Source organism: Pan paniscus, chromosome 15, assembly GCF_029289425.2.
Source record: "Pan paniscus chromosome 15, NHGRI_mPanPan1-v2.0_pri, whole genome shotgun sequence".
NCBI classification, from domain to species: Eukaryota; Metazoa; Chordata; class Mammalia; order Primates; family Hominidae; genus Pan; species Pan paniscus.
In genome coordinates, this window is record NC_073264.2 from 93002950 (window position 1) to 93107427 (window position 104478).

At 46.4% G+C, this 104478-nt stretch overlaps 1 protein-coding gene across 10 annotated transcripts; it reads right to left on the reverse strand.

Moving 5' to 3' along the window:
* Positions 1-24915: 24915 nt before the first annotated feature.
* FBLN5 (fibulin 5) lies at positions 24916-103888 on the reverse strand. 10 transcript variants are annotated; one of them, XM_063596376.1, is made up of 13 exons: positions 103732-103876; positions 103034-103271; positions 98732-98786; positions 96393-96444; positions 92777-93031; positions 50458-50580; positions 46750-46866; positions 42729-42848; positions 38502-38624; positions 36804-36930; positions 32981-33176; positions 28993-29171; positions 24916-25890 (listed from the first exon to the last, which is right to left on the reverse strand). In XM_063596376.1, the coding sequence occupies exons 2-13, from the start codon at positions 103048-103050 to the stop codon at positions 25860-25862; spliced, it is 1395 nt and encodes a 464-aa protein (XP_063452446.1). In that variant the 5' UTR covers positions 103051-103271; positions 103732-103876; the 3' UTR covers positions 24916-25859. The 10 variants fall into 10 exon arrangements, with proteins under 10 accessions (XP_063452446.1, XP_063452447.1, XP_054953929.1 ...); XM_063596377.1 differs by having other exon boundaries at positions 103757-103845; XM_055097954.1 differs by lacking the exon at positions 28993-29171 and having other exon boundaries at positions 103732-103888.
* Between the last annotated feature and the right edge of the window lie 590 nt (positions 103889-104478).

The following is a 104478-nucleotide window of genomic DNA, read 5'->3' on the forward strand; positions in this document are numbered from 1 at the left end:
AACCATCTTATGGGCCCAACGTGGTGGCTCACGCCTGTCATCTCAGCACTGTGGGAGGCCGAGGCGGGCAGATCATGAGGTTAAGAGATCAAGACCATCCTGGCCAACATGGTGAAACCCCATCTCTACTAAAAATATAAAAATTAGCTGGGCGTGGTGGCACATGCCTTAGTCTCAGCTACTCGGGAGGGTGAGGCAGGAGAATTGCTTGAACCCGGGAGGCAGAGGTTGCAGTGAGCCGATATTGCACCACTGCACTCCAGCCTGGGCGACAGAGTGAGACTCTGTCTCAAAAAAAAAAAAAAAAAAAAAAAAAAGCCATCTTATGTTACTGGCAGGGACCAGGGTCAAAGATTACTTCCTTTCTCCCATCCAAATAGTACATCAACATACTTGGGGATGACAATAGCTGTCATTCTTCATGGACCTACTACGTGCCAAACACTGTGTTAATGGTCCATATAAGTAAGTGTGTATACATTGGCTGGGTGCAGTGGCTCATGCCTGTAATCCCAGCACTTTGGGAGGCTGAGAAGGGGGTGGATCACTTGAAGTCAGGAGTTTGAGACCAGCCTGGCCAACATGGCGAAACCCCGTCTCCACAAAAATTAGCCGGGTGACGTGGCACACACCTGTAATCCCAGCTACTCGGGAGGCTGAAGCAGGAGAATCACTTGAACCCGGGAGATGGAAGTTGCAGTAAGCAGAGATGGTGCCACTGCATTCCAGCCTGGGCAGCAGAGTGAGTGAAACTCCATCTCAAAATAAATAAATAAATAAATAAATATGTTTATACGTCTAGTCTAATTCTTGCAACAACCATTTAAGAATTAGTAGGCATTATCTAGGCATTACAGATAAGTAACTTTTCCAAGATCACAAAGAAGTAATGGTACAGATTGGATTTGAACCCAAAGCTATGTGTGACTCTAAAGCTCAAGCTCCTTTTGTTAAGTCACAGATTTAGTTGGTAAATTGTAAAGCCTAGACTTCAGGTTGTTTCCTTACTCAAAGCCCATTGGAATTGTCATCTCTTCTGTGGGTCCTTGACTTGTTCTGGACAGAATTCTGATGGTTACAAGTAACAGAAAACCTCTCCAATTAGCTCAAGTAAAAGGCAGGGAATGGTATTCTATTCCTACCCTTACTTTGGGTAAGGGAACATATATGGGAACATATTCAGAGAACTGAACAAGCAGGCATCAGAAAGTGCAGGACCTAAGGTAGCCCAGACACCCCTCAGCCTCGCATTCCACGAAGACTGCTTCTTTTTGCACACCTGCACATCCCAATCAGCTTATCTGAGTCACCAGTCTCTCAAAGCTGCAGTCTACACCTGATTCTCTAATTACTTCCTCAATGGTATATCTATCCAGCCTCTGGGCTCAGGAGCCACCACCTTAGAAGTAAGTGCTTCTCCCTTCCCAGTTTTCTGGGAGAGGAATCTGATTGGCTCAGCTCATATTTTCCAGTCAGGCCACACACAAGGTACAAACTGCTGGCTAGTCTATGGTTGGGCACCCGTTGATCAGATGTTTGCCCTGGTCCACTTCAGAGGTAGCTGGGGAGAAGAGGTTCAAGGGATCTGCTGCTGCACCTCTGGGCAGGGAAGTACCCTGAAATCCAACAGATAGACGCTCAGCTTTTTTACTCCTTTCTTTCATAAGACTGTCACACCTGCATTAGGATTGGATTTTAAGTAGCCTCCCATTGCTCTCCAACTGCCCTCTACTTATTTTCTAGATTCTTACAGTAACATCTTATTGGGGTTCTATCTGCAATGGCCTTATCAGAGTGCTAAAAACACAGTGGACACTAAAAAATGATTTGTTGTATTTAGGTAGAGTTCATCGTGGAGAGGACCAAGACAGAAGATCAAGAAGAATTTTTTTTTTAATCTCTTCCCTTGTCCACCGAAAGACCATCAAAACTAGAGAGAGATTATCAAATGCCTGGTGACAAGTCCTCGGCTGCACTGGCTTCACAGGAGCTTATGTGGAGAAGAAAAAGAATTTGAGCCACAGCAACGAAACTCTAAAGTTGTTTCCAACTCTCTTACCAAAAGAGGCATCCAGCCCAACAGCTCTCAACCTGGAGTAAAGCTCCCACGTGCCCTGTGGAGCATCCTCGCTTTGATCCCATCCCTTTACTCCCATTCAGAGAATTCTACTTGAATTTAAATAAATGACTCTTCTGCTATTATTGTGGTAAGCTTGATTCTGCTGTGATTTGAAAAGAACAAAAAATAAATTATTGCAAAACCTTTGTATTAAATTACTGGTAACAAATTACCGGTAACTTTGCTACAATTGGCATTGTGACTGAGGGCTGTTCATTAAGGACATTCTGCTGCCCACGGCTGAGGTGACACTAACTGTATCAACAAGGATGTTTTCAGCCCCAGATAAACAGAAAACCCATGAAAAAGGATGCTTTCAGCCCCAAATAAATAACAGAAAACCCAATTCGAATGGTCATAAAAACAAGGAGGCCAGGCGCGGTGGCTCACGCCCATAATCCCAACTCTTTGGGAGGCCGAGGCAGGCGGATCACCTGAGGTCAGGAGTTCAAGACCAGCCTGGCCAACGTGGTGAAACACCATTCTACTAAAAACTACAAAAATTAGCCAGGCGTGGTTGTGGGCGCCTATAATCCCAGCTACTCTGGAGGCTGAGGTAGGAGAATTGCTTGAACCCGGGAGGCAGAGGTTGCAGTGAGCCGAGATCACGCCACTGCACTCCAGCCTAGGTGACAGAGCAAGACTCCATCTCAAAAAAAAAAAAAAAAAAAAAAAGGAAATGTTTTAGTTTCTGCAATGGTTTAAATCGTCCACAATTCTTTGAAACTCCTTTCAACAAAAGCTGGAACCTGTGTCCTCTGAACTGCATCTAGGCTAACCATAGTGACTGGTCAACCAGCAAAGTAGATTGGAAATGATGCTATGTGATGGCCAATGCTAGGTCAGATAAGGTGATTCAGTTTCTACATAGTTATCTTTGTGTGCTTACTCTTGGAATCCAGCTACCATGCTCTAAAGAAGCCCACACAGTTTGTGGAGACCCAAATGAAGAGGGCCACGTAGAAAAGGATAAGGCCCATGACCTTCACATCTGACTGAGCCAGCATTGACTTTCCAGTTTGTGAGGGAGCCGTCTTGGAAGTGGATCACCCTGGTCCTGGCTAAGCTTCCCCACCTGACCCCTTGTGGAGCAGATATAAGCCTTTCCCACTCAGCCCTGCCCACATTGCAGATTCATAAACTAAATAACGATAAAATGCTGTTGTTTTGAGCCAGTGTTTGGGAAAGGTTTGTTGCACGACAATAGATAACTAATATGGTTAACCTATGAGGAAATCCAAAGATAGATCAGCCTTCAGAGTCATTGATTTGCAATTCAACCATTTAGCATTGAGTGTTTTCCTTCCCTTTTCTCTGTTCTGCATTATGTAAGTTTCATCCTAAATCTAGTTCCATTTGTGGTTGTAGAATGGCTCCCAGGGGAAGACCCTCCTCCTTCAATTCAGGTGAAGAGAATAGAATGAATTCCCCTGGAATGCTCTTAAGAGAAAGTAACTTTCCAAGAAGCCAGCAAACCTCTTATCCCTTTGGCCAGAATTAGGTCACATGCTTATTTTTGAACCAATACTGGCAAAGAGGATAAGACATCATTTTGACTAATCAGGCCTATCCCTTAAATTGAGACCAATTTCCCAAACCACACGGCTGCTGCTTATGGGATAGAATGGATGTTGGGAAAGTCGCTTCACCAAGTTAAGATATCTGAAAGAAGGGACAGGTAAATGAGAAAACCCTCAGGTGGTGGCCAGCCCGGGCACATAACTAAGAGAAAACCCACCGGATTAGGAGTATCCTGGGTAAGCCAGTCGAGGGTCTAGCATGATACAGATTGTCTACTTTCAAGACCCATGTGACTGCAGACCTTCCCTTTATCCCCTTTTCTGGCATCTCCCATTTTTGTTACCTGTCTTACCTTCATCAGCCATCTGCGTATTTATTCCAGCTCCCTTTCAAGTGTCAGCCTAGTGGGAGGAAAATGCACTATCCAACTTCTGGTAACTTTATTCCAATTTCTCTCTGAAGAAAAACCTCCTGACATATGTAAGGGTTGGTGTCATTATTTTTCCCATTTTTGCCAATGAAATAGCTAAGGCTTTATGATAGCCTTGGGAAGATTACTTCTCCCTGGATCTGTCTACTCACATGAAAAATGAAGGGAGTAGACCAGAAGATTAATAACCTCTTGAGCTCCAGGAGTTTCTGTACTCTTACTCCTATCTTTTCCAAGATGACTACAGCCATGCCTGAAAATTCGTATCATTTGTTGCTGCAATGCTGTATGCCTAGCTCTTCATAGTCATCATCTCCCCAACATTCACTATTTTGCTTTCACCGCTTTGGGCCATCTGCAAATCCTGCCTTCCTTTTTCACTTTCTGGGCAGGATGTCACTAAAAGTAATGAGGATTCCTTAGTTTTACTACGTGGCTTTTTCCTGTTTCTACCTTTGACCTTGTGCTGCCACCTTTAAACACAGCACAACAGTGTAATGGAGTTCAGCAAACATTTAATTTCCAGAAATTTAATAGGATATTTCCTGAAAAAACATTTGTGTGAATTAAGTGTAGGAGACTCAGAGTCGACATCTGCTTTTAGTCTCATCATGAGGACCACTCTTCCTCCATTCCAAAGTTGCGTGGCTGCTGTGATTTCCCACTATTTCACTTCCCCAGTAAGAGCTGATTGGTTCATGAGATGGTATCTAACCCACGGCAGTCAATCAAAATCCTTCCCTAGAATTTGTTTTAAAACTGTAACTAGAAAAAAAAACAGTCCTCTTTATAGTGACACAAGACACTTTGGTGGCCACGTTTCCCAGGTAGAACAGGTCAATCCATAATAAAAGACAGTGAAGTTGATGTGCTGAGAGAAGTAAAGATAAGAGATGGTGAAGGATTCCAAAGGCATTAGATTTCTTGGTTGCATTCTTGGTTGAATTAACCTCTACTTTTCCCCTAGTACTAGTATACAAATCACACCAGGTATAAGCCCATAAATAATATATTTTGCCTAAGTTAATACATGTTTAGTTCTTGTCACTTAAACACAAGAGATTTAATATGAGTACTCAGAAAACTGTGTCCCTCTAAGATTCTTTGGAACTGAGTCTTTAGCATTTTTATTCGACTGTGATTTGCATAAATTTTTATTTTGTTTAATTGCTTGCCTCTGAGTATTTGTTTATGGCATTAAAGATGGGGTTTAGAGGCCAGGCACAGTGGCTTACGCCTGTAATCCCAGCACTTTGGGAGGCCAAGATGGGTGGATCACCGGAGGTCAGGAGTTTGAGACCAGCCTGGCCAACATGGTGAAACCCTGTCTCTACTAAAAGTACAAAAAATTAGCTGGGCGTGGTGGCATGTGACTGTAATCCCAGCTACTCAGGAGGCTGAGGCAGGAGAATCACTTGAACCTGGGAGGTGGAGGTTTCAGTGAGCCCAAATCACGCCATTGCATGCCAGCCTGGGCAACAAGAGTGAAACTCCATCTCAAAAAAAAAAAAAGATTGGGTTTAAAAAATGGGATTTAGAGGCAGAAAACCTGAGTTGAAGTTCTGGCATTAATACTTTTTAAACATGGTGACAGTGCAAGAGCCTCCCTGAGCCTCAATCTCTTTCCTAAAAAAAAAAGGGGATAATTATAATTGTTGCCCTAGCAACCTCTCAGAGTCATGATGATAATCAAAATAAGAAAATGGGGAGGGATGGGGCCATATTCATTTTTGCATTTCTAATGTCTACTTTAAAGCCTAGGACAGTATAGTACATACTGAACAAATATTTGGTGAATGAAAGAAAAAACACAAAAGCATTTTATATACTATAAAGCGGGGGTCCCCAAACCCCAGGCCACGGATCAGTACCAGCCTGTGGCCTATTAGGAACCAGGCCACACAACAGGAGTTGAACAGCAGGTGAGCGAGTGAAGCTTCATCTGTAATTACAGCCTCTCCCCATCATTACCACCTGAGCTCTGCCTCCTGTGAGATCAGTGGCAGCATTAGATTCTCATAGGAGCACAAACCTTACTGTGAACTGCGCACGTGAGGGATCTAGGTTTCATGCTCCTTATGAGAATCTAATGCCTGCCCAGGCGCAGTGGCTTGCGCCTGTAATCCCACCACTTTGGGAGGCCAAGGCCGGCAGATCATGAGGTCAGGAGTTCAAGACCAGCCTGGCCAACACTGTGAAACCCCTTCTCTACTAAAAATACAAAAATTAGCCAGGTGTGGTGGCGGGAGCCTGTAATCCCAGCTACTCAGGAGTCTGAGGCAGGAGAATTGCTTGAATTCAGGAGGCGGAGGTTGCAGTGAGCCGATATTGCACCACTGCACTCCAGCCTGGGTGACAGAGCAAGACTCCATCTTGGAAAAAAAAGAAAAAAATATCTAATGCCTGATGATCTATCACTGTCTCTCACCACCCTCAGGTGGGACCATCTAGTTGCAGGAAAACAAGCTCAGGGCTCCCACTGATTCTACATTATGGTGAGATGTATAATTATCTAATTATATATTATAATGTAATAATAATAGAAATAAAGTGCACAATAAATGTAATGTGCTTGAATCATCCCAAAACCATCCCCTCACCCCTAGTCCATGGAAAAATTGTCTTCCACGAAACTGGTCCTGCTGCAAAAAGATTGGGGACCACTGTTCTGAAGGACTATTTAAATGCGAATTATATAATGAAGACCACTTTACAATAATACAGGGTGTGTATAAATATTAACATTGGCAACTTACGTTGGTCTTGGGCTGAATGACAATTTCAGTGTCATGAACAGAGCTTCCTATAAACAAGCTGTAAAGTGAGTGGAATTTGTGGACAGTACCTCTCCAACCTTTCTTTGGTTGTTCTCCCTCTGTTTGGTCTAAATAGTGTGTCAAGGTGTCTGGTCCCAAGTTCTGTAAGTGGCCAGTGCTCTAGAGCTGTTTGATGCTGTTGCCGTAGCGTCGGAATGAAGAAGGAAGTTTTAAAAATCACCTAAGGCTCTTTCACTTATAATTAGCACATAAACTTACTTGTCCCTTTGAAGTATCACAATGGCTGAGGCTCCCACAAAATTCTCAGGCTGAAAATTGCCTATTTATAACTTCTTTTTCTCTTCCCAAATGCCTATGTAAAATTATTCAAAGAAGACATGCAGATCCAAGAAGCACACTAGCCTGGTGCCATTCAGCATATGGGCAAACAGACCTCCACACTGTATTATGCCACCAATGTTTATCCTGGATCATCATGAAGTAAAACTCTATACGTGGTGGAGTCTAGCTACTAAGACAAAAAGTGGTCCACACTTTATTTTTAGCATCCATCAAAATAACTAAAGTTATTTAAAGGTTTAGTGCTTCAAAAAGTATTTTCTGAATTATCTGAAGTACATTTCCCAAAATGATTCATTTTCTAACTATTCAAGATAGCCTTAGTTTTCAAGTATCATTGCTCATTCAATGCTTCAATAAGTTAATCACAGGTACTAGATTCCCATAATGTAAATTTCACAATCCTTAACATCGTACAGTAAGTGAAAACAGACAGTCTCCCAGCAATAGGCGTACTCTATTGGAATAAAAATGCAGCCAAGCGCGGTGGCTCACGCCTGTAATCCCAGCACTTTGGGAGGCCGAGGCGGGCAGATCACCTGAGGTTGGGAATTTGAGACCAGCCTGAACAACATGGAGAAACCCCGTCTCTACTAAAAATACAAAAACCTTAGCCGGGTGTGGTGGTGCATGCCTGTAGTCCCAGCTACTCGGGAGGCTGAGGTAGGAGAATCGCTTGAACCCAGGAGGCGGAGGTTGCGGTGAGCGGAGATCATGCCATTTCACTCCAGCCTGGGCAACAACAGTGAAACTCCGTCTAAAAAAAAAAATGCTCTGCCTCACTAGCCTTAACTTTTTCAATCGGGAAACCTGTCTTTGATCACATTTCCTAAAGCAAAGATTGTTGTGAAAGAATAGAGTATCAAGAATTTTTGAATTTTGTTACCCCCACCAATAGATCACTAACTGGTTGTTTAAAACAAATGATCTCCCACTTTCCTACCTTAATAGATGTAATATAATGTGTGTGCTTTAATCTTAGCTTGACCAGTGAACCATACCATGTCAAGAAATTTGCATGACATGTTTGAGGAACAGTGAGAGGGCCAGACCCACTGGAGCAAGAGAAAGAGAAAGAGAAGGGTAGGAAGAGAGGGCAGAAGAACATGGGGTAGAGTTGGCCAGGCGTAGTGGCTCACGCCTGGAATCTCAGCACTTTGGGAGGCAGAGGGGGCAGATCATGAGGTCAGGAGATCGAGACCATCCTGGCTAACACGGTGAAACCCCGTCTCTACTAAAAATACAAAAAATTAGCCAGGCGTGGTGGTGGGTGCCTGTAATCCCAGCTACTCAGGAGGCTGAGGCAGGAGAATGGTGTGAACCCGGGAGGCAGAGCTTGCAGTGAGCTGAGATCCCGCCACTGCACTCCAGCCTGGGTGACAGAGAGAGACTCCATCTAAAAAACAAACAAACAAACAACAATGACGACAAAAACACAACATGGCTGTTATTAAACATTTGCTGCTACTCTAAATAGGCTGAGAAGCCATTGGAGAGTTTGGAGTTGAGAAATGACATGAACTGATTTCACCTTAGTACAGATCACTCCAACTGTTGGGTTGAGAATAGAATGGAAGGGACAGGGGCAGAGGTGAAGGCAGAGGGACCAGGTAACTGATTCTGCCTATAATGAAGGTGAGAGAGGAAGGTGGCTGGGAGTCAGGGTGTAGGAGTGAAGGTGCCAGGTATGAGGGTTAAATGATATAACATATGCACAGCATAATAATTGGCACAGTCAGTCCCCAGTAGATGTTCACTGCGATAATGGCATTCTGAACCCCAAGACTCAATAGTAGATGGTTGGTTCATTGCATGGCAGACCCAGGTAAGTGATTACAAACTAGATAGTTGATGTCAGAATTAGAAAAGGAACTTTTTGAACATTTCTGCATGTATCAATTGAAGTGAAATTGAGTCAAAAGTAAGAGTTCATGCTGCCCTTCACTGAATTCTCTGCTTGGATTTTTTTTTTTTTTGAAGTACACACACACACACACACACACACACAATCTGTGATCAAAAAAGTTATTGAAGTGCTGCAGTTGCCCAGAATTCAGCCTGACCTTGCAGCACTCCTAGTTATTAAAAATCATTTCTATGGGCTTGCATTTTTTGGTTTAACAAGCACAAGAGGCCATGAACTCTTAATATCTGAAGCAAACGTGTTAAACATCTGGGATCTGGCATAAGCTTCTCCTGTGGGATGCATTGTTTGTGCAAACTTTTATTGAATTAAAAAAAAAAGTAAGTACTGAGTTTCAAAATATTCGTGTAACCTAGTAAGAATATTTCTCTGAATCCAGAGTCAAAATACAGAGTTTTAAAAACTGATTTATAAACTTAAATTTAAAATTAGGTTAGAAGTCTGCTCTTAAAACACAGCGTGGTTTTGAAGTGGAACCAAACTTCAGCTCTAGCTCTAACAGGAGATGGCTGATCTAAGTTAAATAGGTTTTTCCAGGCTAAAGGCACAGCTTCTGACCACTCTAAGAAAGCCATAGGGTTTGCAGACAGGGTACTGGCCTAGAGTTTAGGGCAAGTTCTGTGGCTTAAACACAGATAATCTTGGGCAACTTACTTTACCCTGGGCTTGATTTTCCTTATTTCCTATAGAAACTGGAAGGAAAAATACTTACCCATGGGTCTTAGAAATGTACGAGGATAAGAAATAAAATAGCAAGTGACAGAACTTTTAAAAGCTCTACACATAAGATGAGGAGGAGGAGGAGGAGGGGGAGGGGGAGGGGAAGGAGGAGGAGGAGATAGGAGAGGGGGAGGGGAAGGAGGAGGAGATAGGGGAGGTGGAGAGGAGGAGAAGGAGGTGGAGGAGGAGGAGGAGGAGGAGGGGGTAAAACATAAGAGATTCCTATTTGAAGATGCAAAAGACCAAACAAACTGAACAAAGCTTTTTAAAGAAGAAAGACTAAGGGTTGTCTTTGGAGTGTTCCTCTAGGGAGGGACAACCTCTTGTATTCCTTTAGTATCTCCTTGAAGCGCCCAGGGAAGCATTCAGACACAGGGGACAGTCTTATCAGTCTAGACTAACTGACAGACGGACAGGTCCCTCTCCACTTCCACAATCCATACCCTGAATATTCTGAGAAGTAGGGGAGAGCAAAGCCTGGCTCAGCCCACCCCATTGCCTCTGCTAGACTGAAGGACAGGAAATAGAGAAGGAGCCAGTCCTCCCCAAAGAGGGATAGGGATAGCTTTTTAAACTCACCTCTCCCTTCTGAGAGGAGGCTGCTATTCCTTCCAACGTATTTTTGCGCAGCTGAGGATCTGGAGGGGTTCTGACCTGAACAATGGGCTGGGAGCTGAGTTTGGGAGCTGGAGTTCTGCATAATAGAGTAGGATGAATTTGGAGTTTGGGGACTGTGTAGAAAGAGGAGATGAAGAAACAAGTTGAGCAGGGGAAAGGAAGGATGGGTGGTTGAAGTGGGAACCAGTGGAACGGCAGGGATGGAGGGCTGAAAAGCAGGTTGGCTTCTGTCCCAACTTCCACTCCCAAATCCTCAGGAAATTTGCCTACACACCCAAATGCAAATGGACTGTATTAATTTCTAGGGCTGCTGTACAATGTACCACAAACTGAGTGGCTTAAAACAGCAGACGTTTATTCTCTCACAGTTCTGGAGGCCAGAAGTCCAAAATCAAGGAGTCAGCAGGGCCATGCTCCCTCCAGAGGCTCTAGGGGAGAATCCTTCCCTGCCTCTTCCTAGCTTCTGTTGGTCATGTAAATCCTTGAAGTTCCTTGGCTTATAGCCTCAAAACTCCAACTCTGCTTCCATCTTTGTGTGGCCGCCCTCTTCTCTGTGTATCTTTGTGTGTCCTCTTGTAAGGACATCAGTCATTGGATTTAGAGCTCACCCTATTCCAGCATGACCTTATCTTAACTTGACTAATTACATGTGCAAAGATCCTGTTTCCAAATGAGGTCACGTTCTGATGTTCCACATAGACATATATTTTCAGGAGGACACTATTCAACTCACTACAGTGTTGTTTGTTTTTATGGAAATCGAGTAAGAGGTAGAATCTCATGTCAGGGCCAACTGGCAAGGGACGATTGGATGGTGCGGGGCGAGGGGAGTTGTGGCAGTGGTAAAAATGGCCTGTGAACCAAACGAATTCAAGGGAAGTGCCGAGGTTGGAGTCAGAAGTGACCATGAAAATAAAAGCTCCCTCCACTTCCTATGAGAGTTTTTAGAAGTGTGGGAAGACTTTGGAATTCTACAGGGCAGGGAGTAAGTTCAAAGTAATATCATCTAGATCTCAAAGGCCAGGAAACCACAGCTGACTTCTGGGTTACAAATAAAACAAAGACATATGAGAGAGGAGAAAAAAAGATGAAGCAGAAGGAAGGACAAAAGGTGGAGAGATGAGCATGAAAGACAGATGAGTTTTTGAGGAGAGACAAGGAAAGGAAAAAGCACCAGCTCTTTGGGGTCAGGGTTAAGGCTCTAACACAGAATCTGGCATATAAAAAGTATTCAATATACTTTTAAGGGCCAGGCGTCCTGGCTCACACCTATAATCCCAGCATTTTGGGTGGCGGAGGTGGGCGAATCACTTGAGGTCAGGAGTTTGAGACCAGCTTGGCCAACATGGTGAAACCCTGTCTTTACTAAAAAATACAGAAAGGGCATGGTGGTGCACACCTGTAGTCCCAGCTACTCGGGAGACTAAGGCACAAGAATCACTTGAACCTGGGAAGCAGAAGTAGTTGCAGTGAGGTGAGATCGTGCCATTGCACTCCAGCCTGGGTGACAAAGTGAGACCTTGTCTCAAAAAAAAAAAAAAAAAAAAAAAAAAAGACAAGTTTAGGGAAGAAAAAAGGAAGATAGGGAGGAGGGAGAGCTGTGCCTGGGAGGCTTCATGTGGTATCACTAACAATTTCCTCCGCTGTCCCCAGAGCTGTCTATACTGTGGCTGTTTGTTCATGACCCTAATTAATGTCAAAGCCCAGAGTGCCATATGGGAGCCCTCTCTGCACCACAGGCCTTTAGACGGAAGAGGCGGCAGTCCATCTTCCACCAAGGCCTCTGGATTCTCTCCATCCTTTTCCAGTGATGCTTATTCTATCTAAACTCTCATTTGAGTGGCCATATACCCTGGCCTCTTGGTGTTTTTTGCTGTCCCTAATGCCACCAGAGTTTACCTTACCTTGAAATGTCACAGAAGTGGTCTAAATTAGGAAATATCCTTCAACGCCAAAAGGCAAGGAGAGCCCCGTGGATTAAGCCAGCTGTTTTCAGATCACTTGAGATACAAGTAGTTACAACAGTTTAGGATTGGAAAGATCCTGTGGTTTATGAGAAAGAGCGCTAGACCAAGAGGTAGATCAAGCAAGAGACCCATCTGCCAATCTGCCACTCACTCCCAGCGTTCCCTGGAGCTAGTCAATCCCCCACTCCAACCTCAGAGTCCTCATTGTAAAGGCAGTTGGCCCTCATGACAGAATTTCTAGATCCTTTCAGTTGTCATGGACTATATTCTATACTTTTCTGGAAGCACTCTCAACAAAATATAATTAAAATTACCTCCCTGGTACACCCATAGTGTATTTCCAGAGGGAAAACGTTGCTAGAAACTCCATTTCCAGCTTGTAGAAAGTGGCCAGGAAATGGGTCTGATTTCAAATCTCTCTGAAATGCAACGAGAGGAAAGCACTGAGGGAATGCCGAAGTGGGGCCACTTTAGTCTCCCAAGTCCCAGGAACCGTTTATAAACCGAGTCGTGGCTTGGGTGAATGGCTTGGGTATTTGGAACATTTGACGTGAAGAAAGATGTAGGGGCACCTGCTGCTTTCTCAGACAATAGGGAAGAAAAACACCAAGCACTTCCACACACATCATCTTATTTCTCAAAACAACTGGAGCCGGTATTATTATCCCCATTTAACAGATGAGAAAAGTGAGGCTCAAAGAACCTCAGTAAATTAGTCCAGGTCACAAACTAGTAAGTGGCAGGGTTGAGACCCAAATTCAGGTCTATTCAACTCCAATCCCAGCATTCCTTCCACTATTGGCAACAGATTCGCACTATGATGTACAGTCGCCTGAACCACAACAAAATTCCTCTAAAGAACCAGAGTGGTACCCAGCCCACTTTTCCAAGTTTGGCATAAAGAACAGAGCCATGCATTGAATTGGGAGTAACAGCTGTTTGGCCAGGGACCACAGCAAAAAAGTGTTCATGCAGGGATATTTAACCAGCTCAGTGCCCAGAACAGAGTAGAAGCTTGAAGAATATTTGGGTTTTTGTTGTTGTTGTTCTTTGTTTGTTTGTTTTTTGAGATAGGGTATTACTCTGTTGCCCAGGCTGGAATGCATTGGTGCCATTATGGTTCATTGCAGCCTCAACTCCCTGGGCTTAAGTGATCCTCTCACTTCAACCTCTTGAGTAGCTGGGACCACAGGCATGCACCACTATGCTTGGCTGATTCTTTCTTTCTTCTTCTTCTTTTTTTTTTTTTTTTGGTAAAGATGGGGTTTCACTATATTTCCTAGGCTGGTCTCAAACCCCTAGCCTCAAGCAATTACCTGCCTCAGCCTCCCAAAGTGCTGAGATTACAGGCGTGAGCCATCACTCCCAGCCAAGAATATTTGTTGAGAAGTTGAGTAAATACAGGATTCAGGGTTGACATCGACATCTTCAGCAGGTTACAAAAGAAGGATCTGAGGCTCAGAGAGGCCAGATGACTTGCCCTAGGTCACACAGCAGAGAGAATTGGACAAAGAACCAAAGATGTCTAGACTTTCAGACAAGGATCTTCCTGTCACATCACCATAACTCCTCTGGCCAGGAAAATTTTTCCTGTACCTTTAATTAAATGCAGTATACTTTGGGGTAAATGAATGCTAACCTCCAACTGAGAACATTTATTTTCCTAATGAGTTCATTAGCAAATGACTCTGCTGCTTCAGGATGCAGAGATAGCTTGGTTAATGCACGTTTCAGTTTTCATATTATGCTATGAGTCATTTTTGTTTATCTTAGAATTTCTTTCCTCATCTGTTGTGTGTGGTGGCCCTAGTCACCAGGGATAGGAGCTTTGTCACTCACTCAGGAAGTGATGGACTGACCCCCTGTGAGTGGATAAAGAAACTGCTCTCATAAGCGTGGTTATGCAGATCAAAGAGTGGGTCCTCTACACATGTTCCCAATTAACTGTGGCCATCCCATTCCATATCCCTTCTACTCTCCAGCATAGTTTCTAATCCTTTAATAGCCCAAACAACAAGAGGGAAGCCCAGCCCAGCCAAAACAAAAGCAGAAAACAGCCAAACAAAGATGAAAACATCCTAGTGATTAGTGAGAGAGCTCCAGATATCCCAGTATCTGGAGCCACCTCGGGATACTGGGATATTTGGAGCTTCTCACTGCAGGGGGTCACCTTATCTGCACCTGGTGTCACTTCCCACAAGGACCCCAGAGCTCGGTCTCTAGCACCAGACTCTGTGCTTTCATACACACTGCTGGCCATCTTCACAATACCTTCACCCAAATGTGGCCATCTTCAATTCAGCATGTTTTATTTGTCCAGCTGTGTAATTAATATCTATGCATTTAACTGTATGTAAATCTTACCTTAACAAAACATAAAAATTAAAAAAAAGAAGTAAGTTTAAAATGACATTCACCTTTCCCCTCTACCAAAACTCCTCCTCCTGAGGTCTTTAGCTCACCTCAGGGTGTGCCTTGGCTCCCTAAGCCTCTGTACCCGATCAATCACCAAGACCTATTGATTCCACCCATTCCACTTCTCCTGAAGCTTTCCCCTTCTCTGCATTTTCCCATCATCACATTCTACTCAACCTATTGACACTGACCACCTACTATGGGCCAGGCACTGTGCTAGGCTGTAAGTCTACATTAGGAACAACACACAAATAGTATCATGCAGGAGTTTGCATTTAGAACCCCAGGTGGAAACTACACCACAGGGGCACTGGTAATACAGCAGAAGTGACTCCCTCTACACAGGGGTGGGGGCTTGGTGGGCTGCACAGACCACAGAGGTCAGGGATGGCTCTGGAAAGTTCCTAGAGAGGCTGATCTCTGTGGAAAGATGAATAGGCATTTGCCAAATGGGCAAAGAGAAGAACTGCATTCCAGCCAATGAGAAGAGCTCAGACAGGAGCAGCTGGAGGGAGTACATAAGCCATTCTGGTTTGTTGGGGATGTGTTTGTTTCTCCAGGAATTTGGTCTAAAGGAGGGGAAAGTGGTAGAAGCTGGAACTGGAGCAGCAGGCAGGAACCAGATCACGGAAGGTTTTGTCAATCCTATCCAGGAGTTTGAATCTTAACCTGTGGGCAGAGGGAATGTCAGTAGGGTTCTAAGTAAGGACCTAGTCAGCCTTACTCTTTAGAAAGATCGCTTTAGAAATAATGTCTCTTATGTGAACAACTGCAATTATTTTTCTTAATTCTCATCTCCCCTCCCTCCATACACCATTTCCAAAGTAGAAAACAAGATGATGTGTCTTCCCTAATTAAAAATCAAAACAAAATTAAAACCTCACCACAGCTTCCAATAGCAGACAGCAGCAATTCCAGACTCCAAGGAAAATTGTTCCTGGAGATGTTAATTTTTGTTATGGGGGGCTGGGGAAGGGGGGAAATCATTTCCTTGCAAAAAAAAAAAAAGTTGGATTAACCTTTATACAAAATTAAGCAGGTTTTCTTTTCATTGCAGGACTTCTCAGAGCCTTCAGTTTTCTAAAATCAACTGTGACTGTTTAAAAAGGGGATTCAGCATTCAAATCCCCAACTTATTAAACTAGTGAGCTCCTTGATCTTGGAGCATTGATTAGCATCTTCATGGGCTAGTCTTCTGTGAAATGCTGACCTGCACAATATGAAGTCCAAACTCAACTAGGTGAATAGTCTTGTGAATAATCTAGCCTCAACTTTTATCCCTTCCTGACATACACACACACATCCTTGTATCCTCTGTTCCAACCACACTGGTCTTCTTACTGCCCTTCCCCTCTTTCTATGCTTGAGGAATTCTGGGTCATCCTTTAAGCCATAGCCAAATAGCAACTCCACTGTGAAAAAGTGGTCTGTAGTGAGGGTTGCAGAGATACAGGTTGGTCTGAATCAAGGCTACTGTCCATGAAACCCTCTATGCAGTACGTGGAAATTGTTTGGATGAATAACTCTGTAATCTGCGAATCTGTGAAGAGGGCTGGACTACATTTTACAAAGCAATTAAGGGTTCTTTGTGACTGGCAAAGAGACTCTGGCCTCTGGAGACTGCACTGTCCTGTATTTAAAGAAACTTCAGTTTTTCCCAGCCTCTCTGCTGTAGATTACATGAAGAACAGAAGCATCATGTCAAGCCGCTGGATACCATAATGGAGTGGGACAAAGGGAGTGCTGGAAAGATGTTTTGAAGTCCATGTTTGGGAATGAGTGGAGGTAGCCTGGATCTCCGACAAGGGGTACTGGAATGAAGGAAATTGATTCTAGGATGGAGAGACTGGAAATCAGAAAGATCAGAGAATGAATCCTCAGAAGAACAGCCACAAGAAAGTACCATGTTCACATAAGTTGATACAGATACTTTCTTTTTTAAAGCAGGAACAGGAAGAGGGCAAGTAACAACAACAACAAAAAGCTATGGCTTTGCTCAGGAAGAGTTGTTCTAGAGACTGCTTCTGTGTGCTAAGGAGAGAAGAAAAGAGGAATTTAAGGCAGAAGAAGTAATAATGCATAAAAAGCTTTGTGCTTTGTCCCTTGGACCCAGCTTTGCTTTCATTGGACAGGACCTAACCCTGACTACTGCCTTCCAACTTTGGGATGGAGAACAGACGGAGGGGAAGGTGGGCCAGTGCAGAGAAAGAAAGAAGAGAGAGAAGAGAGGCAGGGGAAGAAACAAGAGGAGGAAGTGGAGGGAAGCAAAGGGGTCACCAGCTCTTATGCAGAAGTAAACAGGAGCTGGACATGATGGCTGATGCCTGTAATCCCAGCACTTTGGGAGGCCAAGGTGTGTGGATCACTTGAGGTCAGGAGTTCGAGACCAGACTGGCCAACATGGTGAAATCCTATTTTTACTAGCCAGGTCTGATGGCGGGTGTTTGTAATCCCAGCTACTTGGGAAGCTGAGGCAGAAGGATCGCTTGAGCCTGGAAGGTGGAAGTTGCAGTGAGGCAATATTGTGCCACTGCACTGCAGCCTGGGTGACAGAGTGAAACCATGTCGTTGGAAAAAATATATATATACATGTATATATATGTTTATATATGTATATGTGTATATATGTGTGTGTGTGTGTGTATATATGCATTGCATCTGACTCAGCAACTCAATTTTGTAATTTTAACTCATTTAATCAATTGGTCTTAATTTAAATTATAGGCTGGGCATGGTGGCTCACACCTGTAATCCCACACTTTGGGAGGCTGAGGCGGGCAGATCACTTGAGCTCAGGAGATTGAGACCAGCCTGGGCAACATGGCGAAACCCCATCTCTACCAAAAATACAAAAAAATCAGCCAGGCGTGGTGGCGGGCACCTGTGGTCCCAGCTACTTGGGATGCTGAGATGGTAGGATCGCTTAAGCCCAGGAGATGGAGGTTGCAGTGAGCTGAGATCACACCACTGCACTCCAGCCTGGGTGACAGAGTAAGACTCTGTCTCAAAAAAAAAAAAAAAAAAAGAAAGAAAAAAAAAGAAGTAAAGCATGGATTCAGAGTTTGAGCAGGGGAGGAAGAGGAAGAGAAAGAGAATCAGACCCATATCTGCCTTCCTCTTGGTTTTCACCTCAGCCGTCAACAGGTTTGTTGGTCTTTGTTGAACCAGCAAAGGAGCGGAGTGGGGCTGAGGGAAATCTGGTGAAAATTAAGATCAAGAACAGCCTCGAGGCAATTTCCTAGGATGGAAGCCTCCTGCTGCTGCAGATCAAGTGTGAGGAGCACAAGGCACCTTGGCTCAGCATTTGCTGGAAGGAGCCACTTCCTCTCCTCCCTGCGGCCTGCCCCATCCCTGCAGTCACTCCAAATGAGGCAGCCTGCTTCTTTTTGGTGTGCCTTATTGTTCCAAAACTTCTTGGAGTACACCTGGGAACTCTTCACCACCTACTGATGAAAAGTCCCAGCTTTTATGGTGAAAAATGATGTCCCGGATTCTTTTCTTTAATCTCATTGAAGGCCCTAACAAGATAACACATTCCAAAGTTCCAACAGAACAACAACAACAACAAAAGCCAGAAGCAAAGGAGTCTACCTCTCTGTATGACTTCTGAGTTGAAAGGATCTCCTTGACTAACTATGGTTTTACTGAAAGATGTAGATGATGATTTTAATAGTGCCTTTGCTCAACAAAAATGTAGCTGTTACTGGCCCATAGGGCTGCTTCTTAGAAAGACTGGTGTGGAAAGACTGGCTAAGAAAGACTGGCTGTGTGGAAATGCCAGCCTTGGGGCGGAAACCTCCATGAAATCTTTTTAAATGTGGAACTAGAACAAAACAAAATAAGACAAAACAAAACTATGAGGTTACAGCATCACCATAAAGATCTAAGGTATCTACAAATATCATAGCTTGGTTTCAATGACATTACCAAACCAAACTGGAGTGGGCTTGCCCAGCACAGTAAGGCCAAACGTTCATACCAAAGTTTTATAGTGGGAGAAGGAAGGGGATTGATTAGCAAGACACCAAGCAAGGAGAATTGGGCAGCTCACGCCTAAGACCTGACCTCCCCAATGGCTTATAAGCAAGGGTTTCTAAAGGCAGGGGTAAACTTCAGGAAAGTGGAAGTTACAAGCAAAATTGTAAATCGATACATGGAGGTTATACACTGGTTTGGCCTAAAAAGGTGACATAGCTTGAAGTGGGGGGCTTACAAAGTCGTAGGTAGATTCAAAGATTTTTTGATTTGCAATTGGTTAAAGAAGGGAAGTTTTGTCAAAAGACTTGGGTTCAGCAGAAAAGAATGTGGGGTCTGGCCTGTGGGTGTGACTTCCTCCAGGCCCTTCAGGAAAAAGTTTAGAACAAAGAATGGAGGCTGGGCATGGTGGATCACAGCTGCAATCCTAGCACTTTAGGAGGCCAAGGTGAACGGATCACTTGACGCCAGGAGCTCAAGATCAGCCTGGGCAAAAAAGCGAGACCCCAGACTCCATCTCTACAAAAAAAAAAAAAAAAAAAAAAAAAAAGCCTGACATGTTGGCACGTGGCTGTAGTCCCAGCTACTCGAAAGGCTGAGGTGGGAGGATCACAGGACAGGAGGTCGAGGCTGCAGTAAGCTATGATTACACCACTACACTCCAACCTGGGCAACAGAGCCAGACCCTGGCAAAAAAAAAAAAAAAAAAAAAACAGAATAAAGAACAGAGGTCAGAATTCAGTCCTCAGTTCTCCCTTATCTGAGGTCTGCATGCCAGGGGATCCATTTGGTGGGAGTCTGGGTTTCTGAAAAACAACTCAGGGATATATGTTAAGATGTTACCTTTAGTTTCTGTAGGGAACCAAATATCTCGCAACTCTAACTTCCCTGGCTATTGTTTTAAGTTACTATTACCTTCTTGTTTACCAAGTTGCTCCTTACTTCTTAGGGCTAGCTGGGTGCCTGGAATTTCCCTTGTAGGAGCTCAAGATTTCGCTTTATTTCCATGCTTGTTGGGGAGTGGGGGGAAGGAGGCCCCTAAAAGGGGTCCCTGCTTCATCTCAATGTTGGCTTTTTTGGTAAGTTTTCAGATCAGGGGATGTAGAACATTCACAAATAAAACAATCCACACTCGCTTTAGGGATAAATTATGAATGGTTCGTACATTAAAACTCCAAAGATGCCAAAGCACCTACCCTATTTTAAAGCATAGTAGCTATCGTGATACAAGCCAGTTTTGCAATGTCAAATTCATTCTGAGTAGAAGGTTGGAAACGAAGACTTAGAAAAAAGGAACAGGTTGAAACCAAAACAATCCTACCCAAATGAAAACTTCTTTTAAACAGAATCAAGTCATCCAATGACTCTGTGGCCTTAAATCAATATTAATTAATTTCTCAAATCCTAATAAACAGGTATCATAATGGCACTGTATTTGTATGTGTGTACAATTTACCCTGCCTTCATCTTTTTTTTTTTTTTTTTTTTTTTTTTTTGAGACAGACTCTCGCTCTGTCACCCAGGCTGAAATGCAGTGGTGCAATCTCAGCTCACTGCAACCTCTGCCTCCTGGGTTCAAGCAATTCTCCTGCCTCAGTCTCTGAGTAGCTGGGATTATAGGTGTGTGCCACCACTCCCACCTAATTTTTGTATTTTTAGTAGAGACGGGTTTCACCATGTCAACCAGGCTGGTCTTGAACTCCTGGCCTCAAGTGATCTGCCCACTTCGGCCTCCCAGATTACAGGCATGAGCCCCTGTGCCCAGCCCCCTGCCTTCATCTTTACATTATTGCTCAAGAATATCCCAAATTCCTGAAAAAGTCACTGCCTGTCAACATGCAGTTCCCCTCTGAAAGAACACCAAAATGGCAATTCAGTAGATCACTCCTGTGTTGACACCTATTTTCTCACTTTAATGATTTATTTCTCTGATGGCTGCTGGCTAAGATTCATTATTAAGAACCATTAGTAAGTCAAACATTCTAACTGGAGGCTTTCATTCCCGCAAAAGCTACCAAAGTGATAAATTTTGCCTCTGTGCACTCCTTTGTCTTGGAGCCTCTTGGTTTGTTTGTTTTTTTTTTTTTTAAAAAAACATCTTTTAGCTATGTTCAGGGATTCCAACAAAGATATCAGCCATTTGTTAAGTAACAGGACTAAGAAATTTGAAAACAAAAATATCAGCACAAGGAACAATCTGTATATTTGTTTGTAGTTTATAAGCATTGGCCAATTCCAAAATAATGAAGAGATTTGCTAAGTGCTCACTTTTTTTTTCAGATAAGAAAATATTGCATTTAAAGTAAACACAAATTGTATCAAAAAGAAAGAAAAAGTTTATCTAGCATTTATTAGTGTTTCCTTTCAAAATATTTAATAATTCTAAGCAGAGGCAACTTATTCTAAATTTCTAACACATGTCTATAAATTTTCATAAGAATTTTTCTTGTATAAAACAGATGTCTTAATAATTTTTAAAATCTAACTAAAATAATTTTGTGGACCCTGCTACTGCACCTACCACATTATATTCCAGTTTTGTCGTGTATGCTGCATAAACCCCTGGCTAAAGGTGTTATTAAAAAGTTATTAAAGTTTTAGATTAACTTTTTATAAAGTTTTAATAACTTTTTAAAGTTATTAAAAAGTTATTAAAGGTGTTATTAAAAAGGTGTTATTATAAAGTTATCGGTGGACTGTCTATCCTGTTCATGTCTCTGAATCCAGCAACCGGCTTAACCAAAGTGGATTCTTAACCAAAGTATGTGATCCTCTCAAGACAAAGACCTTTTACAAACAATATTTCATCTGGCAAGAGGGGAGTAGAGGAGAGTTCCTTTGTCAAGTCTTCTCTCTGTGGGTGACCCCGTTGGCTCAGAATGAACAACTTGGGCACATTACAGTAAACACCCAGGCCACAAAAATGCGTTGAAACCACTGAAAATGAAATAATCAGACCTACTTAAATGTTTTTACCATCTGGGCAAATAACACCCCAAGGGCCAAGACTTACCTAAGAAAGTGTCTGAAGTATGTTACCCAAGCCTGAGAGGCAACAGGTAGGTGGATTTTGTGCCAATTAGAAAGTGTTATGATTGGCAAACCACTGCAAAACTCTGAAATTGCAGTGAAATGGAAATGCTGGCTGTCATCCCCAAAGTACATTTCAAGGAATCACAAAACTTCAGAATTAGAAGCAATTGAATGAACGTTTTCACCCATATGAAAGTTGGAAGATGAGGTGGTAACACGAGAGCTTTTGCAGGCGTCCCTACTCTTAATCCTGCACCCCTTCCACCTTGGTACCCTTCATTCTTCAGGACCTGATGGAGTGGTACAAAGCAGAGGTCACTTAACAAGCTCAGCCCAGCTCCTGGATGGGGCAAAGCTGACAAGGAATAGGCACAGGGAGCCTGGAGATCTCAGGGTCCAGGAAACAGCCTGCCCCATTAGAACTGCACAGCAGAGCACAGCACTGGGATCAGAGAGCAGGCTCATCCCCAGTCTTGTACAAAAAATAACATTTGATGATTCCCAAGGGGTAGGTAAAGCAAGTAGCATTTGGGGTTCCAGCAGCCTCTAGAACTGTTTCCCAAATGTTTGGAGCTTGACTTTGCAGTATACACTTTGCCCTGGACTGTTTTTCTCTTAATTTTTAGGCCCAAGTGTATTTTAAGGTAAATGGATCCCACATGCCTCTGGTGCATTTACACTGAACACATCAGACCACATTTTGAAAGCACAGTCTCAGGTCCAAGAAACCTTTGGAGGCTGCTTTTATGAGCCTCTCTGTGTTTCTTTTCTTAGAAGCAGGAAGCCACATTTTGACATGAACAAATAAAACACAAACCTTAAAGACTCGGATCTGGTTCCAAATGTGGCACCTCTGAAACCAGTGGGTCCTGAAATCATCAAGACAGAAAGCTTCCCAGTTTTCTTTTTGAGAAGTTCATGGAAACTTACCCCTGTGTTCTGTTGAGCCCAGAGGCAGTGGTTCGCAGGTGCTCGGTGCAAAGCTCACGTAAACCTTCAGCATTTCTGATTCCACCCTTCTTCCCAGCCCCTGAGTCTCCCTACACAGCAGGGACCCAGGCTCACTGCTGCCTTCTGGCCTTTGCTTTTCGGAGCCGAGCTGAGTGAGTCCCAAGGGAATCACCGTCTGTTTTATAAGCTTTGAAACCAGAGCATCCTGAGCCATTTGTTGCTGGTGTGATTGCTAACACCACTTGACCCTGACTGAAGAACCACAACTAGGCATGGTTTAGATGTGCTTAGTTAGAGAAAAAAATAACCACAGCCAACAGCAAAGTGAGGTGTGTGGTGTGGGTGTGAGAAATGCTCTTGGGGTGAGGAGGGAGGACTTGCAGCTTCTTGGATGCTACAGGGAGTGGAACATGCTGTTTCCCTCCACTGAAGGCCTAAGATACTACTAAGTGGAACAGGAGAATTCCCTGGCCCCCTCACAGGATGTGCAACAGGGGTGTGGCTCTCTCTTCAGCCACCCCAAGCTAAAACCCCTTATGGGAAGGGGAGCACGCAGACAGGCAGGTGCAGGAACCAGGGTGAGCACTTTTGGGCCCCAGCCCCATGACAGCATCCCGGGGTCGGTGTCTGTGACTTCCAAAGCCCGAGTAGGCACTGAAACAGTGCAATCTTTCAGCCTTGCCATCCGTGGACAGCTTAAGCGTTAACCAGCTTAGTGGACCCTCTCCCTTTTTGCCAGGGCAGAGGGCCAGTGTGACAGTTTCCTGTATCCCGAGCTCTTGTCCAGCATCCCGGAAGAATCAGGTCACACATGGATTTGCAGGATGAATGCAGGGGTTTTATTGAGTGGTGGAGGTGGCTCTAAGTAGGATGGATGGGGAGCTGGACAGGGGATGGAGTGGGAAGATGATCTTCCCCTGGAGTTTGGCCATTCAGTGGCCAGTTTTCAGATCGTCTCCAGTCGAATTCCTCCCAATGTTCCTTCTCTTCTCTCCTTCTTTGCCGTGCTTTTCTGCCATTCATGTCTGCTCATCTTCTTGTCTCCCCATCTGCTTCTGGAGCCTGGAGCCTGGGGTTTAGGGTTTATATGGGTACAGGATAGGGGACATGGCAGGCCAAAAGGCAACTTTTTAGGGATGAAAACAGGAATGCCTGTCCTCATTTAGGGCCATGGGTACCCAGGCTTGAGGGTGGGGCCTTTGCCAGGGAACCACCCTCTTCTACCCAGTATTTCCCTGTCTCCTGTCCATATCACAAGGATCTGTGGAATGCCTACTAAGACTAGGGGTCCAGGGCACAACTCCTGATAGGCACTGTGGGGGTCCTTAATGAATACCTCACCAACAGGTAGGATGGGGGCACCCTCAGATGGATCTGTAGACTCCACCTCAGCTACCAGGGAGTGTACTTTTTTCCTGAAGCCTTGGGTTGATTCCTGGGATGGGACATAAAGACAGCCATCCCAACCTGTTCTCCTGTGACTTGCAATGTTGACTCTCTTGGCCCCTGCACAGGGTTCTAAGACTTGAAGGATGTCCAGAGGCCCTGACCAGGAAAAGAATAATGAATCCTACAATGAGCAGAAAAGACATTGAGGGCAAGGCAGCTAGGGCTCCAGCCCCATCTGTCCACCTCTTTCTAGGGTTTATAACAATACATTCTCAACTCTGGCTACGTAGTCAAGTTTTCAGAAATCCTGATGGCCGGGCCCTACCTAAGCCCAATGACATCAGAGTGTCTGGGGGCATGTCCCGGGGAATCAGTCTTTCCTCCAAAGTTCTACTGGTTATCCGTCTATGCAGCCAGGGTTGAGGGCCACTGGTTTAAAATAACTTGAATACATTCCTGTTCTGCAGGAGCACCAGAAATAATCTACGTAAGAGAAGGATTATTGGTTGTTTTCTAATCAGATGAAACAGGACTCAGGGATGATGCCTCCCCCTAACTTCCCCACCACCCCTATTTCTCTGCCCCACCGCCCCCCTCCCATCAATTTGCCAGAGTCACAGATAATGCCCTAGCTCTCTGGAGAGCTTTCTAAGCCAGCGCACAATAAACAGGTTTAAGCAGAACTAGAACCCCAAAGGCTGACTCGTCTATGATGTCAAAATGAACCAAACACAAGCTCTCTTCAAATATTTAATCAGTTTGGAGACCTCTGCCTTCCAATCCAATTGGGTAAAAATTCTAAAGAAAGCAAGATTAAGGGGTCCTCAAAGAAAACATTGGGCTAAAATGGAGAGGAGACTGGGTTTGGGAAGACAGAACATAGCATGTGTCTAAAGGCCTTTTGAAGGAATTCTACGACATATTTTTTAAAAATACTCAAAATGAACAAGACAGAATTAAACCATTATACAAATTTAAGGACAACTGAAACTTCTTTTATGGTTGAAAATACCAGGCATGGTTTTGAAACACATTCTCTAAAAACCCTTCGATCCTGCTGTGGTTTGTTTACATAGCCTTCTCTGTGTACGCAAAAAGCAAACTAGCTACTCCCAGGGTTCCCCGCCAGCTCCCGGGTCTTTGCAAAGCAGTAACACAGTGGGAGAAGGAGTGGAAGAGGTGAAGAAGTGACAGCAAGCTGTTCACAGTCTTTGAACATAGACTCAGACCCCCGCAAACCTAATCTATTTTCTTTGAAAACAGTGGAAATAAACTGAAGGCCTTGAAAATTCACCAACAATCTTCTATCAGGGGAGCAATGATAATACTTTTTGATAACTGCGTCTTAGGAACTGGGGGTGGCAAGTCCTGCAGGGTGACAGGTCTGCAATAGTACAGGTGAGAGTCAGGAAGTCGGGGCTGACTCTTCGGGGAAACGTTCAGCAGGAAATGCCTAACGTCTGTGTCGCTCTCACTCTCTCTGTTATTTCCTCTCTTCTCCTGTCCCTTGGTGCCAATGAGAGGCAGCGTCGGAGGCTCCAGCCCGAGGCTCAGAATGGGTACTGCGACACATATATCCGCAGTCGGATCACGGAGCTGCCTCTGAAGTTGATGACAGTGTTGACAGTGATCATTTCCAAGTCCAGCTGGATTTCCCGGGGCCCTTTGATGGGGCGTGTCATCACCAGGGTGGCACTGATGGGGCCCGTTTGCTATGGACAGAACCGGGGGACACCAGTGAGAAAAGGCCTGCATGGTGGCCCTGCAGCCCCACCTGGGCGCTCCCTTGCCTCCGTCAAACTGGCACCCCCTCGGTGCCTCAACTGTGCCATGCTCTTTCCCTGGCTTTGCCCACACTCCACCTGGTTCTTTTCTGCAAACCCTTCAGGTCTCATCTGAAAGGTCACTTCCTAAGAGGAGCCTTCTCTGTTTCCCCAATCTAAGTCAGGTCCCCCTGCGACCTCTGCCGCTGCAGCCTTTACTTTGTATAGGATGGAAAGCATTTATGACCATGTATGATTGTCCACACTGTCTACCTGATCCATGTCTGATATCTAGGCTCCCACTAGGCTATGAGTTCTGTAAGAACAGGTACTGGGGTCAGGCTTTTCACCACTGAGTCCCCCTAGAACCCAGCATGGTGCCTTGAACACAGAAGGTGTTCAGAAAATATATATTGAATGATGAACGAATCATTGATTGAAACTTCTACATGGCTTAGGGCTGTCACTTCACCCCTCTGGGGTTCATATCTCAAATGAGGGTTTGGCATTGAGTACACATGGACACAAAGAAGGGAACAACAGGCACCAGGGCCTGCTTCAGGGTGGGAGGCAGGAGGAGGGAGGGGATCGAAAAACTACCTACTGGGTACTATGCTTATTACCTGGGTGATGACATCATATGTACACCAAACTCCTATGACACAGTAATTTATCTATACAACCAACATGCACATGTACCCTTGAAAGTGGAATAAAAGTTTTAAAAAACGTTTTTGAGGAAAAATAAAATGAGGGTTTGGACCAGATCAGTAATTAAAAAAAAAAAAAAAAGGCATCAAAAGCTACTGGAACTTTTTTTTTAAACTAACAATTCCAGGGGCCCATTCCAAGATTTTCTATGTCAGTATATTTTTAGGTGATGGCTGGGAAAGGTGGAATTTAAGAACCCCCCTCTAGACACCCTAGAGTCATCTCCAGCTTCACCATTCTGTAACCTGATCACTGTGGTCCTAACAATTTCACGTGAACTCTCTCCTCCACTGAGTCTTTTTCTAAAACTTTCAAGGAGGAAGGCAGAGAGGAATGACATCAACTGAGCACCCATCAAGTGTGAGGCACTCTTCTAACCATGTTTATGTACATCTGCTTATTTAATCCTCATAAAATGGCCAGGCACCATGGCTCACAACTGTAATCCCAGCATTTGGGAGGCCGAGGTGGGCGGATCACTTGAGGCCAGGAGTTGGAGACCAGCCTGGCCGATATGGTGAAACCCCGTCTCTACTAAAACTAGAAAAATTAGCAGGGCATGTTGGCAGGTGCCTGTAATCCCAGCTACTTGGGAGGCTGAGGCACAAGAATTGCTTGAACCTGGGGGGCAGACGTTGCAGTGAATAGAGATCGCACCACTATACTCCACCCTGGACAACGGCGAGACTCCAGCTGAAAAAAAAAAAAAAATTCTCATAAAACCCTGAAAGGCCTTGCCACTCAAAGTGTGGTCCCTGGACCAGCAGCATGGGCATCACCAGGGAGCTTCTTATAAATGCAGAATCTCAGGGCTAGGATCTACTGAGCCAGAATCTGTAGCTTAACACAATCCCCAGGGCTTTGTGTGCACATTAAGTATTGAGAAATATTGATCTAAAAGCACAGGACCCAGGTGGGGGGGCCCTGGCTGTCCTTGTCTAAATGCTGTATGAAAGGTATGACTCATTACTTCCCCGTTTTATAAGTAAGCAAACTAAGGTCCCATGAGGTTAAATAATTGCTTAGGGTTACCCAGCTAGTCTTGGGCAGAGCCAAGGGCTTCCATTCAGGTATTTCTGACCCCAAGCCCCAGGCTTTTTTCACTGCACAGCAGGTATCAGAAGAGGCTGATGTGTGTTTCACTTCTTCCTAGCACCCACCTAATGAGAGATGCTCGCGGTCAGTGCAAGGGACAGATATTGGCACTGTTAGAGGAAACAGTGTGAAGAAGAAAAGGGATGGGCTGGACAATCACTTCCCATACACTGCAGAGCCCAGCCCTGTGCCCAGAAGCTGAAAGCAACAGTCTCTGCAAAATAAAGGAACCTAGCTGGTTTAAAGCTACACTAGATGTTTTATCTGTCTCCATAAAAGGAGGGCGCCCCATAAAGCTCTGAACATCCCCAAGAGCCACCACAAGTAAGACAAGGGTGGGGCTGGCAGACAGGTGCAGGCCAGGCGCTGGGACCTCCCCTATCCATGAGGCTATCGGCAGCCTGACAGCCACACAATTTCCTCTTGGCACTGGTTCCTCCTGTTCCCGTCAGCATCCACGTTATTGGCACCTCCTCACGCAGAAGATCTCTTGGACTTCCTTGTCAGCCCTTACGAAACCGGAGCCCTGGGCCAGGGCTTCAGAGGGTAAAGCCACACAAGGAAATGCCTGCAGCCTTTACATATACAAATATCTCACCAGCTTTCACTGCATGAACAAAGACCAAGAGTTGAGAACCCTGAGCTGGGGACAGCCCTCCAGAGGGAGATCTGCAGAGCCCAAGGTCTGGAAGGGAGAAGGGGGCAAGTGCAAACTTCCAAGTTGTTCCTTTGGGCTCTCCTGGTAAATGTCTCCTGAGTACGAAAGAATCCTCAACTATCCCATTTGAAATCCTAGACTCTCCCATTTGGAAGTAACTGCAGAAGCTGGTGAGTCCGGCCTCCACCTGGGTCCACCCTACCCACAAGCACCTGGAAGAGCTCAAGTACCTGCCACAAGAGCTGAGGACAGCCACCTCCACATTCGGCTTTTAGGGCAGAGCCAGGGCATTAATGAAATAAACCCCTGAGAGCCCGTGGGCATTAGTAGGCTTGGTGGTGCGAAAAGATGAGGAGGAGGAGGATGGTGGTGACAGTGATGACGGTGGTGGTTATGATGCCAGGCATCTGGCTACAACCTTTCCTACACCTCTTAATTAATCTTCACAACCCTATGCTGTAAGTAGGTTAGGGATACTACATAAGGCCACCAAACTACTGCATGGTACTGGACTTTATGGCTCCAAAAATCATGCTTCTAACCACTACACTCTCTGATAAGGTCTCTGTACCTCTCCATTTACTCACCATCCCATGGGTCTTGACTTGACTTGAGAATCGCCACTTTGTGTTGTGTTTGCTAGGTTGTTTTCCCCCTCTCCGCTAAGGTGTGTGTGGGTTCCTCCAGGGCAGAGACCACATCCTGTTTGTTTCTCAACGCTCAGTGCCTGACTTGAAGCCTCATATGCAGTGGTGCTGAATGCACGCTGGTAACGGAAAAATGCACATGAATGACTGAACGCCAGTGGACTTGACCACGCTGGGAGTCGGCTGCCAACAGCCCACCAGCTGTGTGTCTTCTTGGCCCTGATCCCAAACACACTCAGGTTTATTCTAATCAACTTGTGGGATGGCATGGTCTGACCTGTGGCAAGCAGCCACGCTGTAGCAGGCCAGCTTCCATGGGCCCTGTCACTTGATCCACGTGTGTCATGGAGTAAGTGCACTTTGGCACAGTCTGAACCCCATGACCTTGCTCCTTCTTCTGGCCCTAATTATGATCCCCAAGCCACCTGGCCAAAGCCAATCATCAGTCCTCTTTCTAGGGCTCAGTGAGAGACAGGCAGCCAATAAGGCTTATGAATGGGCTTGTGTGTGTGTGTACACGTACGCATGTGGGCATAAGTGTGTGCGTGTGTGCATGCGAGTGTGTGTGGTTTGCCTGCGGGGTGAGATGAAGCTCCTCCCATGTGGTTATAATCAAATCAATGAATCTCAGGGTGTGAGAGCCTGGATGGCCATCCAGCCCCACCTCCCACACGATGCTCCAGTCCCCTGGGTAGCATTCCCAAGCTCTCCATGGCCCAGCAGCTCACAGCCTCCTTGCAACAGTAGCAGCAACAGTAGCAGTGGCCACAACAGTATCTATACAATCATAATTGCTATTTATTGAATACTTTCTATTGTAACTGGATGTTAGACTTTTCTTGTGATCTCCATTTCATCTGAGACCCCAAAGCTGGAAGAGTAGGTAAAGCATACCTCCCCATTCTAAAGAAAAGTATAACAGCACAGATTTTTGGTGCCAGGCTGCTTAGGTTCAAATCCTGCCCTGGTGCTTATTAGTTGTGAGACTAGTCGGGCAGGTTGCTTAGCCCTGTGCCTCAGTGCTCTCATCTGTAAAATCTGGACGATAAAACCATCCTATATCATAGGATTCTTGTGAAGATTAAAGGGTTACTGTATAGAAAGCACTTAGAATAGTGTCTGGCACATACAGGCACTATACACAGCTTGCTGCTGATGCTGTGTGTGGAGTTATTGGGGTTATACAGGACTTACAAAGCTGTGATCCAAAGCCAGATGTTTCCCTCATTCTGTCACCCCCTCCAACCTACATACATACTTTTTTGTTTGTTTGTTTTTGTTTTTAGAGACAGAGTCTCGCTCTGCCACCCAGGCTGGAGTGCAGTGGTGCAATCATAGCTCACTGCAGCCTTGAACTCCTGGATTCAAGTTATCTTCTCATCTCAGCCTCCAGAGTAGCTGTGGTTACAGGTCATGCCACCACACCTGGCTAATTTTTTAATCTTTTTTTGTAGAGACAGGGTCTCACTATGTTGCCCAGGCTGGACTTGAACTCCTGGGCTCCAGGGATCCTCCCACTTCAGCCTCCAGAGTAGCTGGGATTACAGGCATGAGCCCCTGTGCCCAACTCTACATGTATTTTATTAAACACACTTACCAGCCTCCATCTCAATCAAGAGGGGTTTCCAAAAAAAAAAAAAAAACTGTTCAGAGATGCAGGCCCCTGAAGTTCAAGGATGCAGAAAGTGGTACCAGACTGTCTCCAGGAGAAGTCTGGAGATGTGAGCCCTGAGCTGCCCCACACCATAGAGAGGAACGGGGAATGCAAGGAGCTGATGTTGACATCCTGAAAGGCCCTTGTGTAAGATCTGCTGCCAGGATGCAGTGATACCCTCCACCTCACTACCACCATGGAACATCTGTATGAGACATAGCCCCAGAATTAGGGGCTGAGAGGTTTGGAGTAGCAGGTGACCAACCACAAGCCCTACTGCCCATATCAGGGACTGGTCAGTGTGAAGTCCTCAGGCAAATCTCCAAAAGACCCACAAAAGCATCCTGTGAGAGCAACAGCTTTGGGGTCTCTGCTCCTGAGGGAACACCAATGCCTGGTTACAATGGCTACAATCGGGGAGGAGCCTCACTCTTCCAGCCTTACCCTTTCTACCACCTGCTCCTCCCCCGCCAGCCCTGGAGGAGCCAGGGCCAGCACTACCATTACCGGGAGGGTGACAAGAGGACAGGGCAGAGGCCAACCACACCCCTTGCCTGCTCTGAACTAGGAGACAGGGAGAAACTTCACAGTGGGTAAGAGACAGAGAGGTTGAAGTTTCCAGTTAAACTAGTACAGACTTTTGACGTGAGAGAATGAGACAATCCAACAGAAATGGAACATGCCTGTGAATCCTAGGGAATTGACGTGAGATGTAACCCAGGTGCTCACAGGTTTGATCCAACAGCGTGAGAAAAAGAAAAAGTCATTGACTGTTTCACCCCCACCACCAAACTCCACTTCTTTGATAAAAACAGTATTCCAGATAGGGCACTAAGTGGATAATCTCATCTAATCCTAAAGTCAACACTCATCTAGAGGTCCAGAGAGGTTAGGTCACATCACACAATTGTGAAATTGTTAAACTGTAGAAGACATGGCTCCAGAGCTCACATTAGAATGACTGAGTGGTTTCCCGGGGAGGGTCCCGCAGCTTCAGACAGCATGGACCCTCGGAAAGCCAGCCTTATCCGGAAGATTTCTGTCTTCCTGCCTTGTGGCCCATGACTTCATAGGGCCCAGTCTCTAATGAAAGCATATAAACGCCCATGGACCTTTTCAATATGGCTCCCCACAGTGACCCTGGAAGATCACAGCAGCATCTGTTAGAAATGCAGATTCCTGGGTGCAGTATGCTGGATAGTAGCCCCCAAAAAGATGCAAGTCCTAAATCCTTGGAACCCGTTCCGTTATAAGGAAAAGGGTTTTTTGCAGATGTGATTAAGAATCTGGACAGAGAGATTATCTGGATTGTTTGAATGGGCCCTAAATCTACTCGCAGGTGTCAATATAAGGAGACAAAGGGAGATTTGATACACACAGAGGAGGAAGAGGAGGCAGCATGACCACAGAGGCAGATATTGGAGTGATGCAGCCACAGTCAAGAAGTGCTGGCGGCCCCCGGAAGCTGGAAGAGATATGGAACGGATTCTCCTCTAGAGCCTCCAGAGGGAGCACGGCCCTGCTGACACCTGGATTTCAGCTCAGTGAAACTGATTTCAGACTCCTGGCTTCCAGAACTATGAGAGAATAAATTTCCTTTGCCTTAAGTCACCAAGTTTTTATTGTTTTTCAGAGATGGGGTCTCGCTCTGTTGCCCAGATTGGAGTACAGTGGTGTGATCTCAGCTCACTGCAACTTCGACCTCCTGGGCTCAAGCAATCCTCCCATCTCACACCACCTCCCCGCCACACCGCCCCAGGTAGCTGAGACTACAGTTGCCTTCCACCATGACCGGCTAACTTTTTTTTTTGTAGAGACAGAGTTTTGCCATGTTGCCCAAGCTGGTCTTGAGCTCCTGAGCTCAGACAATCTGTCCACCTTGGCCTCTCAAAGTGCTGGGATTACAGGCATCAGCCACCGTGCCTGGCCTGCATAGGAGGTACTTAAGAAATACTTGTCACATGGGTTGGTGGAAAAATGGAGACGTGAATGCCTCTCCAACAGAATATTAGGAGAAAAGAGACCTAAGATTGCATCTTGGCCTAACTTCCCATTTCACAGATGAGGATCCTGAGGCTCAGGAGGAGAAGCATCTTTTGCAAGACTACACAGAAAGTGGTGGAAACCAGGACCTTGAACCACACCCTCCACTCTTCTCTCTGCATACCTGTCCCCCTAGCCCCATTCTTACCTGCTTGCATACAGTATGTTCCTAGGAGAGACAGCACAAGGCCACTGTTACAGATGGCGTCCCCACTCCCCACTCCCTCTTACCCGCATGTAAAATTCTCTGCCCTCATTCCCAGATTTGATCTGGAAAATGTAATAGGCCCCAGGGTAGCGGGTCGTGGCTTGCATTTGGAAGATGTCAGCGGGAACGGAGCGTCCTGACACCACGTCCATGTCCCGGTACAAGATGGTAAAGGGCTGGTCTCTGCAGCCAGGGTTCTCAGCAGGACACATACAGCGGCTGTGGAAAGGGAAATCACGTGAGAACTCAAGAAATCCATTCCAGGTGCTGGCTGTGCCTACTTCCTCTCTTAAAACACTGAAAATGAGGCCACCCCATTTTTAGCATCCAAATGCCATAACTGTAGAATGTCTCTGCTCCTGGCTTGAGTCTAAAATCTCTCCAGCATGTAGGCGAGCTCTGTTTCCTAGAGAATGGACTTTTCTCACCAACCAGACATTCTGGCTACTAAATAGAATATAAACCTTAGATCTCTGGTTTTCAGAACATTAGAACATTCTCCAAGATACTTTACATTTGCCACGTAGGCCAAATATGCCACTCCAGCCTGGGCGGCAGAGCAAGACCCTGTCTCAGAAAAACAAAACAAAAAAAAAAAAGGAAGAAAGAAAGAAATTTTTAAAGTAAGAAACTGGATTAACAGGTCTTGGGGATCCTTGTACATTCTCTATTGTGCTCAGCCCAGTCTGCATGGAATGTTACTGAATCGAATATAATCAAATCTTGTCATTCGATAATTGATAAGCAAGAGTTAGAACTATGTACAAGATGTGACATTGGACATTTTGGAAATTCAATGAATAATAAGATCCTGACCTCAGATAGTTTACTTTCTAATAGGAGAAATAAACCACAGACACAAATATCTCTAATACAAAGCAACTATTAACAGAGTGCCCTAATATAAAATCACTGACTTTTACTACCAAAGAATGCCTGTTATAGACACCCCTTGATTCACCCCTAACACCCCCTTCCTCTGTCTCTGACCCTGCCCTGAGACTCCACCTAGGGGCCAGGGTTCACAATAGGATGAAGATGTCTGTTGAGACGTGCGGTGGTGGCCAACGCTAGGAGTCAACCTTGCTGTGTTTCTGCCACTAACTTCCAGTCTATCCACAAAACCTGTTGGTTCTACTTCCAAAAGAGAGTCCACATCCAACCATCTCCAGTGCCTTCAATGCACTCTTGCCTTCTCGCCTTTGCACATGCTGTTCCTCCTGATCTTCCACTCTCTATTTAGTTAAAGTCAACTCATTTTCCCATTCCAGCCCAAGTGTCATTTTTCAGAGAGGCCTTTGGACTCCTCCATCTAAACCATCCAGCCTACTCTTCCTTTTTATAAATTTCCATTCATTCTGAGCAGAGTATGGTGTCTCATGCCTATAATCCCAGCACTTTGAAAGGCTGAGGCAGGAGGATGACTTGAGCCCAGGAGTTCAAGACCTCTGGCTTTACCAAATATATATATATGCCAGGAGCACTGGCACACACCCATAGTCCTAGCTACTTAAAAGGCTGAGGCAGGACGATTGTTTGAGCCCAAAAGGTTGAGGCTTCAATGAGCTGTGATTGCACCACTGCGCTCCAGCCTGGGTGGCAGAGCAAGTTTCATTTTTTTAAGGCTGCATCAAAATAGCCAAGTCAAAATGTCTCTAGTGCCAAAATGGCCACAATAAAGTATCATGTGCGGCATAGAAAATCATTGTTTCCTAAAAGAAGTTTGGAGGAGGGAGTGATGGCTCCCAGCTGAAGAGGACCACAAACAGCTGGGAGAGGTGGCATCTGAGCTGAAATCTGAAAGATGGGGCAGGTCTGGCTATGTGGAAATGAAAGGAATGCCTTCCATATGGCCGGAAGTATGTGCACACAAGAAGGGAGGCTGGCCATTCCTGGGCACCGGTAAAGGCATGAGCAAGTCCTGTTCAGACTGGCAGGAGCACAGGACACCTGAACTGGACAAGGAGCTGGAAGGGGCTGCCGGAGTCTGACTGGACTGGAGCCTGGAGCGAGGGAGTCACGGAGCATTGTCAGCGTCATGCCAGAGACTCCACCAGTAACTCCAGCTCAGTGCTGCGAGCTGAAATGGGTCAGCTCCCCAGCCACAGGCAGGGGTGGCCTGGAAAAACCCAGAGAGAACCAGGAATAGAAGCTGGGAAGAGCAGCCTGGAGCTCTGCTCTGCCACAAACAGGCCTTACATCGGGGGTCAAAGAGCCCTGTTCTAAAGGGTTGCTTAGTAGCACAGCTCTTAGCAACAAGTGAAGATGTCTCTAAAGGACCCGCCTGTCCCGGCGTTATCCTCTCTTTTGCCAATTTGTTATCAAAGTGGGTACCACTGGTAAGCCATGAATTCCTCTCTTAGAGGCTGTATTCCGAGAGGGCAGGATGGGTGTGTCTGATTCATCCTTTCATCTCCCATGCGAGGGTTTGGTGTTGCTCAAGGGAAGTCAATGTGTGAACATTTGGAAGATAGGAGGCCAAGGAGGAACTGAGATGGTTTAAAAAAGGGATAAAAAAGAAGGAAAAGGAACTCCTACTATGCCAGGAACAGAAAGCCACTGTCCTACTGCATTCACCTTTTGGAAGTTGTCTTCACTTTAATTCTCTCCTCAACTCTAATATTTGCCATCTGGTGATTTAGTAAAATGTTGACCAAGATGACGTCAGAAACTTGATTAGCACCAACGAGAGAACTCTCCAGCACCTCAATACTCAACTCTCCAGCACCTCAATACTCAACTCTCCAGCACCTCAATACTCAACTCTCCAGCACCTCAATATTCACGGAGCAGTCCAGGGAGATTGGAAGCATTCATTTCACCTGGGAGCTTGCCAGAAAGGCGGAATCTTGGGCCCCACCCCAAACCCACTGAATCACACTTTAACGAGATCACCAGGTGAGTCCTATGAGTGTTACATTTAGAAGCCAACCTCTGAAAGACCCCGTGTATCCAGAACAAAGTCATTAGAGGGAAGAGGAGATTCTAGAACCCTGACTCAACTCTCGGCTTGGTTAGCTTTCTAGAGAATCTTTGCATAGCTCTGGCATGAGTAGCGGAGTGATAGAGAACTCTGTGTGAGTGTGCGTGTGTGTGTGTGTGTGTGTGTGTGTGTGTGTGTGTGTTTTGAGACAGAGTCTCACTCTGTCACCCAGACTGGACTGCAGTGGCACGATCTCAGCTCATTGTACCCTCCTCCTCCCAGGTTCAAGCGATTCTCATGCCTCAGCCTCCTGAGTAGCTGGGACTACAGGCCCGTGCCACCAGGCCCAGCTAATTTTTTTGGTATTTTTAGTAGAGATGGGGTTTCACCATGTTGGCCAGGCTGCTCTCAAACTCTTGAGCTCAGGCAATCCACCCACCTCAGCCTCCCAAAGTGCTGCGATTACAGTCATGAGCCACTGTGCCCAGCCTTGCATGTGTTTCTTACTGTGTGTTGTGGTCAAACATTTTGAAAAATAGTTCTTTCTTGTATGTAGGGATGTGTTTCAGACCCTATAACTTGGAATGGAATGTTTTGCAAACTTTTTGACAACCTACAGTAACACACTTTGCACTGCAAACCAGTAGCACACAAAACTAAAAGATAGGTTTCAAAAAACAATATTGACTCTTGCTATGTGCAATGTACTCTGATATTTTCTATTCCAGTCTGTTCTGTCTATTCTACTCTGTTCTATTCTACACACACACACACACACACACACACGCATGAGCACATGACGTAGGTAGTAGGCCAGGTCCCCTGACTTCCTGGCTGGTGCACTCTCTTTCACACCACACCGCCAACCTCCTGAGCCAGGCCCTCATCAGGTTTCTATTCCCCAGGGGGACACCGTGACTTACTTATCACTGATCCTCAGATAAGGCTCCTCACAGCGGATGGGGTCGATGCATTTGAAGCCCCCTTGTAAATTGTAGCACGTCTGCTGCAGGTTGCACGTGTGGTTCCTGTGCTCACATTCGTTGATGTCTGAAATGCAGGGGAGACAAGAAGCGGAGGCAGGGCATTATTGGCCAGGCCAGACACGCGGGGGTGGGGTAGGCTGGATCTTACTACAGAGCTGTACTATCCAATATGGCAGCCACAGGCCATATGTGGCTACTGAGTACTTGGAACGTGGCTGATCCAAATTGAGATGTGCTGTAAGTGGAAAATACACACCAGATTTTGATGACTTAGTACCAAGAAATAATGTGAGCCAGGCACAGTGGCTTACGTCTGTAATCCCTGTACATTGGGAGGCTGAGGCAGGAGGATCACTTGAAGCCAGGAGTTCAAGACCGGCCTGGGCAACAAAGCAAGGTCTTATCTCTTAATTTTATTTATATATATTTTATACATATTTATATATATATATAATTTTTTTTAATTTAAAAAAAGAATGTAAAACATCTCATCAATAATTTTTATATTGAATACATGCTGAAATAATATTTTGGATATACTGCATTAAAGAAAACATAGTAGTAAAAACAGGAGTTCAAGACCAGCCTGGCCAACATGGTAAAATACAAAAATACAGAAATTAGCCTGGCATGGTGGCATGCGCCTGTACTAAAAATACAAAATACAAAAATTAGCCCGGCATGGTGGCATGTGCCTGTAGTTCCAGTTACTTGGGAGGCTGAGGCAGGAGAATTGCTTGAACCCGGGAGGCAGAGGCTGCAGTAAGCCAAGATCACACCACTGCACTCCAGCCTGGGCAACAGAGTGAGACTCTGTCACAAAAAAAAAAAGAAAAAGAAAAAGAAAAAAAAGAAAGAAAGAAAAGAAAATATACTAGTAAAAGTAATTTTACCTATTTTTTTCTGCTTTTAATGTGGCTAATAGAAAATGTAAAATTACATAGATGGCTCACATCTATAGCTCACATGATATTTCTATTGCCTGGCACTACTACGGAGAATTCTTGCTTGGCAATGGGATAAGGCAGGTTCAAGGAGGCTGAGAATGGGTCAGTTGCTTCTGCAATGACCCCTCAGTGGGTGGAGCATGGGGCTGGAACCCAGGCTAAGCAGGCAAACAGGAGAAGGCCCACCCCTTTTACAGCCTGGGGTCCCAGCCCTTCCAGGAACAGAGCAGTCAGGTGCATGAGGTCTCCCTGGCAACCATGCTCTAGGAGATCACTTGGAGAAAGGCTAACCAAACTGCCCTCCAGTCCACGTAAGAAAGCCCCGGCTCTGGCCAGGCCATAAAAGTCCTGCTTAGCTCTGGAGCAGTTCTCAGAGGAGCCTCAGAGATCTGCCTGGGGAGGCAGAAAGCCACGCTTAGAGGCTGCTGTCTGCATCTGCAGAGTTCATTACAGAAGTTTAAGTGGCCAATATCCTGGCCAAAGGACGGGTTACAGGGAGGGAAGACACCAGGCCAGGCATCCTGCCCAGAGCTGCCACTATGAGAGCCACCAGCACCCACTCACACCCCCACCCCTGCCACCTTCCCAAAGCTGCACATGATTCCCCAGGTGAGGACATCCAGATGAGCCCCTGAAGCAGCTCCACCTCACACATACACCCCAGCCAGGCCCCTCCGGACAGCCTTACCTTGGCAGCTTCGGTTGTCATCCAGCAGGATGTAGCCTGGAGGGCAGGAGCAGAAGTACGTGCCGGGCTGGTTCACACACTCATGTTGGCAGAGGAACTCAGAGAAGCTGCACTCGTCCATATCTGGGGTGACAAGTCACACCTGCTGTTTGTAATCCCAGTCTACATGGGGATGGGAGCTTAGTGGCCATCTACTCCAACTCTCACACTGTCTTGATACATACAATGGCTTTACTGCCAAGAAGCTGTCAATTCACTTCTCCAGCACTTCTAGCAATGGAGAGCTCACTACCTACTGAGGATAACCATTGATATTTGTACAGCTGTAATTGTCAGAAAATTATTTCCTACATGGAGCTGAAATCCACCTCCATCGAGCTTCCAACATCTGCCTCTCATTCAGCTGCACCTTCCATTCTTTATAAACCTATTTCACCATGTAGGGGAATCCACCCTCCACCTCTGACCTGCCCAAGGGGCTGAGATTTCTTTGCCCACTGGGATTTTCTGGCGGTTTCCCAAAAAAACATTCCCTGGCCCTAGAGGGCCCTCTGAAGGGGCAACTTTCGCAATGCCAACTCCCCTCCAATCACCTCTTTCCCCAACTTCAGGAACAATATTGTTCCTAAAGTCACAATTAAGGGACATATCCAAAAGGCCAGGATTTTAATTATATTAAAACTTCACTGTGTAAAAAAAAAAAAAAAACACAAACGAACACAAAAACAGAAACAAACAAAAAAAACTGCCTGAAAGAGAAAACTCCGGAGTGGTGAGGGATGGGCAGGGATATAATTTTTCTCTTTGTGGCCCGCCTACCTCGGATCCTCCCTGGGACAATGGAAGCAGCAGCTTCCAGCCAGCCTGACGTGGAGGGGAGCCCCTGTCCATGTGATTTACAACTCATCCGCATGGGCTATGGCGGTTGATGCAGATGCAGAAGCAGACGTTCCAGAAAAGCCAACTCTTCATCACACACAGAGTTTGGCAACAGAGCCCCTGTTTGAGCCTCATTCGATAAGCATGCCAAAGAAAACATGTTGTTCTTGCATTTGTTGTTTCCCAAAAACTTGCTTTCACTAGTTTCCCCATGTGACATGTCCTCGGATTACTCTCTCACTCACAGACCACTGGTGGCTGGAGTCACCCAGAGAGGGTGTCAACGCAAAAGAAGCTGCCTCTCCACCATCAGATAATTCCGGGTGTTACACGCCTTGTGCCTCTCACATCCCAGAAGGAAAAACTCCTTCCTGTCTCTCTCAGGGGTCCTCAGGTGATGGGTTATCAGCCAGCAGAATTAGGATGCTGATTTGAAAAGTCACGTGTGCTCAGGTAATATCTGATTTGGTTGTGCCTCCCCACCTCCCCTAGAAGCCTTGTAGAGCCCCGGGTCTCTGGCTCCAGCCCATCATAACTGAGTGTCCTATTTTATTTCCAAGTTTGTAGATTCCACTCGTACTTTCAGTAGAGTAGTAGTGATGTCTGTCAATCCCTGAGGCTCCCTATATGCCAAGCAGTGGGTTAAATGCTTTACATGCCTCCTCTTATTTAATTCTCACCTCAACGCCATGAAGGAGGTGCTATCACTCTCCATATTTTACAGAAGAAAAACTGAGGCTTACAGAGGTTAGCTGACTTGACCAAGTTCACAGATAACCAGTAAGGAGGAAAGCTGGGACTTGAACCCAGCCTCTAGATCCTACACTTAGAAACACGACACTGTAACGTCTCCCTGAGTAATTGTGCTGAGGGATCAGCGGAGCTGGGGAGCCCTGAGGTTGGGGCAAGCACCCAAGCAGGGTTAGCTCCAGGGCAGATGGAGAGCATAGCACCCACTCCCAACTCCCACTGGGCAGGGAGGGGCTGTAACAGACCCTACTCGGTTTATCTTTGGGTCTGCAATTCCCAGACTTTGCTTAGGGCTGTGGCTCCACCCTCCAGTGGAAAGCTGAAATACAAGCCCAGTTTCTGGCAGGGAGCATGTATTAGGCCACTTTCACTCCTCCACATGAGAACCCACCATGGTTTCCAGGAACAGCTCAGCTTAGCAAATCCCTGAGAGACAAGGCTAGGAGGGGTCTGGGGCTACACGGAGAGGCCACCCCAGCCGTGATAACACAGTGAGGATAACAGTGCCTGCGGAAATGGAGAAGTGCAGAAAGGGGTTAAGTAGGAAGGTGCAGAAACAGACTCTCTCCATCACCCTGTTATCCTGGGCCAGTCTGCTCTAGAAAGCCTACATATCCTGGGGTCACACCAAGTCTTCAGGAGGGTGTGCATCATGGAGAACATGGAGGACAAGTTGGCCATTTGGGGCAAAATGAGTCAACTGAAAATCTTGGCCAAATCGGCATGGATGTAAGCTTCTCAAGAAGCCAAAAGTCTCTTACACCTACACTTAGGGAAGATAAATTAACATGTAATGACTAAAACTCCACTGTGTCCAAAAAAAACCTCCTTGAAAGAGAGAAGTCCAGAGTGTTGTGGGGTAGGCAGGAATATTTGTCTCTCAGTGTCCCGCCTACCTTGGATCCTCCCTGGGACATGGGAAGCAGCAGCTTCCAGCCAGCCTGGAACCAGCCTGGAGCTGGGCCACCCTCTGGGCTGTGCCAACTTATTTAATTTTTGACCACTCTATGAGGGTGGTTGGTTGGTTGGTTGGCTGGTTGATTTTTTTAATAAAGGATGAAACTGAGACTCAGGGAGTGACTTGGTCAAGAAAAATAGTAAATGGCAGAGCTAGAATTTGAACTCAGGTCCTCCAGGGTCACTCTACCATATGGCCTATGCAGTAGGGCAATAAACGTCTGTGGATTAACGGAGGATTCTGGAGAAACATTTTCATCTCACCACATAATGTTGGATTTTCCACACTTCTTAGTTCCTTGGCCCCAACTCCCCAAGGAGTGCCATGGAGGGAACTGAAATCTAGGAAGAAAGTGGCTTTTCATGCCTGAGGGTATTTTATTTCTGTTTCTGGGCCTTGTATTTAATCAGCCCAAGGCTCTCTGGAACTTCCTGCTTGTGGCTCTGACTGTCCTGGCCCTAGGGAGAGGTGTTCATCTGTTTCATGGGACGCTGTCCCCAGAACACTTCAGTCGTCAGTGAGACTATCACACAAGTTCCATTCATGACCTGGGTCAGTTCCTGTTACAATAAAACCCGGATTAGGAAACTTTCCATTCTGCAGGACAAAAAGATTTTTCACGCCCTAGTGTATGGCCCACTTATTTTGAAAGCACAGTGAAGCATTATTAATTTAGACTTTGCAAATTCACAACTGCGGATGATGCCAGAAGTGGCTGAAATGGAGTGTACTTTAAACTTTACAAAAAACAAGGCAAGAAAGGGAAAGAGAGAGAAAGAAAGAAAAGGAGTTGTGTGTGGCTCTATGTGGAATGCTACAGAGATAAATGTGAGTAAGAGGTGGCCCCTATTCTCAAGGAGTTTACAGTCCAATAATATTTTTCTAACTAAGAAAAAAAATTTAACTTTCTAGGGGAAAAAAAGAGGGAGTTAATAAGAAAATTATAATAGAGTCCATAAACTAGTGTGGGCAGAAAATCATATTTCCTTGGGCTTGGAAGGAATTTATAAAAGGTCAACTAACCCATCATATCTATGTTCTCACAACAAATTATTACGATTTCATTCATTCAACATTCAATCATTTATCCATTGATTCGAGAACTATTTTTTTGCATGTTCCCTGGGTGCCAGGCCTGGAGTGAGGCACTGATTATTTGTAGAGATTTCAGAAGTTCACAGAACATGTGTGCTTCCATACATGATCTCATTCATTCAATGTTCCCCCCAACCCTACCCGATAAGACATGCTATTATTCCTGGGTCACTGCCCTCTGTAAGTACTTTCTGTGATATCCCCAAGACTTGAGTCGGTGCTGGGTAAGGACAGACAGCTCTCAAACCAACATGCCAAATCGGGTGACTGCTCTCCCTCTTCAACCCCACCTCTGTCCTAGAAGGTAGCCCCATTAATTTTTGCATCAAGGGTCAGATGACAAGGAAGATGAGACTCCACCTCACCTTTTGGGAAGTGACTCATCTCTGTTCTGTGTGATTCTGACCCCACTGCCCTGGAGGATGTCCCAAACTGGACATGTGTCCAGGAAATGAGAGGAAACACCTATGAAGGAAGCCCTTGCTCTTCAACCCCTGCCCAGGCCCCAAGTACAGGTGGAAGTTTCCAATGCCAAAGCCCATTACCACTGCAATGAACGCCATCTTCCTCAAGTTCATATCCTGGGTCACAGCGGCAGATGAAAGAGCCGTAGGTGTTGACGCAGGTTTGCACGCAGGGGTTCTCGGTGGCACACTCGTTCACATCTGTGGAAAGCCAAGGCACATTGCTGACTGTCCTCCCAACAGAACAGCCACAATAACTAGGCAGAAAAAGCACCAGCAACGAAATCTACCACCACCAGGAGACCAGAGTCCCAGGTACCAAGGCTCTCCACCCAGGACCTTTGGGAGCATGATCTTAGATCCAAAAGTGTTCACTTAAGGACCGGGGCCTCCAACCACATGTCCCTTCTGGGGTCAAAAGTCAGGCAAGGTGGAAACTATATGTATACACATGATATAAACATATACGCATATACACCTGCTAGTAAGTCTATGCTCCAACGCACCCCCCCACACCAGGAATTTCCAGGCAATACCTGCTCCTTCCATCACCGGTTGTATTCCATCAGTGAACACCCCTCACCCTCACTGACTTGGAAGTTTCAGGTTAACAAATAACCATGATGATTCTAATAATATATTTATTATGCATAAATAACTTTGCTCATTAGGAAAGGATCCTGCACTCACTTGATCCTTACAACGAGGACCATTGCACCACTTTAGAGGTTAAGTAGGTTAAGGAGAAGACCACCAAGGGACACAAGGACTAATGGGAAATCCATTATCTTGAGTGTGGTGGTGGTGGTTTCATGCGGGTACACGTATGTCAAAATTAATAAAATCATGGTGCAGTTTATTATACACTGATTATGCATCAATAAGATTGTTTAAGCATTTTTGAAGGACCAGGCATAGTGGCTCATGCCTGTAATCCCAGCACTTTGGGAGGCTGAGGCAGGTGGATCGCTTGAGCCCAGGAGTTTGAGACCAGCCTGGGCAACATAGTGGGACCCCATCTCTTCAAAAAATTTAAAAATTAGCCAGGTGATGTGGCACACGCCTGAGGTTCCAGCTACCTAGGAGGCTGAGGAGGGAGAATCACTTGAGCCTGGGAGATTGAGGCTGCAGTGAGCTGAGATCATGCTACTGTACTCCAGCCTGGGTGACAGAGTGAGACCCTGTCTCAAAAATAAAATAAAATAAAATTATAGGCCGGGTGCAGTGGCTCACACCTGCAATCCCAGCACTTTGGGAGGCCAAGGCAGGTGGATTACCTGAGGTCAGGCATTCGAGACCAGCCTGACCAACATGGTGAAGTCCCATCTCTACTAAAAAAATACAAAAAAATTAGCCAGGCGTGGTAACAGGTGCCTGTAATCACAGCTACTTGGGAGGCTGAGACAAGGCAATCGCTTGAACCGCGGAGGCAGAGGTTGCAGTGAGCTGAGATCATGCCACTGCACTCCAGCCTGGTTGACAGAGCTAGACTCTGTCTCAAAAAAAAAAAAAAAAAAATACACACACACACACACACACACACACATACACACATATAATTGTTTTTGAAGATTGAGAGGTGTACCCAAGTCCACCAGCTAACAAGGACACACAATGGGAACTGGAACATGAGTCAGGGGTTTTTCCACAAAAACCAAGATTCATTCTGCACAGCTCATCGTGCGGGCAGGGCAGGGAAGAGCCTCTTTCCCACTGGCATTGGTTGACCCATTGTAAGCACCATCCCACAATGCTCCATACACCAATGGCCAAAGTTCCAACTGAGAGATTTTCTATCCTCTTCCCAAGTCCAGGTAAACCTCTTAGGCCTCTGAAAAGAGATGTCAGTGTTTCCAGAGCTAAAAGCCCTCACGATGAGCAGACTGAGAGGCTTTTCTTACAGGGGAGGCTAATCCCATGGCCACAAAGTTCCTGCCTCCTAGCATCTCTGGAGCTCTCAGGGAGAAAACAAATAAATGAACAGCTGTAGAGAGAGGGTCTAGCAAGACACTGGCCCCCACCAGTGCCCGTGGGAGGTTGGGGTTTCCCCACCGGGGACAGGAGGGGGTAGGAAAATGTCCACTGTGCTAAGCCACTGAGTGCAAGTTCAGACAGGACAGTGCCGGCAAGTGTTAGGGCTGGTGGCCTCAGCCTCTGGCCAGGCGCTGGCCACTCGGAGGTGAATGAATTCATTCCACCCCCTCACCGCTCTCAGCAGCTTCTGAAGAGCAGGGCGACCAAAATGATTCTGCCCCCCTGGGGTTCTCACTGCCCTTTCCTGCCAGCCCTTTCCAAATGCCTTTCTGAATCTGCTGAGGGCACACAGGGCCCCACTCCAACCTGTTGGACAAGAAGTCTGGGCCCCTGGTTTTACTCTCAGATCTGCTACCACGTGGCTGTGTGACTTTGGCCAAGTTGCTTAACCTTTTTGAGCCTTGATTTCCTCAGTGAAGCAGAGCCACAAACACCTGCCTGCTGACCTCACGAGGCTATTTATTATTTGGGTTCAGTGAGATGAACAGATGTGACAATGCTCTAGCGTGTACAGCACTCTTCCACACACGAAGAGTCAGGATTGCAAAAGCTCACTGGAGTATGCGACGCCCTGTGCTGCCCATGGGCCCTGCTGATGCAGCATCCCAGTGGCTGAGTGCCCATACCCAGGCCTGGGTGCCGGGCCTGCTGCTTTATTATGCTGTGGACTTGGCACTGCCAGGTGTATTATCTGCTCTTTGTCACACACCTGTCCCTCAGAGGCCTGAAAGACACAGGCGCCTTTTGGCTTGGGCATGGCTATGCCTCAGGAGGTACTGGGGGCACTGTGCCAGCCTGTGGCTGGCACCTCCAATCCCAGGCGTTGGCACAGAGAAGCCTGCATCTGCCCTAAGCTGCTTATCACAGCAGCAAGGGAGCCAGGCGCCCCCTCCTGCTCCAGTGGGAAGGAAGGGCCCTTGTTTATCCGCTTCCTCAACCTCCTGGCCTGGTGTCTACTCTCAGAAGAAAATGACCTCTTTTGGCGTGAGGAACACAGTCCAGAATTCTTGGAACAATTAGCAGAACAAGCTTTGGAGGAGAGACTTAGAAAGAATCCAGGATCAAACTCTTTAACACTGATGCCTTCCTATTTACCGATGATTTAGATACAATTAAAGTAAAGGAGACCTAATATCCTCCAAACTCAATGGCCAGGAGCCTGCCAGCCAGAACTCCAAGGGTGAATGAAACAAGGAAATGGGCCCTGCAAAGCCTGAGGTCTCCAGACAAAGACCTCATTCTGCGTCTGCAGCACTGCCTCCAACTCCAACCTGAGCCAAGCAGCTGCCAGGGGCTGGAGGCCTGGGCCGGGAGCTGGAAGTTGAGGGGGAAGTCGGGGGCCAAAGCAGGATTTGCGCTAAATTCCTTGGGTCTTAAGTCCCCCATTCACTTCCTGAGCAGAAGAAACCTTCAGATGGAAACCACAATAGGCATGCAACTTGTTTTTCTTACTTATCAGTATTTCAAATGATCATGTGAAAACCACAAAATGCCTTTGTTTCAGTCTGGTTTTGTGGGGGCACGCTGAGTAGCAGGGGATGTTACCACCACCACCAGACCCTTTGCTGAGGAACAGGCCATCCTGGCACAGGTTGGAGGGAAAAGTATAGCGAGAGGCCTCAGAATCGCCACGACACCCCTGCCTAGCGTGGATGTGTTTATTTTATGATTCTTGGAGGGCCAGGGACCCTGACCAACCCTCCTCAGGCCTCAGGAACTGAACTTAGGCTATAGGACATGCAACCAAATTTCTGATTAGGCAAGAAAGCCAGCAAGGCTACTTCTGGATAGCAGACACAGAAAAGAAGCAAATCCATGAAACTGTACACTCCCAGCCAGTGGAGGATTGGAGTCCTACCCTCAGCCATATTCAGAGCACTTTTTGAGATGCTTCGCATAGCAAGGTTCAGGTCTCACGTTTCTGTAGTAATGGGGATGGGCAGGCAGTGGCAAGGAATGGGAATATACTGTAGCAGCAGTATTTCCCACAAACATAAGCTGCCAGGTGCTGAAGAAGGCTGCAGCTAGTGTCTCACATCATGTCCAAGTTATCATGCGCGTCACATACCTTGGCAAGACCTTCCATCCTCATTGAGGGTAAAACCAGGGTTGCATGTACAAGAATAGGATCCAGGAACATTCGCACAGAGCTGCTGGCAGTAACCATAGCGACATTCATCAATGTCTGGAAACAGAAATGCAAGCAAAGTGAGACAGGTCTCCTCACTCAATGATGCCCCCACTAGCGTGGCATGATTGCCTTGCTCTTCCCAAACAGGATCATGAACGGAAGCAAATGGGAACAGGAGCCAAGACAGTGCCTACTGAGTGTCACGGATGGAGATGCTGTCTCGATTACAAGGCTCAATCTCCCCACAATCTTTCCCCTCCTCGACCCATCTCACTCCCATAAATACCTGAACCTATCCTAAAAGTTGCAGAAGAAATTTCTGCTTCGATTGGGATGTTGGGCAAAATGAGCTCTCCAATTTTACCCAGCTCTAAGATTCAACACTAAGGTTTATCCAAGATGGACTCTCCAATTTTTCCCAGCTCTAAGATTTGAGAATACCCAGCTCTTAAGATTTATCCAATGTTAAGATTCAACTCAAAGATTCCATATAGAGGCTCCACTGCCCAGGATTCTTCTTAACATGTAAGAAGAATCCATAGCATCACTCCAATAGGCTCCTTGCCAGCTCCATGAACAATGAATATGTCCAGCTGTCAGGAACAAGAGCCAGTTAGGCTGGGACGAGCTGGGCAGCATGACCCTGGAGACCCATGAATCCAGAAACATGAGGGCACTGGAATTCACCCTGAATCTCCTCCTTGCACCAGAGTGAACATAAAACTCTGGATAAACACACCTCTTCCAAGCCACAGCTGGCCTTGCCAGGGAAAGCGGCGGCACTGTGGGTGAATGGATCTTTCAGCAGAGCTGGGCAATGTGACCTCCCTGTAATATGTATCCATCAATGGGGAGCCTGATGTCATTGGGAAAGCACTTCTCAACACCCCAAGCTGATGTGATAATGGGCTGGAGAATTCATTCCTGTGGGGTAAGGGTAGTGAATGAAATCACCAGCCTCCTGGCAGATTCTGAGATGGCACCAATACAGGCTCCTGCTGTGACCAGTTGATCTGACTGTAGCTGGAACTGGTCCTTATCCCCACCTCCCCCAATCTAACCAGGTTTCCTCCCTGGTCCCCCTGTTCCTTTGGAACCAGGGGCCACCCAGGACTCTGGAGGCCGGCTTAGAGCCTCAGTCCTTGTGCCTGGTTTCTACCTACTGCCAGGAAGGACTCCACCTCCCAGATCCATCTTGATCCCTTACCTATTGTTCAGCCCTTCTCAGATTCTGTGCCCTGTCCTGTGATTCTGTTTTGTCTCTAAGTCCCGGCTACTTCTAACCTGGCCATTGCACTGCCCCTGAGTGCAGAGCAGCTCTTGCACAGAGGGCCCATTGGCTGTACAGTGGCTGGCCCTGACTTCTTCCCAGAGTGCAGTTGGGCACATCACCAAGGCCAGGCAGGCAGCAGGGGCTGGAGAGGGTACCCTTCACTAGGGATACCTTGGAAAAAAGGCAGCCCTCCTGACCCCTCATTTTTCTGCAAAAGCAGCATCTTCAGTGGTACACAGAATAGACAGTGTGTGGCTATGGAACTTGCATTTTGAAAGGGAAAGGCGAGTTTAGCCAGGGGAGGGCAGGAGTTCAGCCATAATTAGGCGACGTCTTCCTTTCAGATGTGAATATGAGTGGCTGGGCCACATGGTACCATGCTAGGCATCCATGAGCATCCTTCCCACAGCTCCATGCTCCCAGGAAGAGAAGAACCCTCCCAGGTAGAGGAATGTCCGAGTTGCTGGCACCCCTCACGTCAGAGGGTTTCTGTAACAGGGCTGGTATATCCCGGTCTCCCCCTACCACTCCAGCGCCCCTTGCGGTGGGAAAAAAAAAACTAGACTGAGACACGGGAGACTTGGAAGTTAGACCCAACTCACTTTGTCTAAAATGTTCTTTCTCTTTGAGTCTCAGTCTGCGATGCTATAAAAGTTGGATGACATAATATTCAACATCCTTTCCAGCTCTGAAATTCGACATATTAAGTTCCTGTACAAATAACTCTCTCTCACTGATCTGCTTATGTTCAAATAAGTAGCATCAAATTTTCCATTATAGCAGAGGTTGGTTTGAATGCACAGTGACTGTCATATTCACAGACGCCCATGTGCAAGCCTGGAAAGGAGAATCAAGCCAATCTAGGCCTCAAGGATGCTTCGGACGGGGCTTGAGGGCAGACCTACTCAGCCTCAATCAAGAAACTTGGAAAGAGGTAGCTTTTCTTTGTTTCCATGATTTCGTTTGGATCTGTTTCTCAACTCCTCCAGGACTGACTTTCAGGCAACAGAATGGTGTCTTAGAGAATTTAAACTGGCAGGGCCTTTTCTAGAAAACACAGCATAGAAATCACACCCTAGAATTAGAAATTGAAGTGACAGCTAGAGTTTGCTGTGAATTCACTCACTTGGCTAAAACTAGAGGGGAAGAAAGGAAAATAACCTTCCAGTAAAATAAACAGAAAGATCAGATAGCAGATGCTAACTGCAAAGGCAGTTCTCAATTGGTGAGGACTGACTCCTCAGGAGTAAAATGGAAGGCCATAGCCGGTGGGGTGGGTGTGGTGGTGGGGGGGGAAGGGCAAAGACAGGGTGTTGAAAGGAACTGATGTAAGATCAGGATCTACTGATCCACATTCAAGACTTGCCACATTTCTGTGACTAAGCGAAAGTGTTCCCTTCTCTTAGCATTATTTCTAACTAAAGCAAAATCATCCTCACCTCTGTCACTTCCTGGCCTGGATATAAACTTCGTGAAGACAGGAAGAAAGTCAAGGTAAAATCAAACTTAAAAAATACATCCAAAACTATAGCCCTTAAAAAATATATTTGAGGCTGGGCATGGTGGCTCACACCTGTAATCTCAGCACTTTGGGAGGCTGAGGCAGGCAGATCACTTTAGCCCAGGAGTTCGAGACCAGCCTGGCCAACATGGCAAAACCCTGTTTCTACAAAAAATACAAATATTAGCTGGGCATGGTGGCACATGCCTGTAACGCCAGCTACTCACTCAGGAGGCTGAGGCAGGAGAATCACTTGAACCCAGGAGGTAGAGATTGCAATGAAGTCAAGATCGTGCCACTGCACTCCAGCCTGGGCAACAGAGGGAGACACCATATCAAAAAAAAAAAAAACAAAAAAAGCCATTCAAGGCCGTGCGTGGTGGCTCACGCCTGTAATCTCAGCACTTTTGAGGCGGGCAGATGACTTGAGCCCAGGAGTTCAAGACCAGCCTGGCCAACATGGCAAAAGCCCCATTTGTACAAAAAATACAAAAATTATCTGGGTGTGGTGGCACATGCCTATGATCCTAGCTACTCGGGAGGCTGAGGCAGGAGAATCACTCAAACCCAGGAGGCGGAGGTTGCGGTGAGCCGAAATTGCGCCATTGCACTCCAGCCTGGGGGACAGTGAGACTATGTCTCAAAAATAAATAAATACATTCAAAAACTATAATGATGACAAGATGGCGATGATGGCAATTGATTTTCAAGGGTGGTTACACATGTGAGTTCAATAGCCTTCCACCCCTCCCGCCCTCCCTAGCAAAGAAAAGCTTACTACCCTCAGGCAGCCAGCTATGCCCATACCTCAAAATGCCCCTGGCAACCGTTAACTTCCAAGAGTCCCTGTGACCCCCCATAGAGCTGTTACCTAAGCACTGGCCTTCCAGAAGCCAATATCCGTCGGTGCAGGAGCAGGTGTACCCGCCTTCAGTATTGATGCAGATCTGGGTGGGGTTGCACTGGTGGGAATCTGTTGCACACTCGTCCACATCTGTAATACAGACATAGTCCAAAGAATGTCACTCACATCCATCTAGAGCCCTGGAGCCACCAGGGGTGCCAGTGGCTTGTCTTGGCTGGGAGGCAGTTAATAAGGTCACTAGGTTACACCCAAGGAGGTGGCAGTGCTTCCCCGATGGGCACCTCTAGGAGACACTGACCTCTACTGAAGGCTGAGCTAGTCTGCTCACCAGAAATCCACAAAGGGAAATGGCCAAGAAGGGAACCCTTATCCTCAGGAATCCTTCTGCCATCCTATGCCATTGCTCTCTGAAGGTGCATCACCTTGACAATAACCATTACTTGATTTAGAAAGCCATTTTGTATTAGGCTTATTCATTCATATGTTAAACAGGGGTCTGCTGCATACCTACTGTGTGCACAGGACTATGATAAACACCACTGAGAACAAAACAGAAGTAAAGGAAATGTCCCCAGCTGGGCGTGGTGGCTCACGCCTGTAATCCCAGCACTTTGGGAGGCTGAGATGGGTGGATCATCTGAGCTCAGGAGTTCAAGACGAGCTCAGGCAACATGGTGAAACCCCGTCTCTACTAAAAATTAAAAATTAGCCGGGCCTGGTGGCATGCGCCTGTAGTCCCAGCTACTCAGGAGACTGAGCTGGGAGGATCATTTGAGCCCAGGAGGTGGAGGCTGCAGTGAGCCGAGATCGCACGACTTCACTCCAACCTGGGAGACAGAGTGAGACCCTGTCTCAAAAAAAAGAAAAAAAAAAAGTTCCCAGCCAACAGAAGCTGGCAGTCCAGTTGCTTAATGGTATTCACCCATGAAAATTTTTCGGTCTGAAGCTCTCCAGTCTTCACTCCACTCCAGAGTTCCTGGGGCTAATCTCTGTCTGTCCTCTGCTCACAGCAAGTCTCTCTATGCTGCTCTAGAGCCCACTGCCATCTGTCTGGTGGCATGAAGATACTTGCATCTACCTCGGTCCCTTCTTAACTTAGAGCTTCAGAGCACAGATATCGAGCCATATTCATGGCCATTCCCAAGCCATCTGGTGTGGACAGTCAGTGCTCAGAACTGTTTGTTGAAACCGAAACATCCTCCTCCCCTTTCTCCCCTGCACTGCACTTTAGGGGAGAGCGCCCAAGATCCTGAAATGGACCTCCCGATGCCACACTCTCACTTTGACCTAAAGGAAGAGACTTTTCATTAAATAGTCACACATTAATTTACTCCACAAGGATCCACAGTGCCTCCTGGATCTGCCTGGTCCAGAGGACCCCAAAACCTTTTCTCCTTGTCAGCCCTGCCTTCACCTGCACCTTGGTGGGTCACCTTCCCTCCCCTCTTCATTCCTGCATCAGGGTTTGCTCATCTACACCTTTTCTCCACCTTCACCGAATGGACCATGGTACAGTCGGAAGTAATACTGAAAGCTGCAATTCACTGAGCCTGTGTTATGTGCCTGACACCTACCTTGTTACTTGTATTTACTCTCACATCACCCTGTGAGGTGGGCTCACAATCCCCATTTTACAGATGGGAAAACTGAGTGGAAAGAGCTAGTAAGCACCAAGCCAAGAGCTGAGTCCAGGCCTCCCTGCCTGCCTGACTCTAAGTCTACTCCGTGCAGGTCTGACAGAGGTCATGCCACCCAGGACCAAGCAGATTCAGGGGGGAGCTGGCAGACTGGGCTGAGGGAGGGCTGAGCTTTTGTTGCTTTTTACTGACCCCACTCCCACGCTGTCTGCCTCCTGACACTGCAGATTGCAGACTTGATCATCATCCATTCAGTTGGCTTCTTTGAATACGTACGGTGGGGATGGGGGTGTCTAAGACCCAAAAGTGCAAGCTCCTTGAGGACAAGGGCCTTGTGTAGCACAGGGCTTTGTGAGCTTCAGTAAAATGTTCAACTGGGTGAGCAGTGGTCCCTCGGCTTCAGGTGATATGGCTACAAATCCACCATCCACCTGCAACAGCCCAACACTAACAACGTTGATCAGTCCCCACCCTACCCCAAAATGACAGCTGTCTGGGAATCCTATGGAAGTGGCTTTCCCTCCTCTAAACATGAATGACCTCCAAGAACCTAGTGCCAAGATGACGGCAGCCTCCACTCCACCCTGATGTTAAGCATGTGCAGCCTCAGTGGCAAAGACCCAGCCCCGTTCTCAGCTGCAAGGACTCCAGCCTCCCCTTTGCCTCCCTTCCATCCAGCTCTGCCCACCGAGCACAGCCTCCCAGGGGAGCTGGTGAATAATGCTTGGCCAGAAGCTGCTCCTGCTCAAATCCACGGTGAAGTCTATGACAATAAATAGTGCCACTATCGGCTGGTGCGTATTTACATTTTCCCAGCAGGGAGTGATGGATGGCAATTGTGTGCTGGGAACAACACTGCCTTAGGAATTTCTGTTCTTTTTCCTGCCTTGAGGGGAATGAAGGGTGAGGGTGACCAACACAGGAGAAGAATCACTGGAGAGGCTTGGTGGCAGCAAGTTCCCAAGCCTCTGTGCTTGCGTAATTTGCATCCCACACAACTGTGCCTGCCAAGTCCTACAGAGAGAAACCAGACGCATGCCAGCAGGCCAGGTTGGACTCAGAAGGGCACAAAGGGCCCCATCGTGGGCATGTGTGCCAAGTATTCAGGCCGAAAATCAAAATCCTTCAAGTTCACTCTTTTAAAAACTCCAGCACTTTTACTGAACTAAATAATTAACTCAGCCAGGCGCAGTGGCTCATGCCTGTAATCCCAGCATGTTGGGAGGCCAAGGTGGGTAGATTGCTTGAGTCCAGGAGTTTGAGACCAGCCTGGGCAACATGGCAAAACCCTGTTTCTACTAAAAATACAAAAAATTAATCGGGTGTGGTGGCGCACACCTGTAGTCCCAGCTACTCAGGACGCTGAGGTGGGAGGATCACCTGAGCCCAGGAAGTTGAGCCTATGGTGAGCCAAGACTGCACCACTGACCTCTAGCCTAGGCTACACAGCAAGACCCCATCTCAAAAAAAAAAAAAAAGAATTAACTCAGTTATACGACACTTTTGTTTATACAGATTTTAAAATTAAAATTTTAACTTTCACTAACTTGTTTAATGAATTGTTAATAGAAACTATATTTTGAGACGTCAATAAGTCCCTGAAGTTTTTTTTGGCGGGGGGGGGCGGAATCGCTCATCTTTATAGCCTCAAAACACACCTGGTGTAATGCTGTGTCCCTGGTAAATGTTCAAGAACTATTCAATGAATGAACACATGAACGGCAAACATCAATCCCTCGCAGCCCCCAGAAAGGTTTTTCCAGCCAACTAGCTGACAAGCCCATTTGGGTGTGTGTACTTTAAAAACAGCCACCACCACGCCAACCACTGTCAGCTTACACACCTGATGGAGCTAAAACTGGAAGTGTTCACACGGTGGGCTTCCTCGGGGGGAGGCTGAAAGACTCATCACACATTCCAGCTCACAGCGGAACTTCTTACATTAAATACATTTGACTTAAATCACAGAAGGAAAAATACATTGAGTCACTCCAAGGACATTCTTTGGCAGGGCCTCCCTTTCCGCATCAGTGGAAAAGTACAAGCTATGACAACCTGAGCAAGTGTCAGTATCCTCATGGGCAAACAGGGTCTGCTTTCTTTTCCTGTGCAATAGTCAGGAAGAGTTCCCTAAGAGAAAAGAATGCTGGGTGCATTCAATCCTTTATTCATTCACTTGCTCACTCATTCATTCATTCATTCTTTTTTTTTTTTTTTTTTTGCGACGGAATCTCGCTCTGTCGCCCAGGCTGGAGTGCAGTGGCGCAATCTCAGCTCACTGCAAGCTCTGCCTCCCGGGTTCACACCACTCTTCTGCCTCAGCCTCCCGAGTAGCTGGGACTACAGGTGCCCACCACCATGCCCGGCTAATTTTTTTGTATTTTTAGTAGAGATGGGGTTTCACCATGTTAGCCAGGATGGTCTCTATCTCCTGACCTCGTGATCTGCCCGCATCGGCCTCCCAAAGCGCTGGGACTACAGGCATAAGCCACTGTGCCCGGCCCCCATTCATTCATTCTTTATGCTCTACAGCGGCTGTGTGTTCGTGTGTGTGTGTGTGTGTGTGTGTGTGTGTGTGTGTGTGTGTGTGTCCTCCCCAGCCTTCATGACCTTTGGAAGAGCTGGCATCAAGCATATTCCCTCCCGCTGTATGGTACCCAGAAGCAGACTTTACTGAGAGTTCTCTCATCTCCCTGCTCCCTCCTGGCTGCTGTCACACCAGTCGGGTGCCTGGGCACTTGGAGGATTCTGCCACAGCAACCATGGCTTGGCTCCCCACAGGTGAGGCAGTGTCTATCTGCTGCCCAGATGACCAGCACCCTGGCAACTGGAGGAAAGCGCTCACCAGCTCTCCCAGAACCTGGAAAAGCCCAGCACTGCCCCTGCCAGGAAGAAGTCGTCATCTGCATCAAGCAGCACAGCTCTGGTGACCTTGCAGTCTCACCTGCACTGGCACCTCTCCCTTGAGACATCCACAGAGTGGCCTTCTCAATCTGAAACAACTGCTCACTTAGGAAAGTCATCAAAACCATCAATATCACCTCCTCGATGCCTTCCAAGGAGGCCATAGACAGAAAGGGCTTTCAGGCCCCAGGACAGTGGCCTACATATTCGGGAAGCTCTTTTAGGATTTCATACCCTTAGCTATGTCTCACATTCCCCAGCCAGACAGTAAGCTTTACGTGGGCAGATATGCAAAGACAAGGGGAATAAAGGGATGTCCCTCAGGCTGGTGTGTTTTAAAGGAGTAAAAGAATGTCCTTCAAGTACAGAAAAGATCTTACAAAGGCACCAGATGAAGAAACTGGCCTCAACACATCAAAATACAACTGTCCAACAATCTCGGGGACAACAAAATGAACAGAACCTTCCATTGTGACTCACGGACAGCACAGGAAAGGGCCACAGCCCACACATCTGCTGACCGTTCCAGTCCTTGGAGCAGGACTCTGCAGAGGAAGCCAGTGGTGATTGGCACTCCTCTCCTTCACTGTATGGAGTTCTCAGACAGCTTCGTGGGTATTACATTGTAGATTTATGCCCATTTTATGTCCTCCCCTTGGGAGTGGGCTGGTTCTCAGAAAACATCACACAACCCACTTTTCTATCCCATATAAAAGTAATGGTTCCAAGTATGATCTTAGTATTAACTCACAGATTATTAAATAAAATCTCTATAGGCAGTTATAACAGACTTAATATATCACATTAAATATGCATAAATATGTTCAAATATAAATAACATGCATATGTATGATAGCTATGTATTATATTTGAATGCACATATTATATACATATGTGTTTACAGTTCAGCATTTATTCCTGAAAGTTGAAAATACTTTGTTTTCATAACACAAATTCTAACAGAAATAAAATGTCCTTTAAAAACTGTACAAAACAAAACAAAACACTAATGGTTCCCCATGCCCATAGGGAGAACATTTTCTAAGTCATTCTCCAAGCACCAAAGTTTAAAAGAAAAATACACCAAAGGGCTGAGAACTCCCCAGAAAAGACTAGCAGGTTAAAGAATAAGAACTTTGGGAGCAGACAGAGCTGGGTGTGAATCCAGGCTCCCACATTTGGTAACTAAATAAGGCAGGGCAATTTACTGGATCCTTGGGTGTTCTGCAACAGGGCTGATGTAGCCTGCCTCGTAGGTAGATGTGAGAGTTCATGAATTAACAGGAGCACAGGTGCCAGCCTGACTGCCTGGCACATAGCTCCCTTCCCCAGGGAGGTGATGTTTCTGACAACTGTGGAAGATAGAAGAAGGTTGGTCTCTGCCTCCTGCAGATGCTGTTCTAGAATTCACTAAAGACACCAGGATGACAGCCCAGGGGTTTCATGGGCTATAAGCATGGTTAGTTCTGTGATTCAACTACAGCCAAAGCCAGGGACTTCTCCCCCTTGAGCCCCAGGCACATGGCGGGAGATCTGGGCAAGAGGTAAGGAAAGCCAGGGTACATTCCTTCATGGAGTCTCCATCTCCACCTCTGCACCCAGGCATCTCTGGGCCCATCTATGATTCTATAATTGTAGGCATCCAAAAGCATAAAGGTACGTGTGTCTAATGGCCATGTATGATCAACCTTTTCACAATCTGATTCTTGCCTCTTCCCATGCCTTCTTTGCTCCAATACTGTGAACAGGCAAGGTCTGACTTTGTGAGCCTGTGTACCTAACGTCGGCTGAATATCTCAGTTCTTGTGTGAGAACGGCCATCAGCCAAAGGGAAACATTCTCACTGGGTGACACTGGGAGAAGCTTTCCAAGAGCCCTTGGAAGACACACCTTTCCAAGGCCTCCACTCTTCCTTTTTTGGATATGGCAAAAATCATTTCCTTGGTAGTAAATTTTTACCCAGTGAAATAACATGTTTTCCCAGCCCATTTTTGTTCCTTCCTTGCTCAAGCTAACGGGGCTTGATAAGAAAGAAGAAAACAACAATGGCACATTCCTACGCCTCCAAGTGAAGCCAGTTTCAGGCCTGCTGCTGGGCTGGGTCGGTGCCATTTTTCAGCAAGACGAGCCCAGCCAAGGCTGGAAGCTACACAGGACCTACTTCCCAAACACCTGTTTAATTAAAGATCTCAGCGTTGGAGAACTCGCTGTCGAATTCCTAGGGCATCTGCACTCCATGTGTCTTACGGTCCTGGCCAATCTCTAGGAGCCAGATCTTTCTGTGTTTACAGCACTTTCCCCAGCACTTGAGATTAAGCATGGAATACAAAGTTTGTTCATTTTGCGCCTCTGATTAGGCAACAAATATGTGATCCATTTTCCAAACAACAAAATATCCTTCCCTCTTGAATGAAACCAGCTGGAATCCAGGTCCCAACCTCTCCATGGATTCTCTTTCTCTATCCCTAAAGCGAGAGCTGGAGCAGAGTTCTGAAAGGCCCCTTCAAGCTATGATCTTCTACAGAGACAAACTATGCAACTAATGGAGATCACATTGTTTGGTTCTTGGGTAATTACTTTCATCCCCAGAGCACTTGGTAAACATCAGCTGACTTTAGTTGCTTTCAAACTGGGCAGTGAATTGGCCAAGCCCATTCAACTTTTGCCAGTGTATGGTCCCTGCCACGGGGCCAGGGGAAACACATGTCCTCTTGAGCATCATGCATCAAGATGTCCTGAGAGGAAGGGGACAAGTCATGTCTAATGTCAATCTAGACATGGGTTTTTTTGTTTGTTTGTTTGTTTGTTTGTTTTTCAAAAAGCCATGAGGCTTTGGCCATTATCATGAATGTAAAGCAAACAGACGTGGAGTTCAAACTAGATTTCCATTTACTAAAATTTTTGCCATTTGTCTATCGACAGAAATTTTGGAATCTTTAGAAGCCAGTAGTTTCCAAACCTGGTTACCCAAGAGAATTGCCTGACTAAATCAGAATTTCCGGGGCTGAGGCTTAGAAAGCTGTGTTATTTTAATGACACATTTTACCTAAATGAATCCAATGCAAAACTGTATCTAAAATCCACTGTGCCAAATCAATACTTCTCAAACTTTAATATGCGTATGACTCAGTGGGGATCTTGTTAAAATGTAGATTCTAATTCATTGGGTTCTACAATCCTAACTAGCTCCCACATGAGGCCAATGCTGCTGGCTTAGGGACCACACATTGAGTAACAAGGTGCTAGACTGTTCCAAGTGGGATTTGGTTCTGTATCCATGCAACCTGCTCAGAGTTTCAGAAACTATTAGGTTGGTGCATAAGTAACTGCAATATTTAAGAGAGTCTAAGAGGGAATTTAAGTTTTCAAAAATCAAGCAGCATGTTCACTTATAAGTGGGAACTGAGCATGAAGATGGCCACAATAGACATTGGGGACTACTAGAGGAGGAAGGGAGGGAGGCATGGGTCAAAAAACTAACTACTGGGAACTATGCTCAGTACCTGGGTAATGGGATCCATCATACCTCAAACCTCAGCATCACACGAAATACCTAGGCAACAAACCTGCACCTGTACCCCTGTATCTCAAATAAAAGTTGAAACTATTTTTTTTTAATGGGGAAAAAAATCAAGCAGTGATTCTTAACTGGATTCTTCTCTCTCTAAGATAAAGCCTGCTGGTTATAACAGAGTTGTTATTTTTGGAGTCTTATTAAAGACTCTAGCACAGTCTAGCCAAAACAGAATGCTTTTCTGGTGTACAGACAGAGCCTTTCTTTAACTCCACCCTGTAGTAGTTGGGTGCCTATGGCTGCAATGCCTTGACCAGGGCATTGTGTGCTTCCAGAAGGTTCTCCTCCCTTGATCACTGGTGGGGTTTTGATTTCCTATGAACTCAATTTCCTCACTACCCATAAAGAGATAACAAAAAGTACAAAAGATCCCAATGAGGAGAAAGGACAACATACTTCCTCTAACACAGAGCATCCCTTTTTTAACTGAGTACTCATGAACACAGTTTCTATATGCTATGGATCCTGACTCCTGTAATCTCCCCATCTCCCCGAGGGCTCCTTCTTCTCATTCCCTCTGAGCCTATTCCTCACCCATCCTGACCTGTATCATAGTCTGTGAACTCCTTGCCCCTCCCACCTGCTCCCCATGCCAGCGCTCCATTCCCAGAGCCCTGACTCGGTTAACAGTGCCACCGTTTTCCAGTGGCCCAGGCTAGAGACCACAGTCATCCTTAAATCTTCCCTTCACGTCCCACTCTCATACAATTGCCAAGGCCAGGCAGTTCTTCTGAAAATCTTGCAAATTTCCTACTTTCCTTACATCCCCTACCCCAAAGACTCCAGGTCCCCACTGTCTTTTCTCTAAATGATTGTAATAACCTCATCAGTTGTCTGGCAGCTCCAATCCCTCCCTGGTGAAAGTACACTAAATATTAAACCTCCAGAACCACCTCAAAACACAAAAATGGCAAGTTTACATTTCCTCCCTAGAACCCTCAAGGCATGCGCTTTATACTTTGGCAACACTGCGAGTTAAGCCTACTTTCCTACTCACATATGGGCAAAACACGTCTAGTTTTATAGCCGTTCACTTCCTACAATATACTTAGCCACGTGCATCGGAACCTCCAGTTTCTTGAAAGCAGGAAAAGGGCCTTATTCACAATCATAGCTTAAGCACCCCACACAGTGCCTGGCATACTAGAGAGTATTAAAGCGAATTATACTGGAAATGAAGATACTTGACTCTAAGACTCTTCCGAAAGCAAGAGGGAAATTCAGTTAAGCCACCAGACACATCAGAAGAGACAAGTCCACCATCTACCTTATTGTGGCCCATCTCTCATTCCCAGAGGATGAAGAATATCTAGTGGACATTGGCTGACAATTCCAAATCCCACAGAGCCTCAGGCTGAGGCTCACAGTGCCTGGAGGCCTAGTCCCATCCTAGCAGTGGCCCAGGGCTGATTTGAAAGCGTCCTCAACTTCCAGAAGTTCTAACATACTATGCGTGTCTTAGTCCTGTGGGGCTGCTCTGACAAGAGTGCTATAGACTACGTGGCTTAAACACGAGGCTTTTATTTCTCCCAGTTCTCGAGGCTGGAAGTCCAGGGTCAGGTAAGCAGCACAGTCAGGTTCTGGTGGGAGCCCTCACAGGGCGGAGGGAAAGCTCAGGGTTCTTCATCCCCTTATCAGGGCACCAGTCCCAACGTGGGGGCTCCACCTCTGTGACCTCATCCAAACGCAGTCACCTCCCAAAGGCCCCACCTTGTAATAACGTCACATTGTGGATAATGGGCTTCAACATATGGATTTGGGGGGATACAAACATTCAGTCCATAGCAAAGTGCTTGGCCTGATGGAGTAAGTGATGTTTCCTCTTTCCTCCCGGGACAGCTTGACATCCCAGATGGGAAAGAACTTTATTCTCAACAATCATAGGAGGGAGGAGCATCATAGAAGGGAAAAGATACACCTTCCTGGCCTGAAAATTGACATCAACAGGACCTCTCAGGGGATACCCAGGAAATCTATTTTTCAAGCTGGCCATGAGAATACCAAGGTGTGCAAATTCAGCCCTTGGACTCAATCAGTCCATCAGCAGCAGCAAACATTCCCAGCTGGGTCACTCGCAGAGCATGATCATGAAATACGCAGGTGCACCCTTCCCATGCCTGCAGCGAGAGGACCCTGCCACCACTTCCGATCCCATCACAACTCACCAGGGTGATCTGGTACACATCAGTGACCTTCTGCATGGCAGCCTCCTTATGTCTAAAATGGAACTCCTATCACCTGCCCCCCTAGAGCTTGCAGGCAAGAGAGGAGGGCAGATGTGGCACACAAACAAGCATGTGAGGGCGCTGCAGAGGGCTGGGAACACACAACAGCGTGTGTCATGAAGCTGCTAACAGGTGAGAACAGGTCTAGACACTGACGATGACCTAGGGGAAGGGGCCCCTCACATACACACATTTCTGGAGCCCAAAACCTCCTAGGACAAGGTGCGGAAGTGCCAGCTGGCTCTTTCACAATAACAAGTTACGAGAAACAGGCCAGTAGGTGACTAAGAATATGAGCTTTTTTTTTTTTTTTTTTTTTTTTAGATGGAGCCTAACTCTGTCGCCAGGCTGGAGTGCAGTGGTGTGATCTCGGCTCACTGCAACCTCCGCCTCCTGGGTTCAAGCGATTCTCCTGCCTCAGCCTCCCGAGTAGCTGGAATTACAGGTACATGCCGTCATGCCCAGCTAATTTTTGTATTTTTAGTAGAGATGGGGTTTCACCATGTCGGCCAGGATGGTCTCGATCTTCTGATCTTGTGATCCGCCCGCCTCGACCTCCCAAAGTGCTAGGATTACAGGTGTGAGCCACCACACCTGGCCGAGTTTTTTGTTTGTTTGTTTGTTTGTTTTTTCACACAAAGTCTCACTCTGTCACCCAGGCTGGAGTGCAGTGGTGCCATCTTGGCTCACTGCAACCTCTGCCTCCCGGGTCAAGTGACTCTTGTGCCTCAGCCTCCCGAATGGATGGGATTACAGGCATGTGCCACCACACCCAGCTAATTTTTGTATTTTTAGTAGAGACAGGGTTTTGCCATGTTGACCAGGCTGGTCTCGAACTCCCAACCTCAGGTGATCTGCCTGCCTCAGCCTCCCAAAGTGCTGGGATTATAGGCATGACCATGCCCGACTGAGAATATGAACTTTTTGGTCACAGACCAACCCACTCTGCCGATCCCCTGACCTCTCCCCACCCTTCTTCCCCAGTAGGATCCAAAGCTCCCTGCTCCTCATCTCTAGCAGACGACCCCAGTGTAGCAGAAAATAGTGTGGAGGCTACGACCCAACAGGAACTGGAAGCCCAGGAAATGAGGGGAAGAGGCTAAAGCCTGCTGGGACCATAGAGGTGAGGGAGAGGGAGCAAGAGAGAAAGAGCCCTGAAACATACCACCTCCCAGTTGAGGGGTGGCCACATGCCCTGGGAGTCTAGAAGTGCGGGCCACACCCACAAACAGTGCAGGGCTGAAACAGCCACACCCTGCTCCCCATCACCCTTTGGACTTGGTAAGAGATACGATGACATGAACCTAAAATAAATATTTGGATTAAATACTTTTCAGGATTGCATGTTTACCTGGCTGAGGAATGGGGCTGCCCTTTCCCAGCCACCCCTCTGTGGGCACCAGCAGCTTCCTGGATGTCTCCAGTGAGGAAGGCAGGGAGGCGAGGGAGCTACATGTGGGGCCAACCAGCTGGCTGACCTGCCAGACCACCCTTGCCCTCCCTCCCCCCATAAAGGCACAGTGCCCGAGTCCCACTGCCCCCGATGCCTCTGCTCAGGAGTCATTTATGCTATACCAGTGCGGCAACACTGGTATCGGTACTAGGGATTCAAAGATAAATGACACACAGGCCCTGTCTGTTTACAGTCTAGTTGAGAACAGACAAGGGACGAGGTAATCCCAACTCAGGATGGTGAATGTCATGCTGGAGAGAAGAATGGGGGCATTCCCAGGTGAAACAGCCTTCCTGGAGTAGAAGACACCACATGGATCTAGAAGGATTCTGCAGCAGAGACTATCATCTGCCAATATCTATTCTCCCAACCAAAGACTGCATTTTTAAGCCTCTCTTACAGTGAAGTGTGGCTATGTGACTAAGTTCTGGCCAGTGAGTTATAAGTAAATGTAATATGCGCAATGTCTGGGTCATGCCTTTAAACAGAATTGGTGCATAGTCCCCTTGTCCCTTCTCTCCTCCTTCTAGTTGGGATGCAGATGTGATGGTAAGAGCCAGAGCAGCCATTTTGGAACCAGAGCTGAAAACTACACATTGAGCCTCCCTACCAGCCCAAAACCACCTGCCTCTGGACTGCAGCATGAGAGAGAAATAAAATTATCTCCTATCTAAACCAACGTTTTCAAGGTCTCTTTGTTACAGTGGCTTAGTGAGTACCCTAATACAAATGAGTAGGAGTTCGCCAAAAGAAGAAGGTAGGGAACAGCACGTGCAAGAGCACAGAGACATGAGAGGCACTATACAGTCAGAGAGCCAGGGGGAGCTTCACTGGAGCAGTTAAAACACGTAGGAGGGCACAGTGAGAGCTGGGCTGGGGGTGGAGGATGAGATGGGAGCCCATCTATAAAGGCATCGTGTGCCAAGCAAAGGAAGCAAAAGAGAACGAGGAGGATAATGGAGGTGGAATGGATCGTAAAGAGGAAAATAAAAGAAAAGAGATGGACAAAGAAGGAAAAGTAGAGAGAAAAGAAGGAGTAAAAACACAGTCATCCTCTCCTGCATGTGGGAACTGGTACTGGTTCTCAGTCTTAGGAAATGTTTTCTCCAGTGAGATGCCCCCCACACACTAGTCCTAGCCCCTTGTAGTTCAGCAAAAAAACTGGCAATAAGTTTTATGCTTTAATAATGTCTCTGAGTTAGCTTCAATCATAACAATTTGACTCTCATATTAAAAAAAACCCAAAAAACCCAAATGCCATAATAAAGTAAGCTCCCCAAAATATATTCGCTGACACTAAAGGGTTGCGTCGAGTCTGCTCATAAGTGCCTGCTCAATTGGGTTCTTAATAAATGCTTTTCCAATCAGTGTTAGTGGTAGTGGAGGAAATTCTAATAAAAAACAACTGACGCAATGTACTTCTCCACAATTCTCTGCACTCCTCTGCCACAGACTTCCCAGAAGTTGCTGTCTATGGTCACTGCTCTGCCTGCAAACCTCCCGTTCTTGACTCCAATCAGGCTTCCTTCTCTTTTATTCCATTAAAGCCTCTCTCATCAAAGTCACCAATGACCTCCTCAATGACAAATCCAACAATCCTTTCTCATTCCCAGTCTTCATCCTTCACACCTTCTTAGCAGCATTGGGCACAGTCAACCTCTCTCATCTTCTACAGAGACTTTCCTCATTAGGCTTCTATCACCCTCTCTTGGTTTGGGGACTTCTCAAAGGTTATCCTGGTAGTCAGCATGAATGAGTCAGGATACGAACTCAAGGCCGCCTATTTGAGCCCAGTCTTTTCTTGACCCTCACACCCTAGCTGACCCAGAGCCCTGAAAGGAGGAGACAAGTCAATAAATATTTGCTGAACTAAAAAAATGCTGCTGGGGGCAGAATTTTACATCTGGAAAGAATTTAGAAATCACCTAGTCCAGTGTTTCGCCAAATGTGCCTTGACTGTACATTTGAATCACCTGGGAAGTTCTAAAACACAGGAGCCCATCCCAACCCAGTTAAATCAGAACCCCTGGGAGGAACCCAGAAATCGATTTGAATGTACAGCCAAATTGAGAACTACTGACCTAGCCCAATGGTGTACATAAGAGTGTCTTTGGAGGCTTGTTTTAAAAATATAGAGCTCTTGATTCAGGAGGTCTAGAAAGAGTCCCGGGAATCAGTACTTTTTTAAATAATTAATTAATTAATTAATTTTTTTTGAGATGGAGTCTCACTTGTCGCCCAGGCTGGAGTGCAGTGGCACGATCTCGGCTCACTGCAAGCTCCACCTCCCGGGTTCACGCCATTCTCCTGCCTCAGCCTCCCGAGTAGCTGGGACTACAGGTGCCTGCCATCACGCCCAGCTAATTTTTTGTATTTTTAGTAGAAACGGGGTTTCACCATGTTAGCCAGGATGGTCTCGATCTCCTGACCTCGTGATCTGCCTGCCTTGGCCTCCCAAAGTGCTGGGATTACAGGTGTGAGCCACCACGCCCGGCCAGGAATCAGTACTTTTACCAACATCAAGCTGATGCCAGCACAAGTGTTCACACCCGCAGAAACACTAGCCTAGCCATAAGACTGTGAGTGATGCGAGGGCAGGAAACACACTTTATCTTTGTAGCCCCTACTCCAAGCACAGTGCCTAATACAGAATATTAATTTAAAACCCAGTCACTCACCTCATAACTGTTAGGATGACTACTGCTATGGTTTGAATGTGTCCCCCAAAGTTCATGTACTGAAATTCAGTTGCCACTGTGACAGTATTAAAAGGGTGGGAAATCCAACTAAAATTCTTAGGTCGATTACAGCTGGGGCCTTTGGGAGGTAAATAAAATTAGATAAAGTCATCAGGATGGGGCCCCCATGATGGAATTGGTGGCTTTCTAAGAAGACAAAGACAGACCCGAGCTGATATTCACACTCTTGCTTTCTGGCCACATGATGCCTTCCACCGTGTTATGACACAGCCAGAAGGCCCACCAGATGCTGGCACCATGCCTTAGGACCTCTCAGCCTCCAGAACCATGAGCTAAATAGGCCTCTATTCTTTATAAATTACCTGGTCTGTGGTGTTCAGTTATAGCAACACCAAAGGGACTAAGACAGCTGATATGATTTAAAACAACAATTAAAAACAAAAAACAACAAAAAATAGAAAAAAACGTGTTGGTGAGGACGTGGAGAAACTGAACACTTGTGGGAATGTAAAACTGGGTAGCCACTATGGAAAACTGTATGGTGGTTCTCCAAAAATTAAATACAAAATTACCACATGATCCAGCAATATTACTTCTGGATATACATACAAAATAATTGTAAGCAGGATCTTGAAGTGATACCTATACACCTATGTTCATAGCAGCATTATTCACAATAGCCAGGAGGTGGAAGCAACCCAAATGTCTATTAGCAGTTGAATGAATACACAAAATGTGGTATATTCACATGAGGGAATATTGTTCAGCCTTAAAAAGGAAGGAAACTCTAACACGTGCTACAATATGAATGAACCTTGGGGACAGTATGCTAAGTGAAACACGCCACTCACAAAAAGACAAATACTGTATGAGTCCACTTATATGATATATTTAAAGAGGTCAAATTCATAGAAACAGAAAGTAGAGTGGTGGTTATCACGGGCTAGAGAGAAGGGGAAAGAGAGAAAGTTGCTTAATAGATACGGAGTTTTTGTTTGGCAAGATGAAAAAGTTCTGCGGCACAACAATGTAAATACACTTCACACTACCGCACTGTGCACTTGAAAACGGTCAAGATAATAAATTTCTTGTTACGCATTTTTACTACAATAAAAAAGTGAATATCTGTAAATCAAAACATATTTCTTCATTGATTGCATTCTAAGTTCTATAAACTGTTCCCACTGAAAGAAATAATCGATCTGTGATCAAAAACAAAACCCCATAAAGAAAAGTCCAGCAGCCATCCTGTGCTCCTGAGAAACTTAACTCCATCCCAACAGCCCACATCTCTTCTGTAACCCCATCTCCACAGAGGAATTAAAATTCAAGCATCACGGAATGAGAGTAGAGTGCTGGGGAGAAAGGGATGGAGGGGAGAAAGATGAAGGTGGAGAAGGGGAGGCAGGGAAGGAAAGAAGCAGGAACAAAGAGGTCTGGACTATGACGTGGGCATCTTGAGCCTCTAGTAACTCGATTCAAAGGACAACACAGGCAAGTGGGAACACCAGCTTTGGGGTCGGATCTGGTTCAAATTCTGCTGCCCTCATTTTTTTAGCTTTGTAATTTTTTTTTTTTAATACAGAGTCTCACTCTGTCACCCAGGCTGGAGTGTAGTGGCACGATCTCAGCTCACTGCAACCTCCACCTCCTGGGTTCAAGTGATTCTCCTGCCTCAGCTTCCCAAGTGGCTGAGAATACAGGTGCACGCCACCATGCCCAGCTAATTTTTGTATTTTTAGTAGAGACGGGCTTTTCACCAGGTTGGCCAGGCTGGTCACAAACTCCAGACCTCCAGTGATCCGCCCACCTCAGCCTCCCAAAGTGCTGGGATTACAGGCGTGAGCCACCACGCCTGGCCAGCTTTGTAATTTTAAACAAGTTTTTTGGTTGGTTGTTTGCTTGCCCCTAAAAACCTTCGTTTCCTCGTTTGTGAAAGGAGTTGATAATGATGGTAGTTAATTCATGGGGTTTTGTGAGAATCACACATAACTAAAGCTCTTTACGCAGTACCAGGCACAGAACTGGCCCTCAGTCAAGACTGGCAATAGCTTCATCTCAAGAAGTAGGAGGAGGAAGAAGAGGAAGAGAAGGGAGTGTGAGGGCGGGGAGCCCACCTCCTAAAAGAAAAAATAAAGAAGGAACTGAAAGTCAGGTTCTAGTCCGGAACCTTCCACTAGCTCCGCAGTGGCCTTCCAGCAAGTCTTTCTCTGCTCGTTTGAGAAAATAAGGCCTCTGAGGTCTCATCTATCTGGAAAGGTTGGTGAATCCGAACGCTCTGGGGCCCAGTTGAGCTCCCTGCCCTCACTACTCACTGCCTAAACCTCTTACCTCTGCAGGGCTAAGGAGGCCCTCTGGAGGATACAAAAGGAAAAGACGGAAAAAAAAAAACGGCTGGGAGATGCCCGCGCTGTGCCTCTGCACACAAAATGAGGGCATGACCTTGTAGACCTATTAGCAAGTAGGAAGAAAACTTGCTAAGAGGGTAACCTGAAAGCGGAAGACCTCCTCATCTGATGTTACTTTAAAAAGCATTTAGGAGCACAATTAAGTTATTTATTTTCCAGTTGGTCTCATGTCATATGAATATTACACTGTGCATCATTGTTACATTGTATACATATTAGTTTAATGCACAAACATTGTTATAAATGTTGTTGTACTATCTAAATGTTATAATGTATAAACACTGCCATATTTCCTGAGATTTGCTCTAAAATAAGGAAGTTCTAACATTTCCCTTTGGACCTCTTTCAAGACTTTTTAAGTAGGCATCTTCAAAAGGCCCTTCGGGGCTGGGTATGGTGACTCATGCCTGTAATCCCAACACTTTGGAAGGTTAAGGTGTGAGGATCACGTGAGGCCAGGAGTTAGAGACCAGCCTGAGCAACATAGCGAGACCCTGTCTCTACAAAAAATAAAAAATAGAAAAATTAGCTGGGCAGGACGTGGTGGCCCACACCTGTAATCCCAGCACTTATGGGAGACCGAGGTAGGCAGATCACTTGAGGTCAGGAGTTCAAGACCAGCCTGGCCAACGTGGTGAAACCCCGTATCTACTAAAAATACAAAAATTAGCCAGGCGTGGTGGCACACACCTGTAATCTCAGCTACTTGGGAGGCTGAGGCAGGAGAATCAATTGAACCCAGGAGGCAGAGGTTGCAGTGAGTCGAGATTGTGCCACTGCACTCCAGCCTGGGTGACAGAGCTAGACGATATCTCAAAAAGAAGAAAAAAATTAGCTGGGCATAGTGGTGTGCACCTGTGGTCCCAGCTACTTGGGAGGCTAAGGTTGGAGGATTGCTTGAGCCTGGGAAATCGAGGCTGCCGTGAGCCATGTTTGTACCACTGCACTCCAGCCTGGGTGACAGAGTAAGACTTTGACTCAAAAAAAAAAAAAAAAAAAAAAAAAAAAAAAAAAAAAAAAAGCACTTCTTAGGGGCTCAGGAAAAGACTGAGACACTTTTCTTCTTTAATATGCTAAAGAGGTTGTTGATCCAAAAAGCAGAAAATGTACTCATCAAAATAAGAGCTGTTCACTCATCCATCCATTCATCCATTCATTCATTTAACCAGTATGTATTAACCAATGTGTATTAACTCAATATGTACTCCATATTGAGTGGTGCAGAATGGATTGGTATTTTTCATTATTTGTCTTCAAACGCCCTTTTACAAGTATAATTCAATCACAAGTTTTTATCTACCTCTATTCCCTTAGGGAAGTCTAAGGTGTTACTACCCTGTCATTATAAGTGATAAAAATGAGGTGGCGATGGTTCGTGTACAGAACAAAAAATACACATCAGGAACCCAACCAGCCCCTCCACTAACTAGCTTTATGTCCATTTCCCCATTTTTAAAATGGGAATATCACGCCTGAATATTTTGGAGGATTCAATGAGATAAGAGATTCCACTAGAGGAAATGCCACCTAAAATGTATTAATAGAGCCTGTTACTATTAAAGAAGAAATGCATTTCTCTGGGTCATACAAGAAATAAGAGGGAGAACCGTTATCTAAATCTATTATGTATGAGACTGGGTGTGATGGTCTCACACTGCCAGTTTTACTATCCTCTCACTCACCCACTCAGTGCCTGTTTTCCAGGCCAAAGGAGGAAAGGAGTGAGCAGCACAGAAGACAATTTTGAGGGGCCATTATATTTCCAGTGCCCATTTGCGGAGTTATTTTGGAATATCAAATAGCTGGAAGGATTGGACAATTTGAGCAGAAAGAGATAATTCTTCTAATGCCTGGTCAATAGATGTTCACTCATCTATCATTCAATTATATCAGCAAATACTTACTAAATGACATCTACATTCTTGGCCTTGTGCTAGGCATTGTGGATACCAAAGTGAATAAATCATGAAGACCATATGTCCTGATGACAATGTAATTAAGTTATAAATCAATAACAAAAAGATAATTTAAATCCCCATAAATGTGTAAAATTCAGAAACTCACCACTAAATAAATCATGGATAATAAGAAGTGATTACAGGGAAAATTAAAAATTCTTACAACTTAATAGCAATAAATACCATACATCCAAACTTATAGGTCACACCAAAAAATATGTAGTCTTAAGTGCTGACTTAATGAAAGAAGAAAGGCTTACAGTTAATGAGCTAAGCAACCAGCTTAAGAAATTAGAAAAGGGGCCAGGCACAGTTGCTCATATCTGTAATCCTAGCACTTTGGGAGGCCAAGGCAGGCAGATCACTTGAGCTCAAGAGTTTGAGACCAGCCTGAGAAACATGGCGAGGCCCTGCCTCTACAAAAAATACAAATATTAGCCGGGCGCAGTAGCTCATGCCTGTAATCCCAGCACTTTGGGAGGCCGAGGCAGGCAGATCACGAGGTCAGGAGATCGAGACCATCCTGGCTAACACAGTGAAACCCCATCTCTACAAAAATACAAAAAAAATTAGCCAAGCATGGTGGCAGGCGCCTGTAGTCCCAGCTACTCAGGAGGCTGAGGCAGGAGAATGGCATGAACCCAGGAGGCGGAGCTTGCAGTGAGCCGAGATCATGCCACTGCACTCCAGCCTGGGCGACAGAGTGAGACTCTGTCTCAAAAAAAAAAAAAAATACAAACATTAGCTGGGCAGTATAGTACATGCCTGTGGTCCCAGATACTTGAGGCCCAGGAGATCAAAGCTGCAGTGAACCATGATCATGCCACTGCATACAGCCTAGGCAACAGAATGAGACTCTCGAAAAAAGAAAAAAAGAAAAAAATTTAAACAGAAACAAATCCAAAACATAGAAAGAAAAGAATAAAAAACAGAAATTGATGAAATAAAAGCAAAAGGAAAAGAAAGAGATCAGGGAGAGCAACAAAGCAAAAAATTTCTTTTTGAAAACAGCAAACTGATATGACTCTGGCAATATCTGTGTGGTTTTTTTTGGGGGGTTTTTTTTTGTTTTTTTGTTTTTTGTTTTTTAATTAAATAATTAACACAAGGCTGGGTGCAGTGACTCACACCTGTAATCCCAGCACTTTGGGAGGCTGAGGCAGGCGGATCATCTGAGGTCAGGAGTTTAAGACCAGCCTGACCAACACGGTGAAACCCCATCTCTACTAAAAATTCAAAAATTAGCTGGGTGTGGTGGCGAGCACCTGTAATCCCAGCTACTTAGGAGGCTGAGGCAGGAGAATCACTTGAACCCAGGGAGCAGAGGTTGCAGTGAGCCAAGATCGCACCACTGCACTCCAGCCTGGGCAACAGAGCAAGTTTCTGTCTAAAAAAATAAAAAATAATAAAAAAAAAGAGTTAGCACAATATTGGGAATGAAAATACAACAGAACTACAAAGTCGGCGAAGATCAAATAGATAACACAAAGAATGGTATGAAAAAGCTTATGCAAATGAAGCTAAAAACTTATTAAGTAGACAAGTTCTTAGAAAAAGGTAACTATGTAAAACTGACTTAAGAAGAAACAGAAAGTGCAAACAGTCCCCTAACTTTAAGAAATTATATCAGTAGCGGCCAAGCACGGTGGCTCACGCCTGTAATCCCAGCACTTCGGGAGGCCGAGGCGAGTGGATCACGAGGTCAGGAGATCGAGACTATCCTGGCTAATATGGTGAAACCCCATCTCTACTAAAAATACAAAAAATTAGCCGGGCGTGATGGCAGGCACCTGTAGTCCCAGCTACTCAGGAGGCTGAGGCAGGAGAACGGCATGAACCCGGGAGGCGGAGGTTGCAGTGAGCCAATATCACGCCACTGCACTCCAGCCTGGGCGACAGAGCAAGTCTCCATCTCAAAAAAAAAAAAAAAAAAAAGAAATCATATCAGTAGCTAAAAATCTTCCCACTCACACACACAAAAATACCAAATCTCAATGATCTTATAGGCAAATTCAAATAAACTTTCCATGAATTGAATTTGAATAAAATTTCCATGAATGACCTAAGGTTAGACCATTCTAACTTTCCAGAGATAGAAAAGGAACAATATCTCACTCTATCAAGCTTATATGTGGACACCAAAACTAGCAAGAGTAATTTTAAAAAAGAAATGTCGCAGGTCATTGTAATTTATAGACATTGATGACAAAAATCCTAAACAAAATGTTAGCCAAACAAATCCAGCAGTATATTTTAAACAAATCATACTATAACATGACCAAAGATAATGATGGTTATATATGGTAAAAATCTACCATTCTTTGCCTTTTATTTTTTGTTGTTCCTAAGGGCAGGATAAGAAAGAGCAGCTCAAAAGAATTCAGATGGCCAGGCACGGTGGCCCACGCCTGTAATCACAGCACTTTGGGAGGCCGAGGTAGGTGGATCACTTGAGGCCAGGAGTTTAAGACCAGCCTGGCCTACATGGTGAAACCCCATCTCTACAAAAAGAATACAAAAATTAGCCAGGCCTGGTGGCCGGTGCCTGTAATCCCAGCTACTCAGGAGGCTGAGACAAAGAATTGCTTGAACGTGGGAGGCGGAGGTTGCAGTGAGAGGAGATCGCACCACTGTACTCCTGCCTGGGTGACAGAGCGAGATTCTGTCTCAAAATCAAACAAAAAAGAATTCAGGTAAGGGACTAGGCATTTCTTCAGATGTTCTTTAAAGAGGATTCATGGTATTATCTACCTGATAACTTTCAATGAAAGGGAGAGTTAGTTTTCTTTGGGGGCAGTATCAGCACTTGCTTACCTGAGGACAGGTGAGCAGCTCAGATGGCAGCTCTAGGCCCCTACTTTTGTTACTAGTGACCATCCCCCAATGTCATGGAAGGGTGTGTGTATGACTGAGATAGTGCATCCTTTAGTGAGTGAGTGCATCCTTTGTTATCTGTCACTGTGGGCTCAGAACAAACTTTGGGTCCTTCTGTTTCTTCTTTCCATGCAGAAGTTAGGATTCCAGGTACAGCTCTTGCCCTCCCACCATCCAAACTTCCTTCATCCGGTAACAGCACCCTAATTTTCCTTTAAGGAACTGCCTTTCTGCACTTTTAGTCCATGCACGGCAGGTAGCTCTGGACCCACTGCTGGTTCAGGGGTGGGCTTGTGATGTAGGCTTGCTAAATCAAAGCCCATGTGTTGCTAGTCATTGTGACAAACTCAGGGATGGGCTTGTGACCCAAGCTGGCTACTAGAGCCCAACTATGACCTTTTGCCAAAGCTCGAGATTAAGGCAATCTCTCTGGGTTGTTAAACTAGAAAGACATAAGCCTGGAGCTGCCAGCGGCCTCCACTTGAGAGATCCTGCCCTGAGAATGAAGAAGCCTATGTTTTAGAGATAGGCACTGGAGAGAGAGAAAAAAATGAAGGCCATATGACACTACTTAAGCCCTTGCCCTCAGGCATGTCTGAAGCTAGTTCTACTTCTCAGCTTTCAGTTATGAAAAAACAAATTAGGCTGGGTGTGGTGGCTCACGCCTGTAATCCCAGCACTTTGGGAGGCCGAGGTGGGTGGATCACAAGGTCAGGAATTCAAGACCAGCCTGATCAATATAGTGAAACATGTCTCCACTAAAAATACACACATTAGCTGGGCATGGTGGCGTGCAACTGTAGTCCCCGCTACTCGGGAGGCTGAGACAGGAGAATTGCTTAAATGCGGAAGGTAGAGGTTGCAGTGAGCCAAGATCAAGCCACTGCGCTCCAGCCTGGGTGACAGAGTGAGACTCCATCTCAAAAAAAAAAAGAAAGAAAGAAAGAAAGAAAGAAAAAACAAAATATGTTTAGGTAGTTTATTGTTGTTTTGCTTAAGCTACTTGGAACTGGGTTTCTGTCAGCTGCAATCAAAAAGTCCTGATGACTAATACACTGAATTTAATCAAAAGACACAGAGTCCTAATGTTGGCATTTGCTCAAAAGCCACAGCACCAAGAGTAACAAGTGAATGTATTTCACTTTAAAAGGTAAATGAGAAATTTGCTCTATGTTCCTAGAAATCTCTGCAGAGCACGTCAGTCTAAAGTTGCCCTTCTTAACCTTTTTCATGTTGAGGCACACATAGAACATTACAAAAGTGTGTAAGGTATAATGGAGTGGGCAAATTGGCCCAAGGACTAAGCCTCCCTCTGAAGACCCTGCCACCCAACCCAAGAGCTGAAGAGATCAATATCCAGGCACCTGTACCACCCGTGAACCAGTTGGGAGGGTCACATCTAGAATAAGGTAAAGGTGGGAGGTCAGGGAAGCTGTTTCAAGGGACAGTCCTCAAATGAGTCCTCTCATAACAAGATGGGTGACCTGCCTCATCTGATGGTACATTCCTCATCCTCCACATACCATTTGGGAACAAAGTGCTTCTAAGTGATTCGAAGCTTTTCAGAATCAGCCTGCCAAAACCCAGCTGTTTCTGCATAGTCAGGCTTTCTGGAGTGTGTGGCTCTGGATTTGTGGGAAGGACCCCAGCTCTGCTGAAACTGCTCTTGCTCTCTACAGCAGACCCAGATTTTCAGCCAAGAAACAAGAGGGCAGAAGGTCAGGGGACTGGGGGCGGAAGGAGGAGTATCCATAGAGCTGAGCCAAAAGAATGCCATTATTTAAGATATGATTGAAGAGTCTCTCCAAGACTGGCCAAAAGAGGAATTCAATTTGAACTCTGGGGGCTTAAGAATGCTGAGCACCCAGTTTGTAGATTCTTCTGTTGACCTATTGGGGCCAAACAAGGATGGAAGGATGGAAAGAGCATCTTTTCTTTATAAATCCAGTAGCTTGACTTTGTCTACGAGTGCACAAAATCTAAGGAAAGGCATGTTGCTGTTGCTGTTTTCTAACAACCTCATCTTCCTGTTTATCCAGCACTTATTACCCAACTTTCTTGGACAGCTGACCTATCAACAAGCCAGCAAACATTATCGACCCTGTTCTATCTGCAAGACAGGAGATAGGGGATATGAAAGAGACATAAAGATAACAGGACACGAAGCTTTAATGAGTAAGTGGCACAAGCACATTCCTAAGTCTAAGGTAGATGGTGAGAAATGTCCCAACAGAGGCACAAGCACAGTGTTTTGGGAACTCAAAGAAGGGGAGGTTCTAATGGGCTTGGGATGAGATCAGTAAAGATCTAAGAAGGCCTCTGGGAAGAAATCACAGATTAAGGTCATTAAGGAAAAGAAAAAAGAATGGCAGCCGGGCACTATGGCTCATGCGTGTCATCCCAGCACTTCGGGAGGCCGAGATGGGTGGATCACTTGAGCCCAGGAGTTCGAGGTCAGCTGGGCCAACATGGTGAAACCCTGCCTCTAGTAAAAATACAAAAATTAGCTGGGCATGGTGGCATGCACCTGTAATCCCAGCTACTTGGGTGGCTGAGGCAGGAAAATGATGTGAACTTGGGAGGTAGAGGTTGCAGTCAGCCGAGATCACACCACTGAACTCTAACCTGGGTGACAGAGCAAGGCTCTGTCTCAAAAAAAAGAAAAAAAAAAAGAAAAGAAAAGAAAAGAAAGAAAGAAAGGATTACCAGGGGTCTCTGACCTCAAAAGGGTCCCCACTGGAGGAAGAGGGCTGTGTCCTGTGTTATAGGGTGAATCGTGTTCCTCCAAAATTCATATATTCAAGTCCTAACCCCCAGTACCTCAGAATGTGACTGCAATTGGGGACAGGGTCTTCAAAGAGGTAATTCAGTTAAAATGAGCCCGTTATAGCGGGCCCTACTCCAAAATGTCTAGTGTCCTCCTAAGAAGAGGAAACTGAGACACAAACACCCACAGAGGAAAGACAAAGTCAAGTAAAGGAAAGGAAAGACACAGGGCCAGCTATAAGCCAATTAGAAAGACAAGGAACAGATCCTTCCCTTGCAGCCCTCAAAAGGAGCCAACTCTGCCAACATTGTGATCCCAGACTTCTGGCCAGCAGAACGAGGAGACAATACATTTCTGTTGTTTAAGCTGCCCAGTCTGTGGTACTCTGTTATGGCCACCTTAGCAAACTAGTACATTGTGTGGGCTTTCCCCCTGGCCCTGAGAACCTCCCAAGCTTCCAGAGGGAAGTAGACTGCCTTGTCCTTCTCCCTCCCCTGTCTGGTTTCAGAGTTCCTGTTGACTAGAACTTATTAGCGTGCGTGTGGCTCTTGGGGCTTGATTTGGAGTCCCACACACTCTTCCCCACGGTCAGTAGGCTGTGCTGGAATGCAATCCTGGCAAGCCTTCCCTCCTCCTCAGAGTCAAAAGCCAAGTTGCACTATCTCCTGTTGTCTTAATGACTCTATTTTATTAACCCATTTGTGGCTTGTCTGCCTGCTAATGCACCAGGGTCTCCTGCCCCATATTTTCTGTCTTTGGAAAGAGATGATGCTAGCAGTCAAATTCATTCAATGTACAACTATTTATTGAGCTTGAATATGGAAAGAATAGGGCTGTATGATTTACAAAGAGGACTGGTCACTTACTATCCCCAGTGTCTCGAAATGAATGAATTATCTAAACGAATCTTAAAGATCATCCTTCAACCACGGAGAAGTGACTTGCTCAAGGTCATTCAGCTGCTGAATCTGATCTCTTTGCACAACTCATGATTTTTGGAGATTAAGAAACCAGAGACTTTGGGCTTTATTCAGCGCTGCCAATGGCCTGCCAGGTGATCTTGGACAAATCCTGTCATATCACATACCTATCCTCCAGATTTCTCAACCAAACTATAAATGTCCCTCCTTGGTAAAGACTTCCTCAACCCCCTTGGGCAGAATCAGCTGTTCCCACGATTCTCAGTCCATAGCAGCCTTGTGGTGGTTTACGCAGGAGTTGCCAACCCTCCTCCTGGCAAGCCTCCAACCCACATACTCCATTGCCTGTGGCCCCCAATGGTAGCACGAAGTATGGACCAGGTCAACCCAAGCCTACCCTCAGCACTCCCTTGGCCAAAGCAATATCTTCAGAGGATCTATCATTAGAACTGGTCTTCAACTCCTCTTTGTCAGGGAAGATAGATAACATTTCATGGTTAAAACCCAACTCCAATCTGGCAAAATTTCAATTTTGTTCTTCTGAAGCCAAAGGCTAGTAGGCCTGAGACACAGAGGGTTCTGAAAGTACCACATTGGGAATTCTACGAGGTGTTCTATGCAAGCCAGTCACGACATTTTAATTCTCTTACCCAGATGTCCTGCGGCTTCGTTGGAATTCTGAACCCAGAAAGTAAAATCCGTCACCTGGGATTTTATGAAAATTATCCATGTAATCTTTACCCAAAATTAATAATGACCCTTAGAAAAGGCTCAAGTATGAAAAAGTTAAAGAAAAAGGTAGTAAAGCAGAGAAGAGCTGAGACCAAGTAGCTCCCAGAGTTTCTGCCAATGCTTGTCCTTCTTCCCTCTCAGGTGCAAGACGATTGATTATGAAGCAAGAGGTTCCAGCTGAGCCTTCAGCCAATAGCCAGCTAACAGGTACTTAGCAAGCACCAACTATGGGCCAGGCAGTGGGGATGCAGCAGGTTACAAGGCAACGTTTCTTCCCCTCATGAAGTTTACAGCTAAGGGATGGGAAAATCAACAAACAAATACATAAAAAGCCACCAATCAGTGGCTCTCAAAGTGCAGCCCCCGGGCCAGCAGCGTCAGCATCACTCAGAAGAAAAGACCCCACCCCAGACCTACTGAGTCAGAAACTGGGCAGCAATCTGTGTTTGAAGGCCTCCGGTGGATTTAATGCACGCTGAAGACTGTGCTGGGAGGCTGTGATTGGGAGTAACTGCGGTGTAATTTCAGACAAGGCAGCCTGTTGTAGGACTCTCTAAGGGGTGCCATCTGAACTGAGCTGAAGCCAGAGAGGAGAATGAGCCCGCAATGTGAAGAGCCAGGAGAGAGTTCCAAATAGAAGGAAGAGAAAGTGTGAAGGCCCTGAGGTCCAGAAGGGCCTGGTATATTTGGGGTAGAGAAAGGAGCTGGCATGGTGCCTATGACCAACCAGGGCACGTCGTGGGATGGCCTAAAAGGGCCTAAAGCTGGCGGGCCCACATGCTGGTCAGCCTAAATCACAAGCAAACTCTGGGATGTGGGACAGTCATGGAGCCCTTCCACATATTCTCTAAAATGAAGGGGCAGACAGGCGCGGTGGCCTGTAGTCCCAGCACTTTGGGAGGCCAAGGCGGGCGGATCACCTGAGGTCAGGAATTTGAACACGGCCAACATGGCAAAACCCCATTTCTACTAAAAATACAAAAATTAGCTGGGCCTGGTGGCAGGTGCCTGTAATCCCAGTTACTCAGGAGGCTGAGGCATGAGAATCGCTTGAACCCAGGAGGCGGAAATTGCAGTGAGCCGAGATCACACCACTGCACTCCAGCCTGGGTGACAGAGCAAGACTCTGTCTCAAAAATAATAATAATAATAATAAAGTAAATAAATAAATAAATAAATAAAATGAAGGGAAGAACATTCCTAGGCCTGCCTTCCTCCCTGGGCTATTTTGAGAATTCCAAGAGCTGGTGGACACGAAAGCATTTGGAAAAGCGAGAGGCAGTGTTCCAGTGGGAATTACTACAATGAAAGCACTCATGGCAGTAACCGCAGGACCCAGCCTCCATGGGGAGAAGTGGAGACCACAACAGACCACAGGCCAGTGCCACCTGGCCCCCAGCCACTGTCTGCTCTCTGGAGAGAAATGAGATTGAGACAATCCTGGAAAAAGGATCCGTTGAGGAGGTCTGAGGTCTGAGGTGGGATTTTCCAGAGACGTCTGATGGTGGGATCGCTTACATCTCTACCTTGTTGGTCAATCTGGGAGGATTCTTGGCTTCCTAAGGAGCTTGTGTTTTGCTCCAGCTGCTTGCAAACTTCCCCCAGGAATTATAAAGGCAGTGTCAGATTTCTCACGGGACCAGGCCAGGCCCTATCATCACAGTGAGAGCCAATTTCATCCATCCACTGATGCCCCTTTTTCAGGGGTCTCGGCAAAGGGCTCATCCCTGTTTTAAGCTTAAAGGAGACTTTGACCAGGACCCTGAGAACATGGAGGTGATGTAATTATGAGGTGACCCAGTAATTAGCCCCTACAGCTTAGACTACATGCAAAATCACTGCCTCAAATGAGAAGATACCATCTCCGAAAGCTGCCTGTCTCCAGAAGCCACCCTTCACCTGGTTGTCATAAGCATCTTTGCATCCTGAGTGGTCAAGGCTGGAGGAAGCCTCACAGATAATGGCCCAGCCCCTCTCATGCAGATGTGAACTGGAGCCCCAGAAAGAGAAGGAACTGGAGCACAACCACCCAATGAGCTTGTGGCAGTGCTAAGACTAGGCTAAGCAGAAATCTCCAAATAGGCTTGTAAACATTTCACTCCCCTGCTCAAAAACCAGTGTTCACAGAATAAAGCCCAAGTCAACTGCATGGAATTCAAAGCCCCACAATCTGGTGGGGAATCTTGAGTGCCAACCTTCTAAGCCTCATCTCTTATTCTGTGCCTGCCCTGCCCACAACATGTGTCCATGCTGCAGCCACACTGGGTGTCATAAGTGTGCAGGTGACCGGTTGACTCATGACCAAGACTGCTCAACATGCAGTGAACTTTCTTGCCTCCATGTCTCTGCCCATGCTGTTCCCTAACCCTGACTGCCCTTCCTCATCTCTGACATGGAAATCCTATTCAATCCTGCAAAGACTTGCTAAAGGCCACCATATGCATTCACATTCCTCGTGGGCACTCCCATAGCACCTGGGACATATTGCTCTCATCAGTCACATCTGACACTGGCTCATGAAGAGAATCTGATGAGTTATGTACACCCCCCTCCAAAACCCCCACTCACACCCACTCAGCAGAGAGATCCTGAGGGCAGGGACAGCATCTCGTTCATCCTTAGACCCTCCTAGCCCTTGGCAGTGTCTGACACAGAAAAGTGATCAGTCAATATTGTTTAATCAAATGGACGCACAGATATGCAACCCTGTCTGTAGGAAAGCTTCTGTGACCACTCCAGCCAGAGCCAACAAAGTGTCCCATACCTACGTTCGTTGCCATCCCATTTCACTGGGCTACCTAAAATTATTTGGGTTTCATATTTCCTGCCAACCCACCCAACTCCTGCCAAGAGGCTGTGAACTCGCCAGGGGGTGATGATATCTGATAAATTATGCCTAGTGTTCCATTATTGGAACGCTAAGCATGTGGGAGTTATTTATATCCTCCCGTTCAAGGTCATCACCAAGGTCCGATTGCAAAAATTTTAAAAATTGCAACATCAGGCATAAATGGGTTAATCTTTACATGCACAGCTCAGACTTCAACACATAAATGGTAAATGGATAAATGAATTCCATCAGTGGTCATAAGTTAACCTATGTGGAAACTGTACCTAATATATAATCCATTTCTCTTTCTCATTTGAATCCCACATATATAATTCACTCATGTAGCTTTTCTGCTTATTTAACAAATATTTATCAGGCACTAGAAAAATACTATGGTGAGACTGCATGTGGTGGCTCACGCCTGTAATCCCAACACTTTGGGAGGCAGAGGTGGGCGGACTGCCTGAGCTCAGGAGTTTGAGACCAGCCTGGCCAACGTGGTGAAACCCCGTCTCTTCTAAAATACAAAAAATAGCTGGTAGCACACACCTGTAGTCCCAGCTACTCGGGAGGCTGAGGCACGAGGATTGCTTGAACCCAGGAGATGGGGGTTGCAGTGAGCCAAGATAGCACCACTGCATAAGAGAAAAAGAAAAAGAAAAAAAAATACAATGGCAAATAAGACAGAAAGCTCTGTTGGGTGGAGAGATGTTAAATAAATAATCACAAATGTGTATTTATCACAGCTACGGAGTGTGAGCTGGAGAATAAGTACAGGGTGCTGTGGTCACCCCTGAGTCTACTCTGAGCTCTCAGTTGCCCCAGGAGTCCTGTCCCATCATACTTCATCCCTGTCCCCACGGAGAAGGCCACCCCTCACTCAGCTCAGATGCAGAAAACAGATGACCCGTCTTTTTCCCTAATGGAATGAAGCAGAGTCAGGGTTTTTTGGGTCTTCGCATTGTTTCATATAATCTCCCTCAAATTCTTAAACCCCTCCTCCCATGGAAACTGTTGAAGATGCCAATTTCATACTGATTCCGGATGCAAAGTCTGTTCTGTCTGACCTCACTGATTCCTGGGGGACGTGTTAAGACCTGTGAAATATGTAGAGCTCATAAATCAACTCTGGCTAGATTTCCACAAATGTTTTAGTTTGAAAGAAAGTCAGACAGCATTGACAAGACCCCAAGTATTCTGCTTCCCCGGCCCCAACATACCCGCCGGCCCCAGAGTCTGTGGATGCTGGCTGCCTGCAGCAGGGCCCAGCACTGGCTGTCCCCATCTCCCCTCTGGCCCGGCTCCGACAAGCTGGAGGGGAACAGGCAGTCAGTCCTTGACATCTAGTCTGTTGTCTGAGGCCCTCTGGAGGGAAGGAATCCTGTGAATGTCCTTTCCCTGCCAGCCCCCAAGGAGATGGCCCAGAGACCCTTCCCCAAGCATGCTCCTCTGTTTCCAAGACAAACAGGAGCCTCGGGATGGTTGTTGGGCTCCAAGGGGTGCCAGTGACATGTAATACAATTGAGTGGTGCCCTCTGGAGTTGTGCAAGGAGCTGGCGCTGGCTGGTGGTGAAGCCCTGGGAGCCAGTCTCCCCCATGGCAGGAAAACAAAGCTGTGGCTTCAAGGTACGAAGGGCACAGCCTCCCACAGCGTTTCCCCTTAAGGAAGGGGACAGTGGACGTGGGTTTCTTTGCAAGTTAATCTGACTGGAAGGTTCTCCACAGGCATCTTTTTCCATTAGCCCGTCAGTGCTTCTGTACATTAGATTGCATCTAACACTCACTGAGCGGCCGTGGTACCCAGCGTCTTGCTGGGTGCAGGACAGCCACAGCGACCATGGCCCCAGCCCACAAGGCGCTTAAGGAACAAGGAGACTCTTGGTCACCTTAGTCCCTGCTTGACACCCAGTACAGTGGGAGGAGTCAGCAGAGGGTGTGCTGGAGGTGAGTGCTGGGAGACTGAGTGAGGAAGGCAGTGGCGCTCCCCTCTGGCTAGCCTGGGTTCATCAGTGCCCGCACTCTTCCTTCCGCCATTCATTCATTCAAAAATCACTCCACGAGAGCCTCACTCTGCCAGATGCTGTGGATAAACAGTGGAGGCTGGCACTGTGCCTTTGTCTCAGGAATCCCCCTGCCAGGCACCCCACCCACTTCCCTGAACCCCCGACAGCCATGCCCTCCATTATGAAAGACAAGAGCCTGTGGGCACCTGCCTGCCCTCGGTGCACACACCTGGGGCTGCTGGGAAGCCCTGGCCTCTCTGCCTCCATGCTCAAGGCCCAGGGCTGGCTGCTGGAGGGAGGCTGTCTGGCTCATGGGTCTCTCTGATGACGGGTCAGTCCAGTACCACCAGCACTTCCCCAGTCCCAGCCTGCCAGGCCTGGGCACCGCGTGGCCTGTGTGGTACATGTGTCCACAGAGGATGGCAGCCCAACGGATAGGAGAACGAAGGTACCCAGGTAGCTCTTCAGCACTCCCAGAGTCTAAGAGGGCCCCAGAGAAAGGCTCGAAAGCTGCCTCTGTGGCCTGTGTGAGGTCAGAGTGGAGACAGAGGGGGTGAAGCGTCAAGACATGATCACGAATTGAAAGAGGTCCCTCTTCTTCTCCCTCCCCAACTAATGCTCCTTCCACATACTTCCCCACTTGAGATAAGCAGCCAACAAGCACCTGCCACGTGTCTGACCCTATGACTGGCAGGGACTGCTAAGATGTAAAGCAAACAGAGTTGCTGCTCCTATGAGATAAAGAGCTTGCAGGTACGCGGAGTGGATGGTGGGGAGTGGACGGGGGGCAGTGGACGGGGGGAAGTGACAACGCGATTGCTTAGAGGGTGAAGACCTGACTATCCTGCCTTCACTAAGCCTCAAAACATTCCCGGAAGATAAGCATCATTGTCCCATCTTGTAGCTGGGACACACTCAAAGGATTTAAAGGCTTTGCAATGGTGCAGTGATAGGATTCGAACCCACGTCTGTGTGAATCTAAGCCCATGCTCGTTCCACTGCATCACACTCTCTACCACTAGTGCCTGGCATCATTGAATTGCTCACTTCAGATCCTTTGAGAAATGAAGATCTCTCTTTTTCCCCACAAAAGAAATAGCTTGGGCCTATGGGATGATATTTACATGAAGCTGTTGTCGTCAACATCAAACAGGATTCCTCATTTATTGTTTCAATCCGTTTTATTCCACTCAGGCACACACTCTCCATAAAATGAATGCCTTGCATTCATATGGTATTTTTACTTCTTTCATTTAACATCCCTGATAACATAAACATCTCCCAAATCCCCCAAATCCCTCTGTTTCTTGCATTACAGCAGGGTTGGGGGTGTGAGCTGCAGATGCTATGCAGACACCATCCACATAAACAGATAAGAGCCGCAGAGAACATCCACAGAACATCTGCGAATTTCTGTACAGAACCTATGTGAGTCATTCTGTTCTAGAGTCCTCCAGTGGTGGATTCAACTCACTTACATCAGAAGGATTTTGAAAAGAAATCTAAAACTAGCCTTGACAACAAAAGAGATGCTGTGATCACCTTGCTCCATCTCAACACATTTAGAATGACTGCACTTCTCTAAGGAGTATCATAGCATGCACCTCCTACTAACTTAAAAGACATGTGCTAAACAGTCAGCTCAGCTCTGGCCCTGGCATTCGAGGCTATTTGCAACCTGGCAGGTAACTTCAACCTCCTGCCCTCCAGGCAGTGCTCTCTGGAGACTTGGTAATGCAGCCACTTTTGCCAGACCAGAGCTGAATGGTCCTGCCATTAAAAAGTCCACACTTCATCCATCCTCTGCAACACCACTCGCTTTTCACACACAACTGGCTAATTCCAGAGTGGAGTAGAAATAAAAGTAACATGACCAGACCAAGGAACATAAGATGAGAGCCAAGAAAAACTTGTAGGTCATTGAAAAGACTGCCACGCTAGCCACTGGGGAAGTGACCTACTACACAAAGGCACCAAGGGCTGGGCATGGCCCACCAGTGGGACCCCACCCAGAACATGAGGCCAGTCAGTGCACTGAACCTCACCAGACCAGTGCCAATAACCAAAGCCATCTACCACTGAGGGTGGAAGGGACTTCCTCACAAGTGGAGACTTGGTAGGGTCCCGGCAGGTGTCAGCAGGCACGTGTGCTGTTGAAACACACGCAACAGAGAAGAGCTGCATCACCTAGGCAATCCAGGTGGGAAAGGGCTAACGCAAAAAATTATGTTTCCTAAAGATTGGGAAGATTTAGAATAGTAGAACATTCTTGAGTTGCAGGAAACCTGAGAAATCATCAGAACCAGGGAATTTAAACCTTTTTGTGTGTGCCTTGAACCTGTTTGGCAGACTGCTAAAGCCCATGTACTCCCTTCTCAGAATAATGCCTTAAATTGCATAAAATAAAACTCAGAGGATTACGAAAGAAAACAATTGTACTGAAATGTAGCTATCAAAATATTTAAAAAACAAATGTATGGCTGGGCATGACAGCTCACACCTGTAATCCCAGCACTTTGGGAGGCCAAGGAAGGAGGATCGCTTGAGCCCAGGAGTTAGAGACTAGCCTGGACAACATAGCAAGACCCTGTCTCTACAAAAGATACAAAAGTTAGCTGGGCATGGTGGCATGTACTGGTAGTCCCAGCTACTCGGGAGGCTGAGATGGGAGGGTCACTTATGCCTGGGAGGTTGAGGTTGCAGTGAGCAGAGATCATGCCACTGTAATCCATCCAGCTTGGATAACAGAGCAAGACCCTGTCTCAGGCCGGGCGCAGTGGCTCACACCTGTAATCCCAGCACTTTGGGAGGCCCAGGTGGGCAGATCATGAGATCAGGAGATCGAGACCATCCTAGCTAACACTGTGAAACCCTATCTCTACTAAAAATACAAAAAATTAGCCGGGCGCAGTGGCAGGCGCCTGTAGTCCCAGCTACTCTGGAGGCTGAGGCAGGAGAATGGCATGAACGTGGGAGGCAGAGTTTGCAGTGAGCCAAGATCGTGCCACTGTACTCCAGCCTGGGCGATAGAGTGAGACTCCATCTCAAAAAAAAAAAGACCTTGTCTCAAAACACACACACACACACACACACACACACACGACACACACACGTGTGATACAGTGATATAGATACTTGTTTATCAGTGCATTAAAAAAAAATTAGGCAGATCTAGTATCTTCTATGATTTTGAAGGTTTCAAAACATTTCAAAATACTTCCAAGTATTTCAAAATAACTGCCACAGCTGTAATGTGATATGTAAATATCTGATTCTCTTGTCAATACCATCCCAGGTACTGCTAATAGTCCTGTGGCCTGTTGCCTACAATGGACAGTAATGCTAAATCTCAATTCAAAGTTAGTGGGGAAAAATATGACGATAGATCCCTTGATTTATATCCACAGACCCCAGATTACGACCCGTAGTATAATACCATCCTTTCTTTTCACAGATAATAAAACTTAGGCCAGAGAGGCCAAGTGGCTTTCTAAATGTCACACAGCTAATAAGTAGCAAATCTGGGATCAAAATCCAGTTCTTACTAATGTCTCATCTCATCCCTTTACCACTACACCATGCTACCTCAATCTAGGCCTTAAAATCATTTCTTTCCAGTTTGTGTTTTGTTTTTAAATAAGTAACACATTCTTCTAACAAATTCAAACAATATACAAATTGCATGAAAAAAATAAACCTTCTACCTTTCTTTAAACACAGTTCTGTCGAAAAATAGACAGATGAACTAGGGCCTTGCTAATTAAAGGGTGTTCCCTGGACCAGCAGCGTGGCATCACCTGGGGGCTTATAAGAAAATGCAGACCCTTGGGGCCCACCCCAGACCTCTTGAGTCAGAACTGCATTTTCCCCAGGTGATTCATGGGCACAGTTACTTTTGGGAACAGCTGTCCTGGACAACTTCCTGGAGTCCTGTCTGTGTTTGTGTCTCCCTGGAAGCACAAGTTAACCCCAACTCCTACTGCTGAAAATTGGCAAGAATTCAACTTTCAACTCCCTAAATGACACACACTATTAAATCTAATTCCCAGAAGAAAGAATAAAAAATAATGGAATAACAGGACTAGGGGTTTGGAGCAGGAGAAGTCATCACGGAATGATGAGATTTGAGATAATGAAAACAATAATTACAGTAACTAACTTAGGAGCCCCTATGATAAGCCAGCCTCGATGTTAGACAATTTGCATGCATATCTCACTTAATTCTCCAAATTTCCTGTGGCGGTTGGTACTGTTATCCCTGTTTACAGGAGGAAAATCTGAGGTTTAGAGAAGTGAAGCCACTTGCCCATCATCCCAGCAATGATAGGGAAAGACTTGCAGCAAGGTGGGAAACCTGGGGAGGCCATGCCCATGAACAAGCTTGCTGGGGCCAATTCACAAAGACATCTGAGCGAACCCAGCTGCAGAACCCCCACCTCAGTGCGATCCCATTTCCTCTCTGGGCCTGCGTAGTCCCAATGCCCTCAGCAGCTAAAGAATCAGTTTCATGGTTTCACGCATTTTCCTCCAGATCTGTTTCACGCATTTTCCTTCTGGTCTCAGCCTGAGGACTGAGTTTCAAGTTACAGACCAAGCCAGAGGACTGTATAAAAACGAAGAAAAGTCTGTTGGAGTGAAGGCCGCCTTCTCCTCCCTAGTTTTTGCTAACCACAGTCCTGTCAGCATTAGGGGCTGAGGTTTCTACTTGCCCCGGCCTTTATGCCACATTTGTTCCCACTTCCCACTTTTCTGTCTCACAATTTAAATAATCCCAGGTTCTGCTGCCATTTCCAAGCAGATTCCGAGTGAAGCCACATCAGGCTTAGCTGGGGAAAGCCCTTCGAGGCCTGCAAGGTAAATGTGTACTAGGCTCGGTTTTAGGTCATTTTAAAGGTTTTGAAGAATTAGACGTTTGATGCATTTTCAGACTCTGTGAATCTTCCCCTGGGTTATCATCTCAAGACCCTAGCAGCCTTCTCCACAAATCTTTCCCAATTAACGTTTACTATGGGATACTCTGCGTAAACACTGGCAAGGTGTTTGCACATGTTATCTGTGAGACAGGCGTGGTTATATCCATTTTACAGATGAGGAAACCAACCCCCATCCTCACAGGTAGGAAGTGGCCAAACCAAGGTGAGACTCAAAGCCTGTCTGACTTCCCAGTTCCAGTCCCCTCCACCCCAGAAGGCTTCTTATCTCTGCCTTCTTTTTGTACCATCTCAGGAACTCATCAGAGGCCATCTTGAATTTCAGCTGCTTGTGCTTGTGTTGTGTTTAATCTCCCTTCCTTGTCCACAAGCTCTAGAGAGAGCTCCATGGCCATGCAAAACTCCACATCCCCCTCGGTGCCTAGGCCAGAGCCTGGCACCAACAAGGCACTCTGTACACATTGGTTGACTGAAGAAGTACTGGCTGGCTTTCAGGAAAAATAACTCAAGAGAAAGCCTCAGACCAACACCACCCACCTTCCAAAAGGATTCCATGTGTTGCTCTCTGCCTGTTCTCAGATCAATAACAATAACAAAAATCCCGGACTAGAAGAGAGAATCAAGATATTGCTTGTAATTTCACAAATGGCCGGAATTTCTGCAGTCCCCAGAGTAGCAGGGCTCTAGTAAAAGGCTGCTTTCTCAGCCGCAAAATATTTCACAAACATGAGTTACTGATGGAGTCCCTACATTTGCCACTGAGCCAGGCTGGTTAGCAAAGCTAGAACTTGGAATGTCCACCCAGACAGATGACAAGTTGAGCCCCCAAGGGAATGAGTTGACAGAGTTGAGTGGCGGCCACGTTCAGGGACCTGGTCTTAGAGGCAGCGTGCCATGAGAGGAAGGTTCCTGAATGGGAGTCCACATCTTGGGTGCCCCAGCCACTCGGCACCAGCTCACCCCACCCCCTGAGGCTTCAGCACCACACCATCCTCAGCCCCACACCGTCCTTCTCTGGGATGTCTATGTGGCCAGCTCAGAACTCTACGTATGTGTTTGATTTGGCCTCTGTCTGGGTCTTGATTGTGAGCTGTTGGGTGAGGCTCTCCTTCAGCAGCCCCTCCCTGCTTACCCGTTAACCATGTCTGTCTGGCTCTCCCTCCCCTGAGAATCTGGTCACCAGATCTCCCAAGGGTCCAGGATCTGGGTGACACACTCTAATGAGCCATGAGTCCCATCACTGTCATGCCAAGATGCCAGTTTTCTGAACAACACAAAACTTGCTTGGCTCGTGGACTATAATTCCTAGGTCACTGTTCACTGTGTCTGCAGAAATGTCCCAAGTGCACACCTAGGGGCCTGTGGACTCAAACCTAAGGCCAAACATTGTTCCAAAAGGACAGGGTCTAGTCACCTCCAAAGTGGAACCAAAAACAGAAAAATTGAGGAGGAAGCTCTGAGGGACTGGCCACCCAGGTGCTGAGCCCGGCCCCGCCCAGCCCATGGAAACGGCATGGCTTCATGAGGCACCAAGGGATGAGAGTACTTCCTTGAAAGTGAGTCCAAACCCTAGAAAAAGTAAACCGCCATGAAAGGGGATGCTCATTTGCCTCCCCAAGGCAGACTGTCTTACACTTTGAGAAGAAATCAGTGCATGAAGAGGGCAAAAGATCAAAGATGCTACCTGCAAAATAGCCTGCCCAAAAATTTAACCTGAATTGGATCAAGTCCCTAGATCTATTAGCAGCTTACAAGAAAATATAGGGGACGAAGGAATAAGATAACCCGCGCCCCGGCAAGAGTGCAATCAGCCACCTCCGAAACGTATGAAATTCTACAGAACAAGCAGCTCAGCCTCTTCAACAAATAAGTGGCCAGGGAAACAGTAAAGACTAAAAGACATTTAAGAGACTTGTCAACCAATGCAATTTGCAGAATTTGCATGGATCTGATTCCAACAAACCAACAGACAACAGGCTGCTGAGATGGCTTCGTATGCATGGCCCCTTTGGGGCTCGGCTTGTCATCCCTCTGGGTGGATATTCCAAGTTCTGGCTTTGCTAACCAACTTGGCTCAGTGGCAAATGTAGGGACTCCAATAACTAATGTTAGTGAAATGTTTTGTGGCTGAGAAAGCAGGATTTTGTTAGAGCCATGCTACTCCGGGGACTGCAGGGATTCTTCTGGCCATTTGTGATGAAATTGCAAGGCATTTATGAGACAATCAGAGAGATTTGAACACTACCTGGATATTTAATGACAAAAAGAGATTATTATTGACTTCTGTAGGTTTGATAATGGTATTGTGTTTTTTGGAAGTTTTTTTTATTTTAATTTTTTATTTTTTTGAGGCAGAGTCTCGCTCTGTCGCCCAGGCTGGAGTGTAGTGGCACGAGCTCGGCTCACTGCAACCTCCACCTCCTGAGTTCAAGCGATTCTCCTGCCTCAGCCTCCCGAGTAGCTGGGAAAACAGGTGCATACCACCACACCCAACTAATTTTTGTATTTTTAGTAGAGGCGGGGTTTCGTCATGTTGGCCAGGCTGGTCTCGAACTCCTGACCTCAGGTGATCCACCCAAAGTGCTGAGATTACAGGCATGAGCCACTGTGCCTGGCCTTAAATTTGTTTTTGTAAAGAATTTTGTAAAGAATTTCTTTATCTCTTAGAGATAATTCTGAAGTCTTTAAGAATGAAATTATATGATGTCTGGGATTTGCTTTAAATTAATGCACTGAGTAGAGTGTAAAGAAGAAAGGAGATTGTGCCCGTGCTGATAACTACAGAAGTTGGGTGATAAGTAGGTAGGTGCTTACTATGCTCTTTCTACTTTTGACTAGGTTCAAAATTTTACAGAACAAAAAGTTTCATTATGAAAAAAAAAGAGAGATAGCTGGGTGCCATGGCTCACACCTATAATCCCAGCATTGTGGGAGGCCGAGGCATGAGGATTGCTTGAGCCCAGGAATTTGAGACCAGCCTGGGCAACATGGCAAAACCCTGTCTCTACCAAAAAAATACAAAAATAAGCCAGGCATGGTGGCACATGCCTGTAGTCCCAGCTACTTGGGAGGCTGAAATGAGAGGATCACTTGAGCCCAGGAGGCAGAGGTTGCAGTGATCGAGGATCATGGTGGCACATGCCTGTAGTCCCAGCTACTTGGGAGGCTGAAATGGGAGGATCGCTTGAGCCGAGGAGGCAGAGGTTGCAGTGATTGTGCCACTGCACTACAGCCTGGGTAACAGCCAGACCCTGTCTCAGAAAACAAAAATAGCAAGAGAAGGACCTTGTTTTTAATCCTGACTTCAGCACTGACTCTGAGCACCCTTGAACAAATCTATACCTCACTGAGCCTGTTTTCTCATTCAAAGCCTGAATGGTTCAAATCATGACTCGGCCCCTCACTTGCTGTGTGACTTTGAACAGGTTTCTTAGCTTCTCTGCTTCGGTTTCCTCATGGGTACAATAGGAATGATAATAGTTTTACCTTGTAGGTGGTTATGAGGACCAAGCGCATTAATTATTGTAAAGGTCCTAGCACACAAGTACTATCCAAGTGTTTCATATTATTACCACTGCTGCTGTGGATGTTACTGTTGATCGCTATTCTTATTTTGATGAAGAGGACAAGACACCTTTGGAGATGTTTCCTCCTCTCCTAGAACACTAAAGTTTCAGAAATGTTTCCCAAGTCTCCCTGACTTACCCACTGCTCATGCAATGCCTCCTCCACAGGATCAGAGCTGTGCTCTGGAAAACACCCCCATTCTCCGGGCAGTGACACCTCCACACTCACCTCCTTGTCTCTTCTCAATGATCCCCCCATCTGGTTTCCTTCCCTCCCACCTTCCGCCATGGTGCCTTGCTTCCCTTCCACCTGCTCCCAGGTCCACCTCTCTTCCATCCCAGTTCTTGGAAGGAGCGGTAGGTAGAAAGAGCCTCCCTTTCCCATCCCTTCTCTTACTTCCCCCCACCCCCACAATGCCAGCTCTTTACAATACGCAGAGGGACCTCAGCGAGGGCCATGTGAAAGCCCTGTGTAAAACCAGGAAACCATGGGGTGGGGTGAAGGGAAGTTAGAAAGAACTCAGGACTTATGAATGCATAATGCTGAACTTTTTGGAAATGGATGGGCCTGGTGCCAGTCCTCACTAGGGCTCCTAGATTGTATTCTCCTTACAAAAGGGCCATTATGAAAGTTCCGCATCTCCCGTGTGACAGGTTCAGAGCCATAAATGGCATGATGTCAGAGGCACCAGGGGAGGAATAGGTTTCCCAGCCATGTCCTCATTGTCAAGGGCACTGGGACCCTGGAAAGAGGTTTAGGGGAAGGAGGGAGACACTTTGGAGAAAGCCACAGCAGTTCCCAGCTGTTCTGCAAAGGAGGCCGCTGAGCTTGCCTGAGGCATCAGCTAGAGCTGTCTACACCACGACCACCCAAGGCCCCCTGCCAAAACCGCAGAGTGCCTCGAAAGAATCATTACACCCTCTTCCTCACCTCAAGACACATAAGGGCTGATCACTTGGCTTATCCAGCCCCCACGTGACATCCTGGAAGAGCAGCACCTCCCACCTCTATCTCTGCATTTTCTTTTGGGATCATTTCTTTTCTACCAGATAGGAGAGGTCATTTCCTATAGTTAGGAGATTGTAGACAGGGGAGAAGTTAGGGGAGCTGGACTGGCATCCTACCTCTGTAATTACCTAACTGGTTGGAGTCCACACTCTCCTTTCTACAAAATGAAGAAGTTGAAGTTAAAGATTGGTAAAAAAAAGTCCCTTCCAGTTACAAAGGTCTTTCCTCCTGATGCTGGTTATAAGGAAGCATGTTACCATCTTCTCCACCAAAGTTGGCTTGACCGGACCCTGCGCTCATTCCCTTTGCACAGTCATCTACGTTTAAGGTAAACATTAACCAGCTCTGTCTTTCTCACTCTTTCTCTCTCCCCACGCCAACACACACAGAGACCACACGCCTTGAGACCAGCGAAAATGCAGAAGTTTGGGTTCAAGCATACCCAGTGTTCCCTCATAGCTCTGAAGACACTTGTCTGCAATTATTGTATTCAAATGAGAATGCACACTCCTTCATATAAGCATATAGAAGACACCTTAAATTAACCAACACAGCTTCCCTAATAGTGGGTTACAGCTCAACACTCCAGAGCCCTGAAATGGGACAACAAAATCTTGGGACAAACAAAAATGGGAAAAACAAAAAACAAAATGGGACAAACAAAAATCTTGCTAGACCAATGGTCTCCCAAACTTTTGGGGTAGAGGAAAAAAATAATAAAACTTCAATTCATATATATTTTTTCTTAAGAGACAAGGTGTCACCATGTTGCCCAGGCTGGAATGCAGTGACTATTCACAGGCGCCATCACAGCGCACCATAGCCTCGAACCCCTGGGCTCAAGTGATCTCCCCCTTCACCCTACTGAGTTGCTGAGACTACAGGCACGTGCCACCACTCCCAGTTTCATATTTATTTTTATCTCATCCTTTTAAATTTCATATTTCTTATGTGAAGTTTATATTCTGCAATCCATATTAGTAAGACAGGGTATGTATATAATTTATAAATATCCATATAATGGGGATCCAGGCTCAAAAAGATTTTGCAGATGGGATGCACGATCAAAAAGTTTAGAGCTTTCACTCTATACACCATCTTCCAGAGCTGGAGACAGTTACAAGATTTTGGTCTGACCACAGCTAAAGGGACCAGGGAGGATCCTAGGTAACTCTCCTCCAAGGCTACGCTGGCCAACAGAACCTAAAGCTCTCTAGGGCACTGGTCACACCCCTTGCCAATTCCTTTGTGCCTGCTTCTTCCCGGAGGTGCATTCTTGCTATGAGTTCCTATCAGTGAGGCTCCTTTTGGTCAAAAGCACATTAGTTCCAACCCAAGTAACCTAATTTTCTTTCCAGAACAGCTGGCCGTGCCCTTCAAGGCTTCTTGTATCGCAGAAGCACATGTTCCAATCAAGGGTGCGGGGGCTGAGGACAGAGCTTTGGCCCTTTCTAGATCTTCCTCTGAGATTTACTTACTGTAATAAGTCTGACCAGATGTATTGGTTATTTGAGAAAATATTACTTTGGTCTTTAAGTATATAGATGAGTTATAGATAGATAGATACAGATAGGTAGGTAGATAGATGAAAGTAAAATAAAGAAAAAAATTGGTTTTCTGGAGAACTGTGAACAAAACAGCAAAATAACCTCCCTAGTTGGGCAGGAACCCAGAGATACAGGCTGCTAAGAGTGAAATAAGTATGCAGAGAGTAAGTCATTGTTTCACTGGTGCATTGAATGGCAACTAACAACCCATTTGTGGTGAGCATGCCAGATACAGACGATGTCTTCACCAAAGCACAGCGGAGAGGAACAAAAGGCCGGGCTACTCACCCACACATTGGTTGCTTTCATCCATCTGGTATCCAAAGCGGCATATAAGAGGCCTGGAGATCGTGGGATAGTTTGGAGCTGAGAGTGGTGGGGCAGCTGCTGGGTACGGACCTGAGTAGGGGGTCGAGTAGGGGTTCGAGTAGGGCCCTCGATACACAGGGTTTGTTCGGGGAATGCATAAATACCCGCCATTTTGGTTAACACACATCATGTCTCCTCGGCAGGCCTCGGGGATGGTTCGGCATTCATCAATATCTGGAAGGCACAGAAAGGGCGAGCATTAGTGGCACCCCAACTGCGTTGTGTCCGGTGCATATTTAAGCAGAACTTGGTACCAGGCGTGGAGGAAGCACTCCCAAACACCTAGGGCGGTCCCAACTCATCGCGGTAAGGTACCCCTAAATGTTGGCTGAAGTGAATCAAAGTAACCAGTGTCACTCAAACATCAGCCTTTCAAATACCAGCATCATGATTTTGACCATATCTACAAAAAGCTTGCTATAGTTTGAATGTCCCTCCAAAACTCATATTGAAACTTAATCCCCAGTGTTGCAATATTGAGTGGTGGGGCCCTTAAGAGGTGATTGGATCCTGAGGGCTGTACTCTCATGAATGGATTAATCTACTCATAGATTAATGGGTTAATGGGTTATCTTGGAAATGAAACTGGTGGCTTTCTAAGAAGAGGAAGAGAGACCTCAGCTAGCAGCCCAGGCCCCTCACCGTGTGATGCCTTGCGTACTTCAGAACTCTGCAGAGAGCCCCCACCAGCAAGAAGGCCCTCACCAGATGGAGATCCTCAACCTTGGACTTCTCAGCTTCCACAATTGTAAGAAATAAATTCCTCTTCTTTATAAATTACCCAGTTTTAGGTATTTAGGTATAAGCAACAGAGAACGGACTAAAACAAACCTGTACTATCATTTGCACATACTCTTTCTTTAAATAAGCCCATATTTGAAGCCCAAATAAATGTATTTTTAAAATCTTACATGACTACAGCAAGTGAAAACTAGCATAAGTAGAAGGTAACAGTAAAAATAAATACACACTATTAAAATAAAGAGTGTTTATCTGCAGCTGTACCATCTAATACATCAGGGATCCTCGTGTGCACATACTGTACTCTGAAAATACTGGGATGGGCCTAACAATTGTCTCCACTTCTACTTCAAGTAACAGTGGTCAGTCGAGAAAGAGTCTCTTGCATCAGGAAAAGACAAGGCTTAGGCTGGGCACAGTGGCTCATGCCTGTAATCCCAGCACTTTGGGAGGCTGAGGCAGGTGGATCACCTGAGGTCAGGAGTTCAAGACCAGCCTCCCAACATGGGGAAATCCCATCTCTACTAAATACCAAAAATTAGATGGGTGTGGTGGCGCATGCTTGTAATTCCAGCTACTTGGGAGGTTGAGGCAGAAGAATCGCTTGAACCCGGGAGGCAGAGGTTGCAGTGAGCTGAGATTGCGCCATTGCACTCCAGCCTGGGCGACATGAGGGAAACTCTGTCTCAAAACAAAAACAAATACAAAAAAAAGAAAAAAGAAAAAAAGAAAAGGCTTGACTGAGAGCTAGTTGCCTGTTAAGAAAGCAGAGCTTTGCTTTCAAGTCAGCTCTGTGCCAGCCAACAATTTCCAGCCAGGCTGGGCTCTGCTTGTTATGTCTGAAAGGGGAGAGGTGGACTCTCTAGAAAATCAGCCTTGCTAGGGTACAGACAGGGGAGGCCTGAACTGTGGCTCCAGCGAGCAGTAGACATGATCCCGTATACTGAGCCATGTCAGCAGCCTTGGAGTCTGCTCTGTGCGGGGCTAGAGACTGGAGACCACATGCCTGCACCCAACAACTCACCCCCAGCATCTCATCTGAGAAACTCACACCCAATCCTACCAGAGGTAAAAGCAATGGCAAGGTGCAGAATGCAACAGCCTGTTCTCCAGCTTGAAGCCTGAAGCCATCGCTGAAATGGGGGGCCAGAAAAGAAGGCCACTGCTCTACTCTTGATTCCTCATCAAATCTTCAAATCAAAACGCCTTATTTTAAAATCAAAACGTAAGCCCAGATTTCCCAGGACAGGGTTTTATTCCTCACTGTTCATCGGTTTTTCAAACCATCTATCTCCCCTCTGGAGCATGGTGACGTTAGCTCGGAGAAGACAAATGATTTTGCTTAAATTAAATATAATTTAAAAGCTAAATACTTCCCCTAAGATGGGGCAAGTAGGGCTGTCTTCTTCCGTTCATATGCCCTATGCTCTGTCAACAACAAACTATTCCATGCTCTGAGTGTCCTTTCCACACCTGGTCCTTGTTAATGCTGTTCCTTCTACCTGGAATGGCATTTCTTAGGATCCTGTTCATCTTTCAATACCCAATTCAAATGTGACCTCCATTAATTTTTTTTTTTTTTTTTTTGAGACAGAGTCTCTCTCTGTTGCCCAGGCTGGAGTACAGTGGTGCGATCTCAGCTCATTGCAACCTCTGCCTCCCAGGTTCAAACCATTCTCCTGCCTCAGCCTCCTGAGTAGCTGGGGCTACAAGCACGTGCCACTACACCTGGCTAATTTTTTTGTATTTTTAGTAGAGACAGGGTTTCACCATGTTGGTCAGGCTGGTCTCGCACTCCTGCCCTCAGGTGATGCACTCGCCTCGGCCTCCCAAAGTGCTGGGATTACAGGCATGAGCCGCCGCACCCGGCCCCATCGATGCTTTATTGACCCTGGACATAAGGTATTACTTTCTCCTCTTCTTTTGCAGAGTCCATTCCAAAAGATGGCATGCTAAGAGAATGACCCCCACAAACACTCCAAAATCTCTTCCTAGTCCTCAGAACCTGTGAATAGGTTGGGTTACATGGCAAAGGGGAATTAAGGTAGCAGCTGGAATTAAGTTTACTAAGCAGCTGACCTTGAGATGGGGAGGTTATCCTGGATTTTCTGGGTGGGCCCGATATATTCACAGGAGTTCTTAAAAGTAGAAGAAGAAGAGGCTGATTGGTCAGAGAGATGCTACAACAGAAAAAGAAGAGATTCAAAGTGAGAAACGCTTGACTCGCTGTGTTGGCTTTGAGGATGGAGGGAGGAGCCACCAGCCAAAGAAAGCAGGAGGCTTCTAAAAGGTAGGAATTGCCCTCCACTGACAGTCAGCAAGGAAACAGAACCTCAGTCCTACAACCACAAGAAACTCAATTCTGCCAACAACCAGAAGGGAATAAAAGTCTCCCTTAGAGCCTCCAGAAGAGCACACAGCCCTACTGACACCTTAATTCTATTCTGGTGGAGACTCAAGTCAAACTTCTGACCTACTGAACTGTAAAATCATACATTGGTGTTGTTTAAGCCACTAAGTTGGTGGTAATTTGTTACGGCAGCCCTAGGAAACACCAATCCAATAGAAACCTTCAAGAGAACAGAGATCAATTCTTTCACCCCTCTCAGTGCTTAGCTCAAGGCCAGGCACAAAGAAGGTGATCAATAAAAGGGCACCACTGACTTCAGTCATTCCATGTCACTGTATTCTCCCATGGGCATGGCTAATCATTGAACAACAGAGAAAGAAATAAATAGCACTGCAACTGGGCTGAATGCCTCCACCCCAGTGAAGGATCCACAGTGGCTCATACCTAAACACTGTCCTGACTGGCGATCCAGGTCAAAGCCATTCGTGCACTGTGCCTGCAGGGAAGGAGAGAGGAGAAACAGGCAAGGTCATTTCACACCATAAAAGTCTTATTGCTGCAACACAGAAAGTTGGGGAAATGGAGCAAAAAAGAAAGGCCTCCAAAATACCAATACCTGTGTTATAACCCCTATTTGTTCTTCTAAAATTTTTCCTTGTAATTATTTTATACTTAGAACTACTTTCTAAACTCCCCACACCAGGCCAGGCGCAGTGGCTCATGCATGTAATCCCAGCACTTTGGGAGGCTGAGGAGGAAGGATTTCTTGAGCGCAGGATTTTGAGACCGCCCTCAAGACCCCATCTCTGTGTTTTTAGAAAAACTTTATTAAAAAAAACTCCCTGTACCATTGCTTCATAGCTCCCATTTTTAGCAGACAGTTTTCAGGTTTTTTAATGCTGTAGTTATGAAGAGCAAGAGGAATCATATCTGCTGAGCCTAATGTGGCATGCTCCCTTTCATCCCCTTTCTGGAAATGAGTAAGACTGCTTTTAAGGGCAATGACTCTTTCTTTAGGTGCTACCTCGCCTTCAGAGTGTCGAATATGAGTTATTTGCCCCCATGAAATCCTCTACCTGATTTTGATGTCTGTACGTAAATAAAAGCTACACAGAGATGTGGTCAGTTTTCTAAGAAAAGTTGAATTGAGTAAATTTCTCCACTTCAACCTCAGCAAGATGACGACATAAAGATGCTTCCAGAAAGAGATAGATCTCAACAATTCCAGAGGGTTGTAGCTTTTACATACAACTTGAGCTACAAGTTTATGTACTTAAAAAAAAAATGTGTTGGGTGGACTCTTCAGGAAGACCCCAGGGCCTGACATTTTCTAGGAGCTCCCATCCCTGGCCTTTTCTACAGCTTCGGAGGTTGGGCTTCGCTGAGCTGTTGGTTGATTTGCGGAGATGATGTATATGGCCTGCACTCCCAGGAGAGGGTTCAGGGGTCCCAGGGAGTTGGGGCAAAGGAAGTGGAACAGACGAGCCAGGAAGCTGTGCCGGGAAGCTGGGAGGCCAGGAGACCCAGGTTCCAGCTCTGGTTGTCAAGGACTGGCATAGGTTCAAGTCTGCTGGACCAGGGCATGGCTTCAAATTCTCACTGTAGCCCCTACTCTCTGCGTAACTGTTCTATGCCTCAGTTTCCCCATCTGTAAAATGGGGGGGTATGTACGTAGTTCAAAATGGTGGTAAGGACGATGTATGTTAATCTATATAAAGTGCCTAAAGTGCAGTAAACACGACCCTGAACCTCTGCCCTTGGGGCCTACCTGTCTTCATGTGTACACCATGAGGCTGCCTTAGAAAACCGCAAGGTCTAAAATTCTTTGTTACTCCTCCCAAGATCCTTCCCATTGCCAGTGGCCTGAATATGCTTCAAAATTCTTAATATGAAGAGAGAAAATGCTCCCCTACCTGCCTGCAGCCCTCAGCCTGCTCAGAGATAGGGCTTCTCTCATTTCTTTCCTGAGCCAGAGACACAGAGAGGCCACTCGGAGTTTTCAGGAGGGATCTGCCCACATTTCAGGGCTGACACACAGGAGTCCATCTCTCCTGTTGCTTAAAATAAAGTCCAGGATGCTACAAGCTTCTTCCAGAACCCCTAAGGCCCTGAGCCTGGCCTCACCCACCCCCTTCTTACTCCTCTGAGGGGTTTCAGCCCAGGGATGGGCCCTCCTAGGTTTGGAGCTGAATTATGCAACACTACATGCTGGGATGTTTGGGTAACACCCACTTCCTCTCCCACCTCCTCCAGGAGGGGTGTGTCTGTGGCAACACATGCAGACCCGTGGGGGTCCTCAGGTGCCATTGCCCAGAAACACTACAGCATATTTTACTTTCCAACACTGAAGGTAGGTTGAGGCCTGCTGTGAGGGGCACAAATGAGGCCATGTGATCTGATTAAAAATGCATGCTGGGCTTAATACCTAGTGATGAGTTGATAGGTGCAGCAAACCACCATGGCCCACATTTACCTACGTAACAAACCTGCACATCCTGCACATGTACCCTAGAACTTATAATAAAATAGAAAAGAGTCTTGGACTGGGAGTCAGGAAACTGAGTACCAGCCCCAGCCTTGTCACTTACAAGTCATGTCACCTGGGCCAAGTCTCACTTTCTCTGAGCTTCCACTGTTAACCTCTGAGAATGAAGAGCTCAGATGAGGTCAACTGTAAAGCCACTCCCACCCCCACAAACCTAGGGTTCCGTAGCGCAAGGCTGGACTCCCTCACCCCGGATTTTAATACGCTTGTAGATATTTTTTAAAAATAAAAATCTTACCTGTGCATTCCCAGGGCTTGGAAGACAGAGAGCCAGAATGGTAACAGTGAGTATCCTGTGGAGGTGAAAAGTCAAATATAAACGCCCAAGACAGATTCAGGTCTAGGGGAGTGTGGGTCGCATGCGGCCCGTGACGTGTAACGGTGATATCACCTTGGGCTTGTATGGGGTGGGGTGTGCTCCAGGGAGGTCATGGTGGTTCCAGACACCGCGACCACCCAAGCAGAACCACACCTCTTCTACTTGCCTCCTGCGTTGGGATCATGTGTTAGATCACACTTTTTAATAAAGGGTTTGGCTGCTTCAAAAAAAAAAAGCTAAGGTCAGGTGCGGTGGCTTACGCTTGTAATCCCAGCACTTTGAGAGGCTGAGGCAAGAGGATTGCTTGAACCCAGGAGTTTGAGACAAGCCTGGGCAACATGGTGAAACCCCATTTCTACAAAATTAAAAAAAAAAAATTAACTGGGCATGATAGCACGCACCTAAAGTCCCAGCTACTCGGGAGGCTGAGGTGGGATCACCTGAGCCCAGGGGGTTTGAGGCTGCAGTGAGCTGAGATCATACCACTGCACTCCAGCCTGGGTGACAGAGCGAGACCTTGTCCTCCCCCCACCCCCCAAAAAAGCTAAAACCTCCCACTATGGTATTAACCAGTTCCTTGGTCTTTATTCTTTATGTGAGATGTGCTTGACTTTTGAACATCTTTATGCTGACATGATTACAGAGTGAATAAGCCATCATCATGCCCCCAAACAGTGAAAGGAAAAGAAAGTGACAACATGAGGCACTTTGAGTGGCACCAAAGAAAGGTGTCACAGGAAGTCACTGAACCAGAGCATTGAGTCCACATGCATGAAAATCCCCCGTCAGTGGATGGGTTGGGGTGGCCCTGTCCCCTGAAGAGTGTGGCCTGCGGGAACTGCTGCCAGCAGGTCCTGATGGAGGAAAGGACTCGGGGAACCTGCACAGCCCAGGGAAAATGAAACCCGTGGGAAAACAGGAGGAGGAGTCACGCACCCTGGGCTCAGTTCTGCCACACACAAGACAGTGATGCTCTGGGAGTCTGCAACTCTGCCCTTCGCCACGCACAGGCTTTAATCCAGTAAGATTGTGGCCAGCAAGATTGCTTTAAAAATACAAAAGCGGCCAGGTGCGGTGGCTCATGCCTGTAATCCCAGCACTTTGGGAGGCCGAGGCAGGAAGATCACCTGAGGTCAGGAGTTCGGGACCAGCCTGGCCAACATGGTGAAACCCTGTCTCTCTACTAAAAATACAAAAATTTGCCAGGCATGGTGGCACACGCTCTGAGACAAAGCGAGACTCTGTCTCAAAAAATAAAAACAAAATAAAAATACAAAATCTCTACTACTTCACACTCCTGAGGCTATTAAAAAATGGAAAAGAGCAAGCGTTAGGGAGGATGTGGAGAAGGTGAAACTCCTGTGCACTGTTGGTGTAAATATGGTGCAGTCTCTATGGAAAACAGTATGATGACTCCCAAAACACTAAACATAGAATTTCCATGTGATCCAGCCATTCTACTTCTAGGTATATACCCTCAAAAAATTAAAAGCAAGGACTTGAAACAGGTATTTGTAAACCTGTGTTCATAGCAGCATTATTCACAATAGCCTAAAGGGGGACGCAGTCCTTCGATGGATAAATGGATAAACAAAATGCAGTCTGTACACACAAGGGAATAGTATTCAGTCTTAAAAAGGAAGGAAATTCTGACACATGCTACAATATGAATGAACCCTGAGTGTATTATATTAAGTGAAAAAAGCCACTCACAAAAAAGACAAAGTCTGCATGGGTCCATTTATATGAGGCACCTAGTGTAGTCGAAATTACAGAGACAAAAAGTGGAATGGTGGTAACCAGGGGCTAGTGGGAGGGGAAGATGGGGAATTGTTTAATAGGTACAGAGATTCAGTCATGCAAGGTGAAAAGAGTTCTGGAGATTGCACAGCAATCTGAATGCAGTTAACACTACTGAACTAGACTCTTCAAAATGGTTATGGTAGAAAAAAAGACAAAATCAGGCTGGGCATGGTGGCTCCCACCTCTAATCCCAGCACTTTGGGAGGCCGAGGTGGGTGGATCACCCGAGGTCAGGAGTTTGAGACCAGCCTGGGCAACATGGTGAAATCCTGTCTCTACTAAAAATACAAAAATTATCCGACTGTGGTGGCAGGCGCCTGTAGTCCCAGCTACTCGGGAGGCCAAGGCAGACGAATCACTTGAACCCAGGAGGCAGAGGTTGCAGTGAGCCGAGATTGCGCCACTGCATTCCAGCCTGGGAGACGGCGAGACTCCGTCTCAAAAAAAAAAAAAAATCTAAACAAAAGCAGAGCATTATCTAGTACTATTATTCAGTTCAACAGCAGTTTATCCAAGCAACTGCTGCTTGTGGGTGTGGATGCCAGATGGAGGAGCTACAGAACTGTGAAACAACCACTACCCTTGAGAACCAGTTGGGGAGCCACGACAATGTCCATACACCTTGGCAAGGGCATGGAAAGAAATACCTATCGGGTGCCATAACAACCAGGCTGTGGGTAGCAACAAGACTTCCTGGAGAAGGTGATCTTGAAGGCTTCTTCAACAGAGCAGTGAACCTGGGGACATGGCTGAATTCTGTGGCCCGTTACTACAAACGTGCACCGCAACAATATAATCCCTCCCTTTCAGGACACATGGCCCATCTGCATCAGCAACCCTGGGTATTAGAGGACCTGGAGTTAAGCTGACATCCAGAGGGAATAGGGCCCTGATACAATCTTAGGAGATGCGAGGCCATTTCCTTTATCGAGTCCCCAATCCAAAAAATAAGGACGCTGAGAGTCCATAAGTTTTCATCTAAGTGCCTGGGTGAGCCAGATTCTAGAACGCTGGAGACAGCTCTGACCTTATAAAGTGCAGAGCCAAATCCCAGGGCTTTTTGATATTTGCCATGGCCAGATTTATATCTGGAAGGAATGAAAGAACAATAACAAATGTATTTTGCAGTCTGTGTATTATGAATTTCAATGTTTTCCTGTTTCTTCACATGAAGTTTCCTTTCAGTTGGTTATAAAACCCCGTCTCGTTTATGTTGGAGACAGAACAGGCTGACTGCAACACAGTGGACTTCAAGAGCTAGTGGAAAAGGCATGCTAACCCCATCTTTCCCCTTACTCCCCGCAGCCCCATTCCCTTTGGCTAGAGACAGCCCCGGGACAGGTCTTGCCTCAAGCCCAGCCTCTTGGAAGAGCCACAGCTGAGTCCTGGGGGCCAAACAGGTTCCAGGCTAATAGGATTTTCCTAAAATGAAAGAATACCCAAGCACTACTGCCTCACAGCATCACGAATAGCTGCACCTTGTGATTTAAAAAAAAAACCCTGGAAACTCCAAAAATGAACTAACTATAAGAATAGCTGGGGGGAGGCAGGTTGGTGCTCATAACCGGTCCTGGGAACTTTCTAAAGCAGGTGGGTTCGCCGGTGTTGTGCCTCAGCCTGAAACACAAGGAAAGCCGGAGAGACCAACCAAATACCAGGAGTGCCTGTCAGAGAAGTGCTGGTCCCCAATCCAGGATGACATTGTTACAGCTTAGTTTTCAGCACACACACACACACACACACACACCCCACAGACACATACATACGCACACAAGGTTAATTTGTTCAAAGCAGTATGTTTTCAAGAGCTCGCTGAATAAAGACTGTGGGTGTCATTTAGGTAAAGGTCTCCAAGACTTAAGGATTACTTAACTGTAATTGCAATTTCCTTAAAGAATAGCAAAACATTTGCTTACATGTATCTCTGTCTGCAGTTCCCACTTCTCATTGGCTTGAAACTTCTGTGAGAATCCCACACAAACATAGAGCAAATCCAGCCCCGCGATGTTCAGCTAGCCTGTCTGCTTGTCTATCAGCCGATGCGGCGCAGTAATTGCTAGTGAACTAGTAATTGGCCTCCCGAAATTTAAAAAATACATACAAAAATCCCTTAAAACGACAAAGTTGCTGCCCTTTCCAGAAAAGAAAGAGGAATGAAGCGCTGAGAATTTCGCAGCCCTCTCTGATGCTGACTTTTGAAACTGTATTAGAAAATACCCACTCCCAAAAGAACGCTTCAAGATGGAAATTACAGAGGCGCAGCTTTTTATAATTAACAATATCATTGCATCACTAGCTCATGCCTTTTCCAATATCCTGACACCGCCTGAATCGCAGCCATAACCATTTTCCACCCATCGGATTTTTAGCAAGGCTTCCAGACCCTGGAGAAAGAAAAGTCCAGCGCCGAGAACCCACCTTTTTATTCCTGGCATGTCCAAGACGCGCGAGGAGGAGATGCGAAGGCGAGAAGAAAGCTCGCGGGCGGGACCCCCGGAGGAGCTCGGGCACGTCGGCCTCCTCTGGGCCCTCGGGGCTCGCGGGTGTTTTATTCCAGAGGGGCCGAGCGAGTCGTGGAGAGGACACGGGGAGAGCGCCGGGGTCCTCCCAGCCACTGCAGAGCCCTCAGCGCAAGCACCTGGTTTTGCTTAGCCCTCTTCAGTAATTCAGCATTAAACCAATTGGAGGAGGAATGTTAAAAATGAACACTTCATTTTCTAAGTATGTTAAACAATGCAAATGGGGCCTCAGTCTGGACACAGCTGGTTCAGATTACAGCGCTCACCAACTGGCTAGACTCCTCACAACAATCTTGGGGCGTCTGCCAGGGCCCAGTGCTCGGCGCTGGGAGGAGAGCCCTTCCCCGGCCGCGCTCGGCTGCGAGCGCCCGGGCAGAAAGCGAGGGGCGGGCGCGCGCAGGGGCGCGGGGGGCTGGGAGGGCCCGGGCCCCTTGACCTTCCCACCCAGGGGCGGGGCGGGGCTGGCAGCGCGGCCCGGCAGGGAGGGGCGTGCACGCCCGCGCTGCGTGGCACGGGGACCCGCGGGAACGTTGTCGCCTCCGGAAGGAAAGGGACTTGAACTCACGACCCACGCAGCTCCAGGGACTAGAAACTCACGATCGATTGGGAAACCAGAACCTACGAAGCAGAGGCTTGGGGCGAGCGACGGGAGAGACGCGATCTTCCCGAAGAAGGGGTGGGGAGCAGCGGGGTGGGGGGGAGGAGGATGGAATCCCGCTGGTGCGAATTCCAGACTTCAGCTTGTGCAATGCAAGTCTTAGGACGCTTTTCTCTCCCCGCCCTCATTCCCCGATTCTCCCTGGCATTTTCTCGCTTTCCTGGAAAAGTGTCCCCTGGCTCGAAAGTGATTTTAACAAGTTAAACGGTGATTTGAAGAAGGGACAGTCTGGAAAAGCAGAATGGTGGAGACAGCACATAAGACATGCTAAGTCCTTTGCATTCATTCTAGTGGAGGCTTCAACCTGTTTCTTTTTCCTGTTTGTTTGTTTGTTTTTAAGCCATTGGAGTACTTTTGTCAATGAAATCTTACAGAAGGCACTCACTCTATAAAACGCCCGTGGATGGACTGTGGCCTATCCCATCTGCTTCCACCTGCATCTTCCTACCTGCGGCCGAAAAGCCCTGATCCAGGTCCCCTGTCCTCACCACCACTCTAAGCAGTAGGAATGATCATCTCCATGTTATTAGAGGTGAAGATAAGAGAGGTTAGGTAACCTCCCCATAGTCACGCAGCTATTCATTGGTACAGCTGAGCCTCTGGAGTCTACATATTTAGCCTTCCCTAAGGCATTTTTGGGGGTAAGTAAATGGAATTCTACCCAAAGGAGAATAACAGAATGTGGA

What these genes read in the sequence shown, in the direction of transcription:
- FBLN5 (XM_055097957.2), bottom strand. An exon ending in CAAGCCCTGGGAATGCACAG is followed by an intron (nt 96,445 to 98,731) that starts GTAAGATTTTTA and finishes CCTTCCCTGCAG; the next exon opens with GCACAGTGCACGAATGGCTT. An exon ending in TATCTGAGGATCAGTGATAA is followed by an intron (nt 33,177 to 36,803) that starts GTAAGTCACGGT and finishes CCCTTTCCACAG; the next exon opens with CCGCTGTATGTGTCCTGCTG.